The following is a 113022-nucleotide window of genomic DNA, read 5'->3' as shown; positions in this document are numbered from 1 at the left end:
CATAAAATGTAACGAAAAATGGGGGAAAAATTCCAAATTTGGTAAAAATGTAGAAACCTCCCCCCCCATGTCTGACTTTGCTTTTGGGGTTTAATTTTTTACAGCATCATTCATTAGGACTCTTCAGATCAGTATGATTATGGCAATATCTAAATTGTATATATACAATATTGTATATATATACATATACATATACACACAGGGTGGTCCAAAAGTAGGTGGACAATATGTGTAATAGGGTTATGAAGGGGGGGGGGATTTATCAAACATGGTTTTTGTGGTTCAAAGTTCTCACCACACATCTAGATAAGTTTCTTGGGGGGTCTAGTTTCCAAAATGGGGTCACTTGTGGGGGGTTTCTACTGTTTAGGTACATCAGGGGCTTTGCAAACGCAACATGACGCCTGCAGACCATTCCATCAAAGTCTGCATTCCAAAACGTCACTACTTCTCTTCCGAGCTCTGCTATGCGCCCAAACAGTGGTTTACCCCCACATATGGGGTATCGGAGTTCTCAGGACAAACTGGACAACAACTTTTGGGGTCCACTTTCTCCTTTTACCCTTGGGAAAATAAAAACATTGTTGCTAAAAGATTTTTGTGACTAAAAATTGAAATGTTAATTTTTTTCTTCCATGTTGCTTCTGCTGCTGTGAAACACCTGAAGGGTTAATAAACTTCTTGAATGTAGATTTGAGCACCTTAAGGGGTGCAGTTTTTAGAATGGTGTCACTTTTGGGTATTTTCAGCCATATAGACCCCTCAAACTGACTTCAAATGTGAGATGGTCCCTAAAAAAAATGGTTTTGTAAATTTTGTTGTAAAAAAGGAGATTTTTGTGTACTCACCGTAAAATCTCTTCCTCTTAGCCTCTAATTGGGGGACACAGGACCATGGGTGTTATGCTGCTGTCCACTAGGAGGCAACACTATGCATAATCTGAAAAAGATTAACTGTGGCTCCTCCTCTGCAGTATACACCCCTGGACGGCGTCAGCCTTCTCCAGTTTTGTGCAAAAGCAGTAGGAGGAACGTAACATGAATAACATAGACATGCCTATAAGAAGGCCACTGTATGAGCTCAAAGAACAATATGAGAACTCAACAGTAACAACAGCCCGAAAAGGGCAACAATGTGGGAGCTGTGTCCCCCAAGTAGAGGCTAAGAGAAGGAGATTTTAAGGTGAGTACACAAAAATCTCCTTTACTCTGTCGCCTCATTGGGGGACACAGGACCATGGGACGTCCTAAAGCAGTCCCTGGGTGGGAAGCAATGGACGAATATTGTGCAGACAGGTCCCTAAACTTAGGGCACCGCCGCCTGCAGAACACATCTACCCAGGCTCTCGTCCACTGAGGACTGGGTATGAACCCTGTAGTGTTTAGTAAACGTGTGTAGGCTAGTCCAAGTGGCCGCCTTACACACTTGTACCGAAGCCTGGTGCCGAATGGCCCAGGAGGCCCCTACCGCCCATGTAGAGTGTGCCGTAATACCGGCTGGAAGAGGAGAATTCTTAAGGCGGTAGGCCTCTTGTATGGTGGATTTGATCCACCTGGCAAGGGTAGCTTTGGAAGCTGGCAGACCCTTGTGGCCGCCTTCCGGAAGGAGAAAAAGAGAATCAGACCTCCAGAAGGACACAGTCCTAGACACATATATACGCAATGCCCTGACGAGGTCAAGCGTATGCAGAGCCTTCTCCACTCTACAAACCGGAACCGGACAAAGGGATGGTAGTGAAATTTCCTCATTGAGGTGGAAGTTGGACACAAACTTTGGAAGGAAGGATGGGACCGTACGAAGAACTACCTTGTCATGGTGAAAAGCCAGGAAGGGCCGTCTGCAGGAGAGTGCTGTCAGTTCACACACCCTGCGTAGCGAGGTGATTATTGCCACCAGGAAAACCACCTTCTGGGAGAGAAGGCAGAGCAGGACCTCCTTAAGGGGTTCGAAGGGTGGTTCCTGCAATGCTGTCAGGACTAGGTTGAGGTCCCACGTTTCTAGTAGTCATCTGTAGGGGGGAACCAATCAGGAAACCCCCTGAAGGAAAGTCCTTATTTGCGGCTTGGTAGCAATGCGCCTTTGAAAAAGCACTGAGAGGGCTGACACCTGGCTCTTAAGCGAGCCCAATGACAGCCAGGCCTCCAAACCCGATTGGAGAAAACCAAGTACTTTGGGTAGGGAATAAGTGAGTGGGGCCTGGCCACGAGATTCGCACCAGGTAAAGAAAGCTTTCCGGGTACGGTAATAAATCTTGGCAGAGGCTGGCTTCCGTGCCCTGATCATTGTTTCAATGACGTCCGGTGAGAGCCCTGCCTGGGTTAGAACCCAGGTCTCAAGGGCCATGCCGTCAAATTGAGAGCCCCTGAGTTCTGGTGGTAGAACGGGCCTTGTGATAGAAGATCGTGGTGGTCGGGGAGACGCCAGGGGGCATCTGCTGTAAGTTGTACGATGTCGGCGTACCATGCACGTCTGGGCCAGTCCGGTGCAATTAGGATGGTTGGAACTCCCTCTTGTTTGATCTTCCTCACCACTCTGGATATCAGGGGGAGAGGTGGAAAAATATACAGAAGCTGGAACTGGGTCCAGTCCTGAACCAGAGCGTCTGCTCCGAGCGACCGCGGATCGTGTGTTCTGGCCATGAAGTTGGAGACCTTGGCATTGAAGTGGGATGCCATTAGGTCCACATCCGGGGTCCCCCAGCGGTGACAGATCTGGTGAAAAATTTTGGGATGGAGAGACCACTCTCCCGAGTCTATTCCTTGTCGGCTGAGGAAGTCTGCTTCCCAGTTGTCCACACCCGGAATGTGGACCGCCGAAAGAACCGACCCTGTGTCCTCCGCCCAGCGGAGGATGTGTGACACTTCTCGCATCGCCTGGGTACTGCGGGTCCCCCCTTGGTGATTTACATATGCCACGGCCGTGGTATTGTCCGACTGTATTCTGATGTGAGAGGCTGCCAGTAAGTGGTGGAAGGCCCTCAATGCCAGGAGGATGGCACGATTTTCCAGGATGTTGATGGGCATGGTCGCTTCCACTGGGGACCACTTGCCCTGTGCCCTGTGGTGTAGGTGCACCGCACCTCAACCAGTCAGGCTCGCGTCGGTGGTCAGAACTTTCCATTGACCTGTGAGAAAGGATTTCCCCTTTGCTAGCGAGGTTGGCTTGAGCCACCAGTGCAGGGACCTCCTGGTTGACGACGTTAGCTGGAACTCCCTGTTGAGAGAAAAGGGATTCCTGTCCCAGGACTTGAGAATGGCTAGTTGGAGAGGCCTGAGGTGAAACTGGGCAAATGGGACCTCTTCTATTGCTGCCCCCATCTTGCCGAGGACTCTCATGGCAAACTGGAGAGATCGAGGGGGTTTGCGGAGGGGGGTGCGAACTCCCAGGTGGAGAGCCAGTGCCTTGTCCTTGGGAAGGAGCACTAGACCACTGGAGGTGTTGAATAGCATTCCCAGGAAGGTCAGGGACTGACTCGGGTTGGTGATGACTTTTGTAGGTTGATTAACCAACCCATGCGACTGAGAGTATCGGTTGTGATTGAGATGCTGAGCTCGCCGTCCTTGAAGGTGGGAGCCTTGATGAGTAGATCGTCCAGGTATAAAACGACTACTATGCCTCTGGAGTGCAGGACGTCCATGGTGGCTGCCATGACTTTGGTGAACACTCTGGGAGCCGTGGCAAGTCTGAAAGGGAGAGCCACAAATTGGTAGTGGTCCTGGCCTATTGCGAACCAGAGAAACCTCTAATGGGCAGGTGCAATGGGTACATGCAGGTATGCGTCTTGTATGTCTATGGATGCGAGATATTCTCCCTTCTCCATGGAAGCAATGATGGACCGAAGGGACTCCATGCGGAAGTGACGGACCCGTACATATTTGTTGAGCTGTTTTAGGTCTAGTATGGGTCATACGCTGCCTCCTTTCTTGGGAACTACGAACAGATTGGAGTAGAACCCTCGGAAGCGGTCAGTCGTGGGGACCGGTACTATGACTCCTGCTTGACAAAGCAAGGAGACCGCTTGGTGGTAGGCACAAGCCTTGGCTGGCGGTTTTGGGGGGACAGAGAGGAAGAATCGGTCCGGTGGGTTGGAGGTGAAGTCTATTTTGTATCCGGAAGACACGGAACATGGAAGACTATCTCTGACCCACCTGTCTTCTGTAATAGGCAGCCAGACTTGATGAAAGAGCAAAAGTCAGCCGCCTACTGGTGTGGTGTCTTCCGGAGTCCGTGAGTCATGATCAGGAGAAAGTCTGAGATTTTCCTCCTCTGGGCTTAGGCTGGCCTGATTTTGACTGCCAGGTCTTGTCCGACCTTTGCATTGATCGTGAGTTGTCCCTGCGTAGGGAACGGTTACGATTTTGTGCTGGACGCGAGACGGACCAGCCCGAGGAATTCCGAAAGGATCGGAATAGAGTTTGGTTACGTTTCTTGTAAGTGCGTTTAGGTCTGAGCTGGGGAAGAGAAGTACTCTTACCCCCGGTAGCGTTGGATATCATAGTGTCCAACTGTTCACCGAAAAGTCTCCCACTGAGGTAGGAGAGGTGCGTGAGAGACTTCTTTGAGGCTGTGTCCGCTTTCCATTCCTGCAGCCAGAGGATACGCCGAATTGTGATGGCGTTTGATGCTATCCCCGCTATTCCCCTTGCTGAATCCAGAGCTGCATGAAGCATGCAGTCTGCTACAACTGCTATTTGAACCGCTTGGTCCGACAGCTCAGGAGCGGATGCTTGGAGAGCTTGTAAATTTTTTGCCCAGGCCAGAATGGCCTTGGCAGCCCAAACTGAGGCAAACGCGGAGCCAGGGATGCCCCTGCTGCCTCGAAAATTGAACGAGCCATGCGTTCTACCTGCCAGTCTGCTGCGTCTCTGAGGGTTGAGCTATCTGGCAGTGAAAGGAGGGTCTGTGCTGCTAGCCTAGAGACTGGGGGGTCCACTTCGGGTGGGTCTGTCCATTCCTTGGTATCCTTCTGCGGGAAGGGGTACCTCGCCTCCAGATATTTGCGATTAGCGAATTTTTTCTCAGGCTGTGAGAGCTGCTTTTTAAGGATCGCCTTAAACTCTGGGTGGTTAGAGAAAACCTTAGGCGGCTTCAGAAGTCCTTTAAAGGAAATCTTATGTTCTGGGGCCTCTGGTGGCGGATCAGAAATGTCCAGCACCCGATGGATGGAAGAGATTATGTCCTCAACTAGCGCTGTATTGCTAGGAGGGATTGGGATCAGGGACCCCTCCGTTTCCCTGTCTGAGTCAGAGTCGCAGATGCCTTCCGAATCCTGTGTATCACTGAGGCATCCCCTGCTGAGTGAGCAGGGGAGGAGGCCTTCTCTGGTCGGGGATTGCGGAGATCTGCATGGTCTGTCCCTGGAATGGGACGGTCTAGATGACCTGGAGCTACGGTGTCTCTCCCTAAAGGGGGATGACCGTGTGCTATGGGATGACGCAGATGGACTTGATCTATGGGTCCGCTTGCGTCCTGACCTAGACGTGGATGTGCCAGGGTCATCTTGTTTCTGAGTCAAGGGGAGTCAAGCTCTCCCTTTGCTGGGTAACGGTCATAGCCGAGGCATGACCCTGCAGAGCCTGAAGCAATGTGGAGGTTAGGTTATCTATAGACTGCGTCATAGATTGCAATATCTGAGTAGCCCATTCCGGCGTGGCATTAGACACCGAGGCATTGGCAGGGGCTTCTTGGGGCTCTGACACATTAGTTTGTATACAGTTCTGGCAATGCGGGTACGTGCTGCCACTGGGGAGAGCGGTCCCGCAGGCTGTGCAGAATGCATAATTAGCAGTTCTGCCTGGTTCTCTTTGAGAACATTGAGCCCGGCATAGTGCACAGAGTGCAGAAGGGCTAGCTATGTAGAGAACCCTATAGTGATTGCAGGGAAGCCTATAGGGGAGCCATATAGGGAATATGGATTCACAGCTGAGTAAAAAAACCCAGCTGTGATCTTACCCCACCAGTATGCCCCTAGGTCCAGCGCCGAAGATCCACAGTCTGTGCCCCCCGGAGACTGGCTGCCTGGTCCTGGTCCTGCAGACTAGGAGATGCAGGGTTAATCTGCAGCAGAAAATGACTGCTGAGGAGAGGAAGGGGGAGAAGGGGGCGGAGAGCTGGAAAAAGGTGGCAGAACTGTGTAAAAACGAGCCCTTTCTGTCTCGATCCGCCCCCTCTATGACACTGTAGAGTCATATTTGTCATCCGGGGGGCGGGGGGCTTCAGCTAGGCCGAAGCCGGGGCCTAAATTAGATGCCTGAGGCCCAGAAGGGCTCCAGGCCGGCGCGAAAGTCCTGGAGGGGGTCGGATCTGAACCGGACCCCCCCGGATTTAAAGGCAGGATAGAGGTGGGGCTATAAGCGGAAGGGGGGCCCCCCTGAGGCAGTATATAGCTGGTGCTTCTGCAGAGACAGGGACGCAGGGAGCCCTGTGTCTGTATTGTGCCATGCCTGCCTGCACTCCCCCCGGCCCCGACAGGAGCCCGCAGCTGGGCTGGGGTCCCTGGATGCAGGCGCAGTGTGCTGGCCCATTGCTGGGAGCTGTAGAATGCTGCCTGTGCAGGCCCTACCTGAGGCATCTCAACCTAATGCCCCCCCAGAGGGGGATTAGGGAGGGTGCTGCTGTCACCTTCAGGGGGCTTTATCCTCGCCTCGACCTCAACCCAGAAACCAAAAGGAATTGGGGAAGGAGGGGGGTCTCGACTTCGACTCGAGGGACTGGGGATGGAGCAACATGGGGAATAGCCATCTCCACTTCAACCGGGCACCACATAATAGGGGGCCGAGGAAGGAGCCATGCCGGGAGTCTCACAGGAGACCCTCTTTTCTTCATCTGTAATCCCGTCGGAAAAAAACGGAGTAAAGAAATTTTTTTTATGGTGTGCCTCCTATGCGACACTAAGCAAAAACTGGAGAAGGCTGACGCCGTCCAGGGGTGTATACTGCAGAGGAGGAGCCACAGTTAATCTTTTTCAGATTATGCATAGTGTCGCCTCCTAGTGGACAGCAGCATAACACCCATGGTCCTGTGTCCCCCAATGAAGCGACAGAGTAATAAGAAATCGCTGGTCAACTCTTAACCCTTATAACTTCCTAACAACAAAAAAAAATGTTTCCAAAATTGTGCTGATGTAAAGTAGACATGTGGAAAATGTTATTTATTATTTATTTTGTCTCACATAACTCTCTGATTTAACAGAATAAAAATTCTAAATAAATAATAACACAGGTCAACAAAAAAAAATTTTTTTTCTGGTGTCCAAAATATTTTAATGAATTTGGGGTATTTTTGGGGTGCTGATTCTGAATATGCTATCAGTTTTGCCAGATTGGCTCAAGTTTTTGAGATTTTTGGTATCTTATTTATAGCACTTGTTGGTAAATGCGACGCATCATCTCATTAATTTCTTTGGATTAGTACTTGAACTGAGCAGTTCTCAATATAGTTTTGTGTTAATTAGTGTTCTAAAAGTTTGTTCATAGCTTGATTTTTGCACTAACTTTATGTTGTTGTCTGTTTTCCAGTAAAAAGCATGAACTCATCAAGAAGAAGTTGTCTTAACGATCCAGACTCATTCTGTTACATTTGTGGTGAATACACACTGCCAAAACATAGAAGAAACATAACAGACTTAGTAAAAAAAGTGTATTTTGCCTATTTTGGGGATATGCTTGGGGACCAAGACAAGTTTTGGGCACCATACATAGTGTGCAAAGCATGTATCGAATTATTACGAAAATGGAGCAAAGGACAAAGAAAAAGCTTCAAATTTGGTGTTCCAATGGTGTGGAGAGAGCCAAAAAATCATCATGATGACTGTTATTTCTGTGCAGTGCAAGTGCAAGGATTCAATAAGCATAAGAAACGAAAATGGGAGTAACATGGAATCTGCAAGAAGGCCTGTCCCTCATTGTGAAGATGTGCCTGTACCTGTGTTTACCATAAATAACAGTCATCATGATGATTTTTTGGCTCTCTCCACACCATTGGAACACCAAATTTGAAGCTTTTTCTTTGTCCTTTGCTTCATTTTCGTAATAATTCGATACATGCTTTGCACACTATGTGTGGTGCCCAAAACTTGTCTTGGTCCCCAAGCATAACCCCAAAATAGGCAAAATACACTTTTTTTACGAAGTCTGTTATGTTTCTTCTATGTTTTGGCAGTGTGTATTCACCACAAATGGAACAGAATGAGTCTGGATCGTTAAGACAACTTCTTCTTGATGAGTTCATGCTTTTCACTGGAAAACAGACAACAACATAAAGTTAGTGCAAAAATCAAGCTATGAACAAACTTTTAGAACACTAATTAACACAAAACTATATTGAGAACTGCTCAGTTCAAGTACTAATCCAAAGAAATTAATGAGATGATGCGTCGCATTTACCAACAAGTGCTATAAATAAGATACCAAAAATCTCAAAAACTTGAGCCAATCTGGCAAAACTGATGACATATTCAGAATCAGCACCCCAAAAATACCCTAAATTCGATGAAATATCTTTGGCACCAAAAATGCTGTTGACCAGTGTAATAATAAATCAAAATAAATGTTATTATTTTCTGTCCACCTACTTTTGGACCACCGTGGATATTAGTGGGTAAAAAATGTCAGAATTTTGTAAAAAATAATTTTGGTTTGTGTCCTTGTTTTCTGAACTCGCGCTTCATGCACTGTCACGGCTTCTGTCCCGAACAATAAGGTTTGTTGAAAGGCTGAGTGCAGGGCAACCAATCAACAAACTTTGCAGCTTTAACCCCTCTCTGTCATTAGCATAAGATGCTAATGGAGAAGGAGAAGGTGCACAGCTGAATACACAGGGATTCGCTCTTCCGTAACAGCAATGTATCAAACTTTAAGATTTTGTGTTTGCTATTTTGGCCTCTACAGGTTTAGTCACAGTTGTCAGAAAAAATGATGTCTTCAAATTGCAGTGTTAGAGGAATGTGGTTAATTGGAGGGACAACAGGCAGTATTACAGGTTCTAAGCTGCCGTCGAATCGGCAGGTATTGGTCAGGTTTTATTTCCTGTACTGTAAGGAATCATAACCAACATATACCAGTGCTCCCATTGCAGCCAATTAAGCACTTCGGTTCTGGGAAAAAGCGAGAATCCAGACAAGGCAACAATATCACGTGATTAGTAAGATGAAGGAGTCTGTTTGGTCAATGGAAGAGTCTCAAGAACAATGTTAAACGGCAAACCAAAATACAAGAATCCAAGGAGAAGGAATTTGTTAATGAACTTGATGATTTGTTTGTCGCTCATACAGATGCCATGAAACAATTTCAGGAAGACCTTGACTTCTTGCTTGCTCAAAGAGAAAAAAGTAGTCATAGAAGCATGGGACCATTAGACAGACAGCTGGCGATGGTGGAGGAAAAAAGATTTATGAGAGAAGTACAGGCAGAGAAACGAAGAAAAAAAGCAAACTGAGCAAGTTCAGCATTCGAGAACATCGGCTGAACTTATGAACTTAGTAGTAGTAGCAGTTACTGCGACATCGCTTCTGACAACAGCAGTGATGAGGGTGAATGGAATTTTAATCCCAAGAAACATAAATCGGTAAAATCTGTCAACATTATGACTCCGGAAGTTTCTGCAGCTCTTGACAGAACTAATGATAGAAAAGTGACCTACCTGCTTGCTGCTGCATCTCAATCAATCGGCCATGATCCAGTCTCATGTTAAATAGGGAATCTATCAGACAGGCTCATTGCCAGCATTGAAAGATTGCAGCAAATGCTATTAAAGGTTCCATCGATATCAGTGGTCCACTGACTGTACACTGGGATGGGAAAAGGATTGCAAGCCTGACCCACAATGAAACTGCTGCGCAACTGGCAGTACTAGTGTCATGAGGAACTGAGAAGTTGTTCTCGATCCCAGAGATACCTAACCGCACAGGAGCAGCACAAGCTAAGGCCATATTCGAGGTTCTGCAGCATTGGCAGCTCTTGAATGAAGTGAAGAATATGTAATTTGACACGACCAGTAGTAACACTGGTACAAAGGCTGGTGTGTGTGTCCTCTTGCAACAGAAACTGCAGAAAGAACTACTGAGTTTGCCGTGTAGACACCGCATTCACAAGCTAAATATTGCAAGATTGTTTGATAAATTGTGGCAGGCATCAACAGGTTCAAATATACAGTTGTTTGAGAGATTTTTGGCTGCCTGGAGTTTTCGGCTGGAATGGAAGATGACAATTTCAACTGAGCTTGGTGTCCACTTAAGGAGTCTCTAGTTGAATTTTGAGCCAATGAGCTTGCACAATGCCATCCAAGAGATTATTACAAGGAATTGTTAACACTGGCACTATCTGGCATATCAATACTCCAGGCACCTACCATCGGGCCCTATGGATAGCCAAAGTGATGAATAGAGATGGACGAAACTTTCAAGGTTCAGTTTGGAGAGCGTTCTGATGTTTGCTGAACACGTTCGAACGGTTCATCAAATGTAGCCAAACCCAACTAAATTCAATGGGAGGCAACACTAAACGTATAAACAACACCTCAAGGGGTGTGTGTGTGTGTGTGTGTGTGTGTGTGTGTGTGTGTGTGTGTGTGTGTGTGTCAAAAAGCTTCCCAAACAGCTTAAATTAGGGGTACACCAGGAAAAGTGGCATCAATTGACCCAGAGTACAAATAGTATAACTGCGCCGCATGGATGCATGAGACAGTGCTTGCACCAGCATTTCGGGCTTAAACATTGATCAGCAACAGGTGGATGAGTGACTAGTGTAAGCCTGGTGCTCAGAGTGAACGTGAATAAGGTGAATAAGTAAGGTCCCAAACCAGATAATAAACTTGGCACTCAGCTTGATAGCATGAAGGCAATTTTAATGCAGTCCAAAATGTAATAAATTAAATTCAAACGTTTTGGTCATGTAACGACTTTCATCAGAGGTATTTCCAACCAGTGACTCTAGTTACACAAATCATAAATACATAGTAGTCCAAATCTAGGGTAGCCAAAGAGTGTGTCAAGAGGGAAAAAGGACAAGGGAAGAGACCTATCCGACTGCTGCTAATTAAGAGAATAGAGTGATAGACTCTAGATATAACACAGTAATGGATCCTGTGAGGGAGAAACAAGGAGAAATAAGTGGGCTGTGCGGCGGTGTGCACAAGAGATTATATAGTTATGGACCCACCTATAACCCCACTGTTTTGTGTGGGGGACTATTTATATTAGGTATACCCTGGATCTTGTGGCCAAAGGTCCTGCAATAAAATAGAGGGTGAGTGTACGATACCATATACAATGAAATAGGGAAGCAGAGATATGTAATAGACCTACCTAGGACTTTAAAAGCAAAAACCTGTTATGTGGAGCAGTGTAGATCCGGTATCTATCGGGTATCACCTGCCCAATACAATCACAACAGTGAAACATGGTGGTAGCAGCATCATGCTATAGGGGTGTTTTTCAGGGACAGGACGACTGGTTGTCATTGAAGGAAACATGAATGCGGCCAAGTACAGAGATATCCTGGATGAAAACCTCTTCCAGAGTGCTCTGGACCTCAGACTTGGCTGAAGGTTCACCTTCCAACAAGACAATGACCCTAAGCACACAGCTAAAACAACAAAGGAGTGGCTTCAGAACAACTCAATTGAACATCACTGGAGACCTGAAAATGGCTGTCCATTAACGTTCACCATCCAACCTGACGGAACTAGAGAGGATCTGCAAGGAAGAATGGCAGAGGATCCCCAAATCCAGGTGTGAAAAACTTGTTGCATCATTCACAGGAAGACTCATGGCTGTATTAGCTCAAAAGGGTGCTTCTACTCAATACTGAGCAAAGGGTGTGAATACTTATGACCATGTGATATTTCAGTTTTTCTTTTTTAATAAATTTGCAAAAATTACATTTCTGTTTTTTTTCCAGTCAAGATGGGGTGCAGAGTGTACATTAGTGAGAAAAAAAATGAACTAATTTGAATTTACCAATGGCTGCAATGAAACAAAGTGAAAAATGTAAAGGGGGGTATGAATACTTTCTTTACCCACTGTACCTCTGTGAATGCATATTACATAGTTTATTTTCATGTTTATTAATTTTGAAAGTTGATGCATATATTTTTTATTTTCCCTCATACTTGTATTGTAGTACATTGATGGTGTTTACATGACGAAACTTTTGAAGTTAATGTACTTCATTTTGGACTGCATTAAGATTTCCTTCATGCCATCAAGCTGAGTGCCAAGTTTATTAACTACACTATCTGGTGCTCTGAGAGGTCTGCCAAATTCAGGCAACACACATGAAGGTGGCCCAACTTGGAATCCAAACATTTACAAAAATTATGGCAAACAGGAAGTGGCATCAACTGACCCTCAGATATTTGATAACGGCACAGCAGCAGTCAGCCATAGGCCATGTATGAGGTATCAGGGTTTGGGCCACCATTTAGAGCTTTTAATTGAAGTTTCAATTAAGACAAAGTGGATGAGGGACCGGTGTAAGCCTTCTTTGCTGGGAGCCCTGATACCTCATACAACAGCTCAATGGCTTTTTCCAGCCACACTCAGGTGGCCCAAATATCAACTTCGTAGAGCACTAATAAGAAAAATGTAAGGATAGTAACACAGGTAGTTGACTGATCAAGTAACCCACAGTAGAACATTTTATAATGGTCCAGAAGAAGTCAGCCATGGGCCAAACATGAGGTATCTGGATCTGGCCCAACATTTACAGCTTTGAATTGAAGTTTCAATTAAGATGAGGTGGGTAAGGGAGTGGAGTAAGCCTTCTTTGCTGGGAGACCTGATACCTCCTGCAACAGCTCAATTTATTTCCCCAGCCACTCTCAGGTGGCACAGATATCAGCTTGGCGAAGCACTAATGTTAGAAAAATTTAAGGATAGTAACAGAGTAAGTGATGGCCTGCCGGTCTGGGAACCCTACTGCTACAGGCAACACACAAAGGAGACCCAACTTGGATTCTCCACATTTAAAAAAACGGTTTTCAACATCAGCAGCAGTAGCAACAGCAGGCACAGAAGCCATGGCAAAGGTGTCACAGACTGCAATAATGTGATATCAATGCATGACCCTAAAAACGACACCATTGCATAGTCTTGGGTGCAACAGTCATTGGAGATCAATGACTTGTTCATTTTGTTGTAAGTTAGGTGGTCTACACTATCAGGGTACAGCCGGAAGCACTTATCCTTCAAGACTCCACCAGCAGTGCTGAAGACAACTCCAGTAGAAAAATAAATAAATAAAAAAAATGGTGAGCTTAGCCGGAAAGCTGCAATTACAAGACCGATCCCTAGTCATTCTGTGCTATGGTCAGAAGAGCACAGATTTACAAAGTTTCATAGGTGACGTGAGCCACTTTAGGAATCTGCGTGGCAAAGCTTAGTGCTCCAGTAGGCCGTGCCATCAGTGTTCAGGCCATGTCCAACATATTGTCCATACTAAAAAGGTATGGAAATGCCACTAATCTTTGGTTTTGGGATGTTCAAACCAGTAAGTGAAGTTTCACAAAACATTTAAAAAGTTCTATTTCACCTGTTGTGAAACTTTCTAGCAGTTTACCTACAGCTGGATGCAATCCAATGTAACGTTAAGCTGCTAGAAGATAAAAACACAGACATTGAGTCACTTCAGAAATGAACATGGATGTTACGTGGTAGGAACAGTAGGAGTGGTGCAGCTAGAATGGAAGGTGTTCATCTCTAGAATAGGTAGAAGACTGCTGAAGCTCTATACCCAAACGGTGAGGTGAATAGGCAAACCAGTGGCGTGGATAGATGACCAGTGGTACAGGCAAGTGGTAATAGAGACAAAAATGGGAAATGGAGCATGCCATCCTAGCAGATCACTAAGACAACACACTTAGTTTCCCAGTTTTCCCCTCCATTACCGATGTATGTTTAAGGACGCAAAACAAAAAATTTCAATTTTTTACAAACTTTATTTTTAAAAATGACAGACATTACATGCATAGAAACATAGATCAGAAGAGGCTACAATTTTTTTCCCCCCCAAGACAGGTAGTTTGTGGCAAATCATACAGTACAGCTACAGAAAACACCCGTACATCAGTGAATGGGTGACAATGGACAACTGGAAATTAAATACTAGAATGTGGGAATGAGAATTTAATACTATAGAAAAAGTTTGGTCTGTCTTGCATTTGAGAAGCTAGAAAAGCATTTTACTATCATTTACTTTGCGCCATAAGCACATACACATGTATCGCACAAACCAGATATTGAGTAATTTCCCATTAAAGGTATTGCTAAAGATTAGGAAAAAGGCTGGTCTATTGAACACTTAAATATACATAACATTGTCTCTTTGTACATTTTTTCAACCCTATCAAATAGTAAGAAATTATCCTGGCAGTAGAAAACTGTAAAAATTTTGTTAAGAAAAGTGCAATTAAGAACTGAAGGGTGTGTGTGTGTGTGTGTGTGTGTGTGTGTGTGTGTGTGTGTGTGTGTGTGTGTGTGTGTGTGTGTGTGTGTGTGTGTGTGTGTGTATATATATATATATATGTAGCAGGCTACTCCGCTTTTAGATAAATTCACCACACGTACAAAGGCAAAAGTTGTGCAAATCCTATGTGTCCAATGCCATGGCTGGCTTCATAAGCCGAGTGATAGAAATGTTCTTAATGTATATTTGTGAGACATGATCATAAGAAGGCATTCAAAATATCAAAGCATGATGGGTTAATGTAGATAGCAGCTGAATTATTGTATGAGAAGTTGTGCAGCGTTAATATTCTTTGTGTTTCAAGTCGACGCCGAGAGAACTATCAATTTATTAAATTCTAATTGTACTAGAATTTTAAAAATATATTAAGTACTCCCATCCACAAGCTTAAAAGACACCCTAATCATGTCCAGGTGACAGAGGATGTACTGCTGATTTAGGTGGGACACCACAAATTTAGTTGCCTTTGTGGCCAGAATTCCAACGCCCACCAGTGGTCAGGAGGTCACTGACAGCCACAGGCGGGCAGAGTTACGTTCACACAGCCACCCATACTGTGTAATGCCATCCTGGTTGCCAGTTGACGTGTCTGACATTCATGGCCCACATATGGATAGGCCATATGGTCTCCTAACACAAATTCAGCAGCCCAAAAGGCATATATTATATTATGGAGTTTGGGTCAGAAGACCAGCGATTGGTCCAGATATCGGAGTCCATATTATGACCATCTCTAAAAGTAGCCCAAGTGTATTGCGCTAGGCAGCTGGGTCAACGGGCCAAAATTAGAGCAGGTTTTCTCTATATAGATAATGAACGATTCCATTCATTGACTGCAATCAGATCTTGAAAACAACTATGAAGTGAAACAAAGAATATTAGAACTTTTATGAACTCCATTCTAGAATGAATAGGCTTCATCGCCAAAAATGATTTTAGGACATGTCAATGAGACATTGGGGTCTTTCACTCCCATCTATTTGAATACGTTGTGTCAGGTTTTGCAGCTCATCGTTATTTAGTTATATGTAGCACGATTTCAGAAAGGGTGGAGCATACAAATGATTCATTAGCAGTTTAAGCCAACTTTTTTCCAAAAACTTGCTTAAAATTTCATAAAAGGTTCTCAAATTTTTGGATTTTCACAACATTCCCGGCTAGCTGGACCAACATTGAGAAATGTGCAGATGTTAGAAGAATGGGGATGAGCAACAGAATGTATTATATTTTACACCAAAAAGAGGTGTGAATTACAACAGAAATGTACTACTGTCCGAATATATTGTCTATGACTGTGCGTAACAGCTGGAAGAGAAACTAAATTCATTAACAGGTGGACGCCTCGCTTCTGTTACTCCAGTGCACTGTTCCTCAAGACGCCAATCTTAGTCTACGTTCACATTTGCTGCGTTTTTGTTTGCGTTGTGGCGCCGACGCTGCGGCGCACAACGCAAGTGTGAACGTAGCCTTAGTCTAGTATATTTAACATGGGGGCGCATGGACATGCGTCGCACTTGCGTTTTGCGCCGCATGCGTCCCTGCGGCGCACGCGTCCGGGCGCATTGGACGCAGCAAGTTGCATTTTTGCTGCGTCCAAAATCAATCAAAAAAAGGACGCATGCGGCACAAAACGCAGCGTTGTGCATGCGTTTTGCTGCGTTTCTGTTTGCGTTGTGCGTTGCGGCGCCGACGCTGCGGCGCACAACGCAAATGTGAACGTAGCCTTAGTGACTAGTGGCCATAGTATTTTATCATTATCTAAAATATTGTTCAAAAAAATTTTAAAAGTGGTTGTCCAGGAATTTTATATTAATTGCCTATTGTTAGGATAGATCATCAATATCTAATATTTGGGGATGAGAAAGCCAGGACCCTGCATATACAGTGGGAAAATACATATTTGATACACTGCCAATTTTGCAAATTTTCCCACCTACAAAGAATGGTGAGGTCTGTGATTTTTATCGTAGGTATACTTCAACAGAAAATCACCTTGTATGATTTTTACATAATTAATTTGCATTTTATTGCATGAAATAAGTATTTGATCACCTACCAACCAGCAAGAATTCTGGCTCTCACAGACCTGTTAGTTTTTCTTTCAGAAGCCCTCCTACTCTGCACTCATTACCTGTATTAATGGCACCTGTTTGAACTCATTACCTGTATAAAAGAAACCTGTCCACACACTCCATCAATCACACTCCAACCTCTCCACCATGGCCAAGACCAAAGAGCTGTCTAAGGACACCAGAGACAAAAATGTAGACCTGCCCGAGGCTGGGATGGGCTACAGGACAATGGGCAAGCAGCTTGGTGAGAAGGCAACAACTGTTGGCTCCAATATTAGAAAATGGAAGAAACACAAGATGACTGTAAATCTTCCTCAGTTTGGGGCTCCAAGATCTCACCTCGTGCAGTAAAGAGAATTCTGGGAAAGGCCAAGAATTGGCCAAGAACTACAAGGGAGGACCTAGTAAATGACCTGAAAAAAGCTGGGACCATTCTCAAACATTACCGTTAGCAACACTACGCCGTCATGGATGAAAATCCTGCAAGACAGGAAAGGTCCACCTGCTCACGCCAGCACATATCCAGGACCATTTGAAGTTCACTAGTGACCATCTTTATGATCCAGAGGAGGCATGGCATGGGAGGTCATGTGGTCAGAGGAGACCAAAATTGAACATTTTGGTATCAACTCCACTTGTCATATTTGGAGGAAAAAGGATGAGTACAACCCCAAGAACATCGTCCCATCAGTGAAGCATGGTGGGGGAAACATCATAATTTGGAGTGCTTTTCTGTAAAGGGGAGAGGACGACTACACCGTATTGAAGGGAGAATTGAGGTGGTCATGGATCGCAAGATTTTGGCAAATAACCAACTTCACTCAGTAAGAGCATTGAAGTCGAGTCTTGGCTGAGTCTTCCAGCATGACAATGACCCGAAACACACAGACAGGGCAACTAAAGAGAGGGTCCGTAAGAAGCAAGCATTTCAAAGTCCTGGAATGGCCTAGCCAGTCTCCAGACCTGAACCCAATAGAAAATCTTTGGAGGGAGCTGAAACTCTATGTTGCCCAGCGACAGCCACGAAACCTGAAAGCTCTGGAGAAGATCTGTATGGAGGAGTGGGCCAAATTTCCTGCTGCAGTGTATGCTAACCTGGTCAGAAACTACAGGAAATGTTTGACCTCTAATTGCAAACAAAGGTTTATGTGCCAAATATTAAGTTCTGCTTTTCTATTGTATCAAATAGTTATTTCATTCAATAAAATGCAAATTAGTTATGTAAAAATCATCCAATGTGATTTTCTATATATTTTTTTTCTTTAAGATTCTGTATTTCACAGTTGAAGTGTACCTACAATAAAAATTACAGACCTCTACATTCTTTGTAGGTGGGAAAATTGGCATTGTAGCAAATACTTATTTTCCCCACTGTATTAGTTCTTCCCAGCTGTCAGCCAGATGTGTTCAGTTGCAGAGCTGCACAGTACAGTGGTCTAATTGCTCTTCTTTGCAGAAAGGCCTCCAGACAACAGTGTCTCCCTCTTAGGCCGGGATCACACTTGCGAGAAACTCGCACGAGTCTCGCATCTCAATACCCGGCACTGCCGCCGACACTCGAGACCGGAGCGTTCAGCTGCATGTATTTCTATGCAGCTGAGCGCTCTGGTCCGAGTGCCAGCAGCAGTGCCGGGTATTGAGATGCGAGACTCGTGCGAGTTTCTCGCAAGTGTGATCCCGGCCTTAGGCTTCTGGCACAAGACACGACCAAATGCATTGCTGGAACTTATTTAAGTCAATGCAAGCCTTTATACTCTATAGGCCATATTTATCAAAGTAGTCTTAAAGACAGTTCTCGTGGCCCACAGCAACCAAACAGTTCTGGTAAAATGAAAGCTGTGGTGTGATATGGGACACAATTTTTCTTTGATAAATCTGCCCCTGTATGTACAGAAAACAGAAGTGATTGGATAAGTAAAAGCATAGGCTTGCTTTAGTATGCAATTAAACCAGACATTAGATTAATCTTAAAGAATTTTTTTTTATTATTTAAATTTAAATGGAGTACCTCATCTAAATTGGCATTATTCCACGTATTCAGGAACAGGTTTTTTTTATCTGTGCCTCTGCTCCAAAATTATATCCCCTAGTAATAATAGTGCAAATTTTCTCTTCGACCAACTGAGTGTGTACCACAGAAATTCTTTATGGGAGATTTTTCTCCTTTGATGCTGGTCAATAAAAAAAAAAATGGCTGCACCCTCAAGAGTAGTCTGGTGTACACCCAGTTAGTTCAAGGGACAATTTACATCTTTAATCACCAGACGGCATAACTTTGGAAAGGAGGGGCATGAAAGAAGGAAAAATCCATTCCATTGCCAAAGAACTGGACCACAGACATTACAGTGACAGTAGATCCGATAATAATGGACATGATCGTCCAACATGGTGCATAAGTCTATGGCCAGAAAATAGGATATGACTGTAAACAACCGAGAGAATATAGAATGGTGCACTCATTGGCAAATGCCATCTATACTTGTCGGGGGAGCCAAACCAGAGTGAGGACATGGGTCTTTAGATGCCAGCGTGCCCACCAAGTTGTCTAAGGTGATGACACTTCAGGAAAACCTCAGCAGTGTTTTTCCTGAAGGATCTTTTTTGGTGTCTTTTCTGTCGATCTTGCTTAGGCTTTGCAGCCGGTGTTTTTTTTTGCAACTTAAACTTTATCAAATAGTGAGAAAAGAATGAACGTGATACTTTTTTTAACAAGTTCCCAGCCTTCGAAACCTGTAGGAGGTTAGAAGAAGTGACAAAAGATGGAACGTATCACGAATTCCTGAGCATTATATTCATCCTTTGCGTGTTTTTTTTTTTTTTAACATACTTTTCAGGCAGATTCCAGGCGGAATTAGCCTGAGAAAGACGTCGTGTGTAGTGATGAGCGAATATACTCGTTACTCGAGATTTCCCGAGCATGCTCGGGTGTCCTCCGAGTATTTTTTAGTGCTCGGAAATTTCGTTTTTATTGCCGCAGCTGAATGATTTACATCTGTTAGCCAGCATAAGTACATGTGGGGGTTGCCTGGTTGCTAGGGAATCCCCACATGTACTTATGCTGGCTAACAGATGTAAATCATTCAGCTGTGGCAATAAAAACTAAATTTCTGAGTACTTACAAATACTCGGAGGACACCCGAGCGTACTCGAGAAATCTTGAGTAAAGAGTATATTTGCTCATCACTAGTCGTGTGTACATACCCTGAAACCGATTTAATTTCATGTCCAATTGATTTACCAAATGGCTATGTATTAACAATAAATTCACAGAATTAAATAATTTTTTAATATCAAGACTAATTTCCCATTTTACATGAGAACACAAAGTATTTTATGCATGTGGTAAGTCTTGTCGATGATTACTGGCCATACCTGAAATCTCACTATTGGGAGAGCAGTCATGTTCCATCTCCAATATGGACCTGGTGGGCATTTAACCTAGAGTATGAACCTATTAATGATGGGAAGGAGACACACTAGCATGCATTTGGTCATCATGTTCGTGAAACTTAATAAAAAGTTAGACAAAATAGTCTTTGAAATTCTACAAAAAAAAAATAGTCAAAAAGTTAGAAAAAAAACTCAACCCCCCCTCTTTACACACAGAAAATCACAGTGGGCCATTTTAACATCAAAGATCAATGGAAAAAGATGTAGGCACAATTAAAATGCCATCAAATGTCCATATATATATATATTATACACACACATACATTAGCCCTTTCACGAGTAAGGCACCACATTCCGGTGTTGCATACCATTGGAAAAAGAACAAAACAAAGCACTTTTATGCCATTTTATAGCAAACAACTCTCTCAAAGCAATTACCAAAAAGTAAAAAAAAAAAGAAAAAAAAAGAAAGCAAATCCAAATATTCCACACGAGTTTATATCTGAGAACATAGTTCTTGAATAAATAGGCCAAGTCCAAAAGCACACTTTTATGAAATAGGGTCCCCAAATACCAAGTTTGTTGACTTAAAGGATCGTAGATAGCCAAGTTAACGCATTATAAGTGCAGAATAAAGCTGGTGCTAAACATCGTTCTTAAAGCTATGGACACATACATACAGAATACAGTCAAGTCAAACTTCTATTCAGTACCAAGCAACCCTCCTTTCTTGCCAAATTACTTTATGCAAATTTGAAGGGCACCAGTAACACAATTCGGCTATTCCTTAATGCTGCAGATGTAACCTGGGAGGCTAAGGAGCAACGATACAACCAGACGTCGCATTACGCTGATTTTACACACGGCTGGTCCAATGCTGGATGATGATCTGCAGGATGGCCTCCATTTTGTTACAATTTGTTTGTTGTATTCTCCAAGAAATGCAGACTATAAAAATTTGGAAGCTTGAATTTTTCCAATGGTGTTTTTTGAGCAACAGCATCAACCATGCCAGCATATAAGAAAACGTAGGCTTAGAAAACATGAGCACAAGTCTGGACAGAATCACTTCCTGGGCTTGCTAAAGGTTGGCATGGCTCCTCTGGCTGTTAGCCCTTCAAAGCGTTTGTACGTGTAATTGATGAAGACCCAGTCCTTGTTCTTAAAGTCAGAGTCGGGATGGTTGCATGCAACACCTACGGAGGAAGATTGGAATACATTAACTGAAATAACAGATGTTGACGTTCCTATTACCCCAAACACATTCGATTTTTAGGGTGAATGCAGAGTTTCATAGATTAACAGGAACCTGTAAAACTAAACCTCACGGAAGGTTAAATATGACTTAAAACACAACAGAGTTGCTCCCTTTATGACCTTAAAGTGCTGCTTCAGCAGTGAGAATTCGTGGTTTTAAGTTCAGCCTGCACTAGGGCACATGATGCACTTCCAGCTCCTTAGCCTCTGCTATATTCCTGGACTAGCAGCACCCACCGGTGATGGATTGATATGTCGTTTGTTCTGGTACACTGACCACAGATCAGCCAGGAGGGGGGGCTGATGGCTCAGGAATACAGTGGAGACTAAGGAGCAGTAAGTGCTTCGTCACGCCTCAAAGCACTACCGGACTGAACTTCAAAATACCATCTCTCTCCGCAAAAGCAACACTTTGGGCTCATAAAGGATTTATCCTTTAAAAGGCCGCAGTGTCATATGAATGGTTGAGGGGGTAGGGAGAGGGGTTAAAGTTTCTAACAGGCTCCCTTTAAATCCTTCCTGACATGGCGATTTTTAGTTTTCGCACTTTTGTTTTTTGCGCCCTGAGCTGACATTTCTATTGATACCATCTTGGGATAGATTTCATCGCATCTTATTACATTTTTTTTTGAAGAGCTGCAACGCAATTCTGGCGTTTTCATTATTTTTCTCATCATGGCATTTAATGATTGGGTTAATTAATTTTATATTTTGATAGATCGGACTTTCACAAATGTGGAGATATGACATATGTGAATTCCTTTTTTTATTTATACTTTATCTCCAATAGGGGAAAAGGGGATTGGTTTGAACGTCTAAATTACAAATTGTTACTGGATTTTGTAGTCCTCTAAGTGGATTTGCTTGATTGCTTGTACAATCTACAGTAATACCTCAGTATTGCAGTATTTAGGGAAAATCACAATCTACTGTGAATGCCAGCGATGAGCTGGCTATCATAGAAGTACCATCACTGTAGACACAGGGATGTTCAGTATATCCCGGAACTGGGGGGCCAATGGGACAGAGCTCCCCCCAGGTCACCTGCGGTAAATGCTGCTGTTAAAGACTGACAGTGGCATTTAACAAGTTAACTACAGTGAGACGAATGATCAATGGCGTTTCAGAGAAGTAAAGTTTGAAGGGAATCCATCAGCAGGATCACACATCCAAAACTGATTTATATGCAAGTGTAGCTCTTGAAAAGAAAAGTAAAGCAATACCTGTACAAGGCCAGTATGTTCCTATTTACTTGGAAAATCAGTATTTAAATTGATATGCAGATAAGGCTGTAGAACTATTTGTAGATCTGAAGCCTCTGTCACTCCAGCTCTATTCCTCGCTTATCGCCGCCACCTCCAGCTTCAGCTCAGGAAGTAGGAGGTGGCAGCACTTTCATGGGAATATAACTGGAGTGACAGAGGCTTCAGATCTACAACCTCATTTGCATATCAAATTAAACATTGATTTCTCAGTAATGGACGAACAGCCATGTACAGGTATTGCTGGACTTGTCTTTGAAAGAGCTACATTTGCATATAAATAGTTTGAGGGTGAATTCCTGCCGAGAACTTCTCACTGTACCACTCTAGTTGACGGATAGGTTTCCTCAGATGCACACAAATGGAAGAGTCATGTCTGGGACGGTGTTAGACTAGTCAAATCTCTCCCTATAGTCCTTGTCTGAATCTTCAAACCACGTTTTTTTTTTTTTACAAAATTCCATTAACGATTCAAAGGGAAACATAGCCATCTGCAATCGTGCAGCCAGGTTCTAATTCATGCTGCACGGCTCATCGCACCAGACTGCCCCCCCGGGTGAGTATAATAAAACTTATTTTTATTATCTTTCAGGTCGGATCGGGGGCTTATCTACAGCATTATAGAATACTGTAGATAAGCCCTGAAAGGCGATGGCCTTATCTTATAACAGCCAAACCCGGTGACAGGTTCCCTTTAACATTCAAGAAACTCACCCATAGGTTTGAGAATGTCAGAGTCTGGAAATTCATCAAAATTTGAGGTGTCGTCAATACTTTTTATTTCAATAGGTATTGCAGCAGGTCTTTCCCTGTAGATGAAAACCATGTATTTAATTAAATAATTTTTCACTTCCGGTACTTATTTTTTTCTATTTAAAAGAAAATATTAATCAGTACAATGAACTTTCATTTATCTTCTGAGTCACAGTGTAGGACATCGATCGTATGATTCTCAATAATCAATAACATCTAGGTCTCTATTATATGACAGAAGATACCCAATGGTGCACATAAAGTTCAAGAAACATCTAAAGGGAATCAGACCTCAACAGAATAATACATTCAGTAGTTTTTTAACAATATATTAGATTTATAGCATTTTTGTAACTTATTCATTTAAATTTGGGCTCAAGTGTGTATGAGAATACCCGATTAGGTCTGCCCTGGACTCCTCAGCTCACAATAAGCACGATTGTAACTGAATAAAATTACAAGATATATCAAATTACAGAACTCAATTCTGATCCATAGCATGCTTCTTAAGGCCCGGCGCTGTTCAGGTTCACCTTGAAAATAACAAAAACACCTACCTTATATGTTCCCAGTCAACGCCTTCAAAGAAAGGGTTTGTTTTTATCTCTTCCACCCCTGAAGCTCCAACTCTTTGCTCCCAATCACAACAAAACCTGAAAGACAAAAATAATCAATAACAGTACAATGTCATAATATTAAAGAGAATGTATAATCAGAAGATTACCTATTGTTTAAATTGGGTTGTTGCGTAACAAGTATTTAAGGCAATTTTTTTTTTCATATCTCAATCCGTATTAAATAAAAAAACAAAATTAGTAATTTTTCAATTTTCATAGCTGCCACTAAGGCCATTTCAGACTTGTACTTTCGGTAACATTTTTCAGCAGTCTATCATGGGAGGCAGGCTTACAATGATAGGTAACACCACTATGCACAGCTGATAGGATCCACCAATCACAATAGCCATGTCACAGCTGACCCTCCGGCTCCTCCCTTAACAATGACATTTGCACATGCTTCAATACAGAAAGTAAGATCTAAGTCTCATCATTGAGGGGATGTACAGGTGTTGTTTCCTGAAACATGAAGTTGGAGACTAAAAAAGCTCCAGTGGCCATGTGAAAATTGCAAGATTACCTTTTATTGCAATTTCTGTATAAGTATGCGGTTCCCAAAAATGACCCTGCCCACACCGAGTATGGTATCCCTACAATGATTTTCCCCTACAGTTTAACTAAATTTTTTTTTTTGGCTTGAAAAAGGATAAAGATATCCGAAACGTCGCCACGCCGTTCAGGCATTAAAGCCCTTTTTTTCTAATTTTTTGTGCTGTCTTTCTTTTTTTCATCTATTACAAAAGACCATTTCAACAGTGGTTGGGAAGACGCTGCACTACAATTTGGTAATATAAGATGCTGTTCCGATTTTGAACTATATATATATCTATATATCTATATATCTATATATATATATATATATATATATATTTTTTTTTTTTTTTTTTTGTGGTCAGTAGGATTCCCCCACACAGTGTGAGGGCCCTCAGGGCTCCTTACATATATAAGGCTTCCCACAGCTCCCTACTGAAAATAAAAGCCCCCGCCCCCCCACTCAGTATTGTGGCCTCCACACACAGCAGTAGTATTGTGACACCTACTCAGTACTGACATTTAGAAAGAAATAAAAAAACAAACCACTACTCGCCTTGCCCCGGTCCACATGCGCGCTGCTTCACTGTGTGCAGCGTGAGTACTGAGGCTTCATACTACAGGCGCGATGTAGTCACGTCATCGCGCCTGCATTTCAAAGCGTTCAACTCATGGTACACCTCTGGGTTGTAACACAGGGTGGGAAAGGAGAAGAGACAGGGGAAGACCTTGTCGGAAAAAAAAATACATTTAACACAAACTCAGATTTAAACAATAGATTGCTTTAAAACCAACGTAAGAGATTATGGTATACCACTAAATAGATAAATAGCTCATAACATGGTATTAAAGCCTTCACACACCTTAGGATGTCTGTGGGCCAGATGACCGTTTTGACGATCGTTCGACAGGCAACTATCTCTGCCATCTCTCCAATATACAGGAGTGCTTGGCAGTGACTTATCTCAGGGAAAACTAAAGGATTGATAGGTCGAAATTGGATATGAAAGATCTTTATCACATCCAACATCATCTGTTCTTTACACACTAGACCAGTGTTCCCCAACTCCGGTCCTCAAGAGCCACCAACAGGTCATGTTTTCAGGATTTCCTTAGCATTGCACAGGTGATGGAATTATTGCCTGTGCAGGTGATGCAATTATCACCTGTGCAATACTAAGGAAATCCTGAAAACATGACCTGTTGGTGGTGGAGCGGCCCCCAAATGCAGGGCAGCGGGGTACTCGGTACCGGGTCTCTCGGTTCTGGGGATGTCACGGTGGCCTGACCCGGTCCGTGGCCCTGCTAAGGGGCGCCCAATTAAAGATGTAGGTGACGGTGTAGGTCACAGTAAATAACGAGGACACAGGGTTGCAGTCTCTTTACCTTTTTACTGAAGGCTTCGGCATCCGCAATCCAGAGCACTGCTAACAGGGCTGGCTGAGACCGGCCGGTCCGAAGGCACATACAGAGTTCCCTTTGCAGGTGGAAATCAGTAGCCTACCTACTAGCGCCTGGGTGTTGTAGTACTTCCCTGCTGAGCACCACAGGATAGTCCTCACAACTGTCGTGTATGTTTCTGTTCTCTCTCTCTGTCCCCCAGATGATATGGATAGGACACACCCGTATGACGGGGTAGGCCTGGAGATATTTTATAGGGACCCTAGAGACGCCCCTCTCCCACAATTGCCTCCGTTGTCTTCATTAGGTGTAAAAGGTGAGACAGCCAACCTAGAGTTAACTGCCCTGCCGTAGTTCAAAGTAATGCGTAGAGTCTATTACTTCCTCGGCGTTCCGGCCGCCGGCTACGCGCCTCAGAAGGATGTTGCCGATCTCGGGGCACGACTCCTTCTGGTTCTATCGCCTTTGTGCTGTGATCTCCTTTCTCACTTCTCCACAATATACTTCGCTTCGTGTCCTTTCTTAGGATGCCGCCGCAATGAGGTGCAGGCACGGCTCCGTAACGATCTGTCCTTCGCTAGGCCTCTGTCAGGATCCCACCCCTGACAGGGACCCCCCTGAATCTCCCCAAGTAACGCTCTCCTCTCACTAGATGTTACCTGGGCAAAACACAGTCAGCTTCTCTCTAACTTCCTATCCAACCCCCAGTTTTACCAGAGTGTGAGGAGTGGCCTAATACATAGCACCTTTTGCTCCCCCTGGTGGCCAGAGTGTGAAGTGTAATGTGTGACTGTGATACCTGGTCAGGTGAACTCCTTTAGTGCCATCAGACGTACCATCACTCCTCTTAGCGGCAGAGCGACAATACTGCAACGACCAGGACTCTGGGGCGCTGCACTCCCCCCCCGTTAAATCCAGTACTCCCGGACTGGGAAAGAAGAACAACAATACATGTTAGCAAAAGACATACAAAATTTTGGAATGCTGTAAACAAGTAAATTTAACAGTGCTTCCCTTTATGGGAGGTGAGGACACTTGAACATTACAAACAAAACATATTTACATTGTTCTTAAGATTTTAAATAACACTTATTAAATAACTGACTATAAATAACTATCATTACCCAGCCGGGCATTCTATCTACTAAGTGCAAATTCGGAACAATAATTTAACTCTTCCTTTAACCCCTTCACCCCCAAGGGTGGTTTGCACGTTAATGACCAGGCCAATTTTTACAATTCTGACCACTGTCCCTTTATGAGGTTATAACTCTGGAACGCTTCAACGGATCTTGGCGATTTTGACATTGTTGTCTCGTGACATATTGTACTTCATGATAGTGGTAAAATTTCTTCGATATAACTTGCGTTTATTTGTTAAAAAAAAAAGGATATTTGGCGAAAATTTTGAAAATTTCACAATTTTCCAACTTTGAATTTTTATGCCCTTAAATCACAGACATATGTCACGCAAAATACTTAATAAGTAACATTTCCCACATGTCTACTTTACATCAGCACAATTTTGCAACCAAATTTGTTTTTTGTTATTGAGTTATAAGGGTTAAAAATTGTCCAGCAATTTCTCATTTTTACAACACCATTTTTTTTCAGGGACCACATCTCATTTGAAGTCATTTTGAGGGGTCTATATGACAGAAAATACCCAAGTGTGACACCATTCTAAAAACTGCACCCCTCAAGGTGCTCAAAACCACATTCAAGAAATTTATTAACCCTTCAGGTGTTTCACAGAAATTTTTGGAATGTTTGAAAAAAAGTTAAATGTTCATTTTTATTTACACAAAATTTATTTCAGCTCCAATTTGTTTTATTTTACCAAGGGTAACAGGACAAATTGTACAACAACTTTTGGGGTCCATTTTCTCCTGAGTACGCTAATACCCCATATGTGGGGGTTAAACCACTGTTTGGGCGCATGGCAGAGATCGGAAGGAAAGGAGCACCATTTGACTTTTCAATGCAAAATTGACTGGAATTGACATGGGACGCCATGTTGCGTTTGGAGAGCCCCTGATGTGCCGAAACATTGAAACCCCCCCACAAGTGACACCATTTTGGAAAGTAGACCCCCTAAGGAACTTATCTAGATGTGTGGTGAGCACTTTGACCCAACAAGTGCTTCACAGAAGTTTATAATGCAGAGCCGTAAAAATAAAAAATGATATTTTTTCACAAAAATGATCTTTTCGCCCCCATTTTTTTATTTTCCCAAGGGTAAGAAAAGAAATTAGACCACAAAAGTTGTTGTGCAATTTGTCCTGAGTACGACGATACCCCATATGTGGGGGTAAACCACTGTTTGGGCGCATAGCAGAGCTCGGAAGGGAAGGAGCGCTATTTTACTTTTCAATGCAAAATTGACTGGAATTAAGATGGGACGCCATGTTGCGTTTGGAGAGCCCCTGATGTGCCTAAACATTAAAACCCCCCACAAGTGACACCATTTTGGAAAGTAGACCCCCTAAGGAACTTATCTAGATGTGTTTTGAGAGCTTTGAACCCCCAAGTGTTTCAGTACAGTTTATAACGCAGAGCCGTGAAAATAAAAATTCCTCTTTTTTTTTTTTTCACAAAAATGATTTTTTAGCCCCCAGTTTTGTATTTTCACAAGGGTAAGAGGATAAATTGGACCCCAAAAGTTGTTGTCCAATTTGTCCTGTGTATGCTGATACCCCATATGTCGGGGTAAACCACTGTTTGGGCGCATGGCAGAGCTCGGAAGGGAAGGAGCGCCGTTTGGAATGCAGACTTAGATGGATTGGTCTGCAGGCGTCACTTTGCATTTGCAGAGCCCCTGATGTACCTAAACAGTAGAAACCCCCCACAAGTGACCTCATATTGGAAATTAGACCCCCCAAGGAACTTATCTAGATGTGTTGTGAAAACTTTGAACCCCCAAGTGTTTCACTACAGTTTACAACGCAGAGCCGTGAAAATAAAAAATCTTTTTTTTCCCCCACAAAACTTATTTTTTAGCCCCCAGTTTTGTATTTTCCAAAGGGTAACAGGAGAAATTGGACCCCAAAAGATGTTGTCCAATTTGTCCTGAGTACGCCGATACCCCATATGTTGGGGTAAACCCCTGTTTGGGTACACGGGAGAGCTCTGAAGGGAAGGAGCACCGTTTTACTTTTTCAACGCAGAATTGTCTGGAATTGAGATCGGATGCCATGTCCCCTTTGGAGAGCCCCTGATGTGCCTAAACAGTGGAAACCCCCCAATTATAACTGAAACCCAATCCAAACACACCCCTTACCCTAATCCAAACGGTAACCCTAACCACACCCCTAACCCTGACACACCCCTAACCCTAATCCCAACCCTATTCCCAACCGTAAATGTAATCCAAACCCTAACCCTAACTTTAGCCCCAACCCTAACTGTAGCCCTAACCCTAGCCCTAACCCTAGCAATAACCCTAGCCCTAACCCTAGCCCTAACCCTAGCAATAACCCTAGCCCTAACCCTAGCAATAACCCTAGCCATAACCCTAGCCATAACCCTAGCCCTAACCCTAGCCCTAACCCTAGCCCTAATGGGAAAATGGAAATAAATACATTTTTTTATTTTTTTATTTTTCCCTAACTAAGGGGGTGATGAAGGGGGGTTTGATTTACTTTTATAGCGGGTTATTTAGCGGATTTTTATGATTGGCAGATGTCACACACTGAAAGACGCTTTTTATTGCAAAAAATATTTTTTGCGTTACCACATTTTGAAAGCTATAATTTTTCCATATTTGAGTCCACAGAGTCATGTGAGGTCTTGTTTTTTGCGGGATGAGTTGACGTTTTTATTGGTAACATTTTCGGGCACATGACATTTTTTGATCGCTTTTTATTCCGATTTTTGTGAGGCAGAATGATCAAAAACCAGCTATTCATGAATTTCTTTTGGGGGAGGCGTTTATATCGTTCCGCGTTTGGTAAAATTGATAAAGCAGTTTTATTCTTTCGGGTCAGTACGATTACAGCGATACCTCATTTATATCATTTTTTTATGTTTTGGCGCTTTTATACGATAAAAGCTATTTTATAGAAAAAATAATTATTTTGGTATCGCTTTATTCTCAGGACTATAACTTTTTTATTTTTTTGCTGATGATGCTGTATGGCGGCTCGTTTTTTGCGGGACAAGATGATGTTTTCAGAGGTACTATGGTTATTTATATCTGTCTTTTTGATCGCGTGTTATTCCACTTTTTGTTCGGCGGTATGGTAATAAAGCGTTGCTTTTTGCCTCTTTTTTTTCTCACGGTGTTTACTGAAGGGGTTAACTAGTGGGACAGTTTTATAGGTTGGGTCGTTACGGACGCGGCGATACTAAATATGTGTACTTTTATTGTTTTGTTTTTTTTTATTTAGATAAAGAAATGTATTTATGGGAATAATATATATATTTTTTTCTTTATTTAGGAATTTATTTTTTATTTATTTTTTTACACATGTGTAAAATTTTTTTTTTTAACTTTTTTACTTTGTCCCAGGGGGGGACATTACAGATCGGTGATCTGACAGTGTGCACAGCACTCTGTCAGATCGGCGATCTGCTGTGCAGGGCTGTAGGCTTACCAGCGCCTGCTCTGAGCAGGCACTCGGTAAGCCACCTCCCTCCCTGCAGGACCCGGATGCCGCGGCCATCTTGGATCCGGGACCTGCGGCGAGGAGGGAGGTAGGAGACCCTCGGAGCAACGCGATCACATCGCGTTGCTGCGGGGGTCTCAGGGAAGCCCGCAGGGAGCCCCCTCCCTGCGCGATGCTTCCCTATACCGCCGGTACACCGCGATCATGTTTGATCGCGGTGTGCCGGGGGTTTATGTGCCGGGGGTTTATGTGCCGGGGGCGGTCCGTGACCGCTCCTGGCACATAGTGCCGGATGTCAGCTGCGATCGCGGCCGATCGCGTATGACGTACTATCCCGTCGGTGGTCATACGGGCCCACCCCACCTCGACGGGATAGTACGTCAGATGTCAGAAAGGGGTTAAGGGCGTAAGGGCAGGTACCCACTAAAGGCATACTATAAAACACTAGAGTACAAATTAACTTCTCTTTATCTTCCTAAGTACAGATTCACCAACTATCTTCTTATGGCTTTCCGGAGGACTCACTAACCCCTACGGGTTCACTTTATTGAAACTCAGTCTTCAACTTTCCCTGGTCCTCAATTTTTCAAGATCATCATTAAACGTTTCTTATTACTATCTAACCAACTACATACTATTCCTATGTAAACATTATTACTATTTAACTTTCTTAAGGCAACATTATATTTTGGCCAAGTGCAACAATGAACATTCCCTTTAAGAGGGACACTAAGTTTCTTCTGAGGTAGTGCAACCTCTCAAGTTGCAAGTCTGGTTAAAGCAAGAACTTCTGCGCTGTAATCAGGAACAGTCTCTTCAAAAAGCTCTTCTTTCTGTAAAACCAGTAGGGGGCACCTTTAAGAAGGGGCAAACTATATACAGCAACAGTTTGTGAATCATTCACCGTCCATGATTTGGCAGTATTTGATAAACATGGAAAACTTGTGCAAAAACAAACATAAAACAATAGGGATCCCGGGTCAACAAAGGGATCCCTTTAAGAATTAACCCTAGACGGGTTTAGCAGCAAAACAGCAGGAAAACAAACAGTTAACTATTTACAGTTTCGTTGGTCCAAGGTTTATTCTGGCAATAGTAGGTTGCAAGGCATCAGTTGGTAGCGGACGCTTCCTGACCGGGAAAGCTTCGATTCCATGTCCTCATCTGATGCGGCGTCAGTATCAGTGGTTCGTCTCTCCGGTGCGGCCAGGTCACCAGGGGTCTGAATTCGAATGTCAGTTTCGGTAGCAAGTTCAGTAGCGGCAATAATGCACACAGTGGTGGTAGCGTTAGGACTTGTCAGTCCAGAGTTGGTCGTAGTTAGGGCAGCAGGTGGCGCTGCTACGGGGCCTATCAGCAGTCCTTCGGTCACCGGGGCAGGGTCGGTGTTCTCACCTGCCGCAGCGGTGTCCTCGATGCCGGCTGGATCTGCTGGCGGCGGCGTCCGCGACGGTATTGGCAGCAGCTCCTGTAGCGGTGTTGGTATCGAGGAATCCTCTGCAGGTGTCGTCCGGTATGCGACCTTGGTGTTTACCCGCATTTGCAGGAGCTGGTCGATCAACTCCTCCATTCCGGCCTGCAGGAAATCAGCATCGGCGGTGAAGGCTTGGCTACGGTGCCCTTCCGGGTAGCTGGGGGAATCCTCTGCTCCGACCCTACGCTCTGGTCCTGGGCAGCTCGCCATGGCGTCCTCCACGTAGTTCATCTCTTCCTGGTCCTTTTCCCGCTCTCTCCTTCGTGGGCGGTTTCGCTTTCTTTGTCTCCGCCCTCCATTGGGAATCAGGAGGCGGATCTCAGCTGCTGACGGACACGTCCTCAAGGTACAGAAATATTTAGACTGGGCGGCCATTCTTCTTCGCGCTCTTCAGTTTGTTCATGCCCACAAATCCACGCCCTTCTTCTCCTGCGCTCATCGTGGCGCTGTAATGGCGGCGGTTTTGGCGGGAATTTTTGGCGGCAAATAGCAATACACAGTCTTTGCAATAAATCACGATTCAAGCACAATTCACAGTTCCAAAGCACACATGACCTGATTCTCAGGCTTAAGTAGATCCTGTTCGTGACGCCAAGTTGGAGCGGCCCCCAAACGCAGGGCAGCGGGGTACTCGGTACCGGGTCTCTCGGTTCTGGGGATGTCACGGTGGCCTGACCCGGTCCGTGGCCCTGCTAAGGGGCGCTCAATTAAAGATGTAGGTGACTGTGTAGGTTGCAGTAAATAACGAGGGTTGCAGTCTCTTTACCTCTTTACTGAAGGCTTCGGCATCTGCAATCCAGAGCACTGCTAACAGGGCTGGCTGAGACCGGCCGGTCCGAAGGCACAGCCAGAGTTCCCTTTGCAGGTGGAAATCAGTAGCCTTCCTACCAGCGCCTGGGTGTTGTAGTACTTCCCTGCTGAGCACCACAGGATAGTCCTCACAACTGTTGTGTTTGTTTCTGTTCTCTCTCTCCGTCCCCCAGATGATATGGATAGGACGCACCCGTATGACGGAGTAGGCCTGGAGTTATTTTATAGGGACCCTAGAGACGCCCCTCTCCCACAATTGCCTCCGTTGTCTTCATTAGGTGTAAAAGGTGAGACAGCCAACCTAGAGTTAACTGCCCTGCCGTAGTTCAAAGTAATGCGTAGAGTCTATTACTTCCTCGGCGTTCCGGCCGCCGGCTACGCGCCTCAGAAGGATGTTGCCGATCTCGGGGCACGACTCCTTCTGGTTCTATCGCCTTTGTGCTGTGATCTCCTTTCTCACTTCTCCACAATATACTTCGCTTCGTGTACTTTCTTAGGATGCCGCCGCAATGAGGTGCAGGCGCGGCTCCGTAACGATCTGTCCTTCGCTAGGCCTCTGTCAGGATCCCACCCCTGACAGGGACCCCCCTGAATCTTCCCAAGTAACGCTCTCCTCTCACTAGATGTTACCTGGGCAAAACCCAGTCAGCTTCTCCCTAACTTCCTATCCAATCCCCAGTTTTACCAGAGTGTGAGGAGTGGCCTAATACATAGAACCTTTTGCTCCCCCTGGTGGCCAGAGTGTGAAGTGTAATGTGTGACTGATACCTGGTCAGGTGAACTCCTTTAGTGCCATCAGATGCACCATCACTCCCCTTAGCGGCAGAGCGACAATACTGCAACGACCAGGACTCTGGGGCGCTGCAGTGGCTCTTGAGGACCGGAGTTTTTGGAACACTGCACTAGACTGTGGCAAAACATGTCGACATTGGTGGATTTGGCCAAAGTTAGTCTAATGTGATTGGGTGAAAGTGAGTATGTAAAAACAACCTTTTTGAAGACCACTTACCTTAAAATAAGGTCCTTTGCCTTTTCTGAAATTGGAACCTCTGGAGGAAATGTTAAGGTTTCCTTCCAGTTCATAACTTTCTTATATGTCTCTTGGGGTGCCTCAGAACAAAATGGAGGATAGCCTTTACCAAAAAAAAAAAAAAAAAAAATACAGAATGAACTTTGTTACATATTTTATATGAACTTTGTTACATATGTAACTTTTTTTTTTTTTTTTTTTTTAAACGCAACAGTATGTAGGTACAGTACAAAGAGGCTCAAGTAAATATTGGACTGAAGAAACATTAAAACTGAAGAAGGATGCTAGTGCCGATTTGGCATTACGTATGTGCCTAAGAAAAAAAAAGTACAATTGTATATATCCATCAGTACAAAATTTATATTTTTAGCATTTTATACATGTAAACGACTTTTTCAAATAGGAAGAGGACTTAAAACTCTAGTGCCACCTATTGGACCCTTTAACGAGCCTCGTTAAAGGATCGATCTTGATTTTAGGACTGCTACATCCAAATGGGTGGCAGTAGATCTTTATTCTTCTTTCTCGTTGAAGATACTGTTTGCATATTTAAAATTTCCAGAAGAGTATTGCATGGCCTATCCAAGAGAATGTCATCTGTTCTGCAGTACCAAGCAGTAGTCACTACACACTAAAGTAAACGGAAATGCACTACGCAGCTTTATGTGTTATTGCGCTGTAACTTAGTATATCTGGTCGGTGAATGTGCCAGATGTGGGGGTATTATTTGGAAAACGTCATCAATATTAGAGTGCAGCTATATGATATTGTTGACGTATTCCAAAGATAAATCATCAAAACCTCGGATCCTTAGGATAGATCACCAAAATCTTGTGGCTCGATAACCCCCTTTAAAAAAAGTATTTCTGTACAATAAAAAGAGTAATTGACCCAACTAGGTAATCCTTCTGAGAATAAAATAGCTCAGCGATCAGCAGGGAACAGGGTGTCCTGATGTGACAACCCCTTTAAAAATATGTATAGTACTTTAAAGCCTTACCAATTAACATTTCATACATTATGACTCCTAAAGACCACCAATCGCAGAGTTTGTTATAGCCAGTTTGTAAGAATACTTCTGGTGCTATGTAATCTGGAGTGCCAACCGTAGAAAATGCCTAAAATGGTTGGAAAAAAAAAAATTGAAGAAAAGTCAAGTTACAAGCATTAACCCCTTCCCACCATGGACAGTTCTTGTTATTTTCATTTGCTTCTTCCAAGGAACATAACTTTAATTTTTTCACACGTAGGTAATTTTTTGGGAGAAACAAGTTGTAGTTTTGACAGATGCCATACACGTTACCATTGAAATAACAGAAAACTGGGATTAAAAAGTTTGTGCGCGATTGTTTTCTTGAGTCAAATTTCATGACGTTCATTGCGTGGGAAAAATGAGACAGCTCCATGATTTATGCGATAAGTGGTGAAAAATTTCAGAAATTCATTAACTTTTTTTTTTTATTGCCACGTATCACGGAGACTGAGAACTTCTTACATCTTCCACTGATGGAGCTGTGTGAGGGCAAGTTGTAGTTCTGGCATTTAAATATTTTTTTTGCTTTATGGCGCTTACTGTAGAGATTAAATAATTTTATATATTGACAGATTAAACTTTGGTGGACATGGCGAAATAAGTTTAATTTTAAGTTCTTCGGTTTTAACTAGGGAAAAGAGGGCGATTTGATTTTTTTCTATTTTACATTTCTTATTTATGTCATTGCAAGATAAAGAACAATCGCAGTACAGTACTGAAGTGTATAATTAAAATGGCGGTACCCTATGATGCAAAGCCCGTGCCTGGGTGTCACATGAGTGCCAGGGGGGAAAACATCATACACTGGTTAACATACCAGCTGACGTCTATTCCTTTTCCAGGTCTCTGCTTTCCTCTTGGAGTTCATATTTTGAAAATCTGCAATAAAATAGAATAAAAACCCCCCAGTAAACTATATAGGTTAGAACTCCACAATAATGGACAATGAATGTAGCAACCGGTCATCTATGTAAAAATGAAAAAGTATTTTACAAGCTTCAGCACATCAAGTGTCACCTATATTGTGGGAGACATGTGAAACCTTGGTCAAAGAAAAATGACAGCAGATGTGTAAAGCAAGAAACCACATGTCCAGCGAGAATGTGATATCAGATTGATTGGCATGGGCAAACCTTCAACTTTCTTTTGCACCTCTTTTAATAAATCTCCTCCATTGCCATGGACTACAAAATATACACAGGGCAGAGAGCTGTTAAAAAAGCTGCACATGTCTCAAAACAATCCCCTCAAAAATACAAAGTATAATATGAAATATAAGCACTTGATGAGTATACATTTTATTCTATATATTTAGCACAGAAAACCTCAAGGGGTACTACTATTAATAACAAGACTCCATTCCAAGCGTTAATCCAGATGACCCAGATCCAAAGGACATTTTAAGTAATAGATCTATGAATAATAAAAAAGTTACACAACTGTTTCCGTGCGAAGTACTGCATAATGGCTGTCTGACCATGCAGGAACATGATAAAAAAAAAAAAAAAAAAGAAAAAAAGAAAGCCGGGTATACAGACAGGATAGCAAGGGATCGCAGATGGTTCTGTGAGGTAAAACATTTGCCTGCATGTTTTATCACAGGAGCGAGTGTTTCTGCTGCGACTCTAGAGCTCTTGGTTCATCATAAAATCAACTCCGATGTGAGCTCAGCAGCCGCTGGAGCTCCTACCTCACAGATTTGATTTATGATGAGCTCAGGAAATCAGACACATGGCAGAAACACTCACTCATGTGATAAAAGAGGTAATGAAATATTTCACTTCACAGAAGGCAGCAGCTGCAAGCCACTGTTATGTCCTCTGTATAATCACCAATTCTTCCTCCCCTGCCCAGGAGCTGTGGTATGATCAGACCATGTCCCTGCACTGTCAGACACAGCCATTACACAGTGCACAGCAGGGGCACATTTATAAGATTATTTAAGCACGGGAAAAGGTTTTTAAACACATCCAATTGTGGAACAAATTATTATACCAAGATCCATTGATTAAAATGTACTTCATGCGAGGGACAAACCCTTTAAGTTGACCATAGACATTAGATACCTGTGACCAACAGGCGTATCCCCCACTCCTCTCTACACAAAATCGCTTGGCTCACACAAGCGCTCCTATATTCTCTATTACCACAGAGAACAATGCAGTGCTATTCTGGCAACGGATTATCTCCTGGCGAAAAAATGATCTTCAGACAAAAGGGTCAGGAATCCCCATACATGGTAAGACTGTTGGCCGAACCCACTGAGTTTGGTCAGCTTTAGTCTAATGCGTATGATTACCTTTCCTCTGTTACTTAAGTTCTACTGTGGTGGTTTTCCCGGAGAAGACATCCATCCTTATAAGAGATTTTAGACGACCACTGGAGCTCCACACCAGTGGGGCTGTTTACACAGGGTCCTACTAATAAAATGTCTACAAAAGGTGGAATCATTCACATGACATTGTTTTATATTTTAGTATTTTTTCTCCCGGTACTTACCTATACGCAGTTTCCGATCTTCATAAGATGGCCTTCTCTACTCCTCTCTTCCCACAATTGCATACAAGATTTCTCACATGCATCCCCTCTACTCTGGAACTCTGCACCCCAAAGTATCAGTCTCTTGACTACAGAGGAACGTTCAAAAAGGAACCCGAAGACCTAGCTCTTCCTCCAAGCCTACAACCCGCAGTAACCATCGTTCCACCATACCCCTGCCCGACCAGCTCTACCCTCACCTACTGTATCCTCACCCATCCCTCGTAGATTGTGAGCCCTCACAGGCAGGGTCCTCTCTCCTCCTGTACCAGTTATGACTTGTATTAACCCCTTCACCCCGAAGCCTGTTTTCACCTAAGTGACAGGGCCAATTTTTACAATTCTGACCACTGTCACTTTATGAGGTCATAACTCTAAAACGCTTCAACGGATCCTGCTGATTCTGAGATTGTTTTCTCGTGACATATTGTACTTCATGTTAGTGGTAAAACTTCTTCGATATGACTTGCATTTATTTGTGAAAAAAACAAAAATTTGTTGAAAATTATGAAAATTTAGCAATTTTCAAACTTTTAGTTTTTATGCCCTTAAATTAGAGAGTTATATCTCATAATATAGTTAATAAACAACATTTCCCACATGTCTGCTTTACATCAGCACAATTTTGGAAACATAATTTTTTTTTTGTTAGGGAGTTATAAGGGTTAAAAGTTGACCAGCGATTTCTCATTTTTGCAACAAAATTAGCAAAACCATTTTTTTTACGGACCACCTCACACTTGAAGTGACTTTGAGGGGTCTATATGACAGAAAATGCCCCAAAGTGACAGCATTCTAAAAACTGCACCCCTCAAGGTACTCAAAACCACATTCAAAAAGTTTATTAACCCTTCAGGTGCTTCACAGGAATTTTTGGAATGTTTAAAAAAAATTGAACATTTAACTTTTTTTTCACAAAATTTTTACTTCAGATCCAATTTGTTTTATTTTACCAAGGGTAACAGGAGAAATTGGACCAAAAAAGTCGATTGATTGGGCACATGGCAGAGCTCGGAAGGGAAGGAGCGCCATTTGACTTTTCAATGCAAGATTTGCTGGAATTGAGATCGGAACCCATGTCGCAATTGGAGAGCCCCTGATGTGCCTAAACAGTGGAAACCCCCACAAGTGACACCATTTTGAAAGTAGACCCTCTAAGGAACTAATCTAGATGTGTGGTGAGCACTTTGAACCTCCAAGTGCTTCACAGAAGTTTATAATGTAGAGCCGTAAAAAAAAATTCATATTAATTTTCACAAAAAATGATCTTTTTGCCCCAAATTTTTTATTTTCCCAAGGGTAACAGGATAAATTGGACCCCAAAAGTTGTGCAATTTGTCCTGAGTACTCTGATACTTCATATATGGGGATAAACCACTGATTGGGCACATGGCAGAGCTCGGAAGGGAAGGAGCGCCATTTGACTTTTCAATGCAAAATTGGCTGGAATTGAGATCGGAACCCATGTCGTGTTTGGAGAGCCCCTGACGTGCCTAAACAGTGGAAACCCCCACAAGTGACACCATTTTGGAAAGAAGACCACCTAAGGAACTTATCTAGATGTGTGGTGAGCACTTTTAACCCCCAATTGTTTCACTAAAGTTTAGAATGTAGCGCTGTGAAAATTAAAAAATCATTTTTTCTTTCCACAAAATGATCTTTTTGCCCCAAATTTTTTATTTTCCCAAGGGTAACAGGAGAAATTGGACCCCAAAAGTTGTTGTGCAATTTGTCCTGAGTACGCTGATACTTCATATATGGGGATAAACCACTGTTTGGGCGCATGGCAGAGCTCGGAAGGGAAGGAGCGCCATTTGACTTTTCAATGCAAAATTGGCTGGAATTGAGATCGGAACCCATGTCGTGTTTGGAGAGCCCCTGACGTACCTAAACAGTGGAAACCCCCACAAGTGACACCATTTTGGAAAGAAGACCCCCTAAGGAACTTATCTAGATGTGTGGTGAGCACTTTTAACCCCCAATTGTTTCACTAAAGTTTAGAATGTAGCGCTGTGAAAATTAAAAAATCATTTTTTCTTTCCACAAAATGGTGTTTTAGCCCGCAATTTTTTTTTCCCAAGGGTAACAGGAGAAATTGGACCGCAAAAGTTATTGTCCAATTTGTCCTGAGTACGCTGATACCACATACATTGGGGGGAACCACTGTTTGGGTGCACGGCAGAGCTCGGAAGGGAAGGAGCGCCATTTGAAATGCAGACTTAGATGGATTGGTCTGCAGGTGTCACGTTGCATTTGCAGAGCCCCTGATGTACCTAAACAGTAGAAACCCCCCACAAGTGACCCCATATTGGAAACTAGACCCCCCACGGAACTTATCTAGATGTGTTGTGAGAACTTTGAACCCCCAAGTGTTTCACTACAGTTTATAACGCAGAGCCGTGAAAATAAAAAATATTTTTTTTTCCACGAAAAATATATTTTAGCCCCCACGTTTTTATTTTCCCAAGGGTAACAGGACAAATTGGACCCCAAAAGTTGTTGTCCAACTTGTCCTGAGAATGCCGATACCCCATATGTTGGGGGGAACCACTGTTTGGGCGCACAGGAGAACTCGGAAGGGAAGGAGCACGGTTTTAGTTTTTCAAAGCAGAATTGGCTGGAATTGAGATCGGACGCCATGTCGCGTTTGGAGAGCCCCTGATGTGCCTAAACAGTGGAAACCCCCCAATTCTAACTGAAACCCTAACCCTAGCCCTAACCCCAACCCTAACCCTAACCCTAGTCCTAACCCTAGCGCTACTTTCACACTAGCGTTTTTTTGCATACGTCGCAATGCGTCATTTTGGCGAAAAAACGCATCCTGCAAAGTCATCTGCAGGATGCGTTTTTTCCCCATAGACTAACATTAGCGACGTATTGACACACGTCGCAACCGTCGTGCGGCGATTGCGTCGTGTTGTGGCGGACCGCCGGCAGCAAAAAACGTTACATGTAACTTTTTTTGTGCCGACGGTCCACCATTTCCGACCGCGCATGCGCGGCTGGAACTCCGCCCCCACCTCCCCGCACCTCACAATGGGGCAGCGGATGTGTGGAAAAACAGCATCCGCTGCCCCCGTTGTGTGGCGCTTGCACAGTATGCGTCGGTATGTCGGGCCGACGCAGCGCGACGGCCCCGTAACGACGCTAGTGTGAGTAGCCTAACGGGAAAATGGAAATAAATATATTTTTTAAAATTGTATTATTTTTCCCTAACTAAGGGGGTGATGAAGGGGGATTTGATTTACTTTTATAGCGTTTTTTGGGCAGATTTTTATGATTGGCAGCCATCACACACTAAAAGACGCTTTTTATTGCAAAAAATAGTTTTTGCATCACCACATTTTGAGAGCTATAATTTTTCCATATTTTGGTCCACAGAGTCATGTCAGATATTATTTTTTGCGGGACGAGTTGACGTTTTTATTGGTACCATTTTCGGGCACATGGCATTTTTTGATCGCTTTTTATTCCGATTTTTGGGAGGCGAAATGAACAAAAACCAGCAATTCCTGAAATTCTTTTAGGGGGGGCGTTTATACCGTTCCGCGTTTGGTAAAAAGGATAAAGCACTTTATTCTTCGGGTCAGTACGATTACAGCGATACCTCATTTATGTAATTTTTTTATGTTTTGCCGCTTTTACACAATAAAAACTATTTTATATAAAAAATAATTGTTTTTGCATCGCTTTATTCTGAGGACTATAACTTTTTTATTTTTCTGCTGATGATGCTGTATGGCGGCTTTTTTTTTGCGGGACAAGATGACGTTTTCAGCGGTACCATGGTTATTTATATCCGTCTTTTTGATCGCGTGTTATTCCACTTTTTGTTTGGCGGTATGAGAATAAAGCGTTGTTTTTTGCCTCGTTTTTTTTTTTTTACGGTGTTCACTGAAGGGGTTAACTAGTGATATAGTTTTATAGGTGGGGTCGTTACGGACGCGGCGATACTAAATATGTGAACTTTTATTGTGTGATTTTTTTTAATTTAGATAAAGAAATGTATTTATGGGAATATTTTTTTTTTTTTCCTTTATTTAGGAAATTTTTTTTTCCTTTTTTTTTTTTTTTTCCTTTTTTACTTTGTCCCGGGGGGGGACATCACAGATCGGTGATCTGATAGTGTGCACAGCACAGCGCGGGTTAAATGCCCGCGATCGGCGATAGCGCCGATCGTGGGCATTGCTGCGGGGTGTCAGCCGTCATATACAGCTGACACCCGCACCCGATCACCGCGGCGCTCAGCGCGGTGATCGATGCGCCGTACTAGTACTGCGGCTGGCACTAATGCAGTGCCGGCAGCGCCGTACTAGTACGGCGCATGGCACGAAGGGGTTAAGATCACTGTACTTGTATTTTATTATGTATACCCCTTTTCACGTGTGAAGTGTTATGGAAGAAATGGCTCTATAATAATAATATTTATAAAAAAAAACCCCAAACTATTAAATGATGATGTGATACTTAATAACTAAAGAACGGAATACTTGATTAATCACAGCTTTCTATAGATAAAACAACAAAAAAGTAGAACTAAGTGAGAAAAAAAAAAAAAAAGTACCTCAATTCAATGGGAATACTTAGAGGGGTTATCCACTACTAGGACTACCCCTTAGATACTATACTCCCCCTTGTATGTGTTTTTTATTTTACAAGTGCCATTCCAGCGATGTCTCTTGAGCTTCACATGACATTGTAAGGCCATGTAAGCCCTACAGCCAATCAGCGGCCACTATTGAGCTGCTCTTACTGCCTTTGGATGAATCTCAGATGGCCGGGGGAAGGTTTGACCGCTGCAGTCCATTCAATGATGGGCAGCATGGTGGCTCAGTGGTTAGCACTGCAGCCTTGCAGATCTGGAGTCCTGGGTTCAATTACCGCCAAGGACAACATCTGCAGAGAGTTTGTATGTTCTCCCAGTGTCTGCGTGGGTTTCCTCCGGGTTCTCCGGTTTGCTCCCACGAAAAGACATACTTACTGTACATACATGATAATGGATGTAAAGCGCAGCGGAATATGTTAGCACAAAATAAAATTATCATTAATGACGGCTGATTGGTTGCAGAGGAATGTTAGGCGCGCCCTGGGAGACCCAGCAGCGACATCTCGGGAACAGCGCCAGTACGAGAGGTGAGCATATGGTGTGATTTTCTTTTTTTAATTGAACAAAAAGGGCAATGTAGTATTTAAGAAGGTGCTGTCAGTAGAGGACAACCTCTTTAAGTGAAAATAACTCTACTAATTTCTTTAGAGCTCTGTGAGTAACAAGACATAAAAAGTACACATATAATTTAGTTATATATTTACTTACCGACATCACTTGGTAAACTGTGGTTGAGGTTTCTGTAATAATCCGTCCTGTGGGCCTTCTTTAAGCCCGTACACAGTCCAAAATCAGACAGCTTTACATGCCCCTTAAATAGTTTTGGGAAAAAAAAAAAAATGATTAACCTTCAAACAGCCATGTTAAGCAATGTATTAAAATGTTAGCAGTCAAGAACAAACTATAAATAGGGTTTGGAATTCACACAAAACGAAGCCTTGAAATAAATGAGAGGGACATACTGGTAGAAGAAAACATGTATCAAGTGTAAGAATCCATGACCTTCTGCCTGCTAAGGCTATGTTTCCATGGTCTTAAATGGCAGCGCTTTGGACGCAGCAGATACTTGTTCCGTCCAAAGCACTGCAGGCTTTGGAACGCACGGTGATTCAGCCTGTATTAATTGAACACAGGTGGAATCACTGCCTCCTATACATAGAACGGTGCTATCTATCTTGCAGAGACTGTGTGTGTCCGAAAGATAAATAGACATGCTGCAGTCTATAAAGACACGCCTCATGTGCGTATACGCAGGTCTGCCACCTGCGTCTTTGTACGCATAGCGGAAATGGAGATTTTATAAAATGCCCTTCACTATGCTGTAACATCTGGACGCGGCCAATCAGCAGCAAATACGGAACGTGGAAACATAACCTAATGAAACAACAGCATTCCTGAAGGGAAGACTATGGTCGCCTCCTGAGATCAGCTGTCTGAAGGTGCACATTCATTTTCAGGGGACAGAGGTTTTTCTTTTTGTGTTGAGCAACTTTAAATTTAGAACTTAATAATTAATTAGATTAATAAGATTACCCGCAATTAAAAGGGTTGTCCGGCCTTAGGATTCACTGTGCGCAGTAAGGATTCTCTTGTGACGGCGGGCACATAGTCACAAGTAGCTTATTTATACAGGTGGTCATGTGCCAACTATATGGGTGCAGCCTTGCTCAGTGCAAATGTATTGAGCGAGGCCGGATGAGTCTAATCGGAATGTGGCCAGAAGTATGTAAATTGCATGACCGCCGCCTCCTGGAGAATCCTCACAGCGCACACTTCACACGGACTGCAGACTTGTACCCTAAGGCTGGACAACCTCTAATGCTAAACACATAGAAGGCGACGTTGGTGCTGTAGCTTTCCTGCAGTGAGAGTGTGCTGCGAGAGGGGAGGAAGAGCTGGTATCAGCATACAGGGCACCTGAATAAGTACAAATGAGTAGGTGAGAATACCAGTCAATGTGTGAGAGTGCGAGTGCACAAAGAGATGCTAGGACAGTGATGGCGAACCTATGACACGCATGTCAGTGCTGACACGCGTAGTCATTTTCAGTGACACGCGGCCCCATAGAAATTGCATCCTTAAATTGCATGGCAAGCCGTTCTGATTTTTTATCGGATCGGATGCCATGCAGGAGGCCTGTAGGCCGAAACAACAGAGCTCCGGCGCAGAGCGTCTAGGCCTGGGACTTCCGGTAGACCCGGCACAGCTCCCGGAAGTCCCAGGCCTAGACGCTCTGCGCCGGAGCTCTGTTGTTTGGGCGGCGTTGCGCTGCTCCCTGCTGCGCCGGCCGGAAGTTCGGGCCTACCGGAAGTCCCAGGCCTAGTATGTTCCCCCCGAACATCAGGGAGTCTGCTGGAGTGTACACGGCATGGATCCACCCTAGAAGCAGAAAGTCAGCGCCAGTGAGCAGGAGGTCGGCGGTGGCACAGGCAGGCTGGCTGCACAGCGGAGGGGGCGGCCTGCTGCAGAGCACGGCCGGCGGAGAGCACGGAGCGGAGCCGCGGAGAGCTTCTCATCGCGCTTCACTCTCCGTCACCGCAGCCAGCAATGCATGGCCTCCCAGCGGCAGGAGGAAGCAGGCAGACTCTGGCCACGGCTCACGCTCCCAACCCCCTCCCGGGGGGGAAACACACACACACACACTTGAGCCATTACTGACGGAGCTACCTGTGCTCCGAGGAAGCGATCCCAGGCCAGTTCAGAGGAAAGGAAGTGAACAAAAATCCTCAGAGGAGCTCATCACACGCTATGTATGGAGGGCGGCTGCCATTGTCGCACACTGCCCCTGGTGCCGCCACTAGAATGACTGGGGGTATTGTAGAGTACACCAAGGGCCGGAGGGAGAAAAGCAAAGGACTTTCCCTAATGTCCTGGACAGTCACAGGACACTTCTAATTATAAGCTAGTGATTAGCATCTGCCCTGCACCCCAGCATCAGTGTACAGGAGGGACCCATCATGTGCCCTGCACCCCAGCATCAGTGTACAGGAGGGACCCATCATCTGCCCTGCACCCCAGCATCAGTGTACAGGGGGGACCCATCATCTGCCCTGCACCCCAGCATTAGTGTACAGGGGAGACCCATCATCTTAGTTCACGGCACCCCACACAAGTTAAATAATAGCAAGACCAACCGACAGATGAACAAAGAAGTCACTAAGCAAGTAAGTTAATTATAATTATACATATTTGTTATTTAAACTATACATGTCGCAAAATTATGTTTTTTTTATCAAGGTGACACACCACCCAAGTTATGTTCGGTTTTTTGGCGAATTTTGACACACCAAGCTCAAAAGGTTGCCCATCACTGTGCTAGGACATCAGCAATAATGATGAGCGAACGTGATCGGATAGGGGTTTTCCGAGCATGCTCGTGTGCTAACAAGTGTCTTCGGCAGACTCAAAAAAGATGTTCGAGTCCCCTTGGCTGCATGTCTCGTTGCGGTTCGACAGCCGCAATACATGCAGGATTGTGTTGGTTAGGCAATCCCTGTACGTGTTGCAGCGCTCGTAAAGCAATGAGATATGCAGGAGCGGGGACTTGAACATATTATTCGAGCACGCTGAAGTCACTCGGTTAGCACCGGAGATTGCTCGGATAACCTCTTATCAGAGCAAGTTTGCTCACCACTAATCAGAAAGCATAAAGTGAACATAAACCATTACAGAAATTATGCAGTGGGGAGGAAAAGATGGAACATATGATTTCTGGTTGTACTTCATATATAGCTTCCTGCAGTTGGGGTGTGGGGGGGCAATTTCTTTTGGTAACAATAGACAAGTTTTGTGTCTAGAACCCTACTTATCATAGATCCTTACCTTGCTGTCTAGTAAAAGATTATCTGGCTTGATATCCCTGTGTATAAATCCCAAGCGGTGGATTGAGTCTATCGCCAGCACGGTTTCAGCAATATAAAACTGTGTTTCCTCTTCCGTTAGAGTGTCTTTCTTCATCAACAAGGTCATCATATCACCTGAAAACAGGATGCAAAGTCATATTCCAAGTCTAAAAGAGCTACATTTCAAAGCAAAAAAAAAGACAGATTCAAGAAATGAGAAAAATGAAGGGGCAGATGAAATCAACTTTGTTCTTTCATTACTGCAGGTCTTTACTTGGAGAGTCGAACAAGTGACGCACAGTCTCCATACACTTAGTAGGACTTGTTTCGCTCTTCGAAGAGAGTGGAACAGAAATTAAAAAGGAAGTTCTAACATATTGCAAGTTTGTTAAAGTGATAGTATTAAAGTGCGGTTTTTATGCTTCTAAAGGGTACCTAAGAAACCCCATTATAAGTTATATGGTTGATTTGGAAGTCTCCTCACTCTGACATGCCAGGCTTGGCTTGTCAATCTCCACAATGAAAAACGTTCCCAACCTGTGGTCTAAGCAATATTGGAAGCTATTATTGGATGGGTTCAGCAGTGTCATAGTTACTGTATTTTTCGGACTATGACGCACTGGACTATAAGACGCACCCAGGTTTTAGAGGTGGAAAATAGGGAAAAAAAAAAAATGTGGTAAAATTTAATAACATACTATTACATGTGGTGTTATTATATATAATAGTATGTTATTATGTTGGAAGCTACGGGTAGGAGATGGTGCTGCGGGACGAGTGTGGTGTCTGTAAAGTACTATATGAAGACGCTGGAGGGTGAGTATAAGAATGGGGGCACAGGGCTTACATTTAAAGCACCACTCCAGAACTGAAAAATAACACTGGAGTTCTGCTTTAAGATCCTATTGGGAGAACTATAACTCCCAGCATGTCCTGCAGATCCTATGGCATGCTGGGAGTTGTAGTTCACTATAGGAGTGGCAGAGTGCTTTATTGTGTGTTGTAGTGACTAACCTTTTAATTGTGGCAGCCAGACACACTGTGGTGAGGTGAAAAGCTAGAGCATCCCATGACTGCACACACAGAGCTCTCCCTCCCTTTCCACAGCACAGGTCATAAGAGGAAGCCAGCAGATTCTAGTGGGGAGTCTGAAGGACCTGTGATGACATCAGAAGAGGGAGGGCTCTGTGCTGTCATGTGATGCTCCAGCCACTTCATGACATCACACAGGTCCTTATGCCCAGCACTCAGCATCCAGCCCAGGCAGGCATGCTGCGATCTTGTCTCCTCTGGCCCCTGCTGCTGCCCCCTCCTCCACCAGACACAGATCTCCCCAGCTGGGGAAACCATGTGTGTTTCAGTAAAGGAGTATTCATGTGCTGCTCCCCCTCATTGCTCAGCTGACAGGTGGGCGGGGAAGCGGCTAATGAATATTCACTGCACTTTAATCATCGGGACTATGTGGTTTCCCCAGTGCTGGATTTGGGCAGATGGGACATTTTTCTGCCTCCTGCAAGTGGGATCGCATTCCGACCATAAGACGCACCCGCACTTTCCTCCCAAATTTGGAGGAAAAAAAGTGCGTCTTATGGTCGGAAAAATATTGTACTTACATTACAAACAAAAGTCATAAGAGTGTGAACATAGCCTACATTTAGTGTTGTGAGCTTTGTTTTCTTTGAACCTCAATTACGCTAGTTTCAGATGACCCTATCTTAGCTTATATTACAGACCCAAGTCCAAGCCAAACTATGGATCTAATGACCTCGACTGACAGCTATGCAAGGATCTACAGAGCAGCTAGTTAGGGTCCTTAGATCTGCATCCAGGCCAGGACGTGCATGCACACAGGCACATAATACGCTTGACTGAAGCTAGTCAGTGCTATATGCTCCACTCTGAACCACTAGATGTTCCAATATCAGGGTCACTCATTGTCGAAGTACCTCCAGGTAGGAACTCCATGATGAGATAGAGATTTAGCTTGTCCTGGAAGCTATAAAACATTTTCACCACCCACAGGCTGTCTGCTTCCACCAAGATGTCTCGTTCTGCACGAATGTGTCCAACCTAAAAAACAAATAAAAAGAAATAGCCCAAATAAGATAAAGTTGGCATTCAGAAAAAACAAACAAAAACAAAACAAACAACAACAACAACACCACCACCACCACACGCAAATTCAGGGGACAGCAGTTATCACAGAAATGTCTACAACTGTGCCGTTCATCTTAAAGAAGCAAGCAGAAATCAAGATGTGCTGCAGTAACGTGTGCCGCTTATAATGCTACCCTTTTACCATAGAGATAGTTAGAAAGCTTGAAATATCATAAATATGAGCACATTGCTGCAAATGATTCAAGTTTAATTCCAGTTATGAGTTTGGGTCACAGATTTAGAAATCAAGGCTGGAGATACATCCTGGAGTTGTCCAGCTGCTAAGCTTGAAGACATTTTGGCTTTCTTTCAGTGACCGAAAACCTATACCAGTTGGCAAATCCTGCTCACAGCTTAGATGTGGAAACATTGGTATCTGGAACACTGCGGAGGGAGGGAGTGCAGACCCCTTTATCACTGATCAGTAGGGATTACAGCTGTAAATTACCCCTTTTGGGAAAACCCTTCACACTTATTGCCATAATTTCACATTTCCATGTAGAGCCCTAATATTCTGGAGTTGTTAATGAAGCACAAAAGTAAACTGAATGTCTTTGTAGAAAAGTAAATATTTACCTTCATATATTAAATTCCACCAGTCAGTAAAAGTCACCTTTTTTTACCCCACACATAATTTGCCCTATCTGCAATTAAATCTGAACTAAACCATTTCAACCTACAAACTACAGTCCATCTAATTATTTATTTCTGGATTACTTTGGGAATCAAATAAAGCTTGAAAGCAGATCAAATTTATGGCAGTAAACAGGTCACAACCTTCAATAACTTTTTTTGACAAGCGGAGTTTGGAGACTCCATATCTACAGTAAAATGCTATCTTTAGGATTGCAGCATTAGAAACTGTGTTTTTCTTTTAATTAGTTTAAATTTTTTATTTTCTAATTCACCCAAAACAGTTACTTTATGTTACACGTGCTGGACAATTAACAATCGGGGAGTTTACAAGCTGGCATGGTCAGTTTCGGACTGCCAATCCTTTTGTTCTCCCAACCACCACCTGGCGCCGCTCACTAAAGGACACCGGTGTGCTCCTGTGTATGGGAGAGATGACCAAGGTGGCTGCCAGCCAAACCATTGATCGGCTAACAGCCATCTAATGTGTATGGTGGGCTTAAGGGTCATTTTACATAGGCAAAAAATAAATAAATAAAAATATGGAAAGCTTCTCCTACACGATACAATTTTAAAAACTGACAGTACGCAGAATTTTCACAGACCCATCGGATTCTACAGGAGACTTGGATTCATGAGTCGCATCAAATACTGACCTGTCTGTTATTTTTGGCGCTCATGCAAATAAAAAAAAAAAAAGAATTATAAACTAACACATGAAGTGCTCCATGGGTTATAATGGGTATGTGTTCTCATAGAACATGCGCATGAAACACGGATGTCTGTATGAAGCCTTATCCTGTATAAAAGGTTCCCGAATTCTGAATAATGGATAAAAGATCACTTTAAAATCTAGGGTGTAAATCTTGTACCATCCTATATGGATGATTTACTGTTCTGAATTACATGATATAATTTCTAAGCAAAACATATCCTAAATATAAAAAATGGATTACATGAATAGGGCAATGAGCTTTCCTTTCCATTTCATTGCCAGTGGTAGATCTAAAATGCTTCTACATATACTGTACATTGTAGTCTTAACTCATGATACTTGAAGCATTGAATACATTAAGAAATCACTACAAGATCGTGACATAGTACAAGTATTACAAAGTTCACAATCTTTATTACAAGCCGCCCTAGATAAGCGCGGCTATCACAGTGCAAACAGTATCGCTGGATTATAACGAACAGAACTGCATACATGATTTCAACAAAGGAAAAAACAAACGTAAACGCAAATACACTTTTTTGGTGCATGCGATACTTTTCTAGGTTTAAGGATGTATCTTTAAGGTAAAATAGAACATATTTCTTGATAAGCCTTAATTATGGTTTGCCAATACAGTATACAAGCACAAATATCCCTGCTCCGTTGTTAAAGCTCAACTGTGAGAAGAACAGATGACTTTGCTTAGAAAAAAATATATATATATGCTTGCGCAATGAATTTCCAGATTATTGTATTATCTCACCAAGACATCCGGAGGACTAAAGGCCCATTCTGGAGGAGCAGATAATCAGAAAACGAGCTTTCTCGATTATCACACATGGAACATGCATGCACATAACTGAAGTTCTGCTTAAAGGGAACCTGTCAGCAGGATTGTGCACAGTAACATACAGTGTCAGGTTGGTGCCGTTATACCGATTATGATGATACCTGGATGATGAAATCAGTCTTGTGGTTGTTGTTTAATCTTTATTTTCAGTTAACAATATTCTCATGCTCCTGGGCAGCCTGTGGGGGTGGGGGGTCTTCATGTGGTGCTCTTCTTGCATACTCATCTGTATGGCTTATGACATACAGTAGATAGCTGCTACTGCGCCGGTGGTGCTGTCTTGGAGGAGTTTTTTTTTTTTAAATTTACTTAGATCATCAAATAAAACCATTTACCGTAATACACATTACACATGCGATCATGCTGCAGCAGGAGTGTTTTGAGTTGTGTTTTTTTTTTTTTATTATTATTATTTTTTTTACAATATTTATATATAATATTCAGAATATTCATTATGTAAAATAGGGGGCAGGTCACTGAGGGATCAGTGGCCTGTCAGAAGCCATACTGATGAATACCTAGGTAATCAGCACCACATGAAGACCCCCCCACAGGCTGTCCTGGAGCACGAGCATATCATTAACTCAAAACAGAAACTAAAGATTAAACAACCACCACAAGACACAGATCCTTACCAGGTATCATTGTAATCAGTATAACGGTGCCGACCTGACAGTGTCTGTAGTTTACTGTGCACAATCCTATTTCAAAAATATTGTGATCATGTAAAGTAGACGTGTGGGAAATTTGATTAACTATTTTGTGTGAAATAACTCTTTAGTTTAACCCCTTCAAGACACAGCCTTTTTGCGTTTTCGTTTTTCGCTCCCCTCCTTCCCAGAGCCATAACTTTTTTATTTTTCCGTCAATATGGCCAGGTGAGGGCTTATTTTTAGTGGGACGAGTTGTACTTTTGAACGACACCATTGGTTTTACCATGTCTTGTACTAGAAAACGGGAAAAAAATTTCAAATGTGGTGAAATTGCAAAAAAAGTGCAATCCCACAGGTTTTTCATTTGGCTTTTTTGCTAGGTTCACTAAACGCTAAAACTGATCTGATAGCATTAAGCTACTTACGGGTAGCGGCATTTTTCGGAGGCCCATGACAGCACCACGAGAGAGAGGGGATCCGCCCCTTTAGGAACAGGAAACCCACAGATACAAAAGGGCGGCACCTCTCCCACGCATCAGTTGGATTACAGAGCCTGAGAGGACTACCGCAGTTAATGACAAGCAAACACAATATTGCATACAATTAAACACAATGACTTTAATAAAGTAACACACGTGAGAAGATAACATTTCTTCTTTAAATTATTTAGTTATTTATAACTCCAAGATGTGCAACCCCATGTGAAAAGGGAGGGAACTAAGGGTGCTGTCATGGGCCTCCGAAAAATGCCGCTACCCGTAAGTAGCTTAATGCTTTATTCGGACTCCCATGACAGCACCACGAGAGATTTACAGAGATGTAAGCCATTTTTAGGGAGGGACCACAGCCTGCAGCACCCTTAACCCGAAGGTGAGATCTGAGGAGAACCCCAAGTCCAATCTATAGTGTTTGAAAAAGGTGGAAGGGTATGACCATGTGGCCGCCTTACATATCTGGTCGACCGACACTCCAGACCTCTCTGCCCAGGATGACGCCATGGCTCGGGTGGAATGTGCCCTCAGATTCTGCGGAGCCGGACCCCCACCTGTCGTGTAAGCAAGAGAGATAGCCTCCCTAATCCATTTAGCTAGTATGTATTTAGATGCTCTAGCCCCTTTCCTTGGACCTTGGAAGGACAGGAATAGTGCATTATCCTTCTTCCAATCATTAGTGACCGAAATATATTGAAGAAGGCATCTCCTGACATCTAAGGTATGGAGCTCCCTTTCTTTAGGGTTAGAAGGATTAGGGACAAACGAAGGTAAAACTATCTCCTGCGACCTGTGAAACTGGGATACTACTTTTGGTAAGTAGGCTGGGTCCGGTCTAAGGATAACTCTATCCTGGAGAAATTCTATATACGGGGGAAGTCTAGAGAGTGCCTGGATGTCTCCTATCCTGCGAGCTGATGTTATAGCTACTAGGAAAGCTGTTTTAAGAGACAACATCCTGACTGAGGCTTCATTCAACGGCTCAAAAGGGGGTTTTGTCAAAGAAGAAAGGACAAGATTTAAATCCCATGGTACCATTTTGTTTCTATAAAGTGGTCTAATTCTACCGACCGCCTTAATGAATCTCGACACCCAGTAGTTTCCCGCAATATTACATGAGAACAGGGCCCCAAGTGCAGAAACTTGTACTTTTAATGTGCTTGTGGAGAGTTTTAACTCTAACCCTCTTTGCAAAAATTCCAATATTTGACGTATTGGTACACCATCATTAATATTAAATTCTGAGGAAGTTAAGAACTTTCTCCAGGTTCTGGAGTAGATTCTTGTTGTTATTGGCTTTCTACTTCTTAAAAGGGTATCGACCAATTTAGGAGAGAAGCCTTTATTTTCTAACAATGACCGCTCAAACTCCAAGCCGTCAAATGAAGTCCCTTCACTTGTGGATGGAGTATCGGCCCCTGGGAGAGTAAATTTGGGATGTCTGGAAGTACCCAGGGATCGCCCACTGACATCGTCCTGAGCCATGAAAACCAGGTTCTCCTGGGCCAAAAGGGAGCAATCAGAATGAGTCTCGCACGATCTTCTCTGACCTTCCTCACCACTAGAGGTAGTAGGTTCAGTGGCAGGAAGGCGTAGGCCAGAGAAAAATCCCATTTTATGAGGAATGCGTCCACTGCCAGTGGATTTTCCCTGGGATTTAGGGAACAAAAGTTTTTTACTTTTTTGTTTTCTCTTGTGGCAAATAGGTCCACTACCGGTTGACCCCATAAGCGAACAATCTGTTTGAAGATGTCTCCGTTTAAAGACCATTCTCCTTGCTTTAGAACATTGCGGCTGAGAAAGTCTGCTTTTGTGTTGTCTTTTCCTGTGATGTGCAGAGCAGTCAAAGATTGTAAATTCCCTTCTGCCATCCGGAGGAGACGATCTGTGATCTGCATCAGAGCCTCGGAGTGTGTCCCTCCTTGATGATTTATATAGGAGACTGCCACCCGGTTGTCTGAGAGGATCCTGACGTGGTGGCCCTGCAGATACATGAGGAGGTTTTTAACTGACAATTCGATTGCTAATAATTCTCTCTGATTGGAAGAGGATGTTGAGTATGGTTCCCATTGGCCTTGCACTACAATGTCATTCATGTGAGCCCCCCAACCTGAGGAGCTGGCATCCGTAGTCACAACCCGGGACACGTCTATCATCCAGGGAACACCTGCTGACAAATTTTCCCTATCCAGCCACCAACTTAGGGATTTGAGAGTCGCTGGTTCTAGCGTTATTTTTTCCTCTAATACACCCCTCAAGATCCTATCTTTAACCAAAATCTCTTTCTGGAGGGATCTAGTGTGAAAGTGTGCCCACCTTACCGCTGGAATGCACGATGTGAGGGACCCCAACAGGGACATAGCTTGCCGCAGGGTCATAGAGGGTGTATTTACTGCTTTCAGTACCTGATGCTGAATCTGAGATAGTCTGTTTTCCGGAAGATAACACTGTTGTGTAGTTGAATCTAGTACTAAGCCCAGAAACTTCTGAATTTTTTGAGGCTGTAATCGAGATTTTTCAAAATTAATTATCCAGGCCAGGCGTTCCAACTTAACCCTAGTTAGTTCTAGTTGGGACAAACAGTGTTCTACCGAGTTACCTATTATGAGGAAATCGTCCAGGTATGGGACAATAAGGACATTAGATTCTCGCAAGTGAGCCATCACCTCTGCCACTATTTTTGTGAATACTCTAGGGGCTGATGTTATACCGAAAGGAAGAGCTCTGTACTGAAAATGATAAACAACCCCTTCCATTAATACTGCTACCCTCAAGAACTGCTGGAAATCCACATGAATAGGTATGTGGTAATAGGCATCCTTTAAGTCGACTACCACCATAAAGCAGTTTTTAAACAGTATCTTTATTGTCGAGCTGATGGACTCCATCTTAAAGGTATGCTTAACCAAAAAACTATTAAGATGTCTGAGATTGATAATGGTTCTATACGAGTTATCAGGTTTTTTAATGAGAAACAAGGGAGAATAGAATCCCTTCCCTCTATCAGTCTCTGGAACCTGTGTAAGAACATTTTTAGAACAGAGAGACCAAACTTCTTCTTCTAGAGCAGATTGTTCTAGGGGATTAGAACGTAAGGGCGTTAACATAAATTTATCCCGTGGGGTATGGCAAAACTCAAGAGTAAGACCTCGAGAAATAGTATCTTGCACCCAGACACTATTCGTGATCTTAGACCATTCTGAACCAAAATGTAAAAGTCTGCCCCCCACCGGGGCTTCTAGTCATTTGTCCTCCTTCTTCCTTTCTTTTGAGGAACGACGGAACATATATCCCGTACCTCGTCTACGTCTGTCGTCCCACCTAGACCGATCCCTTGAAGGTGAAAAGGTACGCTTCCCTCCGCGACCGAACCTTCTTTTATTAAAGGGACGACGGTAGGACCCCAGCAGGTTGGGGAACTTCTTTTTGTCATCTCCCGCTTTCTCTAGGAGATCATCTAAGGTGGGCCTGAATAGATACTCCCCTTTACATGGAATGATGCAGAGTTTTGATTTTGACTGTATATCGCCTGGCCAACATTTCAGCCAAAGAGCCCTTCTGGCCGCATTCGAGAGACCTGCTGCCCTAGCAGCCATTTTGACAGAGTCAATAGACGCATCTGATAAGAAAGCAGCTGCTTCTTGGATCAGTGGTAAGGCAGTCAGGATAGAATCCCTTGATGCACCTTCTTTTAACTGAGTCTCTAATTGTTCCAACCAGACCATCATTGATCTGGCTGTACAGGTTGAAGCCACCGCAGGCCTTAAAGAACCGGCCGCCATCTCCCAGGTAGTTTTTAGAAAGGTATCCGCTTTTCTATCAAGGGGGTCCTTAAGGGTCCCCATGTCCTCAAAGGGGAGAGAGGCCCGTTTGGCCACTTTGGCTATTGCCGCATCCAACTTAGGGGCTTTTTCCCAGTTGGTGACTGCAGGATCATCAAACAGATATCTGCGTTTCTGCGCTGGAGGTAACGAACCCTTTCTCTCAGGTTTTTTCCACTCTTTATTGATAAGAGCCTGGATTTTTTCATTGAGCGGGAAGACTCTGCGTTTTTTCTGCTCCAACCCACTGAACATAATTTCCTCCTTGGAAAGTTGGGGTCTCGGTTCCGTTATGCCCATCGTCCCTCTGACCGCCTTGACCAGCTTATCTACTCGTTCGAGGGGTAGACAGAAACGGGCGGTGTCCTCATCCGAGGAAGAGGATGACGCAGCTGAACCGGAGAAAACTTCCTCCTTATCCTCTTCTACTGAAGAATCGGAGAGTAACGGAGCTTTGGATTTAGAGCTTCCTCCTTGAGCAAAACCCTTTAAGGATTGTCTGACCTCCATTCTGATCATCTCCTTTAAGCTGGTGGTCATAGTAAGGGATTCCTCCGCCACCTGAGGGGGGTAAGTAAAGCAATCTAATCCCTGTAGATATAATGCTCTCCCCCTCTCCCCTTTCCTGAGACCTCACCGTCTGCTGTATACAGGGGCCACATAACTTTTTAGGGCACGAATCAGGTAGGGGAACCCCGCAGATTCCACATTCCCTGTGTTTCGCCTTCCCGGCACATTTCTTCCCCTATAATGGAACATATGAGGGGAATCATGTCACTGAGTGAACTTTCACGAAGATCACTTACCAGCGCTGCCCAAAGAAAAAGTACCGGAATACGAGGGGGATTTCTCCTGGCTGACGTTCCAGACCCCTGTCTGGAGGTGCTTTTGTGGCCAGACTCACTGCTCCTTCTGTCGCGATCCTTCTCTTTAGGCTTCTGGGACACCTTTTCCTGAAGCTGCACGTGCTCGTCCTCCATCTTTATCAGATATGAGGCCAGAAGCAAGGGATCACGATCCGGAGTTCTTTTTATAGCCCCTCCTCCGGTCAGCAGCTGTGCCTAGCGTTCCCCTGATTGATTTTTCCGGCCTCCCCCTGGTGCAGGCGGTTTTCTCTAGGGCTGAGAGCGCCGGCGACGCTATACCGGTGGGCGCCGCCATCTTGGATACACTGCGCATGCGCAGGACCCTGGAAACCCGGAAGTGACTGCCGACTCCTCCCCCGACGTCACCCGGGCTCCCGGCGCTTTACCATCAGCGCGCAGGGCGGCGAGGACGCCGGACAGAGCCGCAGCACCCCGGGTTGCGCCCCCAAGCGCCGCCGCACACAGAGACCCCAGCCACCTTCAGCAGGAGGAGACCCCAGGGAAATACTCACCCGGCGCTGGCTTGGAGACAGGACACCACCGGCGACCGCTCCCTGCTGAAATGCCACCGCCATGCAGCCCTACCAGGACCATCGTGGCATCATCCAGGAATTCCGCACCGGCCGAGGTAGGAGACCCCCTCGCTACCTGAGTCGGCCGGCCGGCCTGGGATCCTCTTGTAAATTCTGTAGGATCCCGTCCCATTAGGAACAGGAAACCAACTGATGCGTGGGAGAGGTGCCGCCCTTTTGTATCTGTGGGTTTCCTGTTCCTAAAGGGGCGGATCCCCTCTCTCTCGTGGTGCTGTCATGGGAGTCCGAATAAATTATGATTCTCCAGGTCATTATGAGTTCATAGACTCCAAACATGTCTAGGTTATTTTTTATCTAAGTGGTGAAAAAAAAAATCCAAACTTTGCTTTAAAAAAAAATTGCGCAATTTTCTGATACCCGTAGCATTTCCACTTTTCAGGATCTCGGGTCGGGTGAAAGCTTATTTTTTGCGTGCCAAGCTGACGTTTTTAATGATATCACTTTTGTGCAGATACGTTCTTTTGATCGCCCGTTATTGCATTTTAATGCAATGTCGCGGAGACAAAAAAAACCCCGTAATTTTGGCGTTTTGAATTTTTTTGTCGCTACGCCGTTTAGCAATCAGGTTAATCCTTTTTTTTTTTTATCGATAGATCGGGCGATTCTGAAAGCGGCAATACCAAGTATGTGTATGTTAGATTTTTTTTTTATGGTTTTATTTTGAATTGGGCGAAAGTGGGGTGATTTAAACTTTTATATATATTTTTTTTTTTTTTTTTACTTTTGCCATGCTTCAATAGCCTGGCATAGCCTGATCTGCTCAGCTACATAGAAGCGATGCTCAGATCACTATGTAGCTGAATCCCTGCATTGCTATGAGCGCCGACCACAGGGTGGCGCTCACAGCAGTCTGGCATCAGCAACCATAGAGGTCTCAAGGAGCCCTCTGGTTGTTCTGCCGACGCATCGCTGACCCCCGATCACATGATGGGGGTGGGGTGGGGGGGGGGCTCGGCGATGCGCGCATTTCCGGCCCAATGGCCGGAAGCGGTAGTTAAATGCCGCTGTCAGTTTGACAAAGGCATTTAACTAGTTAATAGCGGCGGGTGAATCGCGATTCCACCTGCCGCTATTGCGCGCACATGTCAGCTGTAAAAAACAGCTGACATGTTGCGGCTTTGATGTGGGCTCAGCGCCGGAGCCCACATCAAAGGGGGAGACACGACATGCGCTGTACTAGAACGGCGCATGTTGTGAAGGGGTTAAAGAACATAAAAATTAAAAGTTGTGAAATTTTTGCCAAATTTCTGATATTTTCAGAAATAAACTTTTTCCTGTTATGATAAGTGACACCTCAGCAGATCCATACAGACAATTAATAGACAGGAGCGTCTGTCAGCCACCAGAGTTCTGTGGCTTCAGTTTTCAGCAGAATCTAAAAACCAAATATCAGCACAGTGTAGGAAACGCTTATGTCCCTGACGGAAAGCACTTTTTCTACCAGACACATCCGTGAAACAAAATGCTTGTGTATCTGCGCACCACTGCTGTGATTTTTGTTTTACAAAGCTTTTTTTGTACTTTGAATACGGGCTTTTCCTACAGGGGGAAGGAACGTTCTCAGGTTATAGGTTTGGATATTGCCCGAGATATTTATTTAACTTGCTTATATAGCGCCATTAATTACACAGCGCTACACACACACACACACACACACACACACAATCAGTAGGTCTTTGGAGTGTGGGAGGAAATCCACACACACACACACACACACACACACACACACACAGGGAGTGCCGTTTGTGGCAACTACATAACTGACTCCATGAAATCCACTAACACAATTCTTCAGGTTCTGCCCCCGACCACAGCGATTGCCATCGGGGCAGGCAGTGTGGTGGCTCAGTGATCAGCACTGTGGCCTCGCAAGACTCTTGTTCTGGGATCGAAACCGATGAAGGAACATCTGCCGGAGTTTGTGCGTCTGCCGTATTTGTGTGGTTTTCCTGTTTTCTGAGGTTTCCTCCCACACTACAAAGCTTTACTGTTTCATTACTTGGCTTTTTAGGAAATTGACCCCCTCTACGCATGTTTAAAATGGGAAAGCTGGATTGTAAACTGGGGGTTAAAGACTTGTGTGAATGGTTCTGGGAATGTTTGTGATATACAAGCAAGAAAAAAAAAAAAGCAGAGAGATATGCCAAAATCCTGCCAACAAAAGGTGCAGATAAATCATTAGCCCTTAACTCCATTTTTTAAGCTTTAATTTTTTTTCCCATAGCCATTTGAGGACTTGTTTTGCAGGACACGTTGTACTTTTGAATGACATCATCCATTTTATTATATGATGCACTGGAAAGTGGGAACAAAATTCCAAGTGTAACAAAATAACAAAAAAAAGCAATTCTGCCATTTTTTTAATTTTTAATTTTTTTATTTATTGCATTCATTTTACAGCAAAAATGACCTGGTAATACAATTCACCAGGTTAGTACTATTATGGAGATATCAAACATGCATAGTTTTTGTTTAACTTGAAGGGTTTTCCCATCTCCAAGATCCTATCACAATATGTAGTAGGTGTATTAAATAATAATGTTAGCAAATACCTCCATTAGAAATGTAGTAGTTTTTCTGATTCGCTATGTCGCTTTCCTCAAGTGCAAGCATTGCATTGGACCTTAGGTATCCATTGTTACGACCACTGCCAACTAGCTAACTGTCACTATATCAGTGGTCGTAACCATGGATACCTAAGGTCCTGCAATGCCTGCACATGAGGAAAGAGACACAGCAAATCAGTGGAACTATACTAAATTTTTAAATGGAAGTATTTGCTAATATTATTACACCTACTACATATTGGGATAGGGTCTTGGAGATGAGAATACCCCCTTTAAGCGGTTAAAAAAAAAAATCTGAAATTTGTAAATAAAACAAACAAACAAAAAATGTGTATTGTTATTTTCAGAGAGCCATAATGGATTTAATTTTTGGGCCATGGAGCTATGCCAGGGATTGTTTTTTGTGCCCCGAACTGATATTATTATCGATATCAATGTGGGATAATGTTTTGATTACCTTTTATTAAATTTTGTGCTGTTGCAACGGTCGAAGCCGAAATTCTGGAATTTTGATATTTTTTTTGTCATTGCGCTAGTTACTGATCGGATTAATTTTATATTTTGATAAAACAAACTTTTCTGAATGCAGCGATACCAAATCTGTGTTTTTTATTTAATATGTAATAGGGGAAAAGTGTGTGGGAGGGGTAAACTGAACTTTTATATTTTTTTAATTTTTTTTTTCTTTTCCACTTTTCACTGTATTTTTAAGTCCCTTAAGGGGATTTGAATTCGTAAGCGTCCGATCGCTTGTGCTATATACAGTATTGTAAATAGCAAAAATCCATGGTCTCCCAAGAACACCAGCCATGGACTTGGCTTTCACAGGGGTGCTGTCATGCCAGGCACAGGGGTCTTCATGACAACCCATCGGTGCATCACGATCATGTCACGAGCATAGAATGATGCGACCCCCTGCCTGCGGGCTGTATATGCCATTGTCATATGATGGTAAGAGGTTAAAGGCTATCTGTCCCCAGGTTTTTGTCACCTAATCTGAGAGCAGCATAACAGAGACAGAGATCCGGACTCCAGCAATCTGTAACATACTGGGCTGCTTGCTATTTTATCAGCAGGAGATAATTAGAGGACTAGAAAAACTGCTGCCATATAGTCCTCCACAGTCATGAGCTCTGTATAACCACACCACCACTGATTGGCAGCTTTCTGTCTATGCACAGCGTACACAGAAATCTACCAATCAGTAGTGTGGGCGGAGTTATACAGAGCTCAGGGCTAGTAAATCTGCAGCAGATAAAGCAGGAATTTCATCAAAACTCCAGCAAGAAGCCCAGTAAGTGAAATATTGCTGGGATCATGGTCTCTGTTTCTACATTATGGTGATTTCAGGTAGGGAAGCAAAAATTCCCTTTAAAAATATATAAATATAAGATGCAGTACTGAAATGCATAGGGCAGAAGAGAGGGCACCCTAAATCTAAGTGCTGAGACCAAGGTTTCTCCCCAAGCTAAAGTTTTTTACTTAATAAAATGATAAATGGTGGTGTATTGTGGAACAGACGGTGAAGTCATCGCACGTTACACTGCTACGCCCTTTTCACCACTTCCTCTTAGCTTCCAGCACATCTGTCACTTTCGGTCAGGACAAGAATGTCTTCTTTTACTTGGGGGACTCGTGCATCTTTATGAAAGGGTTTACCATATATAACAAACATTATAGAAGAAGTTCGTGGTGTGGCCGTCCACTGGGTCACATCTGAGAATCAATGCCGCATTTGCTAATAAGTACCATAAATGGTGCTGTGGCCCAAAGGACCCCTATTATAACAGCTATGGGTTTAGCAGTCACATGGACATTCATTAGTGGAGATGAGCAGATCTGACCGAGGTCGAAGTCAACAAATCCACATGGATCTTACAGGGACTTTCAGTTTGCAGTAAATTTATTCTCCGTTTAATTGAATGTCCATAATTATGATTTGGGGTTTGGACAGATAAATGGAAGATGTGGAAAGGAAAAAGAAAACAAATAATACAGTACACCCCATATGGTCCTTGGGGCTTCTTATTACTGCCACTGGCTGCATCTTCACACTAGGCCTGGATTTACGATTAGGCCCAGCCGGACGTCCCACCCTAGAGTGCATGTCGCACGTTCACAGCTACCTTACAACGAGCCAGCGCAGAGATGTCACAGATGGTTTCTGTACATGCGTATTGTATGGTCGCCCTGGGTCTAGTCACAACTACAAGTCCTGGCATAACGTGCATATGCAAAGTGCAGCAGTGGTAAGAAGATGCATCGAAGAACCGTACAGGGGGACAGCGAGCAGCCAAGGTGGCCAGAGAGGTGAATTTTAAGGAAAAGAGAAAGTAAAAAAAAAAAAAAAAAAAAGAGGGCCTTGTACTTTTCAGCCAAGTGATAGATAACCTCCCATCAGTTCGCTGCATTTGGTCAATAAGAATTCTGGAGAATATGGATTTATGTAAAATTTGAGTAGAATTCAATTCCATTCAATTAAATTAGCGCAACATTAGTCATTAGCTCCATCACTTAGAAGACTTATAGAAGGAAGGTGGATCACCCTTTTAAAACTCCAGATAAGACATCGGTACAGTGACTGCCGGCGATCCTTAACAATATACCATGCTCCAAAATTGTATAAAACATCTAAAAAGATATTTTCTTTGGGTAAGTGTCCTGTAAGTCCCCATAATTTGCAATGGGGTGATAACTACGACTATTCTTTTTTATGAAGTGGGGTGTGGGAGTAGGAACATTTATGGTAGTCGCTCTTCAGAAAACAGGTGACAAAGTTATTCAGAAGGTCAGTCCAGATACCAGACTACAGCTCCAGAAATATGAATTTTATGTTGCATTTGGTTGAGTATGTAGTTGTTAATTAGTTATTTTGTCCATTCATTGCTTTTATTATTCTGATATAAATTGGAATATAGATATTGGAATATAGATATTCCTGTCTTAGACATACAATTATATGGAGGGATACGCTTTGTAAGGTGGAATGGAGTGCAGGCAATGAATGCGAGGTTCTCTCCAATCAATTTGATGGATGTTCCAATAATTATTATTATTTATTGTTATAGCGCCATTTATTCCATGGCGCTTTACATGTGAGGAGGGGTATACATAATAAAAACAAGTACAATAATCTTAAACAATACAAGTCATAACTGGTACAGGAGGAGAGAGGACCCTGCCCGCGAAGGCTCACAATCTACAAGGGATGGGTGAGAATACAGTAGGCAATAATGTCTAACTAAGCATTTTCCAGACATCCCATAGAAGTAAATGAAGAAAGCAATGCATGTATGGTCACCTCTCCACCACGTTGGTGCAATACAATGACACTGTGGAAAGAAGTGCGGGTGCCGGAGTGAGCCCAGCATGTAACAGACATTTATGGCATAATCCATGGTTCAAGATGGAAATACCTCTCTAGTCCAGTAATCCAGATCTTCCGTGGTGTAAGGATTTACAGAGAAAACAACTAGTGTTTGCAGCAGTACTCACCATAATGAATTACAGTCTATGGAAATACAGAATTGTGAACTTAATAATTACCTGGATTTCCAGTATGGAATAATTAAGCAGATTTTAAAGTGCCAGTAACATGGATGACAAACTATTACTGCAACCAAACAGCAAATAAACTATTATAGAATGATGGATGTCACTATCTGTCCTAGAAACTGAATCCTTTACCTTTTTTAATAAATCATAAAAAGAGGCAGATTTACTACAACCATCTAACTTCAAGATGGTTCAGATTAGATATTCCTAAAAGGAGTTACATTTATCACAGTGGCTCATGCTGGGCAATACATTGTAGTGATTCAGTTGGTTTATTTTGCATCAATAATTTTCACAAAATTTTGAAACAATTTACTGGTGCAATTTTGCAAATGCCCCTTAATGCTAGGTCATGTCCCTAATGTTGAAAGTCAGGATAAGAGTCTAAGGTTATGTTCACATTGTGCGTTTTTTGCGCGAATTTTCAGGTGCGTTTCACAGCACCAGCGAAGTCTATGATACTTCAGAAATCTCATGCACACACCTTGCTTTTTCTTCTTCCCGTTTTACCAAAGCGCTGAATTTTTGCAAAATGCAGCAGGTCACTTCTTTCAGCGGTTTTTACCCATACTGGTTCAGTACTCTAGACCTGAAACCAACTGCAAATCTGTGGGTTGACCAGAAGAGGGTGCTAACTACAGGGGATGCCCTCACAATTAGGTCAGAAATCAGAAAAAAAATGTGTGGTGCTGCACAGCCTCTAAACTAGGAGCAGATGAAACACAGTCAATTGTGGGTGTGTTTGGGTAAAACTTCAGTAACTGGAGGTGCTCGCATGAAAAAAGACAATCCAGCATAAATACAACAGAAAAGATGCGGCAGCACTCACCAGGTGACGGGTAGTTCAGTCCTTTATTGAAGACAAAAAATCCATGACATCGTGTTCACGGCTCGGGGGAGTGCGGACATGAAGGAAGTGAGCAGGGATCGACAACAGCCGTTGTAGAAGCGCTGGAATAGCGCTGTGGATGTTCGGGTTTGTCGGGCGCCCCCATTTTTAATAACCAGCTAAGGCAAAAGTAGCCAGCTAGGGGCTGATATTGAAATTCTGGGATGGTTCACGGATATTGGCCCCTTCCCAGCCTCACTAGACCAGCCTTCAGCCATCCCATTAGATGCGCCAATTCTGGCGCTTAGCCTCAGTTCTTCCCGATTGCACTGGTGTGGTGGCAATCGGGGTAATAGTTTTTGTGGTTGATGTCAGCTGGTTAATGTGTGTTACATACACACAAAGCATCGGCTTACCTGTTCCTTCTCCAGCATATCAGATTTTCTCAAAATCTTCATTGCATAGACATGACCAGTGTCTTTCTTCTGAACCAGTCTGACCTACAAAAAAAAAAAAAAAAAAAAATTATATATATATATATATATATATATATATATATATATATATATATATATATATATATATATATATATATATATATATATATATATATATATATATACACACACATACACACACACACATATATATATATATATATATATATCACTTGAGTAGATTTTGGATTCACCTTTATTTTCTCTCTACTCAGATTTGTGGGTTTGATCACTTTATTATGGGTGTAGTAATGCCGCGGTAGCACCTTACGCAGTGAAGAGGCAGTGACCCACAAAGTTCAAACACGAAAGTCTCTTTAATGTGTTACTTCACACATAAAGGTGCACAGCATTTTATAGTACATGTCATCAAAGTTCAATACACACAGTTGCATCTCATCTCAGTGCCCGTTTCATAGCACTACACATCATATGGCTTTTAGATTGCAGTCCCTAAACATGCCGGACCTCTCCTTGTCCAGTATCCGTGGGACAACTGAACGCCATATTACAGTCTCCAAACACAGCTTCACATGTTGCAGACACTACACACGACAGTCCTCCACTGACTAGTTCCCGTGGGTGTCCTGCACCACTGTATCACAGACTCTTTACTCATACAGCCGTACAGCGCAGGATATCCTCCGGATAGCAGCCGGGCACCATATCCACCTGTTTGCAATCGTTACACATGCCAGTCCTCTTTCAGGCACAGGACTTCCACCTCCGGTACACCTCTGGGCACAGGACTATCCACATCCGAGACCAGTTACCATGGATGACTTGCATCGCTGTGTACGCTGCGGGTGCCAGGCTATTCAGCTGCCATAGCTGCTGGCTCCTCTGGCCTGTGCTGCTTCACACACACAACCAGCGCTCTGCAGACCTCTGGTCTGCACAACAGCACACACCACACTGACACTGAGATTGCACCTGACACACCCATACCTCTTACTGCAGGGTTTTTAACAAACAAACCTGTGGCTTTCAGCCACATGGAAAACCTGGACCAGAAATCCGTGACTGCCATGCACACCCATGGACTTCAACTGTCTCCATGCACAATCTGGGGAGAACACACAGCGACCCCTACCTGTGACATGAGTCACTGCCTCACAGTGCATATAATAATGCATTGGGTCTTACCTCTCCAAAAGCTCCTCTTCCTATCACTTTCAAGGACTCAAAATCTTCTAATCCCAAACGTGTTCTTTTCAGTCGTAGAAACTCTGTTTCTTTTCGTGCATGTGCCGACCGTCTCATCTTTTTCTAGATTTAGATGCAATGAAAATATATATTAGCTTGTGATTAGCTTCTAATTTCCTAGATCTACAGACTGCAAAACATTCTATCCTGGCCACTGCTTCAAAACATCAGATAAAAAGATTTCAGATGACCAAATTAAATTGTATGCAGCACTGAAGAAGAAATATTTATTTTATTTTTTACCTTAGCGGTTACCAGTTTCTAGTAGTGCTCCCCTACTAATTTATACCGATTGCTTTGACACGCCACAGATCACTTCCAGTGATGTTTGCAGACCCCGAAGAAACCCTAAGTTGCACATTAGAGGTCTATCATTTATATTGGGGTACAAGTCTCTGCTCAGCCATACTCCACTTCCATATGTGGAAATGTGCCGACAGTAGTGATGAACGCAAGCGCTCGTTACTCGAGTTTGCCGAGGTTGCTCTGGTATGCACGGATTAGCGCGGGTGGTCAAGTGAGATTTTCCCATCCCCATTTTCACGGCTGTTGGGCAATCCCTGCAGGGACTCGAACACCTCACTCGAGCACCCGTGCTACTCTGTGTACCCAGGCACCCTCGGCAAACTCTAGTAACGAGCACTTGCGCTCATCACTAGCTGACAGGTTTCGTTTTAAGTCCGCACCGTAGGTCAATTTCCATTTTGATTTTTTGTGCAGCGTGTTGAGGAGATCTGGTAATACCTCATCCATTTTGCTACTATATTACACCGCTGATTTTTCACCTGGAAAATCTGCACAGTTTCTGCCATGTGTGAACATATCCTGGATGCAGTTGGGTTACTGCCGCTGACGATATACCTCCTGCACAAAGCCAACACATGGCGCTGCGCATCTGTCCATACATGGATATCTGGTACTGGATAAACATGGATGAAACTTGGTGCCAATAAACACATTTTGACTTTTCTTGGTAATTGCTGCAGAGAAGATTGTCTCATTTCTTTTCTAATAATTAGAATTCCTAGGATTGTTCTCAAAGCATGTTAATTGTGAACAGAATGTCCTTTTACATCGGTGTCTGGATGGAACTATTATAACCAGCAGCGAGCTGTAAAAAGAAGTGTAAAAGGGACACTAAATTGGATATATAAAATATGGTTTTATGGGAAAATAAAACTCCTATAGTTGCAGGATATTCAGCCATTTACAGCAAACACACGGCCCATGGGCCTCATGTTACCCCTGAATCTGTCATCTGTGGCCAAAAGAGTTCTCGAAACTTCCTTGGAACAGCAGAAAGGCTGAAGGAGGAACGCGCCGGCACCCCTTAACGACATCATGTCGGAGCAGAGACGCCCCTTTCCCACACTGCTGGATCGCCGTTTGTAGGTGAATATAGAAATTTTTTTTTTATCCCTTCCTGCCATCCACCATAGATATATGGCGCAACGGGAGGCGACTTTCCGCAAACCGCTGTACACGGCACAATAATGGTATCACTTGCAAGCAGCACCGGCAACAGCCATGCCCGGTGATACCACCCATCGTGGCCATTTAACCCCTTACATACCACTGTCCATAGGGAAAACAGTATCTACATTTACCCGGACGAGTTTGAGACCCCTGATTTATGGGACGACAGATCTGATAACATTAGAACCTTACATGTGATTTTAGAACAGATTGGTACCTTTTGTCTTCCAGGTCAATAGCAAAAGTACTGACCCTATGCAATCTGGAAGAATAATTTTATCCTCATCACTGGAAACAGGCAAATTTTACTAATCCTGAATGGTTTTCACTTTATGCTGTAGCCATGTAATGTATTGGGTAATCTGAAGAGTTATCAATGTTTATTTACCTTTAAAACATAATAAAGGGGTTTTCACATCACAAAGTGATAGGATATCCCACTTTATCATCCGTGGGGGGAGGGGCAGCCCCTTGGATTACCACCGATCTTCAAAACGAGGTGGTCAAAGACTGAAAACTAGTATTTGTGAATGGCTGCAAATAAAATGCTCCAGAGAGTGGAGAGGAAGTAACAGCAGCTTTGCATAGCAGACGTTGGATTTCCTCATACTCTTCGGAAAGGTGTGGTGACAAGTAAATATACGTAGTGTATATAGAGATAGCAGGTCTGCAGGCTGGCACTCTCCAGCTGTTGAGACAGTAGCCGCCATAGCAGCTGGAGAGGCACAGATTACAGACCGCCATATCTTTATTATCTACATATGTGCTCATGTTGTCACCTCTTACCAATGACACTGCATGAGCTCTCCTTCTAAGGTGAGAAGACTAGTAGTTTCCCATCTAATCACCCCATCTGTTCATTGTGCATATTGCATACATTTAAAGGGACTGTCAGCCCAGAAGGACTGTTCAAATCAAGTACAGGCCCTTGGTATGTCCGGGGTGTGATCAAACAATGAAGTGCACCTTCCCACCTACAGGTTTCTCATCCATCTCTGCCCTTCTCTGGCTCAATAAGGTCAGTGCTGTCAATCAAAGGAGGAGGGGTATATGGGAAGGTGCACTTAAAGGTTTGGCTCCCCCAAAGGGGCACCGAGCAAGAGTATTTCGTTTGAACAGTCATTCTGTGCCGACAGACTCCCTGTAAGCTTTACTTACATGGCACAATTATCGACAATGATAGATCTACAAAGGATTAAACAATGGTTTGGCCAGCAGCTATCCTGCCCGACTCCTCCGTACATAAGAGTGCTCGCTCTTCCTTGCTCTAGGGATGATATAATATTGTTTCTCAATTATTGACCTGGCTAACAATCACATGAAGAATGAGCAAAACACGAGTGTGTTGGGTGATATGTTCTCAACAGCACATGTTATGTACAAACAGGACATGTGCAGCCGAGAACAAGGATATTCTGGGTTTATAGAGTGATTGTATTGCCGATCACGGTGCACAGTACAGTCGATCTAAACAGGCTATGTAGCCGATTGGTGGATGTTTAATGGCCGCAGTCAGATAGTGCATAGGTGCGAAGGCTTTCCTTTTTATAAAATATTATGCTTTGATGCACAGTTACATCAAGTGCCATAAGTGTAGAGTCTTGGGTGGCAATTTCAAAACCCGCCAGGTGTTTGCTTTCAGAATGGGTATGGGGTATATGATGATTTTTTGTACTATATATTTTGGGTTTCGTGTATATTAAGTGTATATTATGTGTAGAAAAACAAATAGTCCTCACAGCAAAAGGATTAAAAGCTATGCATAAATTCACAATTTTTTTTTTGTTGCTTCACTGCATATATAATTAAAGGATGGCAATCTGCGAAAGGTCTTGATTAAAATGTATTACCCTTTGTGTGTCTACAGCTGCCATGTAGATCTATGTATCTCCATGGTAACAGACAACAAACATACCCCGTGTAGTCTGATGCTGTAGCCATGCTCACTTCAATACTTCTAGCCAGTTTACCTAATGTATGGTAGAAAGAAGTGTGCGACAGAGCAGGGATTGCCTACAACGGAGGTCTGAATACCGGATTTATAGGTCTGCTTAAAAGAACAAGAATGACAAAAGCTTTGATGACACAGACAGGCAACATAAAAGGTGAATATGGTGACAACGGTGAGAAGATCCCTTTAACATGCTCCCTTGACTTGGTCTTCTCCCGGCTTTGCTCACTGGATGATTTCATAAACTCCCCTCTCCCGCTCTCTGACCACAACCTTCTTTCATTCTCTATCAAGAACTGCCATCCCGCTCAGGTCACCCCCACTTTCCACACTTATAGAAACATACAGGCCATTAACACCCAGAAACTTATGAAGAACTTGCAGTCCTCATTGGCCCCAATCTTCTCCATCTCATGTCCTGATTCTGCTCTGAAGCATTACAATGAAACCCTGCAAAGTGCCCTGGATGAAGCTGCACCTCCTATACATAGAACAACTCGACACAGACGGCGACAACCGTGGCACACGCTGCAAACACGTTTCCTGCAGCGGTGCTCCAGGTGCGCCGAACGTCTGTGGAGAAAATCTAATCACCCGAAGATTTCATCCATTATAAGTTCATGCTAAAAACATACAACTCTGCCCTTCACCTCTCCAAACAAACCTATTTCAACACCCTCATCACCTCGCTGTCCAATAACCCTAAACAGCTCTTCGACACTTTCCAGTCTCTACTCAACCCAAGAGAGCAGGCCCCAACCACAGATCTCCGCGCTGACGATCTGGCCAATTACTTCAAAGAAAAAATTGACCACATTCGACAGGAAATCATCTCCCAATCCCTTCATACCATGCACTGTCCTCCCTCCCCCACTGCATCTAGTTCACTCTCTGACTTTGAACCAGTTACAGAAGAAGAAGTAAGCAGGCTCCTTGCATCTTCTCGCCCGACCACTTGCACCAGTGACCCCATTCCGTCACATCTCCTCCAGTCCCTTTCCCCGGCTGTCACCTCTCACCTAACAAAAATATTCAACCTTTCCCTCACTTCCGGTATTTTTCCCTCCTCATTTAAGCATGCCATCATACATCCATTACTTAAAAAACCCTCCCTCGACCAAAATTGTGCCGCTAATTATAGACCTGTCTCTAATCTTCCCTTCACCTCTAAACTCCTCGAATGCCTGGTCCACTCCCGTCTTACCCGCTATCTCTCAGATAACGCTCTTCTCGACCCTCTTCAATCTGGCTTCCGCTCTTTACACTCTACTGAAACTGCCCTCACTAAAGTCTCTAATGACCTACTAACAGCTAAATCTAATGGTCACTACTCCATGCTAATTCTCTTGGATCTCTCCGCAGCATTCGACACTGTGGATCATCAGCTCCTCCTCACTATGCTCCGCTCCATCGGCATCACGGACACCGTTCTCTCTTGGTTCTCCTCCTATCTCTCTGACCGATCCTTCACTGTATGTTTTGCTGGTTCCTCCTCCTCTCACCTTCCCCTTACTGTTGAGGTTCCTCAAGGATCAGTCCTAGGCCCCTTCCTCTTCTCTTTGTATACTGCCCCTATTGGACAAACAATCAGTAGATTTGGTTTCCAGTACCATCTCTATGCTGATGACACCCAATTATACACCTCTTCTCCTGCTTTCACGCCGACCTTCTTAGAAAACACCAGTGATTGTCTTACCGCTGTCTCTAACATCATGTCCTCCCTCTATCTGAAACTGAACCTGTCAAAAAACTGAACTCCTCGTGTTCTCTCCCTCTACTAACCTACCTTTGCCTGACATTGCCATCTCTGTGTGCGGTTCCATCATTACTCCAAAGCAACATGCCCGCTGCCTTGGGGTCATCCTTGTTTCCGAGCTTTCATTCACCCCCCACATCCGATCATTGGCTCGCTATTCTTATCTGCATCTCAAAAACATTTCTAGAATTCGCCCTTTTCTTACTTTCGACACTGCAAAAACTCTTACTGTTTCACTTATTCATTCTCGTCTGGACTATTGTAACTCTCTACTAATCGGCCTCCCTCTTACCAAACTCTCCCCGCTCCAATCTGTCCTGAATGCTGCTGCCTGGATCATATTCCTCACCAACCGTTACACCGATGCCTCTACCTTGTGCCAGTCATTACACTGGCTACCCATCCACTCCAGAATCCAGTACAAAACTACTACCCTCATCCACAAAGCACTCCATGGCTCAGCACCACCCTACATCTCCTCTCTGGTCTCAGTCTACCACCCTACCCATGCCCTCCGCTCCGCTAATGACCTCAGGTTAGCATCCTCAATAATCAGAACCTCCCACTCCCGTCTCCAAGACTTTACACGTGCTGCGCCGATTCTTTGGAATGCACTACCCAGGTTAACACGATTAATCCCCAATCCCCACAGTTTTAAGCGTGCCCTAAAAACGCATTTGTTCAGACTGGCCTGCCGCCTCAACGCATTAACCTAACTATCCCTGTGTGGCCTATTAAAAAAAAAACAAAAAAAAACCCCAAAACATAATCAGGTTCCTCGCATCGTGTTCTCATACACTTTATGCAGTTAATAGCACTCTGTGTCTGTACTGCTACATACTTAGGCTGTTAACTGGTTCATGCAGCTTTACATGAACACCCGAGCCTTACACTATGGCTGGTCCAAATAACTAAAGCAATTGTTACCATACACCTCTCGTGTCTCCCCTTTTCCTCATAGGTTGTAAGCTTGCGAGCAGGGCCCTCATTCCTACTGGTATCTGTTTTGAACTGTGATTTCTGTTATGCTGTAATGTCTATTGTCTGTACAAGTCCCCTCTATAAGTTGTAAAGAGCTGCGGAATATGTTGGCGCTATATAAATAAAAATTATTATTATTATTATTAACATGCAGGTCACTGTTTCTTGGATACAGATTTTATCACCCCTAACTAATGAGATACGGTCACTACATTCACAGTCGGTCATCCATAATTCATTCAGGTAAGTACTGTAGCTATACTGTTCTCTTTACCTCTTCATCTCGGAGGCCTTCTTCCTCCATGACTTTCTCCAGTCTCTTCTGTCTAAAATCAGAAGCAAGAGTGATGTAAAAATGCTGCACAGAATTCACATGATTAACCAGACATAGTAATCTACACAGAAGCGGCTTGTGCAGACAACTAATGGCAGACATGGTATGAATGGCAAAAATCCCTTTGCAAACAGTGAATCCACTGTGGATTTTCATGGGTTGCTGTTCTGCACTGAATGCATATGAGTTTTAAGCAAACCTTCCATTATTAAATCTGCATATTTTTCAAGCATGCGTTAATGGGGCATATAAAACTGTACTTGCATGCACTTGCCAGATATAGGCACGCAATCTGCAGTGATAGAAGCAGGATGAGTGACATTAGTGACGTCCATTGATGACGATTCAATTGAGGACAGAGGCACTGCTGTCACTCACCCTACTTCTATCGCCACCCCCTGAAGATGATTCATTTCAGAGAAAGAGACGGCGTTCTCAAAACCAGTGACAGAGTGCCCACTAAAGATGCGTTCACATCCCCATCACCTTTCCCCGAAATTAATTACTAAAGCAGAAGTGTATAGGGCTTAAAGATAGATATCCATTGAGGGCATTATAGGTATTGGACCAGTCATTTAATGTTCTTACTGGTGAAATGTGTTTTGTTTCTCTTCACCTTCTCACATATATGGCTATGACAGGTATACCTTTATTTTTAACTAAACACCAGCATACGTGGCAATGTTTTGTTTTTTTAAGTTTTATTATAGGTTAAATGCAGAAAAAAATAAAACAATTGTGCATTTTTATTCATACAGTTTATTGATCACCATGAATTAAATGTTCACTGTTTTGATTACATGAAGACCAAACATGTACAGGTTTCGTGAGGTTCAATTACAACGTGTATTAAACGGGCAAAGTGCAACACTGAACCACAGGTAATACATTATAGAGCAAAAGGAACAGCACATAGTGATAACGTTAGGTGGGAGAGGATTTAGCATTTAATTCTAAAAATCCCTGCTCATTCTATGGTTAGGAGTCCAGTGGGTGGTCCCATAAAGGGATTGATAACCTTCAGTGCATGATGGTCAATCTCTGACTAGGACTGCCCACTGGACTCCTAACCATTTAAAGAAGGGATTTAGCTGAAAAGCTCAAAGTACAATTAATATTTTCCCAAAATCCTGAACATCACTCTGCTCAATACCTCCGTCATCATCACATGCTGACTGCAGACCAGACACCATAGCCCCAATTCATCGGCGTTTTCAACACATTTCTGACGTAAAACACTTTTGAAAAGTCACAAAATCTTTGAAAAGCTTGATATTACACAAACATGCCAGTCCTGGCCAGACGCGCAAATGTGAGCAGAACAGGGCTTGGTGATGCCCACAAGACAAATTCTTCAAATGTTAAGCTATATTAGTGGCATTACTTACGCCAGTATGCGCCTCTTAGTGAATTAGGCGCCACTACTCCCCTTGATTAAGATTGAGGTGGATAATGCCGGCCTTAATGAATAGGGCCCAATGTTCACGTGACACTTTCCCTGTAAGGCATGTTGTATTCTTCACTGATTATATGGGGATTCAGGCTAATGTTTATATGACCCTCCAAATACCTTAGCTCTCGCTCTTCATGTTGGGTAATGAGGTTACTGTAGAAGTTTTCCAGCGTCATCTTGGTCATGGTAACACGTTCCTTTGTGTGGTTGCTCATTGGAAAACAAGGAGTCTGCTCAGTCATAGCCATGTCTACCTGTAGAGGAGAAATATGGTCGGAAATTAGATTTTTCTTTAGGTTAGATTTAAAATAGTCACCGGCTGAGAAGAAAGAAAACTGAACACGATGTTGCCACATTCTCAGAGTTGCTCAACACATTTCTCATGTACGGGAATGTGGCTGTATTTTGGTAACAGTAATTACAAGATGCAGGACAAGTATCTTCTGCCGAAGGACGTGTGTGACCCAGTGTCAGATGTATCCACTGTTGTAACCGATCGATACATAAATATGCAGTGGAGAAAAGTCAGCCATTTTTGCTTTAGCTATAGCCACAACATGAACAGACAAGGCCAAATCATTTCTTCTACATAACCTATATGGTATATATAAGCAGGGGTGTCAAACTGCATTCCTCGAGGGCCTCAAACCATGCGTGTTTTCAAGATTTCCTTCTCATTGCACAAGGTGCTGGAATCATTCTGTGCAGGTGATTAAATGATCACCTGTGCAATACAAGGAAATCCTGAAAACATGACCTGTTTGCAGCCCTTGAGGAATGCAGTTTGACACCCCTGATATATAGGAAATACAGCGCCCAGATAAATAACGCTATACACCGCCCAGATAAGCAGCATGCAGAATAAAGTTCATACTGGTGAGAAATTAAAGTGCATCGGATGATGCATCAGTGTCAACGGCTGCTCACTTTCCCCAGTCCCGCATGCTTGGTGCCATGGGGGTGATCCTCGACTCTGCCCTCTCTTTCAAGCCACATATCCAAGCCCTTACTTCCTCTTGCAGTCTCAAACTCAAAAATATTTCCCGGATCCGTGCATTCCTTGACAACAAAACCACAAAAACACTAGCGCACACCCTTACGGCAACCTCCTACTCTCTGGCACCACTCCAATGCATCCTACACTCTGCTGCGCGACTAATCTACTTGTCTCCCCGCTATTCCCCAACCTCTCCCCTATGCCAAGCCCTTCACTGGCTTCCTATCATCCAGAGGCTGCAGTACAAAAGCCATCCACAACCTGTCTCCTCCATACATCTGTGACATGGTCTCCTGGTACTTACAGTGCCTACAAGTAGTATTCAACCCCCTGCAGATTCAGCAGGTTTAATAAGATGCAAATAAGTTAGAGCCTTCAAACTTCAAACAAGAGCAGGATTTATTAACAGATGCATAAATCTTACAAACCAAAAAGTTTTGTTGCTCAGATAAATTTTTATAAATTTTAAACATAAAAGTGTGGGTCAATTATTATTCAACCCCTAGGTTTAATATTTTGTGGAATAACCTTTGTTTGCAATTACAGCTAATAATCGTCTTTTATAAGACCTGATCAGGCCGGCACAGGTCTCTGGAGTTATCTTGGCCCACTCCTCCATGCAGATCTTCTCCAAGTTATCTAGGTTCTTTGGGTGTCTCATGTGGACTAATCTTGAGCTCCTTCCACAAGTTTTCACTTGGGTTAAGGTCAGGAGACTGACTAGGCCACTGCAACACCTTGATTTTTTGCCTCTTGAACCAGGCCTTGGTTTTCTTAGCTGTGTGTTTTGGGTCGTTGTCTTGTTGGAAGATGAAATGATGACCCATCTTAAGATCCTTGATGGAGGAGCGGAGGTTCTTGGCCAAAATCTCCAGGTAGGCCGTGCTATCCATCTTCCCATGGATGCGGACCAGATGGCCAGGCCCCTTGGCTGAGAAACAGCCCCACAGCATGATGCTGCCACCACCATGCTTGACTGTAGGGATGGTATTCTTGGGGTCGTATGCAGTGCCATCCAGTCTCCAAACGTCACGTGTGTGGTTGGCACCAAAGATCTCGATCTTGGTCTCATCAGACCAGAGAACCTTGAACCAGTCAGTCTCAGAGTCCTCCAAGTGATCATGAGCAAACTGTAGACGAGACTTGACATGACGCTTTGAAAGTAAAGGTACCTTACGGGCTCGTCTGGAACGGAGACCATTGCGGTGGAGTACGTTACTTATGGTATTGACTGAAACCAATGTCCCCACTGCCATGAGATGTTCCCGGAGCTCCTTCCTTGTTGTCCTTGGGTTAGCCTTGACTCTTCGGACAAGCCTGGCCTCGGCACGGGAGGAAACTTTCAAAGGCTGTCCAGGCCATGGAAGGCTAACAGTAGTTCCATAAGCCTTCCACTTCCGGATGATGCTCCCAACAGTGGAGACAGGTAGGCCCAACTCCTTGGAAAGGGTTTTGTACCCCTTGCCAGCCTTGTGACCCTCCACGATCTTGTCTCTGATGGCCTTGGAATGCTCCTTTGTCTTTCCCATGTTGACCATGTTTGAGTGCTGTTCACAAGTTTGGGGAGGGTCTTAAATAGTCAGAAAAGGCTGGAAAAAGAGATAATTAATCCAAACATGTGAAGCTCATTGTTCTTTGTGCCTGAACTACTTCTTAATACTTTAGGGGAACCAAACAGAATTCTGGGGGGTTGAGGGGTTGAATAATAAATGACCCTCTGAAAAAACTTTTCACAATTTAAAAAAAAAAATAAACAAAGAAATAACATTCTTTTTTGCTGCAGTGCATTTCACACTTCCAGGCTGATCTACAGTCCAAATGTCACAATGCCAAGTTAATTCCAAATGTGTAAACCTGCTAAATCTGCAGGGGGTTGAATACTACTTGTAGGCACTGTACATACACGCAACCTTTGGTCCCCACAAGATCTCCTTCTCTACTCCCTTCATCTCTTCTTCCCATAACCGCATCCAAGACTTCTCCCGTGCTTCCCCCAGACTCTGGAACCCTCCACACCAACACATCAGACTCTTGCCTACCATAGAAACCTTCAAAAAGAACGTGAAGACTCGCCTCTTTCGACAAGCCTACAGCCTGCAGTGATCGTCAACCTACTGAACCGCCGCACCGCACAACCAGATCTACCCTCTCCTAGTGTATCCTCACCCATCCCCTGCAGACTGAGCCCTCGCGGGCAGGGTCCTCCCTCCTTCTGTACCTGTTAGTACCTTGTTTTTTTACTCATGTTTATTGTACTTGTCTATATTTTCCCTATTTTCACATGTAAAGCGCCATGGAATAAATGGTGCTATAAAAATGTATAATAATAATAATAATAATGTCCTGTTAAAATCACATTATCACTGTAGGAGATTACAAGTCTCAGGAGCCAGATGATGGGAGAATTGGGGGCAATCATTCAATGTCCCAGAGGAGACCACCGCAACAGCTTGCGCTGGAGCGGTTAGAGCCAGGAATAGACATTCTTCTGTTCTTCTATAACATCCCCTTTCTACACTTAAAGAAGCACAACCATCTAATTTTAGTTGTTTTTTTTTACTGAAGAGGTTGGTCACTTCTTTAGTATTTATGACCTATCCTTTGGATAGGTCATCAACGTCTGATCGACACATCCGGAACTGAGCATTTTCACCCAGCCGTCACAGTGAACAGCTGATCGGCTGGGGTGCTGGGTTTTGAACCACCACCGATCAGACATTAGGATAGATCATCAATGCTAAAAAGTAGTGGAAAACCTCTTTAGATGTGTGTATATGTGCATGTAATGTTAATATACTCACCTACCACTGCTCTCTGGTGTCCAGTGCCGTCACTGTTCTGCAGACTGTCCTCTCTCAGAGCGGGGCCTGACCCAGAAGTTGGTTTTACAACATAAGCCTATGGGGAGTCAGAACGAGGCTCCATTGGCTGACATTGTGAAAGAGACTCAGCGTAGAACGCACTGGATAGTCATATCTAACTAGCCTGTAAACAATCACTGGAAGTAGCAGCAGACTGACGGTGCAGGAGCATGGGAAGCTGAGTAATGCAGGGTTTATTTTTAGGAAGCACAAGCATAAAGATGAAAAGAACATTAAATATCAGCAGGAATCCAGAAAAAAAAAAAAAATAAAAAAATAAAAAAATAAAAATCAGCCGTACTGGAATTAAAAGGAACAGTTTTCTTTGCCGTTCCTCCATTCTAAAGTTATGCCTCCCAGGAATAAAGATGCAAATTTTCCCTTTAACAAACTGGGTGTGTACCACAAAACCTCTCCATAGACGTGTGCTTTGATTGGCCAACGTCGCAGCAGGAAAAGCAAACGCCCACAGAGGAGTTCTGTGGTATACACCCATTTGGCTGAAGGGAAAATGTGTATCTTTATCTTTTATAACTTTGGCATTAATGGGCACAGAAGAAAAAGATAAACCATTCCAGAATCAATCAGAGGAGTAGCGCCAATTGGAGGATTTAATCAGTTTAAATAAAAAAATCCAATGAAAGGTTCTCTTTAAAGGGAACCTGTATTAGGGTCATGCAGCCCTAAACACAGGCTGCATGAATAGGAGACTGGCTGTATGACTCCCTTTCTCGGACATATGCTGTGGCGTTTCAGAGAAAACAGTTTGTAGAGATGAGCGAATAGCTTTGGATAACTCCTTATCTGAATACCTATAGCACTTACCGAATAGCTGCCTCGGGAACCCGGATACCTGGAGCGCTCCCGATAATCAGCTGTTCGGTGTCCGAGCTGCACGTGTCGCGCCTGTGTGACAGTCACAATATACAGGCTCTCCATGCATGTGTTCTGACAGGGAACAGCTGATTATCGGGAGCACTCCAGGTTCCCGAGGCAGCTACTTGGTAAGTGCTCTAGCTATTTGGATAAGGAGTTATCCAAAGCTATTCGCTCATCCCTAATAGTTTGAAAAGCAAGTGAGAAACCTGGGCAATAGGGGAGAGATCTGAATAGTCCTTTTGGACCCCAAGTTGATTTTTTCCCCACTCCAAATGACTAACCAGTGTCTTCCCATGTTGGAGAGACCTGTTAATCAACGGGAGAGAATAGAAGTTGGCTGGGGGCCACAGCAGACTGGTCAGGTCTCTCCCTATAGTCAGTGGTCAAATTTTCAAACTAGGTTTTCTCAAACGCTGCAGCATTTCAGAGAAGGACAGACGGGGAGGCAATCACACAGCTAGGCTAGGATTCATGCTGCCCGTGGTTCGAGCAGTATCAATCTAATTACTTGTTCCTTTAACCTTTGATGGAATTTATGACGGAATCTGTGAACCTTACCTGACCTGTCATCTGCATCAGAGCAACTAGGCTAATTAGGTGGACAGAAGTTGCTTATATCAATCTTTCACTGGTACAGCCTCAGACTAATAATCTGTATTCTGGAGCACGGGTGGAACGGTACATCTAGGCAAGCAGATTATCCTACAAATACAGATTCCTGATTATCAGCCCTTACAAGTATTGCTGCTATCATCCAAACAATCAAATTGCTTGGTTGTCATGTGATTGGTGTGTTAATGCTGGGAAAAAGAGAAATCATTGTTATTGACAATGTAAGGTGCTGCCAATAATAGGATACTAAATGGGGACAAAAGCATCACGTTAGCGAATGTTCTGTCACCATTGTTATTCGCCGGCCTGTGCAAATTCAACTCGTGATGAGCGAGTATACTTGCTACTCGAGATTTCCCGAGCACGCTCGGGTGTCCTCCGAGTAATTTTTAGTGCTCGGAGATTTAGTTTTCAGCGCCGCAGCTGCATGATTTACATCTGTTAGCCAGCTTGATTAGATGTGGGGATTCCAGGCAACCCCCACATGTACTTATGCTGGCTAGTAGCTGTAAATCATGCAGCTGCGTCAACAAAAACTAAATCTCTGAGCACTTAAATACTCGGAGACCCCCGAGCGTGCTCGGGAAATCTCAAGCAACGAGTATACTCGCTCATCACTAAATGCAACATGAGCGAAAAGGCGACACCTATATATTATTTCATTTCTGGTAAGTCTCCATTGACGAGCAAACCCAACTGATCAAAAAACCGCAAACACCGCCATGTAGAGGGTCACATAGTAACAAGGGCTGCGGAGTCAGTGAGCCAAATCTCACACTCCGACCCCACAGCACTGCCTCCTACTGAGCATGTACATAAAGTGCAGCACAGATTCATCTCTACGAGGAGCCGAGATCCTCAGATCAGGAACAAAACAGACATTTATAGGACAGTTCATAACTTCCCCAAATTAATATGAAGTATTCAGCACATAATGCACTGCACTAATGTACCCAATTTATTACATATTTTAGGGGTCGGAGTCCATTTTATACAGACCACCACAATGGACACCAACTCCATGACTGACTCCACAGCCCTGATAGTAAACAGTATTTAAGGGTCTTCATTGCTACTACAAAACCTGGAACCCTCCTACAGCTCACAACTAGTTCTAGGGTCCAAGTCAGGCACACTTCAGGTTGGGCGTGTGGGTTGCTAAAATGCAGGCAAATTACAGCTATGATCGACCAGCACCACCATGTCAAAAAGACAGAGCTGGGAACCACAGCGTGAGGTAACGCTGCACAACACAGCACTGGCACAGAGGTGTTATATGACTGTGTGTATGAAGCCTTTCCAGGAGCTGAACGAGAACGCCTGGGCCCTGCTTATATACAATATTCAACCATGACCCTCCCACATTCCTTACCCCTGTCATCTAAGTGCATGCGTCTAGACAGGCGCACTAAAAAGAAACCTCCATTCACTGACAGACACCACCTCAGTACTAGCACCCAAGAGCCCATAACACATTCCATACAGGGCGGCCATGGCTGAAGTAAATGCTTGCACCGTGGCTCAGCCTTACCTCAGTTAGTCATTGCAAAAAGAAACCCACTCAGTACTAACAACGCAGGAGCAGGTCTAACTAGATAAGACACCATGTTTAGGTGGCCACATAGCCAGACTTGTGTGAAAAGTCAGCACAAGAAGGAATCGGACACCTTGAAACGAAGCCGTAATCCATCATAAAATAGCTGTCTACTTGCACCTAATAATACTCCCTAGAACCTGTTAGGATGCTGTATTATAAAGTCCATCGCCACGTCGGAGGCCTGTCAGAGCCCATTATGGTCAGTAGGGTCAGAAAGCCACTACAGGGATCTGGCAGTACTAAAGCAGATGTGAACAGAGCCTTAGTCATTTTTCTTTCCTCAGGCTTCAGTTGCTTTTTGATGGCCTAAATAAGCAGAGTATACTGCAGTATTGCATATAGCAAAAAAAATTAAAAATTTCCTGATGGAAACCTGGCTAATCTGACAAAGAATAAAAAATGCATCTTAATAGATTGATGCATTACAATCACAGATTCTTATAAAAAACAAAATTATGATTCTGGTTTGAACATGACTGAAGGTCAGCTTCTGTACAAATCTACCAGGAAAACAGAAAAAAAATAAATGACTCATACCATGCCCCATCAGATAGGGGAGGCATTCTCCACTATAGCATTGCTCTAAAGCTACCTTCACATCACATTTTACCCTCAAGTCGGAAAAAAAAAAAAAAAAAAAAAAATGTCCGACAGAGCACAGTGTCCATAAATTTGAGGTGGGCATCAGAACGTGGTCAACTGCATTTTTGTGCCTCAAAAAGTAGAACACTGCTGAAAACAACGTCTGACAGAGCACAAAAGCGACTCCGTACGTTTCATTAAAGTGAAAGGCCATGTCAGTGAATACGTCCAAATCAGATGTAACACAGCTACTGACGTATGAATAAAACAAGATGTGAAACCCGGCCTAACAGAGCCAGTGTAGCATATTTTGTAATAGGGTTCCCCTATCTCAAAGAAGATGGAGTTCCTCTACCGCATGGATGTGAAATCGCTGTTAGGAGCATGAAGTGTGAACAGGATGCAAAGGTACTAAAGGCAAGCGTTTCAGGGAGTGCCAAGCCAGAGGTCTGATGTAGCTAGATGAGAGGCCTCTGACAGGGTGTATAAGGGGTAACGTTTCTCCTTATGGAGGATGTCAAATCAGTAGAAAGACTTTTAGGCCATGCAATGCTCTCCTAAAAATGTAAATCTACAAAAAGCCTCTTTAACCCCTTAGGGTATGTGCACACAATGTGGATTTCGCTGCGGAACCGCAGCGTGTCCGCAGCGGTTTCCCACGAGTTTACAGTACAATGTAAACCTATGGGAAACGAAATCCGCAGTGCACATGCTGGGGAAAAAAACGCACGGAAACGCAGCGGTTTATATTCCGCAGCATGTCAATTGTTTGTGCGGATTCCGCTGCGGGCCGCAGGTGATAACCCGCAGAGGAAACCACACTAAAAACCGCGATAAATCCAAAGTAAAAACCGCAGCGGTTTTTCACTGCGGATTTATCAAATCCGCTGCGGAAAATTCCACAGCGGAATCTGCAGCGTATGCACATGGCCTTAACCCTCGGAGCTTTTTTTCGGTTTTGCGTTTTTGTTTTTTGCTCCCCTCCTTCACAGAGCCATAACTTTTTGATTTTTCCATCAATATGGCCATGTGAGGGCTTATTTTTTGTGTGACGAGTTGTACTTTTGAAAGACACCATTGGTTTTAGCATGGCGTGTACTAGAAAATGAGAAAAAAATTCCAAGTGCAGTGAAATTGCAAAAAAAGTGAAATACCACACTTGTTTTTTTGCTTGGCTTTTTGGCGAGGTTCACTAAATGCGAAAACTGACCTGTCATTATGATTCTCAAGGTCAATGCGAGTTTATAGACACCAAACATGTCTAGGTTCTTTTTTTTTTTATCTAAGTGGTGAAAAAAAAATTCCAAAGTTTGCTAATAACAACAACAAAAAAAAAAATTGCGCCATTTTCCATTACTCGTAGCGTCTCTATTTTTTGTGATCTTGGGTTGGGTGAGGGCTTATTTTTTGTGTGTCGAGCTGACGTTTTTAATGATACCACTTTTGTGCAGATACATTCTTTTGATCGCCCGTTATTGCATTTTAATGCAATGTCTCGCGACCAAAAAAAGGTACCGTAATTATGGAGTTTCGATTTTTTTTTTTTGCTCGCTACGCCATTTAGCCATTAGGTTAATCCTTTTTTATTGATAGATCGGGCGATTCTGAATGCAGCGATACCAAATATGTGTAGGTTTGATTTTTTTTGTTTTATTTTTAATGTGGCGAAGAGGGGGTGATTTAAACTTATATAATTTTTTTTTATATTTTTAAAACCATTTTTCTTTAAGTTTTGGCATGTTTCAATAGCCTCAATGGGAGGCTAGAAGCTGCCACAACTTGATTGGCTCTGCTACATAGAGGCGATGCTCAGATCGCCTCTATGTAGTAGAATTACAGCATTGCTATAAGTGCCGACCACAGGGTAACGCTCATAGAAATCTGGCATCAACAACCATAGAGGTCTCCAGGAGACTTCTGGTTGCTATGCCGACGAACCGATGACCCCCCCGATCACGTGACGGGGCCAGTGGTGCGCATATTCCCGGCCCGATGGCCAGAAGCACGCGTTAAATGCCACTGTCAGAGTTTGACAGCGACATTTATCTAGTTAGTAGGTGCGGGTGGATCGCAATTCTGCCCACGCCTACTGCGGGCACATGTCAGCTGTTCAAAACAAAGCTGTTTCTGGAAGATGCGCCTATTCTGGCACTTGGCCACTCTCTTCCCACTCCCATGTAGCGGTGGGATATGGGGTAATGAAGGGTTAATGTCACCTTGCTATTGTAAGGTGACATTAAGCCAGATTAATAATGGAGAGGCGTCAATTATGACACCTATCCATTATTAATCCAATAGTACTAAATGGTTAATAAAACACACACACATGATTACAAAGTATTTTAATGAAATAAAGACACAGGGTGTTGTAATATTTTATTAGACTCTTAATCCACCTGAAGACCATCGTTCTGTAACAAAGTTAAAAAAACAAACAACAATATTCCATACCTTCCGTTGTTATGTCCCACAATGTAAATCCATCTGAAGGGGTTAAATCATTTTACAGTCAGGAGCTGTGCTAATGCACTCGCTCCTGCCTGTAAACCCCGGGTACTGAAAGGAAAGCTGGGTGACCTGTAGTTATCTTGAGTTGCGGTGAGGCGCCCTCTGCTGGATGTCCTTATATGAACTCGAGCGTGGGAACTTTTCCAAGGCTCCAGTTCATGAGAACATCCAGCAGAGGGCACCTCACCGTGACTCAAGGTAACTACAGATCACCCAGCTTTCCTTTCAGTACCCGGGGTTTACAGGAACGAGTGAGTGCATTAGCACAGCTCCTGGCTGTAAAATGATTTAACCCCTTCAGATGGATTTACATCGTGGGACATAACGACGGAAGGTATGGAATATTGTTGTTTGTTTTTTTAACTTTGTTTCAGGACGTTGGTCTTCAGCTGGATTAAGAGAATAATAAAATATTACAACAACATGTGTCTTTATTTCATTAAAATACTTTGTAATCATGTGTGTGTTTTATTAACCATTTAGTACTATTGGATTAATAATGGATAGGTGTCATAATTGACGCCTCTCCATTATTAATCTGGCTTAATGTCACCTTACAATAGCAAGGTGACATTAACCCTTCATTACCCCATATCCCACCGCTACACGGGAGTGGGAAGAGAGTGGCCAAGTGCCAGAATAGGCGCATCTTTACAGATGTGTCTTTTCTGGGGTGGCTGGGGGCAGATGTTTGTAGCCAGGGGGGGCCCAATAACCATGGACCCTCTCTAGGCTATTAATATCTGCCCTCAGTCACTGGCTTTACCACTCTGGCGGAGAAAATTGCGCGGGAGCCCACGCCAATTTTTTCTGCAATTTAACCCTTTATTTTAGCAGCTACAGCGCCCAAATTTTGCACATACACACTACTAACATTAGTAGTGTGGAATATGCAAAAAAAAAAAAGGGATATGAGATGGTTTACTGTATGTAAACCATGTTTCATATCATGTCGGGTTTGGGAAGGAGAAATGAAAAGCCGGCAATTGAATTACCGGCTTTTCTCTCTAACACCGATGCGTATTTCTTGCAGGTCACACTGCTGGTCCGTGTGTAATCCGTATTTTTCTCGCCCCCATAGACTTTCATTGGCAATTTTTTTGCACAACACGGTGACAAACGCAGCATGCTGCGATTTTGTACGGCCGTACAAGACCGTATAATACGGATCAGTAAAATACGGCTGATAGGAGCTGGGACATAGGGAATCATTGGGCCGTGTGTTATGCGTATTTTACGGACGTAGTTTATGCGCTCATACGTTCGTAAAACTCGCTAGTGTGAGGCCGGCCTTACATACGCAGCAAGCAGCGCAGTGAAGAAAAAAAAAAAAAAGTGTTATCTGTTTATGTGCAGCAGATGTAGCACTGGTCTGAATGCGGAGCCCTGTATAACCTCACCCACAATATGGATTGGCAGCTTTCTGCATATTCTGTGCATAGGCAGTGTAACGCACGTGGTTGTGAAACCACTGTGCCACGCTCCGGGGAGAGCCTAGAGGGGTGTAAGTAAGTGAACACCTTCGCTAGAGCCCCTGGTAGTGGGGTTAGACTAGGCCCCAGGTGCAAACCAGGTGCTACTCCAGGACGGACCTACGGAGCTGTGGCAAGTACCCCCCAAAGGGGACAGGGAAGCGGGACCGGCCAGTAGCAGGACTGGAACATAGGACGGCCACAATGTGGGAATCACACTGTGCAGATTCTGGTCTGATACTCGAACTAGTTCAGACTGTGCAGTTTCTGGATAGCACGCAGGGCAAGAATGTCAGCAGAATGCACATTAAACTAAGAGGAAAAGGGGACCTAAGAGCAGGCAGGCTAGTATAAACTAACTAGATGGTGGCCCGATTCTAACGCATCGGGTATTCTAGAATATGCATGTCCATGTAGTATATTGCACAGCCCACGTAGTATATTGCCCAGTGACATAGTATATTGCCCAGCCATGTAGTATATTGCCCAGCCACGTAGTATACAGCACAGAGCTACGTAGTATATTGCACAGCCACGTAGCATATTGGCCAGTCACGTAGTATATTGCCCAGCCACGTATGTCACGGGTTAAAAAATAAAAAAAACATATACTCACCTTCCGAGGGCCCCTTGTAGTTCCGTCGCCTGTGTGCGGTGCAGGCGGCAGCTTCTGGTCCCAGGGTGTGATGACGTCGCGGTCACATGACCGTGACGTCATGGCAGGTCCTTCTCGCGCAGGCGCGCAGGACCTGTGATGACGTCTTGGTCACATGACCGTGACATCATGGTAGGTCCTTCTCGCATACCATCCTTGCCACCGGAACCTGCCACTTGCATGGAGCGGTCACCGGAGCGTTGCGAGGAGCGGGAAAGGCGGCGGAAGGTGAGTATATAATGATTTTTTGTTTTTTTTAACATTAGATGTTTTTACTATTGACGCTGCATAGGCAGCATCAATAGTAAAAACTTGGTCACACAGGGTTAATAGCGGCGGTAAAGGAGTGAGTTACCCGCAGCATAACGCGGTCCGTTACTGCTGGCATCAACCCTGTGTGAGTGGTGACTGCGGGGAGTATGGAGCGGGCTCCGGGCACTGACTGCAGGGGAGTAGGGAGGGACTAATCGGACTGTGGCCGTCGCTGATTGGTCGCGGTAGCCATGACAGGCAGCTGGCGAGACCAATCAGCGACTTGGATTCCATGACAGACAGAGGCCGCGACCAATGAATATCCGTGACAGACAGACAGAAAGACGGAAGTACCCCTTAGACAATTATATAGTAGACTTTGCACAAACGTTACTCAGGCACCTCTCAGCAGGTGGAGGTGCCTTAAGTAGCAAGTGTCTCTCAGCTATTGACTGGGGACACTTTAGGAGAGTGCGCACTGTCTATAAGAAACAGGAAGCACACATGCTTGTGTCATAAGAGCACTGCCAGGAGCTCTTCCAGACATGCACAGACCCTGGAGAGAGGAAGTGGAGGAAGGAGGAGCAGACGAGCGGTCATGGCAGTGAGTTAGTCAGCATCCTAGCTGGGGGAGGGAGTGGAGACAGGCAAGAATACCGGCAATACAGGGAGAAAGCTGCCAATCAGTGGTGGGTTATAGCTCATGAATATGGGAGGACTACATGGCAGCATATTTACTAGTACTATAGTGATAATCTCCTGATGATAAAGCTGTGATTTTTCAAAACTACAGCAAGTCACACAGTGATATCACTGGAATCACAATCTTTGTCCCTACATTATGCTGTTCTCAGATTAGGTGGCAAAAACCTAGTGACAAAAAGCTCCTGTTTTTGCTTCTTGCAATGTGTTGGTGTCCCAACACCTTTGCACATATATTTTCAGGGCCTGGAAAAGAAAGGAATGACTATTGCTACATATAAACAGGCCTTGGCGAACATTTACGAGTTTTTACACAAACAATGGTTCCCACGCCCAAGAAATATTGACAAAACGTGTCTGAAGAAAACAAAACTGAGCTACCGAGGCATTCTAGGACTATTACATGACAAGGTGCGGACGGTTGCAGGCCCATAGCTGCTGTCCTTACTAAGCTAGTGTTCTAGCAGGTGGAGAAAACCTGGACTTCATTCAGACAGAAGCATGGATAGAAAACCTGTATGGCGGAAAAAAACAGTGTGGAAAGCAGGACTGCTGTAACAACAGGGGAAAGTTATGGAAACAATGTATAGGCGATTCTCACAAAATTAGAATATCATCAAAAAGTTAATTTATTTCAGTTCTTCAATACAAAAAGTGAAACTCACTATAGAGAGTCATTACAAACAGAGTGATCTATTTCAAGTGTTTATTTCTGTTAATGTTGACGATTATGGCTTACAGCCAATGAAAACCCAAAAGTCATTATATCAGTAAATTAGAATACTGTATAACACCAGCTTCAAAAATGATTTTAAAATCCAAAATGTTGGCCTACTGAAATGTACGGTATGTTCAGTAAATGAACTCAATACTTGGTCGGGGGTCCTTTGGCATTAATTACTGCATCAATGTGGCATGGAGGCGATCAGCCTGTGGCACTGCTGAGATGTTATGGAAGCCCAGGTTGCTTTGATAGCAGCCTTCAGCTTGTCTGCATTGTTGGGTCTGGTGTCTCATCTTTCTAAGGCTAAGTTCACACTTGCGTGTGGCTGGTCTGCGGATGGCTGCGTACATCCTCCCTTAAGCTTCGCCTATGCTCCCCCTATTTCTGCATGCGTCCTGTGTACCCATCTTTAACATTGGGTACGCAGGGACATGTGTTGTAACCTGATGCGGCGTTTTGACGTGCCCGCCGATTACACGGGAACGTAAAAAGTTGCATTCCCATGTGGTCGGCGGGCAAGTCAAAATGCCGCATCTGCATACAACGCATGTCCCTGCGTACCCAATGTTAAAGATAGGTACGCAGGACGCATGAGGAAGTAGGGGGAGCGTATGCGGAGCTTAAGGGAGGATGTACGCAGCCATCCGCAGACCAGCCACATGCACGTGTGAACTTAGCCTTACTCTTGACAATACCTCAGATTCTCTATGGGGTTAAGGACAGGCGAGTTTGCTGGCCAATCACTCACAGTGATACTGTTGTTTTTAAACCAGGTATTGGTGCTTTTGACAGTGTGGACAGGTGCCAAGTCCTGCTGGAGAATGAAATTTCCATCTCCAAAAAGCTTGTCGGCAGTGGGAATCATGAAATGCTCTAAAATTTCCTGGTAGACGGCGGTGCTGACTTTGGTCTTGATAAAACACAGTGGACCTACACCAGCAGATGACATGGCTTCCCAAACCATCACTGATTGTATAAACTTCTTGGATTGTGGCTTCTCCACTCTTTCTCCAGACTCTGGGACCTTGATTTCCAAATAAAATGCAAAATATATTTTCATCTGAAAACAACACCTTGGACCACTGAGCAACAGTCCAGTTTTTTTCTCCTTGGCACAGGTAAGATGTTTCTGGCATTGTCTATTGGTCACGAGTGGCTTGACACTTGTAGCCCATGTCCTGGATACGTCTGTGTGGTGGATCTTGAAGCAATGACTCCAGCAGCAGTCCACTCCTTGTGAATCTTCCCACACATTTTTGAATGGCCTTTTCTTAACAATCCTTTCAAGGCTGCGGTTATCCCAGTTGCTTGTGCACCTTTTTCTACCACACTTTCCTTCCACTCAACGTTCCATTAATATGCTGGGGTACAGCACTCTGTGAACAGCCAGCTTCTTTAGCAATGACCTTTTGTGGCTTACCCTCCTTCTGGAGTGCGTCAGTGACTGCCTTCTGGACATCTGTCATGTCAGCAGCCTTCCCCATGATCGTGGAGCCTACTGAAACAGACTAAGGGACCTTTTTGAACGCTTAGGAAGCCTTTGCAGGGTTTTTTGTTAATTATTCTAATTTACTGAGATAATGACATTTTGGTTTTCATTGGCTGTAAACCATAATAATCAACATTAACAGAAATAAACACTTGAAACATCACTGTTTGTAATGACTAATATACAAATTTCACTTTTTGTATTGAAGAACTGAAATAAATTAACTTTTTGATGATATTCTAATTTTGTAAGAAGTCCCTGTAGGAATTAGGAATAACTACACAAGTGGCATTTTCCTACTTTTTTTTTTTTTTTTTTTAAATAAGCAGCGTTTTACAGCACCAAAAAAAAAAAAAAAAAAAAAAAAAAATCAATGCGAATTCTGAAATCTAATGAACACGTTGCATTTTTTTTTTTCTTACGCACGTATTTTGACTCCTGCTGTGTTTTTGACAAGATGCAGCATGTCAAAAGCACAGCAAAAATGCTGAGAGAATTAACAAGCTCAAATAAATGAGTGAAAAACGCTGCAAAAATTTGCTTAAAAATGTGCGCATTGTACGCAGTGATTTTCTCGCCACCACTTTGGCTTTTGGGGCATTACAAAACACAATGTGTGAACGACACCCTAAGGCTACAGTAATACTACCGCATTTTCGGTCTTAGTGCCGTCCATAAAAAGAAAAAAAAAAATCTCAAAGCACTAAATGCTCTTTAATGGGGCTCTTCAGATTATTTTTTTTCCCTCAGATCTAATGTTTGCCTGAAATTAAAATAAAAAAGTAGCATGCACTAGCGTTGTTTGTATTTTGGATGAGAGTCACCTATTCAAGTTTATGGGTGCGCAGAAAAAAATAAAAAAATTTAACTCCATATCGATCAACCGTATAGCATCCAATGTTTACAGATACATTGCAATTGTTTAACATAGGGAACGGGCTAGTGTGTCTCACAGGGTAAGAAGTTTTTGTCTGTTTTTGGTATGTCATTTGTGATACATCCTATGCATTTTGGGTATGTGCACACGTAGTTGGAATCTTTGCAGATTATTCCGCACCTGTTTTGAGAAAACCGAAGGTAAAAAGCACTGCATTTTACCTGCAGATTTTATGCGGTTTTTGGGAGGATTACACCTGCGGAATCCTATAATGGAGCAGGGGAAACTGCTGCGGAATCCGCACAAAGAATGAACATGCTGCAGAATAAACGCTACATTTCCGCGCATTTTTTTCTGCAGCATGTGCACTGCGGATTTTGTTTTCCATAGGTTTACATGGTACTGTAAACTCATGGAAAACAGCTGCGAATCCACAGTAAAATCCACAACGTGTGCACATAACCTTTCAGGGTTTAAAAGAAGAAGCATGTCACTTCATTTTTGTACCCACTCCATTATAGAAAACCGCAGGGGTAAAAAACGCAGCTAATCCGCAAGAAAACCGCAGCAAAAACGCACAAAAAAACTGCAGGTGCGTTTTCTGCCAGGAGAGGCAGAATCCACACCAGAAATTCCTAAGCCTAATCCGCAATGTGTGCACATAGCCTCAGAGTGTTTTTACCTACGGATTTAGCACATCTAATGGGAAAAATCCACACAAAACTCAGCGCACCCGCAAGAGAAATTCACATGTGAAGTTCTAAGGCGCACCGCAGTCCGGCTGTGTAGCATGGATGGGGAAACAGAGAAAACACAAAAGGGAAGGCGATTTTTAGGAGACTCATCCACTTTGCTGGAACTGGAAGGCTATGTTCAGACTTTGCACTTTTGGTGCATTTTTTTTATGCTGATTTTAGCCGCGTTTCGCAGTACCAGCTATGTCTAGGAGATTTCAGAGATCTCATGCACACAGCTGGCCTTTTTTGTCCTCAGTATTTTGTGCAAAGCCATGGGTTTTGCAGAATGGAGCATGCCACTTTTGTCAACTTTTTCACCCACTGAAAGTAATGGGTGGGGAAAAAACGCAGGTAGCTGAGTTTTTTGTGCCAAAAACTGAAGAAATAGAATCAGATTTTATTTTTCTGGCACTAAACTTTATCAGCAGACAAGTGTAACATGATAAAAATGCAGCAACCCCCCCCCCCCCCAAAAAAAAACCCCTGCTTTTCTTGCAGCTAGTTTCTTACTGCCAAGAGGGCAGGTTTTACTGCAGAAAAAAAAGCAGCAAAAACGCAACGTGTGAACACAGCTTAAGGATACGTCCCTACGATGAGCTGTTGGTGAGTTTTTGACTGTTTTCTGTGTCAAAACACAGCGTCTTACACTTCCAGCAAAGTGGATGGGATTTATAGAGATCTCCTGCCCACTGTGCTTCTTTTTAATGCAGTGTAAAGTGACCTGCGGTGCGGGCTTCAGAATTTCTCTGGAGGGTGCGATAAGTTTCCGATGCAGCATTCACCCATAGAATTGCATTAGAAGCGGAAATTAGGCAGGTAATAAAAATAAATAAGACACAAAATCTGCAGCGGAAACGCATCAAAAGCGCGGCAATCTGCACCTAAGTATGGAGAGCGCTGTGAAGTGACAGCAATGAGCCCCGAGGTAAATCCCACTGATCCCCTGTGGGGAGAACTTACAGCTGCCGCGGGGAGAAGGTGCCCTCCGAATAGGAGCGACCCGGGGAAGAAGAGGCCACAATTCCAGCTGAGGCTACTTTCACACTAGCGTCAGGCTTGGCCCGTCGCCGTGCGTCGGGCCGAGGTCCCCGACGCTAGCGTTGTCCCCGCCGCACAACGGGGGCAGCGGATGCATTTTTCCCACGCATCCGCTGCCCCATTGTGAGGTGCGGGGAAGTGCGGGGAGGTGGGGGCGGAGATCCGGCCGCGCATGCGCGGTCGGAAAAAGCGGACCGTCGGGAGCAAAAAACGTTACATGTAAGGTTTTTTTTTCCCGACGGTCCGCTACCACACGCCCAAGCGTCGCAAAACGGACGCGACGTTTGGCAATGCGTCGCTAATGTTAGTCTATGACGAAAAAACGCATCCAGCAAGAACTTTTGCTGGATGCGTATTTTCGGCAAAACGACGCATTTGCGACGTATTGCAGTTAACGCTAGTGTGAAACTAGCCTGAGGTGGATGAAGCCACTGATTGCACGTTTATTCCAAAGGACGTGCGACCCGATAACATATTGGGGTGCCAACAACTTTGTACAGATCGTGCTGGGAGTTTACTGTGACATTATGGACAAGTTATCTGTTTCCTCAGTTTTTGGGTTGTTCCAGTACAGAGGAAATAAACACGGAAAACAAATCGTGCACAACTGCAATAAGGTGGGGGAGAAATACTTCGTTTTCTGGAACAATTTCAAGGGTGCCGACACTTCAGGCCATGACTGTATGTACAAACAAAGTCCTCGTGCAGATAGTCTGTCCGACTGCTTTTATTCGCTAAAGGTTTCCAAACACTTTTAACCCTTTAATAGAAGTGCCCGGGCCAAAGCCGCCACAGAAACGCCTGAAAAAGCTGCCGATGATCCCAAAGACTCTTCCTGCAGCCAATCTCTGCGCCAGCGTGTGCACAGACCCCTAGAACAGGCACACAAGGGGGTTTGGAGGATTTTTTTCTGGGAATCAGTTTTAAAAAAAAAAAACCACTTTGAACGCATCTTATTAACATCTATGGGAAATCAAGGTTTGGGGGGTTTTAGAAATAAATCATTTGATATGAGCAGCAAACATTTAGAAAACGTCTGGTGGAAAGAAGAGAAAGACTCGTCACTGCCTTCAGGGGTCCGACGCCAACGTCCCCCACCAAGTCTCCATACAGAAAGAACGCAGCCGCCTATAGAAACTCCATGGGAACAGACCCTTACACACACAGGGCGACATTCCCCGGAGGAATCGAGATGGTGGGATTCCTGGCCGCACAGGTGACGTGTGGCCGCAGAGCACTGATCCCTGAGCTTCACACATCCGGGGCCAGTGGGTGACATACGGCCTTACTCCCCCGGGCTCTGCAGACCCCACAGTGCACAGCCTGAGCCATCCCCTGACATGACACCTCTGCACAGTGACACTGATAGGACAGCACAGTGACCTATGACCTCCAGGTGTGCTGACACTACAACTCCCAGCCAGAAGGTGGCGCATGACTCCTGTGCGGATACAGACACACATACTTCCCAGGGGCAGCAGTGACAACACAGACCGTCCTGATGACTGTGCCCGGGCTGTACAAGCAGCGACCTGCCCGCAGCTGCCTATGTACACAGCATACCACTCACAGTTCTAAGCCTCCCCACGTATCGCTTTTTGAATCAGTCCAACCACAAACTCCTTGTCGCTCTAGAACAAACCATTAGTCCTAGAGGGTGACTACAAAAACCCAGTGCTCCACATCCTGGTAGTGTCCGCTCACTTCCCGCCTCCCCCCGCGCACGGTCCTATGAGCCCAGCGCCTCCCCGGTACCACACCAATATCGGGGCTCGTACCCTACAAGGGCTATGCCAGTCCTGTACTCACCGGCCGAGCTTCTCAAAAGTTACCGTAGATGCGGTCTCCTACTGAGCTGAAGGACCTTTGATGATGTCATGATCACATGACCAGTCACGTGTGTGGGAGGGGCCAGACTCAGGTTGTGTCTAGCCTCCATTCTGTGTACAGCCCTGGTCCTTACAGTGACAGACTCTGCTGTAGAGCTGACTAGTGCCTATTTCCCGCCACTGGGAGTGCCCCCTAGTGGTCAGGCCCTGAATAGCACCGCACAGTAAAATGGCGCTTTTCCCTGTTCTGTGCTGAGGGCTCCTCTGCGGCCATGTCTGTCCAGTGATTGCATGCGGCCGACTGCTAGAAAGTGACTCTTCTCTGTACCTGGGCCGTCCAGAAATTGCTAAGTGCATGGAAAAACGAGCAACTTTACAATTCACCTCTTATTACATGTCCTCCATTTCCATTGCTCCTGGGTTACCGGCCTTCCTCTTCAGCCTTAGAGTGGCAGGGTGACCTAAGGGCTGTCCAGCCTGCGGAAGCTGCCATAGAGCAGGATCCAGCCCACCTCAGTGCCCCTGCGCTGGGGAGGGCACTGTGTGTACCAGAGACCACCCTACTGGTGTGAACGGCGCCTCCTCAGGAGCCGGGGTGGGCAGCGGTGCGCTCATGGACATTTAGGCTGAGAAAGCCTCTGTAATAACAATTTATGGTGGTTCTTCAATTTGTAAGAAATGTAGAGCGTCCGTTATCTCCAGAACTATAAATAATATTGGCAATCCTGCCCGTCCCCCTGTGTTATACACATTGTCAGCCACACACCCCGCACTAAATGTCACTACCCATTTGTCACGTGTTTGATGAGTGGAGGGGCACTGCAGAGCTCAGAGGCACAGCGTTCTTGGAAACAGTCATTTTACATTTTTTTCCTAACTTTTATGTGTGCCCATTGTGGCTAGCCAATCAGGGCGCTGGAAACGCCCACAATGTCCTGACACAACGGCTTGTGTCATTGGCTGCTGGAATCACATGTCCCTCTCCATAGAAATAGGGGACATCTTGTTTTAGGGCCATTTTGACTCTTAACAGCGCAGAGAGGCTGCTCCTGACGCTGGCACTGATAGCAGCAAGATTTTAGTTAGGTGGTTGTATATCAGATAGATAGTGCAGGTGGATAGCGTCCAGTGTGACTGTTATATTTACCTTCCAGCATTTTTTTTTGTCCATTACTGAGGTCCCCAGACAAAGCCAGCAGGGGACATACCCTACAAGTGTGTTGTGCTCCATGCACGAGTATAGCATTCTAAATGATATATCACTAGTAGTGATGAGCGAACGTGCTCGCCACTACTCGTTACTCGCCCGAGTATCACTATGCTCAGTGTACTCGCCGAGCACCGAGCATTTCTGGGATTATTCGGCGGTTAGGCTACGTTCACACGATCCTTTTTTCCGTCCTTTTTTTTTCAGGTCCTGTTTTGAAAAACCGCAGCTAAAATCCGCACTGATTTTTAGCTGCGGTTTTTGATCCTTTTTCTTCTGCGGATTCCACTGCGGGTTTCCAACTGCAGTTTCCTATTGGGGCTGCTGGAAACCCGCAGCAGAATCCGCAGAAAGAATTGACAGGTACTTCTTTTTTCTGCAGGCAAAACCGCTGCGGATTTGCCTGGGGAAAAAAGGATCGTCGGCACAGCGGGTTTTGTTTTCCATTGGGTTACATTGTACTGTAACCTACATGGAAAAAAGCTGCGGATCCGCAGTGCCAAATCCGCTGCGGATCCGCAGCAAAAACCGCAGCGTGTGAACATACCCTAACTGGTGTCTCCACCCAGCGTTTTTGGCGGACTTTAGAGACCCAATCACGCTGCAGGGATTGTCTGCCAGGCCATGAAACACCGCAGCCATCTTTGCTGTGGTCGTTCAGTGATTGGTTTGGCCGCACAGCATCATCCTGAGTATAAGAGACCTGGCGCCGCCCTGCTCACCGCATTCATCTATGGATTCAGCGAGAGTAGGGAGAGCTGCTGCCGAGATAGGGTCAGAATCATGGTTTTTATAGTCGGTGTAGGTCTGCAACTGTTAAATCCACAACTCCTGAGAAACCAACAGTCTTTTTTAGGTCTAATTCGTGGGTCCCAATATTTCAGCGCTAGGTAGGCAGGGCACAGCATATCCACATCAGTGCAAGGCCTGCAGGCACTGTATGTGCGTACATAGCTCCCACTGCATCCCTCCCAAAGCTCCATAATTGCCTGCTGCTGCAGCTTCTTTACTATATACCTAGTTGCATTTTTTTTCCCCAAAAATTCACCCCCCTCCAAAAAAAATATACAGTCTGTTCTGTCAGACTGAGGCCTGTTTAAAAATCACAGTTTGTCAGGCATACGTAGCATAGTTGTGTGTGCTGTTAAATTCACCAAAAAAGGCCTCGTGTATCTGCGTGCTCCAAGATTGGGCATTTTAGGCCTTTTTTCCACATTTTTTGCTGTCTGTTACCCTAATTAAATACAGCACTATTTTGCATAAAAAAAGGCCACATATTTGGCAGTGTGTTATTTCCGTGACAGGCCTCATATATCTGCGCGCTCCAATTTTGCTCATTTTAGGCCTTTTTTCCACATTTTTTGCTGTCTGTTGCCCTAATTATATGCAGCACTATTTTGCATTAAAAAAAGGCCACATATTTGGCAGTGTGTTATTTCCGTGACAGGCCTCATATATCTGCGTGCTCCAATTTTGGGCATTTTAGGCCTTTTTTTCACAGTTTTTGCTGTCTGTTATCCTAATTATACACAGCACTATTTTGCCTTAAAGAAACTACAGGCCACATATTTGGCAGTGTGTTATTTCCGTAACAGGCCTCATAAATCTGCGTGCTCCAAGTTTGCGCATTTTAGGCCTTTTTTCCACAGTTTTTGCTGTCTGTTACCCTAATTATATGCAGCACTATTTTGCCGTAAATACACTACAGGCCACATATTCGGCAGTGTGTTATTTCCGTAACAGGCCTCATAAATCTGCGTGCTCCAAGTTTGCGCATTTTAGGCATTTTTCCACAGTTTTTGCTGTCTGTTACCCTAATTATATACAGCACTATTTTACCTTAAAGAAAATACAGGCCGCATATTTGGCATTGTGTTATTTCCGTGGCTGGCTTCATATATCTGCATGCTCCAATTTTGCGGATTTAAGGTCTTTTTTCCACATTTTTTGCTGTCACCCTAATTATATACAGCACTATTTTGCATTAAAAAAAAAGGCCACATATTTGGCAATGTGTTATTTCCGTGACAGGCCTCATATATCTGTGTGCTCCAATTTTGCGCATTTTAGGCCTTTTTTCCACAGTTTTTGTTGTCTGTTACCCTAATTATATACAGCACTATTTTACCTTAAAGAAAATACAGGCCACATATTTGGCAGTGTGTTATTTCTGTGACAGGCCTCATAAATCTGCGTGCTCCAAGTTTGCGCATTTTAGGCCTTTTTTCCACAGCTTTTGCGATCTGTTACCCTAATTATACACAGCACTATTTTGTCATAAAGAAACTACAGGCCACATATTTGGCAGTGTGTTATTTCCGTGACAGGCCTCATATATCTGCGTGCTCCAAGTTTGCACATTTTAGGCCTTTTTTCCACAGTTTTTGCTGTCTGTTACCCTAATTATATACAACACTATTTTGCTGTAAAGAAAACACAGGCCACATATTTGGCAGTGTGTTATTTCCATGACAGGCCTCATATATCTGCGTGCTCCAAGTTTGCACATTTTAGGCCTTTTTTCCACAGTTTTTGCTGTCTGTTACCCTAATTATATACAGCACTATTTTACCTTAAAGAAAATACAGGCCACATATTTGGCAGTGTGTTATTTCCGTGACAGGCTTCATATATCTGCATGCTCCAATTTTGCGCATTTTAGGTATTTTTTCCACATTTTTTCATGTCTGTTACCCTAATTATATACAGCACTATTTTGCATTAAAAAAAAAAGGCCACATATTTGGCAATGTGTTATTTCCGTGACAGGCCTCATATATCTGTGTGCTCCAATTTTGCGCATTTTAGGCCATTTTTCCACAGTTTTTGCTGTCTGTTACCTTAATTATATACAGCACTATTTTGCCTTATAGAAAATTCAGGCCACATATTTGGCAGTGTGTTATTTCCGTGACAGGCCTCATAAACCTGCGTGCTCCAAGTTTGCGCATTTTAGGACTTTTTTCTGTCTGTTACCCTAATTATGTACAGCACTATTTTGCCGTAAACAAAATATAGGCCACATATTTGGCAATGTGACATTTCCGTGACAGGCCTCATATATCTGCGCGCTCCAAGTTTGCGCATTTTAGGCCTTTTTTCCACAGTTTTTGCTGTCTGTTACCCTAATTATATACAGCACTATTTTGCTGTAAAGAAAATACAGGCCACATATTTGGCAGTGTGTTATTTCAGTGACAGGCCTCATATATCTGCAGTCTCCAAGTTTGCTCATTTTAGGCCTTTTTTCCACAGTTTTTGCTGTCTGTTACCCTATATACAGCACTATTTTGCCGTAAACAAAATACAGGCCACATATTTGGCAGTGTGTTATTTCCGTGACAGGCCTCATAAATCTGCGTGCTCCAAGTTTGCGCATTTTAGGCCTTTTTTCCACATTTTTTTCTGTCTGTAACCCTAATTATATACTTCACTATTTTGCCATAAATAAAATATAGGCCACACATTTGGCAGTGTGTTATTTCCGTGAAGGCCTCATAAATCTGCGTGCTCCAAATTTGAGCATTTTAGGCCTTTTTTCCACAGTTTTTGCGATCTGTTACCCTAATTATACACAGCACTATTTTGCCGTAAAGAAACTACAGGCCACATATTTGGCAGTGTGTTATTTCCGTGACAGGCCTCATATATCTGCGTTCTCCAATTTTGCGCATTTTAGGCCTTTTTTCCACAGTTTTTGCTGTATGTTACCTTAATTATATACAGCACTATTTTGCCTTATAGAAAATACAGGCCACATATTTGACAGTGTGTTATTTCCATGACAGGCCTCATATATCTGCGTGCTCCAAGTTTGCGCATTTTAAGCCTTTTTTCCACAGTTTTTACTGTCTGTTACCCTAATTATATACAGCACTATTTTGCCTTAACCCCTTCCCGACATGTGACGGAATAGTACGTCACATGTCGGGACCCCCGCTTTGATGTGCTCTCCGGCGGTGAGCGCACATCAAAGTCGCGACATGTCAGCTGTTTTTTACAGCTGACATGTGCGCGCAATAGCGGCGGGTGAAATCGCGATCACCCGCCGCTATTAACTAGTTAAATGCCTCTGTCAAACTCAGACAGCGGCATTTAACTACCGCATCCGGCCGTGCGGCCGGATATGAGCGCATCGCCGACCCCCGTCACATGATCGGAGGTCGGCGATGCTTGTATATTGTAGCCATAGAGGTCCTGGAGACCTCTATGGTTACTGATCGCCGGTGGCTGTGAGCGCCCCCCTGTGGTCGGCGCTCACAGCACACCTGCATTTTAGCTACATAACAGCGATCTGATGATCGCTGTTATGTAGCAGAGCCGATCGGGCTGTGCCTGCTTCTAGCCTCCCATGGAGGCTATAGAAGCATGGTAAAAGTTAAAAAAAAAAGTAAAAAAAAATGTGAAAAAAAGAAAAAAAATATAAAAGTTTAAATCACCCCCCTTTCGCCCCAATCAAAATAAATCAATAAAAAAAAAACCCAACCTACACATATTTGGTATCGCCGCGTTCAGAATCGCCCGATCTATCAATAAAAAAAAAGCATTAACCTGATCGCTAAACGGCGTAATGAAAAAAAAAATCGAAACGCCAGATTTACGTTTTTTTGGTCGCCACGACATTGCATTAAAATGCAATAACGGGCGATCAAAAGAACGTATCTGCACCAAAATGCTATCATTAAAAATGCCAGCTCGGCACGCAAAAAATAAGCCCTCAACCGACCCCAGATCACGAAAAATGGAGACGCTACGGGTATCGGAAAATGGCGCAATTTTATTTATTTATTTTTTTGCAAAGTTTGGAATTTTTTTTCACCACTTAGGTAAAAAAGAACCTAGTCATGTTAGGTGTCTATGAACTCGTACTGACCTGGAGAATCATAATGGCAGGTCAGTTTTAGCATTTAGTGAACCTAGCAAAATAGGCAAGCAAAAAACAAGTGTGGGATTGCACTTTTTTTGCAATTTCACTGCACTTGGAATTTTTTTCCCGTTTTCTAGTACACGACATGGTAAAACCAATGATGTCGTTCAAAAGTACAACTCGTCCCGCAAAAAATAAGCCCTCATATGGCCAAATTGACAGAAAAATAAAAAAGTTATGGCTCTGGGAAGGAGGGGAGCGAAAAACGAAAACGGAAAAACGGAAAAAGCTCCGGGGGTGAAGGGGTTAAAGAAAAGACAGGCCACATATTTGGCAGTGTGTTATTTCAGTGACAGGCCTCATATATCTGCGTGCTCCAATTTTGCGCATTTTAGGTCTTTTTTCCACAGTTTTTGCTGACTGTTACGCTAATTATTTACAGCACTATTTTGTTTTAAAGAAAATACAGGCCACATATTTGGCAGTGTGTTATTTCCGTGAAAGGCCTCATATATCTGCGTGCTCCAAGTTTGCGCATTTTAGGACTTTTTTCTGTCTGTTACCCTAATTATGTACAGCACTATTTTGCCGTAAACAAAATATAGGCCACATATTTGGCAATGTGACATTTCCGTGACAGGCCTCATATATCTGCGCGCTCCAAGTTTGCGCATTTTAGGCCTTTTTTCCACAGTTTTTGCTGTCTGTTACCCTAATTATATACAGCACTATTTTGCTGTAAAGAAAATACAGGCCACATATTTGGCAGTGTGTTATTTCAGTGACATGCCTCATATATCTGCAGGCTCCAAGTTTGCTAATTTTAGGCCTTTTTTCCACAGTTTTTGCTGTCTGTTACCCTATTTACAGCACTATTTTGCTGTAAAGAAAATACAGGCCACATATTTGGCAGTGTGTTATTTCCGTGACAGGCCTCATATATCTGCGTGCTCCAAGTTTGCACCTTTTAGGCCTTTTTTCCACAGTTTTTGCTGTCTGTTACCCTAATTATATACAGCACTATTTTGCCTTAAATAAAATACAGGCCACATTTGGCAGTGTGTTATTTCCGTGACAGACCTCATATATCTACGTGCTCCAAGTTTGAGCATTTTAGGACTTTTTTCCACAGTTTTTGCTGTCTGTTACCCTAATTATATACAGCACTATTTTGCCGTAAACAAAATATAGGCCACATATTTGGCAATTAAAACAGAGACGGGGCTGACAGCACTCACTTATCGGGGCGCCCGTTCCATGTCCAGGGAACCTTCCTGGATATACTCCAACAATAAAAAGCGATGAACAGCGCTCCAACCAGGTGAATAGGTATCAAAAAAGCGGTATTTATTAAGCCATAAAAAGCAAAGTTTCGACCAGCATATGCTTGAAAAAGACCATATGCTGGTCGAATCGTTGCTTTTTATGGCTTAATAAATACATATTTGGCAATGTGACATTTCCGTGACAGGCCTCATATATCTGCGCGCTCCAAGTTTGCGCATTTTACGCCTTTTTTCCACAGTTTTTGCTGTCTGTTACCCTAATTATATACAGCACTATTTTGTGTTATGATCCGGTGACCTTGGAGCCGCATGAGACTTTCTCAGGAGTAGGTGGAACCTGTACTGACCGCAAACCCTAAACTGTCACCGCAACTAGAAGTAGCCGTGGGGTGTACCTAACACATCCTAGACACCTCGACACAGCCGGAGGACTAAATCCCCCTATAGATAGAAATGGGAATTCTATCTTGCCTCAGAGCAGAACCCCAAAGGATAGGCAGCCCCCCACAAATATTGACTGTGAGTATTAGAGGAAAGACACACGCAGGCAGAAATCAGGATTTAGCAAAAGAGGCCACGCTAGCTAAATAGGAAAGGATAGGACAGAATACTAAGCGGTCAGTATTAAAACCCTAAAAATATCCAAAGCAGATAATACAAAAATTCCACCATCTAACTAAAGACATGGAATGTATATCTGCATCTCCTGAGAATCCAACTTGACTGAAATATCCAAACACAGTCTAAGCTGGACAAGAAAAAACATTGAATAGTACTGAATTGTAAAGCACACAGCATGTGTGCTGTAGAAACAAAACCAGACACTTATCTTTGCTGATTTGGCAGCAGGGCAGGAGGAACCAGACAGAGATGCAAAACCTCCAAGAACAATGTACAACTGGCAAGGGCTAATGAATCCTGCACACCTAAATATCCCAGTCAGAGCTGTGTTGTGAAGTTGGATTCTGGGCTCCCCCGGTGGCCACTTGTGGAATTGTACTTGTGTGCATCATCCCCTCTGTTCACCTGCTCCTATCAGGATGTGGGAGTCGCTATATAACCTTGCTCCTCTGTCAGTTTCATGCCGGTCATCAATGTAATCAGTAGCCTTTCTGTGCATGTTCCTGCTACTAGACAACTCCCAGCTAAGTTGGACTTTTGTCCTTGTGTGTTTTTGCATTTTGTTCCTGTTCACAGCTGCTGTTTCGTTACTGTGTCTGGAAAGCTCTTGTGAGCGGAAATTGCCACTCTGGTGTTATGAGTTAATGCTAGAGTCTTAAAGTAATTTCTGGATGGTGTTTTGATAGAGTTTTCTGCTGACCATGAAAGTGCCCTTTCTGTCTTCTTGCTATCTAGTAAGCGGACCTCGATTTTTGCTAAACCTATTTTCATACTACGTTTGTCATTTCATCTAAAATCACCGCCAATATATGTGGGGGCCTCTGTCTGCCTTTTGGGAAAATTTCTCTAGAGGTGAGCCAGGACTGTCTTTTCCTCTGCTAGGATTAGGTAGTTCTCCGGCTGGCGCTGGGCATCTAGGGATAAAAAAACGTAGGCATGCTACCCGGCCACTTCTAGTTGTGCGGCAGGTTTAGTTCATGGTCAGTATAGTTTCCATCTTCCAAGAGCTAGTTCTCATATATGCTGGGCTATGTTCTCTCGCCATTGAGAATCATGACAGTTTGACCGGCCCAAAAAAAAAGGGTTAAATTACTGGCTGAGAAAGGAGAGAAAAAAGAAGTCTGCTACAATTTTTTTTTTTTTTTCCTCTAGTTCTGAGTGTGCTCTTAATTGAATCACTTGCTAGTCTGCCTATACTGCAGCCTTCCTCTCTTTCTCTCCTTCTAATCCTTGAATGGCTCTGTGTTCACCTGTTTCAAATGGATCTTCAGAGTGTAGCTACAGGTTTGAATAATCTCGCCACAAAGGTACAAAATTTGCAAGATTTTGTTGTTCATGCACCTATGTCTGAGCCTAGAATTCCTTTGCCTGAATTCTTCTCGGGGAATAGATCTCACTTTCAAAATTTTAAAAATAATTGCAAATTGTTTTTGTCCCTGAAGTCTCGCTCTGCCGGAGACCCTGCACAGCAGGTCAGGATTGTAATTTCCTTGCTCCGGGGCGACCCTCAAGACTGGGCTTTTGCATTGGCACCAGGGGATCCTGCGTTGCTCAATGTGGATGCGTTTTTTTCTGGCCTTGGGGTTGCTTTATGAGGAACCTCATTTAGAGCTTCAGGCGGAAAAGGCCTTGATGTCCTTGTCTCAGGGGCAAGATGAAGCTGAAATATACTGCCAAAAATTCCGCAAATGGTCTGTGCTTACTCAGTGGAATGAGTGCGCCCTGGCGGCGATTTTCAGAGAAGGTCTCTCTGATGCCATTAAGGATGTTATGGTGGGGTTCCCTGTGCCTGCGAGTCTGAATGAGTCCATGACGATGGCTATTCAGATCGATAGGCGTCTGCGGGAGCGCAAACCTGTGCACCATTTGGCGGTGTCTACTGAGAAAACGCCAGAAAATATGCAATGTGATAGAATTCTGTCCAGAAGCGAGCGGCAGAATTTTAGACGAAAAAATGGGTTGTGCTTCTATTGTGGTGATTCAACTCATGTTATATCAGCATGCTTTAAGCGTACTAAGAAGCCTGACAAGTCTGTTTCAATTAGCACTTTACAGTCTAAGTTTATTCTATCTGTGACCCTGATTTGTTCTTTGTCATCTATTACCGCGGACGCCTATGTCGACTCTGGCGCTGCTTTGAGTCTTATGGATTGGTCCTTTGCCAAACGCTGTGGGTATGATTTGGAGCCATTGGAGGCTCCGATACCTCTGAAAGGGATTGACTCCACCCCATTGGCTAGTAATAAACCACAATACTGGACACAAGTGACTATGCGTGTTAATCCGGATCACCAGGAGGTTATTCGCTTTCTGGTGCTGTATAATCTACATGATGTTTTGGTGCTGGGATTGCCATGGCTGCAATCTCATAACCCAGTCCTCGACTGGAGAGCTATGTCTGTGTTAAGCTGGGGATGTAAAGGAACTTATGGGGACGTACCTTTGGTTTCCATTTCATCATCTATTCCCTCTGAGATTCCTGAATTCTTGTCTGACTTTCGTGACGTTTTTGAAGAACCCAAGGTTGGTTCACTACCTCCGCACCGGGAGTGCGATTGTGCCATAGACTTGATTCCGGGTAGTAAATACCCTAAGGGTCGTTTATTTAATCTGTCTGTGCCTGAACACGCGGCTATGCGAGAATATATAAAGGAGTCCTTGGAAAAGGGACATATTCGTCCTTCGTCATCTCCCTTAGGAGCCGGTTTTTTCTTTGTGTCTAAGAAAGACGGCTCTTTGAGGCCGTGTATTGATTATCGACTTTTGAATAAAATCACGGTTAAATATCAATATCCGTTACCACTGCTTACTGATTTGTTTGCTCGTATAAAGGGGGCCAAGTGGTTCTCTAAGATTGATCTCCGTGGGGCGTATAATTTGGTGCGAATCAAGCAGGGGGATGAGTGGAAAACCGCATTTAATACGCCCGAGGGCCATTTTGAGTATTTGGTGATGCCTTTTGGTCTTTCAAATGCCCCTTCAGTCTTCCAGTCCTTTATGCATGACATTTTCCGCGATTATTTGGATAAATTTATGATTGTGTATCTGGATGATATTCTGATTTTTTCGGATGACTGGGACTCTCATGTCCAGCAGGTCAGGAGGGTTTTTCAGGTTTTGCGGTCTAATTCCTTGTGTGTGAAGGGTTCTAAGTGTGTTTTTGGGGTTCAAAAGATTTCCTTCTTGGGATACATTTTTTCCCCCTCTTCCATCGAGATGGATCCTGTCAAGGTTCAGGCTATTGGTGATTGGACGCAACCCTCTTCTCTTAAGAGTCTTCAGAAATTTTTGGGCTTTGCTAACTTTTATCGTCGATTTATTGCTGGTTTTTCTGATGTTGTAAAACCATTGACTGATTTGACTAAGAAGGGTGCTGATGTTGCTGATTGGTCCCCTGATGCTGTGGAGGCCTTTCGGGAGCTCAAGCGCCGCTTTTCTTCCGCCCCAGTGTTGCGTCAGCCTGATGTTGCTCTTCCTTTTCAGGTTGAGGTCGACGCTTCTGAAATCGGAGCTGGGGCGGTGTTGTCGCAGAGAAGTTCCGACTGCTCCGTGATGAGACCTTGTGCTTTTTTTTCCCGTAAATTTTCGCCCGCCGAGCGGAATTATGATATTGGGAATCGGGAGCTTTTGGCCATGAAGTGGGCTTTTGAGGAGTGGCGTCACTGGCTTGAGGGGGCCAGACATCAGGTGGTGGTATTGACTGACCACAAAAATTTAATTTACCTTGAGTCTGCCAGGCGCCTGAATCCTAGACAGGCGCGCTGGTCGTTGTTTTTCTCTCGGTTTAATTTTGTGGTGTCTTACCTACCGGGTTCTAAGAATGTTAAGGCGGATGCCCTTTCTAGGAGTTTTGAGCCTGACTCCCCTGGTAATTCTGAGCCCACAGGTATCCTTAAAGATGGAGTGATATTGTCTGCCGTTTCTCCAGACCTGCGGCGGGCCTTGCAGGAGTTTCAGGCGGATAGACCTGATCGTTGCCCACCTGGTAGACTGTTTGTTCCTGATGATTGGACCAGTAGAGTCATCTCTGAGGTTCATTCTTCTGCGTTGGCAGGTCATCCTGGAATCTTTGGTACCAGGGATTTGGTGGCAAGGTCCTTCTGGTGGCCTTCCCTGTCACGAGATGTGCGAGGCTTTGTGCAGTCTTGTGACGTTTGTGCTCGGGCCAAGCCTTGTTGTTCTCGGGCTAGTGGATTGTTGTTACCCTTGCCTATCCCGAAGAGGCCTTGGACGCACATCTCGATGGATTTTATTTCGGATCTGCCTGTTTCTCATAAGATGTCTGTCATCTGGGTGGTGTGTGACCGTTTCTCTAAGATGGTCCATCTGGTTCCCTTGCCTAAGTTGCCTTCTTCTTCCGAGTTGGTTCCTCTGTTTTTTCAAAATGTTGTTCGTTTGCATGGTATTCCGGAGAATATCGTTTCTGACAGAGGGACCCAATTCGTGTCTAGATTTTGGCGGGCATTCTGTGCTAGGATGGGCATAGATTTGTCTTTTTCGTCTGCTTTCCATCCTCAGACTAATGGCCAGACCGAGCGGACTAATCAGACCTTGGAGACATATTTGAGGTGTTTTGTGTCTGCGGATCAGGATGATTGGGTTGCTTTTTTGCCTTTGGCGGAGTTCGCCCTCAATAATCGGGCCAGCTCTGCCACCTTGGTGTCCCCGTTTTTCTGTACTTCGGGGTTTCATCCTCGATTTTCCTCCGGTCAGGTGGAATCTTCGGATTGTCCTGGAGTGGATGCTGTGGTGGAGAGGTTGCATCAGATTTGGGGGCAGGTGGTGGACAATTTGAAGTTGTCCCAGGAGAAGACTCAGCTTTTTGCCAACCGCCGTCGTCGTGTTGGTCCTCGGCTTTGTGTTGGGGACTTGGTGTGGTTGTCTTCTCGTTTTGTCCCTATGAGGGTTTCTTCTCCTAAGTTTAAGCCTCGGTTCATCGGCCCGTACAAGATATTGGAGATTCTTAACCCTGTGTCCTTCCGTTTGGACCTCCCTGCATCCTTTTCGATTCATAATGTTTTTCATCGGTCATTGTTGCGCAGGTATGAGGTACCGGCTGTGCCTTCCGTTGAGCCTCCTGCTCCGGTGTTGGTTGAGGGTGAGTTGGAGTACGTTGTGGAAAAGATCTTGGACTCTCGTGTTTCCAGACGGAAACTCCAGTATCTGGTCAAATGGAAGGGATACGGTCAGGAGGATAATTCTTGGGTCACTGCCTCTGATGTTCATGCCTCCGATCTTGTCCGTGCCTTTCATAGGGCTCATCCTGATCGCCCTGGTGGTTCTGGTGAGGGTTCGGTGCCCCCTCCTTGAGGGGGGGGTACTGTTGTGAAGTTGGATTCTGGGCTCCCCCGGTGGCCACTTGTGGAATTGTACTTGTGTGCATCATCCCCTCTGTTCACCTGCTCCTATCAGGATGTGGGAGTCGCTATATAACCTTGCTCCTCTGTCAGTTTCATGCCGGTCATCAATGTAATCAGTAGCCTTTCTGTGCATGTTCCTGCTACTAGACAACTCCCAGCTAAGTTGGACTTTTGTCCTTGTGTGTTTTTGCATTTTGTTCCTGTTCACAGCTGCTGTTTCGTTACTGTGTCTGGAAAGCTCTTGTGAGCGGAAATTGCCACTCTGGTGTTATGAGTTAATGCTAGAGTCTTAAAGTAATTTCTGGATGGTGTTTTGATAGAGTTTTCTGCTGACCATGAAAGTGCCCTTTCTGTCTTCTTGCTATCTAGTAAGCGGACCTCGATTTTTGCTAAACCTATTTTCATACTACGTTTGTCATTTCATCTAAAATCACCGCCAATATATGTGGGGGCCTCTGTCTGCCTTTTGGGAAAATTTCTCTAGAGGTGAGCCAGGACTGTCTTTTCCTCTGCTAGGATTAGGTAGTTCTCCGGCTGGCGCTGGGCATCTAGGGATAAAAAAACGTAGGCATGCTACCCGGCCACTTCTAGTTGTGCGGCAGGTTTAGTTCATGGTCAGTATAGTTTCCATCTTCCAAGAGCTAGTTCTCATATATGCTGGGCTATGTTCTCTCGCCATTGAGAATCATGACAGAGCTGCAATCAGCAGGGACACCTGCCCAGGATTGCAACCCAGGGACAACTGCATTACTACCAACAACCACCGGAGGGAGCCCAAGAGCAGAATTCACAACAGTACCCCCCCTTGAGGAGGGGTCACCGAACCCTCACCAGAGCCCCCAGGCCGATCAGGACGAGCCAGATGAAAGGCACGGACCAAATCAGCAGCATTGACATCAGAGGCAAAAACCCAAGAATTATCCTCCTGGCCATAACCCTTCCATTTAACAAGGTACTGAAGCCTCCGCCTCGAAAAGCGAGAATCCAAAATCTTCTCAACCACATACTCCAACTCCCCATCAACCAACACAGGGGCTGGAGGATCAACAGAGGGAACAACGGGCACCACATATTTCCGCAATAAAGATCTATGGAAGACATTATGGATAGCAAAAGAAGCCGGAAGGGCCAATCGAAAAGACACCAGATTAATAATCTCAGAAATCCTATAAGGACCAATAAAGCGAGGCTTAAACTTAGGGGAAGAAACCTTCATAGGAACATGACGGGGAGACAACCAGACCAGATCCCCAACCCGAAGCCGGGAACCAACACACCGACGACTGTTAGCAAAACGTTGAGCCTCCTCCTGAGACAATACCAAATTGTCCACCACATGAGCCCAAATCTGCTGCAACCTGTCAACCACAGAATCCACACCAGGACAGTCAGAAGGCTCAACCTGCCACGAAGAAAAACGAGGATGAAAACCAAAATTACAAAAGAAGGGCGAAACCAAGGCAGCCGAACTAGCCCGATTTTTAAGGGCAAACTCGGCCAATGGCAAGAAAGCCACCCAATCATTCTGATCAGCAGACACAAAGCATCTCAGATAAGTTTCTAAAGTCTGATTAGTTCGCTCGGTTTGGCCATTTGTCTGAGGATGAAATACGGAAGAAAAAGACAAATCAATGCCCAGCTTAGCACAAAAGGCCCGCCAAAACCGAGAAACAAACTGGGACCCTCTGTCGGACACAATATTCTCCGGAATACCATGCAAACGAACCACATGCTGAAAAAACAACGGAACCAAATCAGAAGAGGAAGGCAATTTAGGCAAAGGCACCAAATGGACCATCTTAGAGAACCGGTCACAAACAACCCAGATGACAGACATCTTCTGGGAAACCGGAAGATCAGAAATAAAATCCATAGAAATATGCGTCCAGGGCCTCTCAGGGACCGGCAAAGGCAAAAGCAACCCACTAGCACGGGAACAACAAGGCTTGGCCCGCGCACAAGTCCCACAGGACTGCACAAAAGAATGCACATCACGTGACAAAGAAGGCCACCAAAAGGACCTACCAACCAAATCTCTGGTACCAAAAATACCAGGATGGCCAGCCAACAGAGAACAATGAACCTCAGAAATCACTCTACTAGTCCATCTATCAGGAACAAACAGTTTCCCCACTGGACAGCGGTCAGGTTTGTCAGCCTGAAATTTCTGAAGAACCTGTCGTAAATCAGGGGAAATGGCAGAAAGGACGACCCCTTCTTTCAGAATGCCGACCGGTTCAAGGACCTCAGGAGAATCAGGCAAAAAACTCCTAGAGAGGGCATCAGCCTTAATATTCTTAGAACCCGGAAGATACGAGACCACGAAATCAAAACGGGAAAAAAACAAGGACCATCGAGCCTGTCTAGGATTCAGCCGCCTGGCAGACTCGAGGTAAATCAGTTTTTTATGATCGGTCAAGACCACAATACGGTGCTTTGCTCCCTCGAGCCAATGTCGCCACTCCTCAAACGCCCACTTCATAGCCAACAACTCCCGATTGCCGACGTCATAATTGCGTTCAGCGGGCGAAAACTTATGGGAAAAGAAGGCACACGGTTTCATCAAGGAACCAACAGGATCCCTCTGAGACAAAACGGCCCCTGCCCCAATCTCAGAAGCGTCAACCTCAACCTGAAACGGAAGAGAAACATCTGGTTGACGCAACAGCGGGGCAGAAGTAAATCGGCGTTTAAGCTCCTGAAAGGCAGAGACAGCCGCAGAGGACCAATTCGTCACATCAGCGCCTTTGTTCGTCAAATCGGTCAAGGGTTTAACCACACTGGAGAAGTTAGCAATGAAACGGCGATAAAAATTAGCAAAGCCCAAAGATTTCTGAAGGCTCTTCACAGATGTGGGTTGAATCCAATCATGAATGGCCTGAACCTTAACCGGATCCATCTCTATAGATGAGGGAGAAAAAATAAAGCCCAAAAAAGAAACCTTCTGCACTCCAAAGAGACACGTAGACCCCTTCACAAACAAAGCATTATCACGAAGGATCTGAAATACCATCCTGACCTGTTTCACATGAGACTCCCAATCATCGGAAAAAATTAAAATGTCATGCAAATATACAATCATGAATTTATCGAGATAAATCCGGAAGATATCGTGCATGAAGGACTGAAAAACAGATGGAGCATTAGAGAGCCCGAATGGCCTCACAAGGTATTCAAAATGGCCTTCGTGCGTATTAAACGCAGTTTTCCATTCATCACCCTGCTTAATACGAACAAGATTATATGCCCCCCAAAGGTCAATCTTAGTAAACCAACTAGCCCCCTTAATCCTAGCAAACAAATCGGAAAGCAGAGATAAAGGGTATTGAAACTTGACCGTGATCTTATTCAAGAGGCGATAATCAATACAGGGTCTCAAGGAGCCATCCTTCTTAGCAACAAAAAAAAATAGCAACAAAAAAAAATCCTGCTCCCAACGGTGAAGAAGATGGCCGAATATGTCCTTTCTCCAACGACTCCTTAACATAACTCCGCATGGCGGTATGTTCAGGCACAGACAGGTTAAAAAGTCGGCCCTTAGGAAACTTACAGCCTGGAATCAAGTCAATCGCACAATCACAGTCCCTATGCGGTGGAAGGGAACTGCACTTGGGCTCATCGAATACATCCTGAAAATCAGACAAAAACTCTGGAATTTCAGAAGTGGAAGAAGAGGAGATTGACATCAAAGGAACATCATTATGAACCCCCTGACATCCCCAACTAGTCACAGACATAGACTTCCAATCCAACACAGGATTATGTGCCTGCAACCACGGAAAACCCAGCACGATAGCATCATGTAAATTATGCAACACCAGAAATCGACAATCTTCCTGATGGGCTGGCGCCATGCATATGGTCACCTGTGTCCAGAACTGGGGCTTATTTTTAGCCAAAGGTGTAGCATCAATGCCCCTTAAAGGAATAGGGTTCTGCAAAGACTGCAAGGGAAAACCACAACGCCTGGCAAACTCAAAATCCATTAAGTTCAAGGCGGCGCCTGAATCCACAAACGCCATGACAGAAAATGATGATAATGAGCAGATCAAGGACACATAATAAAAATTTAGGTTGTACAGTACTGATGGTAAATGAACTAGCGATCCTCTTTGTACGCCTAGGGCAGACTGAAATGACATGAGAAGCATCGCCACAATAAAAACACAACCTATTCTGACGTCTGAATCCCTGTTGTTCCGTTCTAGACAGAATCCTATCACACTGCATTGACTCAGGCATCTGCTCTGAGGACAACGCCACAGCGCGCACAGTTCTGCGTTCCTGCAAACGCCGATCAATCTGAATGGCCAGAGACATAGAATCACTCAGACCGAAAGGCGTGGGAAACCCCACCATAACATCTTTAACGGCTTCAGAAAGACCCTTTCTGAAAATTGCCGCCAAAGCATCATCATTCCATTTAGTCTACACAGACCATTTTCTAAATTTCTGACAATACAATTCTGCCGCTTCTTGACCCTGAGACAGGACCAACAAGGTCTTCTCCGCTTGATCCACAGAATTTGGTTCATCATATAATAATCCTAAAGCCTGAAAAAAGGCGTCTACATTAAGCAAGGCCGGATTCCCAGATTCCAGGGAAAATGCCCAATCCTGAGGATCACCACGCAGCAGGGAGATGACAATTTTAACCTGCTGAATGGAATCACCAGAGGATCGAGGTCTCAGAGCAAAAAACAGTTTACAGTTGTTTTTAAAACTCAACAATTTGGACCTGTCCCCAAAAAACAAATCAGGAGTAGGAATCTTAGGCTCTAAAACTGGAGTCTGAACAATATAATCAGAAATACCCTGTACCCTAGCAGCAAGCTGGTCTACACGAGAAGCTAATCCCTGAACATCCATGCTAGCACAAGACTCCTCAGCCACCCAGAGAAAAAGAGGGAAGAAAAGACAAAGCAGGCTACAGAAAAAAAAATGGCTCTTTCTTCCCTTCTTCTGAGATGCATTTAACTCATTGTTGGCCAGTTGTACTGTTATGATCCGGTGACCTTGGAGCCGCATGAGACTTTCTCAGGAGTAGGTGGAACCTGTACTGACCGCAAACCCTAAACTGTCACCGCAACTAGAAGTAGCCGTGGGGTGTACCTAACACATCCTAGACACCTCGACACAGCCGGAGGACTAAATATCCCTATAGATGGAAATGGGAATTCTATCTTGCCTCAGAGCAGAACCCCAAAGGATATTCAGCCCCCCACAAATATTGACTGTGAGTATTAGAGGAAAGACACACGCAGGCAGAAATCAGGATTTAGCAAAAGAGGCCACGCTAGCTAAATAGGAAAGGATAGGACAGAATACTAAGCGGTCAGTATTAAAACCCTAAAAATATCCACAGCAGATAATACAAAAATTCCACCATCTAACTAAAGACATGGAATGTATATCTGCATCTCCTGAGAATCCAACTTGACTGAAATATCCAAACACAGTCTAAGCTGGACAAGAAAAAACATTGAATAGTACTGAATTGTAAAGCACACAGCATGTGTGCTGTAGAAACAAAACCAGACACTTATCTTTGCTGATTTGGAAGCAGGGCAGGAGGAACCAGACAGAGATGCAAAACCTCCAAGAACAATGGACAACTGGCAAGGGCTAATGAATCCTGCACACCTAAATATCCCAGTCAGAGCTGCAATCAGCAGGGACACCTGCCCAGGATTGCAACCCAGGGACAACTGCATTACTACCAACAACCACCGGAGGGAACCCAAGAGCAGAATTCACAACAATTTTGCCTTAAAGAAAATACAGGCCACATATTTGGCAGTGTGTTATTTCTGTGACAGGCCTCATATATCTGCGTGCTCCAAGTTTGCACATTTTAGGCCTTTTTTCCACAGTTTTTGCTGTCTGTTACCCTAATTATATACAACACTATTTTGCTGTAAAGAAAACACAGGCCACATATTTGGCAGTGTGTTATTTCCATGACAGGCCTCATATATCTGCATGCTCCAAGTTTGCGCATTTTAGGCCTTTTTTCCACAGTTTTTGCTGTCTGTTACCCTAATTATATACAGCACTATTTTGCCTTAAAGAAAATACAGGCCACATATTTGGCAGTGTTTTATTTCAGTGACAGGCCTCATATATCTGCGTGCTCCAATTTTGGCATTTTAGGTCTTTTTTCAACAGTTTTTGCTGACTGTTACCCTAATTATTTACAGCACTATTTTGCTTTAAAGAAAATACAGGCCACATATTTGGCAGTGTGTTATTTCCGTGACAGGCCTCATATATCTGCGTGCTCCAAGTTTGCTCATTTTAGGCCTTTTTTCCACAGTTTTTGCTGTCTGTTACCCTAATTATATACAGCACTATTTTGCCTTAAATAAAATACAGGCCACATATTTGGCAGTGTGTTATTTTTGTGACAGGCCTCATATATCTACGTGCTCCAAGTTTGCACATTTTAGGACTTTTTTCCACAGTTTTTGCTGTTACCCTAATTATGTACAGCACTATTTTGCCATAAACAAAATATAGGCCACATATTTGGCAATGTGACATTTCCGTGACAGGCCTCATATATCTGCGCGCTCCAAGTTTGCGCATTTTAGGCCTTGTTTCCACAGTTTTTGCTGTTACCCTAATTATATACAGCACTATTTTGCTGTAAAGAAAATACAGGCCACATATTTGGCAGTGTGTTATTTCAGTGACAGGCCTCATATATCTGCGTGCTCCAAGTTTGCTCATTTTAGGCCTTGTTTCCACAGTTTTTGCTGTCTGTTACCCTAATTATTTACAGCACTATTTTGCTGTAAA

General features: G+C 43.9%; 1 protein-coding gene across 1 annotated transcript; it reads right to left on the bottom strand.

Annotated features, from left to right (window-relative positions):
* Positions 1-18521: 18521 nt before the first annotated feature.
* Positions 18522-92966, bottom strand: LOC143815610 (serine/threonine-protein kinase 38). The gene is made up of 14 exons (XM_077294992.1): positions 92861-92966; positions 73187-73323; positions 71557-71608; positions 65059-65181; positions 63832-63915; positions 47632-47755; positions 45666-45820; positions 42552-42654; positions 35517-35578; positions 34667-34784; positions 33646-33769; positions 23754-23849; positions 23158-23252; positions 18522-21120 (listed from the first exon to the last, which is right to left on the bottom strand). Exons 2-14 carry the CDS (start codon positions 73315-73317, stop codon positions 20990-20992), a joined length of 1398 nt encoding a protein of 465 aa, XP_077151107.1. The 5' UTR covers positions 73318-73323; positions 92861-92966; the 3' UTR covers positions 18522-20989.
* Between the last annotated feature and the right edge of the window lie 20056 nt (positions 92967-113022).

Source organism: Ranitomeya variabilis, chromosome 3, assembly GCF_051348905.1.
Source record: "Ranitomeya variabilis isolate aRanVar5 chromosome 3, aRanVar5.hap1, whole genome shotgun sequence".
NCBI classification, from domain to species: Eukaryota; Metazoa; Chordata; class Amphibia; order Anura; family Dendrobatidae; genus Ranitomeya; species Ranitomeya variabilis.
This window is presented reverse-complemented; position numbering and strand designations above follow the sequence as displayed.

Coding starts and splice junctions, on each gene's coding strand:
- LOC143815610 (XM_077294992.1), bottom strand. CDS start 73,317: ATGGCTATGACTGAGCAGACTCCTTGTTTTCCAATGAGCAACCACACA. Junction 23,253..23,753: donor GTTGACTGGGAACATATAAG/GTAGGTGTTTTT, acceptor TTTCATCTACAG/GGAAAGACCTGCTGCAATAC. Junction 21,121..23,157: donor TGACATTCTCAAACCTATGG/GTGAGTTTCTTG, acceptor CTTCCTCCGTAG/GTGTTGCATGCAACCATCCC.